Source organism: Diadema antillarum, unplaced genomic scaffold (genome assembly GCF_040938485.1).
Source record: "Diadema antillarum isolate AM-2024a unplaced genomic scaffold, OU_Dant_1.0 scf00000053, whole genome shotgun sequence".
NCBI classification, from domain to species: domain Eukaryota; kingdom Metazoa; phylum Echinodermata; class Echinoidea; order Diadematoida; family Diadematidae; genus Diadema; species Diadema antillarum.
The window spans coordinates 2,004,635-2,143,447 of record NW_027270942.1 but is presented as its reverse complement, the minus strand read 5'-3'; the positions used below and the strand labels follow the sequence as shown (position 1 = coordinate 2,143,447).

Sequence of the window (138,813 nt, the reverse complement as noted above, 5' to 3'; positions counted from 1 at the left end):
TTCCTTCCTATGACGAGCTATCCAGTTTCGCACGATTTTCACCACATCGACCAGGCCTGTCATTATTAACTTTCTCTAGCTCTGTCCAACATATTCTCTCATGACTAAGGCCCAACATACAACATTCACACGCACACGCTCGTAGCTCCGCACGCATGCACACGTACAATGTACACTACTACACGCACGCACATGCTCCCATTATTGGATGACAAAGACTCAACTTGAAATGCGCAGATCTGCGCATGCCTGTCGAAATAGCAATGCAAGCAGGAGCGCGGAAAGGCGGACGTTTTTGAGTCCCACCTGTAAAAATAATATCATAGGCTCAGAGGAGGACCCTTAGGTTTAGTGACTGTGACCCAGGTGAGTGTTCGACTTCTGTTTGACATTAAAGGCACAAGCCCTCCTTGCCAGGACCTTTCCCAGATTTTCATCGATTCTTTCTGGAGTTGGTGTTTGGCAAAGTAGAAAACAGGCTCGAAGAGAATGAGAATGAAAAGTCTGTGCTAATTAAAGCTACCATACTCTGCCGCTGGAAAGCCTCTCGTGTCACGCGTTTCGTGTAGATGCTGACCCATTCACAACAGCGCCCCGGTGGATTTATTTATTTAAAAAAAGACTTCGGGAATTTCATAACCTCCTTCGGAAAGACTTTAGCAGTGGATCCAATAGCATAATGGTCTGATTCAAGCATGGTTTACTTAATAAGCGCATTACAAAATTCACGTATGCAGGTACAGGATCGAACTTGGGATCGAGAAGGTCTTTATAGTACGATTAGACTGGTAGGATTAAGACTTACGGTGGGGAAGCTACGCGATTCAGGCGGTACAGTAATAGGCATAATGGTGAGTGGGATAACAATGATTAACATATTCATTATGCGGAGCAAATATGGAATTCCATTTTGTCTGACGTTGGATCCTACGATATTACCAGGATCTATATCCTCACTTCTTCGGGCTCTAATCGCCATACCTGTTGAACAGAGGACGAAATGTTGTTCGTCACATGTTACTAGTATACTAAATCTCATTCTCTGTGAACTGATGAAACTCGCGTCACGTTCTACTGATACTGTTATCGTGCAAGTGATATTCATCCATATTATTGTTCCACTGAACAATTATTATTTCCCTTTTCTTCAAATTGGTTTGATTGATATACTCAGTCATACTTACTTCGAAGTAATAACGCCAGATGGAGGGTTTTCCACCTCCCTCGATGTGGTTATAGGTCATTGTTCTTCGGAACTTGGCGTTGCATGATTGCATTCCGGGAATAATTGGCACAATTACTACGAACACTGTTGTCGTTCTCATCAGAAATTCAATGATAAATCAAAATCAATCCCTATTAAACGATGATCATCGACAGGGACAATATTCATGGTAGTATAGGCTACACTGTTATCATTTCCGTTATCCTGATTATCACAATATGAAGATATACTAGGTACTTCGTTTGTAAAAGAAAAGTAAGAAGTCCATTCCTCCCCCCCCCCCCCCCCCCCCACCGTATTTGGCCCTATGTTATGATATCATCTGAGGAGTCTCCATCCACCAGTCGAACACATTAACCCGCCTTTAATTCTCCCAAAACACTCTTGGCAGACGACAAGAAGTCGGTTATGGGCCCTGGAAAGTCGCTATTTTTAAGGTCAATGTCGCGATGACCTTTGACCCGTAGCGACGAGGGTGGTAGGCTAAACGGGGACTCGGGGATAACCTTCGGGGGGTTCACTCCCTACCACTTCTCGACGTACAGGGAATACCGTAATGAGTAAATCATGTGTAAATATTCACGCAATTTTCATATTTGGTGCTCCGGCGTTGACAGTGGACATGATGATGGCGCGAGGGGATGGGAAAGAATGGGAGAGAGAGAGAGAGAGAAGGAGTAAGAGAGAAAAGGAGTAAGAAAGAGAGAGAGGGAGAGGCAAGGAAAAAAAGATAGGGAGGGAGAGAGAAAAACGGGGTCTCCGGTACCGTTTAACCCTACAAGCACCACCTCTTTCGTTTATCTGTCATGTGCAACTTTTCTGGCAACGGGTGATGCGCGAAGTTTCAATTTGGCTGATGACAGAGAAAGATGGTGATGAAAGAAATGGTGTCCCTTTTTTGTCCCTCAAACCTCTCATTTTTATACCTTCAAATGCCTCAGGCTAACACAGATGATATTGCTATGATAATTATAATGAATGATTCTACAAGCCCCGTAACTGTTCTTTTATATGAGTGTATTGTCGCAGTTCATCAAAAACAGTGATTGAGATGAGTACGACTGCAACGTTACGCTTCCGGTAAGAATCCAGTGAACAAAAAACAAACTCTGATTTTATCAATAGTCGTATCGCTATATAGACAGAATGATATTGGTTATCTGATCGATATGTGTGTGTGTTTGTGTGTTGTGTGCGTGTGTGTGTTTGTATGTATGTGTTTGTCTGCCTATCTGATTGTTTATTCTCATTCGTGAAGAAAATTGCAACCTTGTTTTTGTTGTTCGAAGGTCTAGCGCATTATCATGAGGACATTGCGTTTTAATGATGTCTTCGTTGCTACGTCATTTACTTGACATGCCAGGGTTCATAACAGAACGCTTTATAACTATTGAGATAATCCCCGAACATAAACAAAATCGAGTTGAGTTACCTCGTTATGATACATGATTGGTCTTTTATGAACACAGCCTGTTGGTGATACCCATTATTGATTTTGGGCATTGATTGGGCATTCAAAGGCAATATGTAGATTAGAAATAAACAAAACAAACAAACAAACAAACAAGGCAATATGCCACATAATAACCAAAGCATTATGCAAATTAGAGCCTTTGAAATTCGATCACAAGATACATTATAGTTTATACATCTATATCACAATTCGATATTTGAGCAAATATGATAATTCTTATATCCCAGCAATATCCACTGAGCCTGCAGTTTTCTCAGCTAAAATAAATAAATGAATAAATAAATAAATAAACAAATAATTAAGTAGACAAATAAATAGATAAATAAATACATAAATAAGAAAGATACCTGCGTCTCCATCAGACTAATAAGGAGTCCCGTCATTTTTCATAAGGAAAACGTGTTTCGTGCTCCTACCAGGTTCTTTAATGGAGGATTATATTCTACACGTATAAGTCAATGGAACAAAACTCTTTAAGATGCCTTCTCAGTGGTCGGAAGTTGGTTCCTTCTCAAAGGGTTAGCCGGCTTGAATGGAGGTTCACGTGTATCAGGGGACCTGTCAGTGTGGTTATATGATCATTACTTTTATTTCTTTTTTTTGGGGGGGGGGAAGGGTCGACATGAGATGCACTGTGGTTTGATCTTCGGCACTTTTCTTCTGTCAATCCACTAAGCGTTTTTGCAAGATTGCATTCATCGGCAATCTCCGGTAAATTGGTAAGCTGAGAAAACTGTAGAGTTACTTGATATGGCCGGGATATAAGAATTATCATATCTGCTTTAAAAAAAATGAAGTGAATTTGCGAGGAGTCTTCTCCGCTTTGATTCGTGATAGACCACCGAAAAAAAAGAACCACTCAAATGTCAGTATGATTGGCTTTTTTTTTTTTTTTTTTTACCGACATCAGTGAGTAATCAACATGACAAAGAAAGAGTACAGGCTTTGTTTTATTGTTTGTTTTTTTCTGCTATGAATAGTCTTATGTGCATCCTTGCCACTCATGGAATTATCTACGATGCATTTCATAGCAGGACAGGAGGTTTTCCTATACACAATGCGTTTTCCTCAGAAACTTGTATAAAATGAGGAGTCAGTATCGTCCTAAGCTAACATCAAGTACGTGGTAGGCCTATTCAGAGTGGGTGTGTGTGGATATGGGCGCGTTTCATCAATTATTCAACAATTAATACATTCATCCATACATTATGTAGGACAAGTTTTTTGTGTTGAGTTACACTGAATTATTTCGTGCATTTTTACAAAGTGATACAACCTAGAGGAGGAGATTGGACAAGATTGACCGCATACGCAACACTATACTGTCACAATAATAATGCCAACATCACCAATGAGCTTTTAGGAGAAAACGACAAGATCTATCTATATTCCATGAGTGATGGGTGCCATGTGTGCGAGCTCTCGAAACTTCTCACCACGTCGGTTATTAATGCGTACTCGAATTAGCATACATGTTGGTATATGCATATTCATAACTGGTCAATTGCATTATTTCAGTGCCTGCGGGAAGCTATATGGGTAATATTATATATGCAACTCTGCTATAGGAGAAGAGATGGAATAATTGTTTTGGTTGAGATGGGAATTCAGTTTTTAACTTTTTTTGCGAGATAATTAGAAACCATTTACATGAAGTATTAAAGAGCACACAATCAAAAAAAGAGGTCCGAATAGAAGGTGGGTCCCATCTTTTATTAGAACCATTTTGTTTTACTTTGGTTTGTTTGTTGTTGTTTTTTTTTGGTTGAAATTTCAGCCATTTCAAAACTTAGAATTATATGGTTTTTAACATTTCATGTATCATGGTTTCTAATTATCTCGCACAAAAGTTTACACCTGAATTCCCATCTCAACCAAAACTGTTCCATCCTTTTACGACGTTGTCTTTGTTTTTGGAAGTGTTGAGGTCCTCATAAATACTGAAGAAAAGTATAACGTACCCATCTATCAACCCTGGAAATTTCGCCCCTGACAGTCAAAATATTGTTGAGGAAAACAACAACAACAACAACAACAACATATTTCATCTACTCATTTTCATTTATTTATCTATTGATATAATTTTCTCCCTTTTTTGTGAACGAAAATAAGATCAGTATTGTAGCACGACACGAGTTAATATACGCATTCAAAGATCACTCCAACAAAGTCAAGGCCGGACCGTATTTTGAAGGGAGTATGTTCGCCTGAGTCGGCAGATCTAACGGATGACCTCATATGTTGTATCACTTTGATAATATTCTCTGTGTGTTGAAGTCGTTAGCGATACGATCTCTCCCATCTTGAAGGAACATGTGGCTGCTATGAAGTGGGACAAGCAGAACGGGAAGGCGCCAAAATCTTATCTTCATGTCCATTCTCCAGGGACGGACAAGTGTGTGCGCGCGTGTGTGTGTGTGTGTGTGTGTGTGTGTGTGTGTGCGTGCGCAAGCGCGTGTGTGTATTGGTGTGTGATGATGTGTATGTCTGTGATATCTGTTAATGTATGAAATATAGGATGCAGCAGAGGGGGGGGGGGGAGGACGCTATGGATGTTGAGAATGGCGGTGATCGCCCATTCATGACACCCGGAGCTCGCGGACTTCGACCCTCATCAGAAGCGACAGATCTTGGGCACGAATACCACACACCCATGCCTCATTTTTCTCGACTTGGGTTGAAAGAAACACAACCCGGTCACATGATGTAATAACGGTTTCAGTCAACGCAGGATCATTCACCGTTCAATATCTGGGCCAAATAACTCAGCTCAGCCCTATGTAATAGTCTGTGTTACATTCTTGCGACAACAACGCGCGGCTGTCTATTATTATATCGCACTTTTAGCTTTAAAAATATTGTTAAAATCAAACGGAAATTAATCGTAACGGGTTTGACAGCTCGAAGAGGAACCTCCACCTTGGGTTAAAAGTGAAACAAGACCATTACTGAATGTTCGAGATTAACGTTAACAAAAAACATCTTAAAGTAGAACAGCGATATCTTTCACAACTAATTATCAGATCACAGAAGGCAGAAATTACTATTTCCTTGCAATGAGTTCCATTTTTTATTCTATCCATTTCATTGTATCTACTGTACTTCAAGCATTTTCAGAATAACGTTGTCATAATTTGGAATGATCTTTGAAAGTAAAACTAATGTGATAAATAAGACAAATTATGTAGTAATTAAACATAGTTTGATTTGAATTGGATATTATGAAAAGATGGAAAAAAAAACTTCATCGGACATAGGTTTCGAAAGTTATCCAAACAGTTGTTTTTTGTGTGTTGTTTTTTTTAGCGCGGAATGCATGCAAATTACCGGAAAAGGCTGTTCGTTACATGATATCATAGGTTTGGTAGATGGATTTAGCAAGTGCAATCTCTTTCCTCTAAGGCAAAGTTCCCACTTAGCCGAGTTGGAGTCTCGAGTTGTGCCGAGCTGCGCGAGCTTCAACTCGCGGGAACTCCCTTGAACTCGCGTGAAATTTGTCAATTTTAATGAGCTGCGCATGAGTGATCTACGAGGCAACATCGAGTTCACTAAGATAGCTGTACGAGTGATCCAAGCGTGATACGAGTCATACCGATCTCGGTGTGAGTTGTGATGACCTGTGTACGACTTAAACCGAGCTTTCATCGAGTTATAACGAGCTTGTTACGAGCCCGTTACGAGCCCGTTATGAGTTCACGCAATCCCTACTGTTCGGTTTGGCCTCCAGTGGGGCCTTTCCTCCCATTTTCTTCTATTGGGACATGGGGCTGTTTCATAAAACTTGTCATCATTGACAAGTTGTCATAGATGTGACAAGCTACTGAAATCCTTGCAGCTGATTGGCTGAGAGCAAATTTGTCATAGAAATGTGGCAGTTGTCACTGATGACAGGTTTTATGAAACGGGCCCCTGGACCCCATTTCATAAAAAAGTTTATACGATAGTAAGTCTTGCTGGAATGACAATCGTCATGGACACGAGAGGAATCCAGTTTCCTGATTGGCTGTTGCCATTCCAGCAAGAGTTGCCATATCCTAACATCTTCTACTCTCTAAAACTGATCGAGTGAAAATATTCACTCTTGAAGGAGTGAATACAAAAAAGAGTGAATTTAGAGTGAAATTGGAGTGAATTTTGAGTGAAAATATTCATTTTCACTCGTTTTGGAGTGACCTCAGGGATCACTCGAAGTGATTTTGGAGTGATCCCTGAGGTCACTCTATGAAAATGAACATTTTCACTCAAAATTCACTCCAATTTCACTCTAAATTTACTCTTTTTTGTATTCACTCCTCGAGAGTGAATATTTTCACTCGTTTTTTTTTAATTTTTTTTTAAATTTTTATAGAGAGTATGAAATGGGGCTCTAGTCCTTTGGGTCTAATTGTTCAGAGGCTTGGTCTTTTGACTGCCTCTGTAGCTCATCACGGATGATCTCTTCTGTTTCTACTGTCTCTTCCTGCTTTATACCTCTTCTTCTACCATTGCTTGATTGATCTCCGTTTCCTTCTCCGGTTTTTTCTTGGATTTCTTGAGTCGAGGCATGTTTTCATGTCTTAATTTTTACGTAGTTCTAGAAATGTAATGGCAATGGCCTATTTGTACACGTGCACGTGCGTGTAGGGTTGAATGAATGTCTCTTGTCATGAAAACGCTGGGAAAATGTGAATAATTCCATGTTAATGGATCAGTGCAATGTACTCTCAATAAGCTAATACAATACTCGTTGTAAGTCGCTGAGCTAGATCTAAACTCGCGCTTATAGCTCGAGGGCAACACCTTACTCCCCCTTCCACATACTGGTAGTAGGGTCGTAGTGCTCGTATCGCACTCTTCAAAACTCGAGCAGAACTCGCGTATATACCTGAAGGTGGCGAGTTACGAAGAGTTCATCGCGAGCTTCGTCCCAGTATTGAGAGTTTGTTACGAGTAGTACGAGTATATTACGAGTTTAAAAGAGTTCAGCACGAGTTACTTCGAGTTAGGGAAAATTTTGAACATGTTCAAAAATTTTTGAACCACTCGCGAGTTCACGGGGAGTTGTGCAGATTCACTGCGAGTTACGCGAGTTGTCGCGAGTCATCCCGAGTTACATGAAGAGCTTTACGCGAGTTATCGCGAGTGCCCCTGTGAGGCAACTCGCCACAACTCGCCAAAGCTCGGCACTGTAAAGCAGGGTTCCCACTTAGCCGAGTTACAGTGCCGAGCTTTGGCGAGTTGTGGCGAGTTGCCTCAAAGGGGCACTTGCGATAAAAATTAAGACAAAAACATGCCTCTGCTCAAGAAATCCAAGAAAGAACCGGAGAAGGAAACGGAGATCAATCAAGCAGTGGTAGAAGAAGAGGTAGAAGAGCAGAAAGAGACAGTAGAAATAGAAGAAATCATCCGTGATGAGCTACAGAGGCAGTCAGAAGACCAAGCCTCTGAACAATTAGACCCAACGGACCAGAGCCTCATGAGATGTTAGGATATAGCAACTTTTGCTGGAATGGCAACTTCCAATAACAACAGCCAATCAGGAAACTGGTTTCTTCTCGTTTCCTTGACGATTGTCATTTCAGCAAGACTTACTATCGTATAAACTTATAAGGTCCCAATAGAAGAGAATGGGAGTAAAGACCCCACTGGAGGCCAAACCGAACAGTAGGGATTGCGTGAACTCATAACGGGCTCGTAACGGGCTCATAACAAGCTCGTTATAACTCGATGAAAGCTCGGTTTAAGTCGTACACAGGTCATCACAACTCACATCGAGATCGGTATGACTCGTATCACCCTCGGATCACTCGTACAGCTATCGTAGTGAACTCGATGTTGCCTCGTAGATCACTCATGCGCAGGTCATTAAAATTGACAAATTTCACGCGAGTTCAAGCGAGTTCTCGCGAGTTCAAGCTTGCGCAGCTCGGCACAACTCGAGACTCCAACTCGGCAAACTGGGAACCTTGCTTTAAAGTTATTGTGTCTAGGTACACCTAGTAACAAGACGACAATGATTTGACGCGAAGAATGCACCTTATTCTTAGTTAATTCATGTCAGAATTGAAATGTTAAAAAAAGTTTTATTCTGTCCTGTTTGTAACATCTTAGTAATGCCAATATCAATATCGTGCGAAAGTCCTCTGAACGGGTGACAAGTTTGACGCAGAATAAAGCGGCCGCAAGGTGGCTATATAAATATACAGATGAGCATGGCGCCGCGCGCTGGTAGTGGAGTGCGACACTTGTACTATGTGACCTCGCATCACAAAACCAACAAAAAGTCGCCAGACACCAAGATTTTTAGTTAAGAGCAGATTCTGAAAGAGCAGACTAAAAGCTTTAAAATGATGTACAACTCAATTCAATGGACTCTCCTAACCTAGCTTGCTTCTGACCTATCCAAATGTTGGAAAGAAAGCACGCAAACATTGCGCATTACTTTGTGTTGGTTTTGTGATGCATAATCACCTATATAATATGGCTATTTTCTTTTGAAGATCTCGCACTGAATACTTTGTTTGTTGAGAGGGGTCCATAAAAATACAGACCTCCTATGTAGTAATCACTTACTATTGACATTCCAATATTCGAACGAGCTGGTTCCTGCTATATGCACCAGGCAGGTGGGTAAAGATTCAAAAATTTGAGTGGCATGATAAGTAACAACTGCGAAACAGAAAATTATGCACGATATTTATGGATGATCTACAAGGACAAAAGTGGCCCAAATCCTGGAAAAATATTAAGAAGGCAGATATATATATATAAGCATGTCGTGCTTTATGTCAGTTGAACGTGTCTTTCCCTCTCTCTCTCTTTCTCTCTCTTTCTTGTAGTTTTGTAACTTTTTTGGCACTCTCAGTAAGTTCTCATGACTGAAATTATTTTTACAGACAACAGATGCTTGAAAGATGTTGTTACCTGACCCTTCTACATTGCAGAAACATAATATTCTTTTTCTTCTTCTTTTTTCAAGCTAAATAGTAACTCTGTCACTCGGAATGTATAGACTCTCCTTAAGATCAAAGTTCCTTGTTAAACACCACACTCAAATTATGTGTCAGCAGTCATAATAATCCTCTCCGTCTCCCTCCATTTGTCATAGATAAAAAAATCCCTATTTTTTTTTTTTAAATTCTATTTTTTATTTTTAAGGCGCGGTGAGACTGGCAATTAAAGAACGAAAGTTTGATATCGAGAAGACTTCGTGATCTTAAACATGTTAAAACTTCTCGATTTTTTGCTTGTCTGACCACGCTCTATGATATTTTGCCAAATCTTTTCTTGTCACTGTTTAAACATCCCCTGCCATCATCTCACAGGTTCAATCATTCAGAACAAAGCCTAACATACTTTCCGAAAAAAAATGTAACTTTGCATACATTTACTATACTTTACTGCAAGATTAGAGTTGGTAACGACAAACCAAACAATTCTATCCCTTGACTAAAAAATATATAAAAAAAAACACTGACAAAAATGAAAGCCAGAAACATCGAGCTCAGTGTCCTCACATTCTCACGTCGCACCCGAGGTGACGAATATGACTCCACACCTTGACGCGCGTGATTAAGAAATTGTTGCTGATCATTGTTTTCTTTACGTTGCGATTCAACCGTCGTTTCCAGGCAGGCTCGAAGATTGCGGGTAAACATTTGGCGGCAATTGCTCGACACAACTTTTTTTTTAACTTTCCCCCTGCTAGCGATCATGAGATCCGTACTCAAAGTAGTGATGCATAACTTCCGCCCTGTCACTTTATCAAAGTTTACCGAGAAGCTCGCGATGCAACTGACTAGGCAAAAGTGCACCAGAAGTGCAGCAGTGCAGCAGAGAATGTTTAAAGTGGCACTTGCTTCTCGCTTTTTGTTCTCTCTTTTTGCTCTGCTCTCCCAAAAATTTTAATTGCTATTCTCAATTTCAGGGGAAGAGATGACTTTATTTGTAGCTTTGACTCACAATTGATAATTGTTCCGTTATCTGCCATGATTGCAAGATGTATCTTCTGCGCATTATCACTTTATTTTCACTGTACAAGAAAGACATGTTTATCATCTGCTACAAACTCGCAAGCAACTTAAAAAAAAGCTTTATAAGATTAAGAATCTAAACATTTTCTAATCGCTCGATGTGTGCTATGAAGCTTGCTGATCCTTATATCTAATTCATGCAATTCAATTGATATTGTGTTCATATTTCAAAAGAAAATAACCGCCCAAAATAAACGAATATGATTACTGGAATATATATACATGTATTTGTAAATACGATGATTTGAATACCGTAATAAGCATTTGTAAATGCGATGGTCTGAATACTATAATATATGCATTTGCCAATGAAATTAGGTGATAGTTCACAATTATTGCTTGCATGCATAACATGCCAACAATAGAAATCGCTATTCTGTTTTCTGGTTTGCTCTGAAGATTAATGAGTTTCTGTCATTTGTGCGAATGTCACGGGAGACCTTCAAGCTTACCTTGAATCCATATTTGATGAGGATTTTAACCTCATTTCTGCCTTTCAACCTGTTTGTAGCCCTTGGTAAAATGTTCCATGTAAATTAGAAATCATTCTATTCCATCTTGGTACGTCTTTATTGTCAATCGGCAACCGCCTCCTTATTGACAATTCTTATTCCCGTTCGGAAAGTCATGTCCGTAATGCAATCTGGAAGTTTTTTAACTAAACTTAGTAAGAGTAAATAAGTGCGCCATCAATTGAAAACAGCGATGAACGAACATAAACTTACAAACGAAAACGGAGAGCAATATCAAAATGTAAACGTTTAGGTATGTAGAAGACAAGTTTTCAATTTACTGATAAAACATTCGTGTCACACGTGTGAATTTCCTTAGTGATACTTGCGACCCGGGCACATATCCGACATAATTATTATAGCAAAATGACCTACAAAACGTTACAACAACGGATGCAAAATGAATGGTATTGCCGTACGTTTTTGAACTTATTCTTTATGAGAAGGGGGGGGGGGGGGGAACGATTTTCATTTTCGTTTCCCAATGTCGATAATTATCAGAAAGTTAAAAAACTTTTCTTCTCAACAAACAGTTGACAAAAATGAAACCAGTATACGTGTGCTTGTCCGGAGATAGCCTAAAATGGGATGATATAAAATTGTGGCGTGAATAAGTCTTTTTCCATAGAGCCAGGAGCACTGAATTGATCGCGTTCCTAGCTGTACAGCCCCATCATGAGTAATGTACTGATCAAGCCCTTTTTGTGTGAAATTCAAGGACAATCGAGAGAGCAACAAGCGCCGTTATTTTTAGTATCGATCAAGATCCATCCGATGACCTTCCTATCCCTCCCCACCCCTCCCCCACATCCCAGCCAGCAGTCACGGATATTAACAAATTTATCAGTACCAAAGAGAGGGCACTGAGGTTGAGGTTGTCTAGTAATGTTTTATCTATTTGCATTGATTGATAGACATTGATTACATTGATTTACAATTTGATCATTAATCAATTAATTGATTTATCATTTCATTAGTCAATTTATTTATTCGCTTAAGAGTTAGGCAATCTGTTCATTCACTTTGATCTATTCATCTATTCATTGGGCATTCACCTTAAAAAAAAATCAGCCCATTGTCTTCATTATTCCGCACGGTAGATCCCATGTACCAGCTTACATAATGTCATCTTAGGTGGATTTTCCAAAAATCGTAGGTAAGGTTAAACGCGAGCATTGGATTCGATTCTTACATGCGCGCCCAACCCATGGTAAAGTGTTGTCAAGCACTTATCAAATTTCGCAATGTGCGGAGCGGAGTTTTGGGTCCGTGGTAGTGATTTCGATGATCGAACACACGATTCCTTTAAGGTGGAAAAGGGTGGTGTGCATCGTTAGCAGTGACTCAAAAACGTTAATGCAGGTTGCGGAAGAATATATAACCGCAGCGAAGCTGCTGGAATCCATCTTTACATTGGGGTAAAAAGAGCTGGAAAGAATAACAACATGGCAGAGAAAGAAAATGCTACAACTTTGAGCAACGCTGGGCAGGTTTCTTGACCTTTGCCAAGTAAGGATGACTCAAATGTGCCTCGTTTCACATGTCATTACTGTTTCTGTTTTTAAACGTGTTGCGTCAAACTTCACATGCTCTCCGACTCTTCCAGTTTCTTTTTTTCCCCCTCACCTTCATCTCGCTCTTCTTCTTTTTTTTTTTCTCCACTGTTGCGTGTCAATGACACGGAAGGGACGCAAGGAGGTAAGGGATTAGGGGCGGGCACGTCACTGGAACAGGTGCCGCGTCTGTGCAGTCAGCTATCAGTTCGACTTGATGCCCTGGGCCGGGCTCTTTTGTCGCATTGATTAAGTCTATGATGCCTAACAACTTGCGGAGCGACATCTTTCGGGACAAGCGGGAACAACTGACGGCCCTCGCTTGACACGTCAGTTTATCAGTCAGTCAAGGGGAGGGTCAACCGTGGGCATCCCATGCAGCGCCGCGCAATGCGTCAAGTAAGAGCTTGATTCGATGTGATTTCGGAGGCGGGGTGGAGAGCGCAAAAGACACACGTATGGCTTTGCTGGTAAAACCTCTCGAAAAAGACGACCCTTTACGGCAAAACGCCTTTATTGATTGAGACAGATTGACCCTTCTTTCGGAGAAACGGCCTCCTACTCACTTTTGGAGTGGGATAGCGCTCTTTTTGTCATTCCAGGCTCGTCAGTTTGAAGGGCTGTGTAAGAAACGAGAGGTGATGATAGCAGTGACGTAGTTATTATAACTTAAACAAAAATCGTGTTTTAAAACATCACATGTTTATTTGTGCACACTCATGCTTTGTTTGGTTGGCTTTGAACATGAGATCGACTATCAAATTACCATGATGCAATTTGCCATTGCGCGGTTTGTTAAATTCCGTTCAAACAGCAATCATTATTGATACAGGCCTATGGCCGCTATAGACAGGTTCAAGTCTACCGCGGGAGATAGTTGACCGGTATACAGAGGATCTTTACAGATGAATTTTAGTGGCTACGCATGGCAGGTGGCCGCTACAGACATGTGCCCACTAAGACAGGTTTGACAGTATTTATGTCTCGCTGACGTCGCATTCTCTTGCATGGTGGAACTAACGAGATTGTTGTAACATATTATTAGAGTTTCTTTGTTTTCGTCTTCTCAAGACTTTCATTCAACTGCAAAACGATACGATTTCGATCGGCTAACCAATGCTCACCCTCAACTGCAATCACAGTTGAACTTGAGGAAATAGAGACGTCTTCGAATCCTTTGAATTGGTCGAGTGATATTGTAAACATTACGAAACAAGAACTCCAATCAATATCAATGTCTCTGTTTCATTATTAGTCACCAGTAATGACTGACGTAAATGGTTAAACGAATATTTCTGGCAATATCCCGAGAACACAAGAAAAAAAAAACAAACCCAAATGAATAAACATGAAAATCCATTCGGACCCTAGGCGGTAATATCTCCCATCGAAATTTTTTTTTTTCTAAAATTTAAAATTGTTTTCTCTCTAGATGTTTCTGAACAAGATTTGCTGTACAACTTTAGATACTGTTGATGGCACAAAGTTAAACGTGTAGGTTCCATGACATTTGATCCTGCGACAATTGCTCCCATGAAATATCTGCACTATAAGGCCAACATAGTGTATTCTATACCCACAAATATAACCCAAACCCTAATCGTCATCCTCATATCAAACTAAACCTAAAACCCTATCACAACCCTAAACTTAACCATAATTCCGTGGAGAAAACAGTCGCAGGAGCAAATGTCATGTCACCAACCATGTAACACCTCAAAGCACTTGGTATCAATAAAGGACAACATTTGAGGAAATACTAGCAAACAGATGAAAAGTTTTAGAATAAGGGTCGTTCAATCTGGTCAGTCAGAGGGAAGATCCACAGGTTTCCATGATAGAATATGACCTCATGATATCAAGTCGGATGTGGGATTGCAGCTGACTTCTAAGAACTTTGTCTGACTTGCCATATATTTGGCTTATCGTGAAATCACGTGTGAAGCAATGATAAGTCAATCCGCTGGACTCGGAAACCATTGTTGGCTGCAATGACTCTCGGGGAAGGAAACTGGTGAAGTGATGCAAGCTGACGTAGGTAATGTATTGATGACGTCACTCTCTTGATCGGTCAGTAGATGGCATACAACATGCAATGTTAATATCTTCCGAAGACAGCTAAAGCATTTTACAGAAACGATTGAAAACGATTGAAAAGTAAGAAAGTCTAAATCAGGTTGGCAACATACAGGGCAATGAAAAGGACTAAGGAAACACTCCTACATATTATATTTATATAACCTCATAGTCGGCTTGATTTCATTTGACATTGTATGATTACTTTAAACTACAATGCCATCCCATATTTAAGTTAAATTGAATGTGAAGACCAAAATGCAAACATGCACAAGTTTCCGAAAGTTCCATCACAAAATGGAAAAAGGGAGATATAAAACTCTAGATTTGTACGTGTTTATCACGGAAGACATTTGAAGATAACGTTGGCTGCAAACGGCATATAGTATATAGAAATCATAATCGTGAGATAATGATGTCATTGCAACACTCTGCCATAGGTTTGTTGCCCAAAGAATGAACGATAACTTTAATAGTATAGCTATAATCCGTTTCTCTCAAATGTCAGCGGTGCAAGGTTATTACAAGATGATAATGATTTGAGGCAAATGAAAAAAAAATCACAAATACAAATATATCTGTATTTTATGAAATATAAAAAAACGGCACACACTCGTAGTGATACTTGTATATGCTCACTGGAAACTTCTGAAGTGATGACTTTATTATATTACCTTATTTCCATAATCTATCGGACCCGACAATGCATAACATTATACTATCTTGTAAAAGCTTGTAAAAATTTAAAATTAAAGTTCAATTTTTCTTTGTTATGTTTGATTTGACGAACTTCTAAATCGTTTCCGTTTATTCTTCTCTCTAATCATTTCAGCCAGCGTCTGTTAACACTTTCTAGACCTCAACAAAAATCCCTGCAAGGGTACCCATATGATTTCTAATCAAAATTCACCTCTCCCTTTCGGTAATCCATACAACGAAGATAGCGGGCATAATGTTGCATAAATCCAGGTAGTTCCAGTATAGGCCATCATTCATTAATCTTCTTTTTCCCGCCATCTGTCAGCTCACTGTTGATTAACTTCCGGTACGCCCCGCGCCTATACATGAAAATATGAATAGCCCTAAAAAATTGCTAAATCATATTTCCAAGAGCGTATCAATCATCGTCGTAACGCGCACTGACCAGCGGCGACAGATAGGCCACGTGTTCATTACGTAACAATGCCCCTCACTGTCCTTGTTTACACCTCGGTGACGCCCGTAAAATAATCGAATTACATTAATTGATGTGGACAACATGGATGGCGAGTACATTGAGCGGAAAGGGGCTGCACGAGATGATCTCTTTGATACGCGCCAGGGCTGACCGTGCAAGGTGGGCCAGTGTCACCTCCACAATTGGCGCAAACCCATGCAGAAACCACATGAGTACCCCGTAGGTGAAAATGCAGCGAAGAAGCCGTTCGCTAGAACTTTGTTGAATGCTATAGTCGCTGAATGAATTGAATGGTAGCAACTATGTAAATAAAGAAAATGATTTTTCTCTTTAAAATGTTGCATACAGGGATAACTTGCCCGTCTTTCTTTTTGTTATTTTGAGGGTTGTAGCTTTGAACACGTTAGTGTGGAAAAGTGGCTGGTGTCCTTTAATGTTCGTGCGTGCGCGTGCATGCGCTGGAAGTCCGTACTGAGCACATCAATCTGGCAATGACAGGGTCCACGTCATGGGCAAACCGTTCGTTAACCTAACATTTTTGCGTTTTTATTATTCAAGGAAACTGTTAGATTTTCTGTGCTCTGTATGCGCATAGTCATGAGACAGAAGGGCGGGGATGGTTCAATTAAAAGAGAGAATTCATTATTTCAATTATATTGTACAATGTTGTATAATCTATACCAAACCGTCGACCAATTTTATTCAAATCAACATGACAGTTGTAGTCGAGACTCGTAAATGACTTATTTTCAGCAGAATGATAGTGCTTTATTCTCCGCGCCCATAAAGACATTGTTGTTTCCTGCCGCGATATAACTTATAATAAGGAGTTCGTGTAAAGACCGCAGAGTCCGCCTCCGCGTCTCCAGATGTCCGACCGGTAGAAGGTACCCCCGATCGCCGCGGGTAGCTGCCCTCCGACTCACCGCTAGAGCCACTTGGACTTCTAAAAATGACTGCAACTGGGTAAATATAGTTCTTAATGAGCTCTGAGGGGCATGGTATTGTTACAACAGTTTGACATGAAACACCGTGCGACACTGACCATACATAGCAAAATGCATCATGAGTGAACACAAATCAGAGTGTTGCTATTGTATCTTTCTTACTTTATGGCCGCGTCGCCAGTTCAAATCCAGTTTCCCGTTTGGGTCAAATTAGAATGTGACAAATCGCTGTGATATGCCTGCTATTTGCTTGAGTTTTTTTTTTTCCTGGAATGAGGGTGGTAGATGTATACGTCATGTTGATTATACTAGTAACACTTATAGTTTACTACACATTTTAAGAAAAAGTTGAAAAGCAAAACAAATAGGGCACCAACTGCGTGAGCGGTGTATAGATGATTATGATACAGTCGGTTGTCAAAGACTGTAATAACTAAAGTTTTGTCGCAATGTGCGACATTGAAAGAGACTCGATTCTTAAAAGACAGATTTCGACAAAAGAACTCCTCTCTGCGCAGTGCTTCTGTTAATTGATAAACTTGAGATGTTTATGTTGCTTGCACTGCACTTTTCTTTCTGTATGTCCAAGAGGAAATTTAAACCTGTCTCCTTTGATTTCAAAAACCTCATGTATACGCAATGGCTTTGAGCTGGAAGAATTTTACTATCTTGTCGTATACTTGCCTTTATTAACCTTAAAATCGTTCTGCCCTAAAATATGCGTTATTCTGTTTAAAACTGATTTTCAGCGTGTTAGTGCTACCAGAAATAGATTTCATCATTAGTCTGTAAGTTTATATTATATTTAAAAAAACGCGATTAAAGATTCTGATTTTTGTTTGGTTATCATTAATAAGATTATGATTATCATGCTTATGAAGATGGAAATGAGGATGATGCTTATCATTGAAATATGTGGTATCGTAAAAAGAAAAAACAATAAAGAGGCACATTGCCTCATTTACATGATAGCTAAGATACGTTCTTTAACGTTATTATGGTTAAGGGGATTCATGAAATTTTCTTTCATGTTTATTTTTGTTTTAAGGTTACGATTCAGCCTGTGCGTAAGACTGCAGATTGTTGTTGTTTTTTCTTCCTTCAAGGCTTTATTTCGCATTTGGGTTCCAACTGCATTATCTTCATACAGACACATCCATGACTAGCTCGGCAGGACATAGCGGAAATGATTCAGTCGAACTTGCTTTACTTTCTTTGCAGTTCACTCGACCTTTCGAAGCCACCATAGATCTCACCACCAGTCAGAACGCGCATGTTCGCGGAGAAAAATTTAAAGGGAACTCAAACCCTAAGAGCAATGTGGATTGAGTGAAAGCAGTAACATTAGTAGAACACATCAGTGAAAGTTTGAGGAAAATCGGGCAATCGATGCAAAAGTTATGAATTTTTAAAGTTTTGGTGTTGGAACTGCTGGGTTAGGAGACTATTAGTAGTAGAGGTTATGACGTATGAGTGGACTACAACATAAAGAAAATATTAAGGGAATTCAATAAAAATTCATTTTTCATGAAAATTACACATTCCATCAACTTGATACCAACATATGTTACGGGTAGCAATTATTCCCCCTGCTTTCTGAGAGCGGTTAGTTAAGTACTCTTTCATTTTGCTAGAAAAGTGATTTTTTTTGTAGAATTCCTTTTATATTTTCTTTATATTGTAGTCCACTCATACGTCATAACCTCTATAGTAGTCTCCTCATCCAGCGGTTCCAACACCAAAACTTTAAAAATTCATAACTTTTGCATCGATTGTCCGATTTTCCTCAAACTTTCACTGATGTGTTCTACTAATGTTAATGCTTTTATTCAATCCACATTGCTCTCTGGGTTTATGTTCCCTTTAATGAGAAAGCATAGTACCACCTTTCTGGCTAAACTCATCGCGCATTGCTTTTGAGCGGGATTCCGCGGTTCTAATCATGACCAGGACTCCGTGCACCATTGACGAATCTGCTGTTAAAAAGTGCAATGACACTTGCCATAGATTGGAAATGATGCAGAATCTTGGAGATACGTTAAAGAGCTCACAGAGTTACGTTTACGAAACTTCATTAGAGGCATGGTTATCTGACTCCTATATATATTTTCCATGGTTCATTCTCCTAATTCTTGCGCACCTAACTCATTGAATGTATTATATCTCTGTTTGTCCTCTATATCTGTGTATGCAGGGATCGTGTAATTAATATATCCACCGATCGGCACTGAAATTGATGACACTGTGCGATAAGTGCCAAAATTAAACAGCCTGTACATCAGATCCCAGGAATGAGGGCCAATATCATGACTTATGGCCCGGTCAGTGATAGCAATTATATTGCTTCATTGTTCCACGTGATGAAACTAGTAATTTACATTTCCTGTCGAGTCTAACTTGTCAAAAAAAAAAACCAAAAAGCAAACAAACAAACAAACGAACAAACGTTCAGTTCCTATTCTCATCTTTTGTATATATCCCGTATTTTTTTTTTCTTGGGATCATATTTACGCCTCTGATGTTATGATTCTCGGCTACTTTATATTCTTCATTAGTAACAACAATCAGGGCTATATATCTTAAGTTGTTGATTGGACTGTATTTATTATCATTACTGCATTTACGAACTCAGGTCCGATCTTACTCGCAGGATTTATCTTAGAGTAGGTGAGTTACAATAACAATAACAAAATGGCTAATATCTGCATCGTGGTATCAAACATCTATCTTTTCGTATCATGTTTGACGTGCTCCTCTTCTCTCCTTCTGCATCTGTCGGCATAAAACATCAAAATCAATGACCGAGGCCTTATTTTATGTCATTGAATCATTATCCAGCGATCAATGTGTCACCGAAGCATGTGGTTGAGAATTTTGGACCGTGACCAAAGGCGCGAAATAGGACAGACAACTTGTGCAGACGACCTTGGCATCATCCACAGCACGGAGGGATAAATTTTAATACTCACAATGTATCGAGTAAGTTCTATAAACAGGTATGATATCTGCAAAATACCGACGAATGTTGTGGTTGGGCGTGATCTCTGCAGTGTTTGCATAGATTGGTAAATACTGAGGTGTGGATGCGTGAGAGCTGGTCTTTACCAATTGAGCGTCCTCTGGTTTCCACATAAAGATTAATTTTTCTAGCATAATAAAGGAACACTTGGCTTACCTCCTTCGAAGCCAAGGGGAGTAATTTTACCGTCAAGATAATGTCAGTAACAAGTGGAGGAAATGCGAGCTTTTCACTAAACCTGAAATTATGTAGAATTCTCTTTATACTTCTTTAAATCGTTGCCCTATACTGTGACATAACAAAATATTGTAGTCTGGATACCTATCCAGTGATGGCGGTAGCCCTACCGAAACATTAAGAATTCTTACCTTTTGGTCGGATTGTCCGATAATTTCCCTCAAACTTCACTGATGTACTCTACTGATATTTCTGCATTCACTAAATTCACACAGATTGTAATTTCCTCACTGTAAAAATACGTAATTTCTTCGCTGTCATAGCATGGCCGAATGAAATTCAACAATAATTTCATTTTAACTTCCAGTGTGTTTTGACACTTCTTTTTTTAATCCTTCCAGCTGTGACGGAATGTACTGAGGATATTGATCTATATCGGAATAGGATAGATCATGAAGCGTTCATTTCACCAATGCGATGAAAATAGAAATATAAATAAAAGCAAACGACATACACAAACACATAATGATACATACACGCACACACGTACACGAACCGCACTCGTTTTAGGTTGGCCGTTCATATTGCAGATAAAACACTTAACTAATCAAATATCAGCCATATTGTGGACTCACTCTAGAATTTTTGCGAAAAGAAACGTTTTAATAAGGATGTAAGACAAGTAATCAGATAAAGGCTCACTTTTATTTACCTTATTGTCCATTAATTTTACAATGCTTATCGTCGTTATCATCATTAGCAATATCATCTTATGTTATCAAAAACACAATTTCATGTAGGATTTCTTTAACAATGGTATGTTGGATTCACTTGATTCTTTAACCACCATGCAGTTATGTATCGACAGAGTCAAACACAGAAAGGAATTTTAGCACCGGTTACAGTTTGATGCAAAAAGAATTGCAGAACCAAAACTGACGATATTTTCTCCCCCATCTTTGAAACTTAAAACTGGTCCCTCATGGACCGTTATCCTAAGCGTGGATGATTACTCTTTTACAGTCATATCCAAGCGAGGAGAACTAAAAAGTTACTCGTCCCTCGTTTTCTGACAATCAGTGCGGGGATTTAGACAAGTGCAACCCAGAGTTCACGGGTACTTAAATGGGCTGTCAACACCCTTTCGTCCAACTCTACCCACGATTATCCAATCGACCCTAACACGGCTTTGTTTCGCCAATATTGCTTCAATATGTTGACTCTGTGGTCTCTCTTTTCTTGGGGAGATCAAAGGAAGAAGAAAAACCGGACGGATGTGAGAGAAGGGAGTTGTATCAACCTCAGACATCGTACTTTCGACAACTCTTTGTTAGAACAAAAAGAGAAAGTATTCTATTTATTTGTTTGTTTATTTATTTTATTTATCAGTTGGAAGGATAAAGCCCTGGGATACTGGCTGAAGTTTTCCGAGAATTCTTGTAGTTTATAGAATAATGGAAACCATGAAGATGGTGATGATGACACACAAGAAGTAGGTCTCTAAATGTGTCTCGATCACATAAAAGTTACCATCTTTTCCTTCTTTAATTTTTAAGTTGACCTTCGTGATAAGGTTTGCGGCTTCGACAGTTGAAATAAAAAGATGCCAGTGATAAGCAGAGTAGAGCTCAAAATCAAAATCTGAATTTCGTGATCATGGTTAATGTATCGAGGTTGCAGAGATGCTGCGTAATCATCGACCTTTCCCTAAGTTCTCTTTTTCCATTAGAAAACCTATGTGTAAGGTTTGTCTTATTTTTTTACTACTACTATGCATGATACTACTACTACTACTACTACTACTACTACTACTACTACTACTATTACTACTACTACTACTACTACTACTACCACATACTGCTACTACTACTACTACTACTATTACTACTACTACTACTACTACTACTACTACCACATACTGCTACTACTACTACTATGACTTCTTCTTTTTCTTCTTTGTAAGTATGACGTACCTTCTACGCAGCGTCTTTTTTTTTTGGGGGGGGGGGGGGAGTGGGGGTAGAATTCACATTCATGGGCTGCAAGGTGTTGGCGGGACTGTTGCTAAAAATGTTACACATCACATTTTTTTTTTGGGGGGGGGGGCGGTTTGGAAAAAGAATCAAGTTACCTTGATGAGGACCATACTGCACATGCTGAAACGCGATTTGAGATAAGTAATAATCATTTATACTTTTCTCTCTCGATCTTGTGATATAAAAAAGTGAAAACGCTTTTCAAGACTTATTTCACGCATCACGCTGTCTATCTATCTATCTATCTGTATATCTATCTATCTATCTATCTATCTATCTATCTATCTATCTATCTATCTGTATATCTATCTATCTATCTATCTATCTATCTATCTATCTATCTATAACTATATGTTTCTTCTTTTCAAGTATCTATCTATCTGCTTATTCAGTTTATCTATCTATCTATCTATCTGTTCTAGCTCTATCTCTTTATCTCTATCAATATATCTGTTTCTGTTTTAATGCCGCCGGCAGCGCTGGATAAAAGACTACAACAGTTTGAAATGTCATATTAGGACAACGATATAGAGAAAATACAAAGAAAATTCCAGAAAAGCTCACTTTTGACAAAAATTACACATTTCTTTTACTTGTTACTGAGATAATGTTATGGGTAATATTATCATTCATCCTTTCTCTGAAAGAGATAAGTCAAGTAGAGCTCTTTCATCAAAGGAAAATGAAAATACAATGAAGTTTCTTTACATTTTCTTAATGTCATTGCCCTACTCTGACATCAAGAATTGTTGTAGCGTCTTCCTCATTTAATACCCAGAGGATGACGGCACATTCATTTGGCAAATCGCTTAAAAACTCATAACATTTGGACGAACTTTTCTCAAACTTCACTGATGTGCAGTTCAAATTATTTTCGCATTCACTGAATCCACAATTATATTTGGGGGTAAATTCCCCTTTAAATGGAAAACCATTTTTTTTTTCATCCTCACCGCCTTTCTCATCTCCTCCCACTCTTTTTTATCTTCCTTTACGTCAGATGACTCTTCTGAACTCCCTTTTACTCCCACCATTCTCTGGAGGAAGGAAGGAAGAGACGCTTTCGGAAAGGAGCGGAGGGGTCAAATCCGCGACAAAGCCGCTGACGACATTTCCATCACGCCGGGTTCCTACGCCGAGATTACGCCGAGAGAGCCCGCCGCCGGACGACAAAGCGAGGGGGTGATTTTAATGTAGAGCACGTGAGACCGGATTTAGTTCGGGGATCTTGTCGCAGTTCGGCGCAAGGGGTTTGGAATTCATATCGAGAGTTTTATCCTCCCTGCATTCAAGTTAGGGTGATAGACAGGACGCCGCGCTCAACTCGACACCTGAAAGAGAGATGTCTTGACTAAACTGTGACTTTAGGCTATGATGACAGGTGAAAGACGGGAGAAAAAGTGCAGATGAGCGGTCGGTCTCTGTGCATCGTCTGCTCAATGCCCTTCACTGTATATTGGAATCCCGCGCCGAGAGCCAAGTAGAAAGTATGTTAACCTTTCGCGAGCTACATATTGTATACATGACGAAACAAGTTCATCACCGAATAGGTCCATCGGGCTTTTATTCATTTTCAGTTTCTTGTATCGTCATATGATTATAAGCGTCAGGATGAAAATATCCGATTCCTGCTCTCACAGAAGGTTCAGTAATCATTTAAATCCCTTGCCATGTTAACTAAAATAATAATTTTTCATCGCATAGCGTTTCATGTCGCCTGTCCGTAAATATTTGAAAAGCTAAGCCAGTGTATCATTACAACAGGTCCAAATTTCTGATTGCGAACTACCAACGATTCGGTTTCACATTTAAATTTAGATCACAAATGTTCCGTTAGAGCCCTTGTTGTTGCTGCTAACAGCAATGGTGGCAACTAGATAAAACACAACCGTGAATAATGGCCACCTGACGATAGTCGTTTCTATGACATCTATACTCATGTCGACATTTAAATTTCCATGGTTACTAGAGATGATGTAACATGAGTCTTTCTTTCTTCTTTTGGTTCTGTCGCTGAATAAGGCCAAGCAAAACAAAAGAAGAAAAGAATAAGGAAATGGACAATGAATACACCGTTCTACTTTCGCAAGAGGAAACAAGTGATAAACTTGTCGTTTTCTTCTCAACGAGAACAAAAAGTATAACATGTATCTGTCATGTCTGTCACTGACAAAACGGCAATGTTATACGACGTCATCACATTGGATGAGTGTCCATGCGCTGAACGTGACAGCCAAGTCAAGTCACATCTAAATACATCGATAGCTCAGGATGTGATCGATTCGTCACGTGGTTTCCTTGCTATAAAGTAGGTCAGTACTATAGTCGATGATGACATGTAAAGACCGCTGCTGTGCTACTCATTCTCTTGATTTCACTCTCCCATTTCAAATGCAACGGCTCATCGCGGCACTCTGGACACTTGTTTTTCTTGTAACATTCGAGATTAATACACCGCAGTTAAGGAATAGTGATACAGTGATGTCGTTTAATTGATGAAAACTGGTTTTGAAATGGCTGAGATATCCAAAACAACGAAATCCTGATATACGGTGGGACCCGCCTATTATTAGGATCGCTTTGGTTTACTTTATTTTTGGATATCTCAACCATTTCAAAACCGATTTTCGTCTCAAATAAACTTTGAATTCCTCTTAGGATGGTATGCTCTTACACATTCCATAAAGCTGTTTCCAAGTAGGCCTATCTCACAAAAAGCTGAATACTCACCTCAACCGATACTATACTATTCCTTTAAAAACAACAATAACAAAATAATAATAATAATAATAATAATAATAATAATAATAATAATAATAATAATAATAATAATAATAATAATAATAATGATAATAATAATAATAATAACAACAAAACAAAAAAACTCCCCAAATTTCCTGCAGCATAATACTATTTTCACCACTCCACACAAGCACGTTCGGCGATGGTGCGTGCTACTATAACTGCTCCCATCACAAGAGTCGAGTTGGCTTGGTCATGTGTAGGTGTGTGGGTGTTTATTTCTATTTGCAGGAGGCTTGGGGATGATAAGTACGTGTAAGTCTTCATGGAACACAACATGTGGTCTGTAGTGAAGTGTTTGCAAGAATTTAAGTCACCGCCAAGCTCTGACAAAATGCCAATAATGCTCGTTTACCCTTTGTTTGATATTCTACATTTGTTTCACAACAACAACAACAACAACAACAAAGAATGCGCCTTCCAAATTCATCGCACTTTTACACTAAGGACTGAGTCAGAGGTTCCTAAAACCCTCTGACCATACACTGTAAGACAGCAAAAACTAGCATATCTTTAGTTAAATCAATTTTACAACAATGTACCAAAATCTGGAGTTCGCTATTTGAATCTTTTTATCTGAATTGCAAATTCTAAGAATGTTTTTCAATGGGAAATTTTTTGTTTCTGTGGCTATAAAGGGTGATTTGAAATTATTAGAATACTAATTTCCACACTCTTGACTGCATCTATACACAAACCAACCTTCTCAAGGCTTTTACATCTTGTGGCCACTTTTTTATCACTCTTTACTGAGAAGAAATCTTATCCTAAATTTCTGGCAAATTGTGAACATTTCAAAGCTTACAACTAAAATTTTTTTTTATCAGTATTCGGCGTCCTCATCAATAGGTTTAAAGTCGGGTCGCATTCATTGGCTCTTTACCGAAATGTGCTAAAACGTTCTTTTCTTCCTCTTCTTCTGTTATTCCTCCTCCTCCTCTCGCTCCTCCTCCTCCTCCTCCTCCCCTCCTCCCCCTCCTCCCCTCCTCCTCCTCCTCCCCCTCCTCCTCCCCCTCCTCCTCCCTCCTCCTCCCTCCTCCTCCTCCTCCTCCTCCAGCTGCTGCTCCACCTGCTCCTTCTCCTTCTTTTTTCTCCTCCTCCTTGTTTAAAAGAGGAAATCCACCCTAAAATAGATAAACTTCAAAAGAAAGAGAAAATTATTCCCTACAGGAGGATACACAATGACAAAAATCGGATAAGAAATAAGGAAGATACCATATTTTGAAATTTCAATTTTTTTTCGGAAAACATTTCTTGACCACTCCTTATGAATATCAAAATGATGTCATGCTCTCGCAATTTTTCATGTAGGTTATATCAAATTAGGAAAAATTATTAATTTTAGCTAAGACAAGTAAAAGCATGTTCCTATCATACCAATATATACCAGAGTTGTCATTTGTTCTTTTTATTTTGGGTGGTTTTAAGTCAAATTTTATACTCATACGGCTGAAATGTGAGAATTTTGTCATTTCCGTACATACGAAATGAATAAGAAATTGTGAGAGCATGTCATCGTCAACTGCTGATTTGAATATTCATAAGTACTGGTCAAGAAATGTTTTTCGAAAAAAGAAATGAAATTTCAAAATGTCATATCTTCCTTATTTCTTATCCGATTTTTGTCATTTTTGTATTGTTCTGTAGGGAATATTAATCTCTTTCTTTTGAAATCAATTCATTTTTGAAACAACAATGCTTTAAGGCAAATTTTCTTTAGGAAATATTTTTTTTTTTGCTTTTGCCCAGATTTTCACCGATCTGCTGAAACGTTTCTTCTTTTTTATAGATAACTATATATGATTCTCCTCCTTCCTTCCTTTAAGACAACATAATACGTTCAGGTGCGTTTTCTTTAAAGTTTAGCAGCATCACCAATGATCACCCCTCGTTCCGACGATCGAGTCAGGCAAGGACCAGTCAATCCGCTGTCACCTCTCCCATGGGCTCATCTTCTCGCCCACCAGCTCCACTGTCTTGCACAGTGCCGACTGCCGACATGCCGGGAGCATTAAAATGGGATCGCAATAAGCTAGAACAGTCGCCATGTCATGTGCAGAAGAAAAGTGCAGGAGAACACAGTGTGCATGAAGCTGAATGAAATATTATACGTAAGGAAATGAATAAACCAAACAATCTAAAACAAGCACACAAAAGAACGAAACAGTGATAACAAAAACATACAAACATAAACAAGACAAGACAATATTGTGAGAGCATTGAACATTTTTGATCTGTTGCATTGAATTTCTTCTGCTACGCTATTTCTCTTCTTTTTTTTTTTCCGATCTGAAATCCTTTGTTTTAAAGTTGCCGATTTGTCCACGTCTTCAAATTATGGAAAGCGATATCTTCACTTTTATTGTTATTTTTGTTCGATATTTTTTATAGTTTCGCTACGATGCCGGATGTACACTTCATTATTTCTGTATTGTGTCCTATACCTTTTTACTATTTTTTTTTGATAATATAGTTTGTATACCTTGTATTCTTTATTTGTTATTTTGATTGGTAGGCAGGTCAATGAGAAAGGTTTTATGCGATGATGTCACCATCTCAAGTAATGTGCATACAAATAATATGTTAGTTGCAGCCATTATTGCTGCTAAAGTGTGGAACTTTATAATCTCATTTTATAGCGTATAGAAAAATATTGCAATTGTTGTTTGATTTTATTCTATTCTTAAAGTCAGCTTGTTAATAGAGTGGAATTGCAAGTTGATTAAAAACCTTCGTTTTACTTGATATTGAAACCAGTGCTTTCATTGTTCCCATCCCTTTCTGTTGTACGTTTGGACAATAGCATTCGTTTGCCAGCCATTGTAGGGCATCATTAGCATTCCATTGTCAACCCTCAGGATGTGATTTCACTTTCCCTTTTCTGCCCTTTTATGCCCTCCATGTTTACACACCGTGTTTTATCTTTGCATGCTCTAATAATGGCTGAGTAAGAACGAGTCTATCTGCGCCGTCTGTTTCTATGGCAACGTTAACCATCTACCCACGATCTACCTTCCTGCTTGAACGTGAACATTTTTTTTTTCCTGCCCACAACGTAACAGAGAGCGCTGGATGTTCTAAATGGGCTACGTGAAATATTGGAGGGAAGATTGGATACCAAGTCCTTGCCCACCTGGTAAACGTTTCCGAGAATGTCTGGTTGCCTTCATCACCATCCCTGACGTGTCGCAGACGACACGGTGATTGTCATTCCGATCCCCCTCCCTCTGCTCAGTCACACATCATACCTTCAAGTTTTGAAATTGATGACTAACTTTGCAGGGAAGAGGGTGGGGGATGAGGCTAAGGAGGAGGAGGAGGAGGTGGAGGAGGACGAGTGGGGAAAAGGTGATGGATTAGCTCCGTGATTGCTGGATTGCCAGTCGACGTGATAATTGGAATGAAAGAGTGTCAGCGGGGGGAAGCGACGTGATGTCAATGGCTTGACCATGAGGAAAAAAAAAAAAAACAAGGGCTAGATTGCCCTCAGATTCACGCGAGCTGGATAGATGGATGCCTAACGACAAAGCGTCTTTATCGGTCATTCACACTCATTAGGAGATGTCGGAGCGCAGTTGCCAAGGAGGGCGCCCTTTACTCTACCACATCACGCCTTGTGCATCATCTTGTTCCGAAGTCCCGTATATGTAATGTATATTAATTTCATATCAATTATATCGCTTAATTGTACGTATATCGAGATCACCGGGCATATATTTTGCATTATTTGCATTTGAATAGATATTTAGAGTCACAGAACAAACCATTTGATGACATATCTTGCTTCAGTGAAGGATTAGCACTTTGGACTGATCTTTTTTATGTATGCCTATTATTGTTAACGGAGAGCTAATCTTTAGTTATCGTAGCATTAAAAGAAATTGGGAATAGAGGGAAGTAGAAAATTGAAACCCTACTTCAAGAAATGATTGATGGGTTGATTGATTAGATAATTAATGAGTTGATTGATTGAATGAATGAATAATTGGGTTTCGCTTCCAATCTGTCATTTTGATTATATTGCGAAAATGAAAGAAATAATTTAAAAAAAAATCGCACTGATATGTCACTTTTTAATCTGAAAGCACTGTCTTGATAGTTTGGAATGTTTAGCATCTTTTTTTTTTACGAAAATGGCGGGGTTAAAAATGTTAAAACAGAGACAAACATTAATAACAGAGAAAACATGGGAAAATAGAAGGAGAAGAGGTAAGAGGATAACAACAGAGGAAAGCAAAGAATAGGAGAAACAAGTCATTTGTGAAATCTGCCACATTTGTAAGCATAAGCATTTTGGGTATGCGTACAAGTGTCAAAATCATTTGCACACGTCTATTCTTGTAAAGAGTGAGTAGGATCCTGCTTAAAAGTGCAGCCTGTAATAATACTTGCAGCCATTTTATTCTTATGAATTCTATACATACGGTCTTCAATTTAATCATTATTTATTATTTTCATTAACAGTTCTATGATTATGACTATATCCGAATGAATTTTCATTCATATTCCATTTTCCTTTCTTGCGAAGTATATCATTAAAAGTGTGAAACATTACAAACTTTTTAAGTAGGGAATTTTTTTTTTTAGAAAACAAATGTACAGCACACAATGCTAATTACTTTTAGATTGTAGAAAACAAAACAACGACAAAACAGAACAAAAGAGAAAGTCATTCTAGATTGCAGATTCTGTCAAATTATATAGGGCTTACACAAGAATGCTACTATGGGAAAGAGACAATTCGAATGATTCGGAATGAAAAGTGTCAAGGTCAAAGTTCAACTAATTTTCAACCGGAAGTAACAGAACGTGAGAAGAGGATTTTTATAGTGATCTTGAGTTTTGTTTCTTGAAGTCATCCTAATTCTAGTTGGTGAGCCCTTTCTGTCTCACCATATCCCTATCCTCCAGCCACCCGACACCGAATCGCCCGTCTCTGAGAGAGAAGGCCCTGTCTACACGTCTCATTCTCACATCATCAAAAATTGTTTTCCTGGTGTCTTTTTGTTTTGCTTTTCAACCCCACTTTAAAACTTTAGAGTAGCAAAAAGTCGCATCGTTTTAGTCAAAATAAGTGTTTTGGGGAGAATGAGCAGCAATAATTCTGTCATTCGTTTCAATTTCGTTCCGGTTTTTTTTTTTTTTTTTTTAATGATATGCAATGTGAACTATATGCGAGAGGGGAACGACGCTTGCGGAAATATTGGATGAGGATGTAATGTGTCGTGCTCGACCTGCTTTCCGAGTTCGCTGAATGTTACACGGCATGTCGACAGCCACAAAAGAGATTTTATGCATCCATCAATGGGCAGGAAGCTCCATTTAAAAAAAAAGAGAAGGAAACATTAGCATCTACCTGATCGAGGTGTTAGTCATCAAATCATTTTCCTATATCAGTCGATTGAAACATTGTTGGCACTAAGTAGTGTAAGACGTGGCACGATAAATACGAGTAATTTGAAAGAAAATGGTTTATTCTTTCTGTAAGATATTGCTATTCATCTTCTCCATTTTAATATGAGATTGTAATAGCTGGGAATTCGTTAAGAAAGACCCATTGCATGCGTTTTAAGAGTTCAGACAGGTAAACAGGACCCTTGTTTTGTTTGAAAAGAACAATCACATCATTACAGAAAGTAAAATATACCCTTCTTTTATTTTGTTTGTCTTTGAAACAAAACGAACGTTTCATCGGATTTTTTTTCTTCTTTCGTTTTATGTAATATTCAATGAGGAAAAAACAACAACTAAAAAACAGTGGGCGTGGCTTGGGTTAGGTTCCAAAGATGTATTTATGGGATTCATGATTTATCGAGGAACAAGGATAAAATCTGAGTGGGCGTATGTAGTTACCGTTCGATGTCAGCCACATGTCTGATTGCTTTTTCTTTCTTTCTTTCTATCTCTCTTTCTGGTAATAACCCAAGATTTATATCTAGCGCAGATATCAGGAATATCAAATAGAGGTATGGTTGGTGTGGGATGGCGATATGAGCTTGAGCTATTGGAGAATAAGCAGAGGAAACGCATTCTTTACCAAAACTAAAGACTGCTGTTGACAAGGCAGCTTAGATCAACACAGTCTGTTAAAAGAGTGTTTATGGACGCTAACATGCGTTAACATGCAATTGTCTCTATTCAGCAGCAACACCATGGGAAACTAGAGACGCAATCTATGTTTACAGCATCATTGAGGCTTCATTTGAAGAGTTGAAAACTAGAAATCTAGGGTTAAACTGCAAAACGAAAAAAAAAAAATCAACTCCTGTGGGGAAAAGGGGGAAAGGACAGACTCTTTTCAACGTTCATCTCTTCTAAATTTGCTGCCATTAATGAAACTTTGACTTTGCCGAGGATATTACCGCGACTTGAGGTGCGGATTTGTCTGGGTAATACACCGATGATCGCTGGTGATCACCCGTCCAAACCGCGATCTCTCCGCTCAGCTCCCCCGAGCTCACGGCGAGCGAGCGAGGTGCTGACATACCCGCTGCGTGAGCTCAGCTGCAAACCATTGAGCACACAAGCTGTTATACCGCCCCCTTGGGACGAGATAACGGAAAGGGAGGCCCCCGTAATGAATCGAGAGGAGAAGGAGAGAGTGGCTTCAAAGACGTGATGAGTGAGAGAGGTTGAATAAGGTGGTGACACATGACCCCGTGACCCCTGGGTCAGGGTTGATGGGGAAATCAGGGACTTGATGGGGTGAATTGATGAATGTATTCGGGGCCGCTAAGCGACGGGGAGACTTTTGCTCGGCAGTGTGGATGTGACATTTGGGGGTTAGGTCGTAATTGCGGGAACGGAGGGGAGGAGGTTGACGATTTCCACGAGCCAGAACGAGCAAGTCGCAAAACAGAAATTGAAACTGCCAAGCCCTCTTTGGTCTCTTCCTCCTCCGAATGAAGACGAGGTGGGAAGAAGCTTCACTCCGACCGGACATACGGGTCACCGAGAGAGGAAAAAGAGGAAAAAGAGTCGACAGTCTGAAGCTATCGCATTCGATGATTCGGAGATGGAGTAGGCGCGGAAGGAAACGAAAAAGACAGCATGAAAAGTGTATGGGGATGGAGGAATGGGGGGGGGGGGGACTCTCTCCCACCCTTTCTTCCGCCTCCAGGTAATATGTCGTTGGTATCTAGCCTTTAGATAGTAAACACGGCTAGAGGCTAGGATAGATAACAGCGGTGTAGAAAGGGTTTCTCTCGTTGAAGCGTGGTTCCTATTAAGATATACCAAGTCGGGCAACAGTTATTCCATAATCATTATACTCCGTTGGACAACTTAAAGTTACCGGCAATTTCTTTAAGTGAGGAAATACAAAAGTGGCAATTTTCTGTTCAGTCATTACTTTATTACTTTATACCGGGAAGACAATTAAGGGACGAGATGGAATAGTAACCCTTTATATAACTCAGAAGATCGTTTTAAGAATACCATCACGTTTGTATTCGTAAGTAATGTATTTCAAGCTATCATTGGTAGTTGTAAAAGAGCCACACAGTATCTTACTTGACAATGATTCGGCATCAGGGATACATTCACATGCTAAATAGTAGAAGAAAGAGAGGATACAACAAGGGAGGTGCAGGGGATTACTGGTCTTCCGCTTTCTCTTGGCAGATCGCCAGCAATGGCGTAAGAAGGATGAACTTTGCGTATTATCGGAAAACAAAGACAACTCATAGCTAAAGACGAAATTCTCCTTCCTTCGACTTAACCCTTGACCGGAGTGGGAGAGCGAGAAAGAGGTTAAAAGATGGAGAAAGAGATCCAAGAAAGAATGGAGCATTGGGGGGGGGGGGGGGGACTTATTGGGTGGATGGAAGAGGAAGCTGTAAAAGTACGATAATGTTTCTCCCACTTGACGGCTTTCTCCGGTCCCTTGATAAAAGATATCTGTCGTCGGCAGCGTTCGGCTGGCAATTAGGTTAATTAGGTGATCCGAGTATCCTCTCGGATCACCTTCTGTATCTGTGCGGATTCTTTCTTCTTCTTCTTCTTCTTCTTCTTCTTCTTCTTCTTCTTCTTCTTCTTCTTTCTTTCTTTCTTTATTTCTCCCAAAAAATTGTGCAGAGGTTAGCTCAGAAAGTGCTATGCCTATCAAGTTCAAACTTATACCATGTATGTATCGTGTCCCAAAGACGACAGATCTTGTTTTGTGTTGTTTTCTGATCTAACCTAACCTCGCGATCTGTACACCTTTTGTATCACAATGTAAGGAAGAAGAAGAAGAAGAAGAAGAAGAAGAAGAAGAAGAAGAAGAAGAAGAAGAAGAAGAAGAAGAAGAAGAAGAAGAAGAAGATGATGATGATGAAGAAGAAGAAGAAGAAGAAATAGAGTAATCAACTCAAAGTACAAATATTAAATTCGCACTCTGGCTCATCACAGACGGGAGTGGTTTAATTCCATGCACCTACAACTGACAATACCAGTGACATCCGTAAATGGTTTCTAAAAAAATGAAATCATACTGAAAAGTTTGCTTTGCTCGGGTTTTTATTTTTAGTTTCCTTAATCGGATCCTTAGAGTGTGGGTTTTAACGTTATTACACCTGGAATCCACAATCATTTTCCCAGTCGAAAATGGCAAAATGACCTTAAAGAACGGATCAAACTATAGTTCCTCATCCCCACGGTGTTAGCCATTTTACCACTCGCATCACATCGTTTATTCAACGTGCTACTGTCATGGCTGTGTATGTTTGTTGAGTCATGAGTGCTGAGCAAAACATTATCTACAAGGCATAGACAAGGTCATGGAACGGTAGTTATTACCTTTTTCGATAAATCATGCATACATACGTAGTTCTACTATTGTTTTATGTTAGCTCATGGTTTGTTTACTTCAGTTTTTGTGGATATTCTGTGGAAAAAAAAATCTGGAAAAGATTTCACATGCTTGTCATCACTTTGACCTTGATCGAATCTCAGGTCACCTCCGAAGGTCACCACGTGACCTCCGGTAACGCCGACTGAACCAAGCAACCCGATTGATCCTCGCTGAGTGACAACGTTGTCAATTTGCTACGTGGTCAAGGGGGTCGAAATTAATTTTCCGAGCTGATTGCGGACACGTGGCATAATGTAGTGGTGCCGCTTGCCTATGGTTTGACGGATGATGTCCGTGAGTGGGATCGTCACGCTGTTTTCGAGAGCCTCAGAATAGATGGATGGGCAAACAATGTAAAGATGATGGCCTGCTCACTTGAAAGAACCTCAGTGTGAACGCGTCGATCTCGGCACGGAATATTGGTAGGCTGGATGGGCGGTAAAATGATGAGCGTGGAGATCTGGTTGCTGATGGTCTTGGAAAGTTGATGGGCATGGAAAGTTGATAAATGAAGGAAGGTGATGGACGTATACTGGATAGTAGGATTAAACCATTTGTAGGCCTATGTATTGAAACGAAATGGATTGATCACACTTAGTAGTCCATTTTGTCGTCATAATCAATTACTACAACTGAAAGAAATGCGTCCGAAAGGGCTAAATCGGGTATAGGCCATTGTGTTAAGAGTAGAAGGCCATACATTACATCTGATACAGCAAAAGTAAACTTGAACTTTCGCCCAATATTTCATTCTGTTTCTAGAATAATGGATGCTTATAATCAGTTTACGTAACATCGACTTGAGTATGTCTTTACTCTTTAAGCTTCCTAGTCCTAACGAGGTTTTTTTTTTTTACATTTTCATATCCGAAAGAATGTGAGTTTTATACATGAAAATTTGTGATGCTTCGAATGGGTACCACTTGACATTCATTTATTTCGCTCATTTCACCTTTGCAAAAGGCTAATTTCACCTTGGCGTTGGTGAAATAAAGCTGCACTTGGACGAATAATGCATTTGTCATGAATACAATCTAGTAGTAGGCTTGTAATTCATTAAAGATCATATATTACTACACATTTATGATTAGTCATATATCCACTTGTTTGTTTAAACGCAAGTATGTATATGCCGCTGTCGTTATTTTGAAGTTATTCAACCTGGAATTGCAGTGCCCAGAAAATTGAATTTTCATCAGATTTTTTGCACACGATCGACGGACAATAATTGTGAGGTGATAACATCAACTCAACTCATTTGCATATTCATAACAACTGCGCGAGAACTGTCTGAAAAATTAGCGAAACTTCACAGTTTCATAACTTCCTTAAGTTTTATTCGATTTTGAACAAATTGTCACTGTTGTGCTTATAAAATCCATTCTTCTTCTTCAGGTTAATTTTGTATCTGGTCCGAAATTGCCCTTTATAAGAGCAAACAACTCATGAACCCGGTTCCCTTGGCTAGCCATTATGCGTCGGGATTATAACGACTTTTTTTAAAGAAAAAAAAAATCATGTTAACTCTAAAATGCGATGCAATGCCCGTTTCAAACGGATTTACATGCGATCGCAGTCAACATTGATCCACAGAACAAGACAACGCGTAATCAAATCTTTCAGCTTGTAATGAAGAGAATGAACGTTCCAATGTTTACCACAAATTTTACTATCAGAATAGTTACCTTTCCTTAAAAAACAAACAAACAAACACACACACGAAAACTTACAATACAGTGGACACCCGTTATACCGAATTCCTCGGGACCGGTAGTTTTCTTTCTTAATACAGTGTACAGTGTATATCGAAATTTCGTTAAAACCGAACAAGTAAACAATAAGAAATATAGCGCGGATATTGTTGCGGCCTGAATTTATACTTCGTTGTAACCGGAATTTCGTTATAACGGTGTTCGTTATAACGGAGGTGCACTGTACCAAACTCAAATACTAAGTAATTATATAGTGTTTGGTTTTGTTGTACAGGCCAAATGTGCATTTAGGTGTGTAATCGCGACATCTCATTCAAGTTTCTCGGGAGTGTGAACGCTTCACAGTTTAGTCTGTAATAGGGATGTGAGGAAGGGGGGGGGGGGGGGGATGGTGAGGGAACGAATAAAATTGTAGTCCCTGCGGCGTAGAGATGGTGAACACATTACACATTTAAACGTACGTAAATAACTAAAGCGTAAAGTCACAATACATGAACCTTTGAGTTTATTCATGCTCATAAACGTCCACCTTTGCGTCGACATTTATTGACAAATGAGGTAACCTGACCAAGTGCCTTTATAAACAAAACTGGCTGTAAGTAGTGGTAGTAAAACACGCCAATTGGTTCTCGTAACCGGCGCAACAAGCACATCTGACGGACAGTACAGCAGTGTCAACCATTGAAAGCGCATATTATGCACAATGCAACCATTACCGCAGACAAGACTGCAAGACTCGTCGCCGGGAATGCGCGCGCGCTCCAATACATTGGCGACGTGCGTAAATCACTGCGTTATGAATGGGACGACAGGAGTGGGAATTCGTTGGCGCAAGTCTCCGGCCCAAGATTTACCTCCCTCCCCCTCTACTAGCTCTCCGTCTTCTATTCTGAGGAGACATTTCAGAGACGGTGACTTTTATCGCTCCATCGAGGAGGACTCGCTTGTCATCGGGGAAAGAAACATGATATTTTAACCTCTACAGCACAGTCATATTTATGAGAGCCTCCGCTGGATCAAGACAATTTTCTTCTTCTTTTTTTTTTAATATTTGGATTGCCCCCGCCCTCTTTTGATAGGAAACAAACTCAAAAGAAATACGAAATGCTTGGGAAACCCGTCTTTTCGTTTCTTCAGTAGTCGGAGGTGTACGTGCTATAGCAACCGGGTTTCCATGAGGCACCAAGCAAAAAATGTGCTTCTTTAACTTTTGTCTCGGTATTCTGATATCATTGACATTACTGAAGTACGTGTTTGCGCGTGACTACGCAATTATCATGCAGTTATTTTTAGGAATGCTTTGCATGTAACACATATTTAGATAACTAAATATACACGTGATCCTACACCACAAAACCACCATTTCCTTTCATATTGGGCTACTCCACATCTCTCTTTTGAGCCACCAAAATATCAAAGATTTTAGTGGCCTGAATTACGTATGTGTCAGTAAAATATTATAGCATAGTAAAATGGACATCTATGAGCACCAACTTGGCCCTCTATGCTCAGAAAAAATAAAATTCAACAGAAACTTCCTTGCTAAATTGTCAGCATTCTTGTAAAGGCCTACATATTGTGTATGTTTTTTACACTGACTTTTGCTATGTCAAACTATCATGCACACAGGACAAGTAAAATGACAATGAGAACCTTAATGACAATATCAAGAAATGATTTGACAATGATAACATTGACAGAAAGATATTATTCAGAGGGGTGAAGGTTCAGTTGTGAGTTTCTTCACCGTCTCCCTCTACAAATTAAATTTGTTAAGATCGCAACTGCTGATCTGTAAATTAACAAACATGTCGGAAAAAAGGAACCAGTGGGACTCGAACCTGTCATCTAATGCTTTCCGGGCAGCGACACTACCACCAGGCTGTCCCTGGTTGCCGGCAGTGACACGATGAACATGGAACATGGAACAAATACCCACGCTCCGAAGCGTCAGAGCTTGGGTATTTGTTCCATGTTCATCGTGGCAATGATCTTGGACAGAATGTGTTCGTAAAACATGCTCAATTTCACCTTTATCTGATAATATCTTCATTGTTGTTACTCCGCTGGTTTACACCCTGTTTTTTGTCCCATTCATCCCACAGCTAGCACGGTTTGGTGAAGAAGCGCTTGAATAAACCCTACTTCAGAGCCTCTTTTCTTGGGTCACACTTTTCCAGAATGTGTGCTTTCTTTCCAATATTTCAATAGGTTTCAATAGGAGAGTCCATTTCAGTTGAGCTTTACATCATTTTAAAGCTTCGAGTGTGTTTTTTCAGTAAAAATCCTTGTCTGGCAACTTTTTGTTGGTTTTGTGATGCAGGGTCACATACGCACTTGGGGTCAACTTGACTGATCTTGTTTTTGCTTGTTTGTTTGCTTGTCTGTTTGCTTGTTGTTGTTGTTGTTGTTGCTGTTTTTAGGGGGGTTGTCACGGAGCTCTCAATCTTCCTATTTTTGTCACTTATAATGGAGGGTGAATCAGTGGGCTTTCACTTAACCATTGAGGATGAGCTGATTTTGCTATAGCACACAATTCCCACAGACAACTGCACGAGTATACTCAGGAATAGTCTTCAACAGGTTAAGAAAACCTTCAAAGCTTCTTTATTTTTTGTCAAAAGTAGTAAGTACTCTCACATGCTTGAATTTCCAGTATTCATTTCGATAAGTGGGGTGAGAATTGAACATATTGAGGAGTTGACCATCTAATAGTCGAGAATCTTCTTTTTCTCTCCGAATCTGAGCTTAAGGAAAGGGACAGGCACTGATAATTCAAAATCGGGGTGTTGTATCTGGTCACGTCAAGGGTGAATATAACATCAGAGTTCTAATAAAGTCTTGACTTCAGGTGCTTAAGTCCCCAGTTATAGACATGCTTCCATGTGGAACACATAATGTTGGTTTAATCATTTAGAACGTACATTCCTCAAAAGGTGAGAGGCAACACTGAATGAGTATGGCATCGACGCATAATACATTTGTCTACGCTGAAGTACATTGGGATTCCCACATTTTGTACATCACTCCAGGACAAAATCCTCTGCAACAAGTGAGAATCTACTGGAAGCGCGGCACATGCAATATTACAATAGCGCACAGGGTTACGACTGCTTTGTAATAAACGGCAGTAAACAATTTCCTGCAACACTGGTCCAGCGAGGTGGGTGGAGCCGAGGGAAGCCGAGCCTACTCTCCAACTTCCTGCGGACCATAGGTTGCTACACTGTACCATCAGTGCGACAGGTGTGCCATTATTATCTCAATGGCAATTCCAAGCACATATCTAAGAATATGCGTGCGCACACAACCCTCGCGAGAAGTCCTCTGTACACATCCATGTCTCCACTGAGTCTCTTGCTTGGATGCTGCATGGTGTCCATTCTATTCACGCCAGTCTTTGCTAATGGTCTTTGCTAGCTGGAGTAAGCAATGTACTGAGGCTGCACTTTGGCAACTTTTCGTGGCTGCTTGTCGTGAGTCTTTGGACAGATCATTTCACACCAGCTGATTGGAATCATTGGAACACCTTGGTACAGGGGGAAATGCAATAAAAAAGACACAACCAATCATTTCATTATCTAACTGGACAAATGCTGTAGTTCTCTTTTGAAATAAATCATTCAGAATATAAATAGGGTGTTCAAGGTTGCTAGGTTGGTACTCCAAAGTCACCAATACAAAGTCATCAACTTGTGCACTGCATGCATTGAGACACAATGCCAGAAATTTTGGACCATTATTACATTGTGGTGTAGAAGATACATGTACCAGTGATCATATTATATTCCACGCCTTGCCTCACAAAGTTCAAGCTTGATTGTGTGCAAAACATCCAACCAGACAAGCAGCTATCCCATGATTGCACACGGTACACATAGCAGGACATGGACACTACTACATTCATGGCAGGCTGGCATTACTGTGACATGATTTCCAATTGCAGCAATTGTGAAACACACTCTGCATAGCAACAACTAAGGTACCCTACTCACCAGCTTCACTTTTGGCCAAGACAACACCCAGCTCATTCTCTGCCGTAGTCAGGAGGTACGACTGTGCATCCCCAAGAGACAGCTGAGGCCACTTGTTAAGGTGACAAAAGGTCATTGAGGACAAAGTGTAACCAAAGCAGTTCACTCCCTTCCCCTCTTCTATTCCCCTTCCTTTGTGTTTGTGTATTTTGGTGGGAGAGCTATTTTAAAAGTTTATCTCACCCTGAGTGTACTTGTATGTCATGTTTAAAATTCATCTTGTCAAAATATGAGAAGCCCTCATACATCAACACCAATTAGTCCAGATAGACAATTCAGCAATTTTAATTTCAAGGCTGATGTTGTGATTTAAATTTGTAAAACTGTAACTCATAACTCACTAAAGACTTCAAACATCTTCTTGAAGTTTGCACTGAACTTGTGAGGAACCACCTTCTAATGAAATATACACAAGCTTCGTATGGATTCCCTGTATGTTACAATAGGATTATCAAATTTTTTGAAATTGCAATAGAAAACTTTCTGGCCAATAAGTTGTAAGTGTGAAACCATCTCTCCAAACTTCCACTTCACCTTCAAAGAGGGCTCAATTGCAAATCACAGTTGTTAGGTACACATGAACCTCCAATATGAGGATTCCATTTTTCAATTTTTTTTTTTTTTGTTTACGTTTGTTCGTCTGTTTGGCAATAACAATGATGATACACAAAATATTCAGCAGATCCATGAGGTATTTACTTCCCCAAATATTGCACAGAAAATATCTTCGATACAATAGAAAGTGCGATAAAAGTTTTTGAACATGGAATTCCCAATTCAGGCATTTCAAATTGTTCCACTTTCATAAAACACAAATAACAACACAAGCAGTAAGAAAGTAAGTTGTAATATCAAACATACTAAAAAAAAAATAATTTCAAAGTGAGATGCAGTCATGAGTGCATGAGATTAGGCATTTAAACATTATAGATTAATTCAAAATACTACAGGTATATCAACATTCTTCATAATATGAGTACAATTTTTTTTTTTTTTTGAAAAGGGGCCGGAGCTTGCGATCCTTGCAGAATCTTCATCAGAGGCAAGATTCTCCTAGGACTGAAAGCTCACACCCCTTTTGACTTCACTTTACACTCCATTGGTTTACCACTATTGGATAAGCAGTTTTCAACAACTTTTTCTGCAACAAATTTTTAATTTCATAACATTCTTTTGTTTTGGTATTCCACAACTATTAGTTTTTTGGTCAATTTACCTATTTTCCAGCCTATCTTAATCTATTCTTTTTTATTTCATTTCTGTGGCTTCTGTAACTCTATCAGGGTAATGTGATTACTTGTGACACATCAAATAAAAAACAAGAGACCCAATGGGTCTAGCACTCACCTGAGTATTATTGCAAGTTCATTTTCCATGCATTCTTGCAGACAATGAAACATATTCTGTATGCATCTCGTAATTTTCAAAAGTTGAATTGAACCTTGGGGATAATGGTTAATTCTTCCTCAAATTATTCCCCCTCAATAATATTTCCTAATTATTTCAAATGGCAAAGGATACAACTCGGGCTAAAATGATGTCTCCCGGTCTGAACGACTTGTGGACTTCCACTTTGTCCTTCTCCGTGGCCCGGATGTCCTCTTTGCGAATCATTCCCCGAAAAGTGGATGTTAGCTGGACGCCTTCCACGCTAAGGATGTCACAGCGGCAAAACTTGGATGTGATATTCACAGCCTGTGGTTGATGGATGCAAAATAGGTGTAGAAGCATTGGTCTAAAAAGTCAAGATTGACTGAGAATTCCAATTATGGTTGAATTTTCTCAACAAATGTTATGATATGATGGTCCTGGGTCAAAGATCACTAATATGTTAATTGCACCATAACTATAAAACAATTTATGATTAAAAAGACAAAAGAAAAAAAACTGCACCATAAAAAAAAAAAGATTTTACACACATCCAAGAATTATCATCCACTTTCAAATCAAATGCCTTGATTCATAACAACTTGATTTGAAAATGCTCAAAAATTTCATGGGGGGGGGGGGAACAGTACTCTTCAATACTGTGTACTTCTGCTTTTTCCTTTCTCACTACTTTTTTAATGCAATTTTCAAATGTTTTGACCAATGTTTTTCAAAGAGAAGGACAAACAAACATTATGAATAGATCAGTACATGAATAGAGAGATAAATAGATAAATTGCGAGAGAGAGAGAGAGAGAGAGAGAGATAAAGAGAAAGAAAGAGAAAGATGATGTACATACCTTACATGTTACTAAAGAATTCTGCTGTGGAACTGTTGTCTGTACTTCTTCTCGCAGAACAGTTAACTCTGGAAGCTAGAAAAGCAAACTCGGGTAAGGGATTTTTCTAAAACTCTCAAAAATAACAAAAGATTTACAGGAGACAAAGCAGAAAGCATTGATACAACAAGCACTGTTAGTATGCTCCTCAATCATATCTACTTGTATTAGCTGTTCTAGTGTACCTCAAGCATTATGAAGGCAATTTATTTGATATTTTGAGTGTAGGGTATTATGCATTTCCATCTTTATTACATTTATATATCAGTCAACTTCTGTGCTGATTTATTTCTTTATCAATTCTAACTAAATGTCTTCTTTTCATATAATTTCTTTCTTTTCTGAGAGAGTACTGATCTCCACTGAACTACAATGTAATTTAAATGCTGAATTTTTTGGATAAAGTATTCTTGTATAAAAGATACTTGTATTGCCGACTAAAAAACAAAACAAAACAAAACAAAACAAAACTGTGTTATTAATGTTGTGATAGTTCATATGAGTGCTAAATTATGAAATATTTCATGTTTGTTGCTGGCAGTTACAGTGAAAGCATTCTGGATTACAGAATGACTGTTCTAACCCCCCCCCCCCCCCCCCAAAAAAAAAAAAAACAAAAAAACAAAAAAAAAAAAAACAAAAAAACCCAACAAAAACAAAAACAAAACAAAACAACAAAACAAAGCAAAACAAAACAAAACAAAACAAAGCAAAACAAAACAAAACAAAACAAAATAAAAACAGAAATGCCCAAGACGTGTGGAATGAACAACAAATACTGTACTGTACAACAAAACCCCAAACATTCAAATATTCTTGTACTCTAAATTGAATCGTACATGCCGTTTTTAGAAATCAAATAAGTAATATGACACTGCATGAACTACAAAATGGGAAGAGTAGGGTAGGATATGCATTTCAGATTGTAGCTGGCATATAGATGTCTAAACTGCACAAAATGCAGACCAATGATATTTACTTGCGGGGGGGGGGGGGGGGGTGTGCTTTGAACACGCACGATACTTAAGACTATTATCATCAATTTATCTTAAAATTATAGCCTTCAATATTTTTTTTTCATATCATTTCATTATCTGATGCCACTCAAGAGAATTACGGTTGATTAAATCATACTTCTCACCTCCTGTTCAGTGTTGTGTCTCGTACACACATGTCCTGCCAGACTAGAGTAGATGAGCCCATGCTTGATGTATGTGCCTGGACCTGAGTGATATTCACTCTCACCTGCAAGCCGCTCTCCTACAATTTCGTAAAATGCATTGAGAGCACAGTGATATTGACTGTAATAACCTTCCATAAATACATATTGTAATATAAAAAGAGCAATTCTGCGAGGGGGAACAGTGGGAACAGTGATATTGACTGCAATAAACTTCCATAATCCCTTAAAAAAGAAAAGAGTGCCACGTAATTCTGCAAGGGGGAACAAAGACATACAATGTTTGTAACGGTACATACCTAATGCACTAAAATGCAAAGCGATACTACAGATAGTGGTAATGAATGCAAACTGCTCAGAATTGACATTGGGATTGAGTGAGGACGTGCATGGCAAACACACACGTTTTAATAGCCCGACCAGACGGCGTGCTCCGGCATCTCGCATCGGCGACTGGGCTGTGTATAGTTAACATATGATGTGATGCACTTTGTGGTCATTTTATAAATTATAGAAGAGGGGGGTTCCAGCTAGATTAACCATCATTTTGTTAAAAAAATGTTATCCAGAGTGGTCCAGCTATTAAAGCCAACCTCCCTCTTTGAGTCTTGCTTGGTTCTCACAAGTCTTGATCTTACTGATCATTTTAAAGTCAGTGTGAATTGCATCCTACAAACTAATAGCCATTAATCATGAGAGCAAGCGAATTCTAATTCATAAATATTCTCAGTAGATCTAGATCTACACAGTGCTACTAGTTAGGGTTATTAAATGAAGATGAACGCAATTGCATACACAATATCCAGTATGTCGGACTACACAAGAGCATGGCTTGGCTACACTGCTGCAACATGGAGGCGTTAAAAGACATGGCTTGACTTAAATACATCTACAATATTGTTCAAAAAAATTAATCTAGGTCTCACTTCAACTCTGCGTTAAGAATGAGTATTTTCTATCACTTACCAGGAATGCACAGTTGACCAAGTTTTGTTACGTTGGTGTCTTCCATGGGCGCTGCCATTGTTAATGCATGGCTAGTCTGTATTTCAGACCGCGCGTGCTTTCATGCAGAGCGCAATCTGGTCATCCGCCAGGTTAACCGCTGACGATGACGTAGATGATAAAGATTACAATTGTATTAAATGAGGACTCCTTTTGCATAGGGCTCGTTCATGACTGATTACACCAAGGAGGCAGCTCGCGTAGTACCTCCTTGATTACACTGGGAGATGAAGAAATACTGTATCGGAGCTGCCATGAACTGATGACACAAATAATCTAATTTAATTTAATTTAATTCTGACAGTAGATGTTGTCTATCTACATGTATGTGTCTAGTAGTATTGTTCATGTATTTATAACTATTCTATTTTTTTATTACTATAATTTCTATGTATTATTATTATCATTATTTTATTTTGACATCTGATGATGACACCCATGGCTCACACACAATCTTCTTTCATAGTAGGCTTATACTTTTCATTCCAAGCCCCTACACTCTGCCCTCTTTTCCTCTCTTTTTCTCCTTCCATTCCTTTCCTTTTCCCCCTTTTCTTTGAGATGATCTCAATGCAGCCCTGAGACTTCAAATTCCACTACCAAATCAGTAGCTCTACATACAAGACACAAGATTTCTGACGCTTTACGATGACATACTTGGGGTTCAACCATATGCGTCAAGTCTCACACCTCAGGCGTGAGACTCAAGTCTCAGGGGTTGGTCTCTCTTTTAATAGTCTCACACGCCTGTCATGCTTTTTCTTGTGCCTCACAAAGATATAATAGTATGCCCAAAACATACACCATGTGTATTGTGTACATGTACACACATGCACACACACCCAAAATCCAGAAAATGGATTTCCCACCATCTTGACATCTCTGGGTTCAGCAACAAGTATAACCCTGAGCAGCTGCACTAAGATTAAAATACATGTATATCACTCTCCATCTTAATGTATTATCATGATTGCCAACATCATCATCATCATCATCATCATCACCATCACCACCATTATCACTATTACTGTATTATTGTTTTCAATTAGAAATGGTTTGGAATCTGGATTAACCCTATGGGCTATTTGAGACCAAGTTTTTTACTAAGGGGGGTCAATTTGACCCCCCCTTCAGATCTCGGCCGCTGATGGCGCGATTGCCGCAAAATTTTGCCTGAACATAATAGAGCCGGATGTCGACTACAAGATTACACGGTCATACAATACACAAAATATTGATTTTCTACTTTGAGTAAATTAATTATGCAAATTTATGCATGAAATCATATTTTCACCTGCAAGTCCACTAAAAAGACTGAAGGATTGCTAAATTTTTTGTGTCAGAATTCCTCAAGACACATTTAACAATTTTCTTGTAAAAGAATAGCACAATCAAATTCAATTTCTTTTGTGTTTTATTGTTTTGTTAATTTCTTATATATTTTATTGTTTTTTCGTCCTTTTGTTTTCTATTTTTTTCCAAAATTTGTTGCAGGCACTCTTTCAAGCTTATCTACATTAGAATTAATTAATTTCAATGATTTAAAGTTGATATAATCTAATTTATGTCAAATCAACAACAACAACAAAAAAACAATTTGCCTTGGATTTGCACACGATATCATGAATTTGAGCCGTTTTTGGGTTGACATGCACATGCAAAATATTACGTAACTTCAGAACAGTGTGCCCGGTCGTCGCAAATTTGGTCTCAAAATATGCGGGAGACTTCAATGAAAAAAGTTATGAAACGACGCAGCAAAATCTTTGCGCATTACAGAATCGTGGCGCAAAATGTCGAGGGGGGTCAATTTGAACCACCGGTTAGAATAGGGTTAACAACTTCCACAAGATCATCAATCATTCATGACGAAATTCTTGTAACCATAATCCTTGAGAAGAGCTTTAGTTGTGAATGACAACAGAACTGGAAAAACAAAAATAGTATATCACTCGTGTTCTAGTGATAGTCAAAACAACTTCAATTGTTCATTTCTGAGTGAGATCATTATACATTTTAACCCGTTGAGGACGAGTCTTGAGTATACTCGGGCAGGTGTCTATGGGAAATGCGTGTTGTGTAGCAAAATCAGTCCTTCCTCCACGGGTTAGTAGACTCATGCTTTACTGAGCTCCTTGCTATGCACTTAATTTCAAATGTCAACCTGCAAATATAAGTTACATGAAAAATCCACACCCGAGTCAGACGGATTTCACAGAGGCAGAAACTCTGCAATTGATCCATTCCAGAGGAGCACCCTCCTTTCTTTGATACACAAAACTCTCCTCACCAATGGAATTATGACACAAAAACAGAACACAGGTTGGGTAAATATACATGGTATGTCTCATTTATTGCAGTACTGACATTTAACATCCATTTTTTTTTTTAATAGAAGTAATATGAGCTAGTATATTCTCTTTTTTTTACCCTCACAACAGGAGAACATTATACATCTTACTGTGGTTAATAAAACATTATCTATGAAGCTAAATATTCTTTGCATCCACTGATTAACAATATAATACAACCCATCACTTTCCATCCCCCATCTAGACAACACATAGCACAAAAATATGCATGCACATTTTTCTCTCCAAAAGTTTCGTTTAACATGCTTGTCTTTTTTGACAACCGTAATCATTTCCTACCTACACAGGGCCACTAAAATACCATACTCCGAATCACATCCCCCCAGAGAGAAGAATAATTCTAAAATCTGGCTCACGCTGGAATGTCTAATCGCACATTTCTCCCACACAAATCAAGATTCTGCTGGTGAACAGGACATTGCTCCATGGACTCTAAAATATAGGTTACCAGATCAAAATCTGCACACATTTTGGGCTAAAACATCTTCATGGCTTCACTACTGTGCATGTGATGATAAATAAAAAGGGAATACCACAAGCAAGTCACCAACGTTATTATTCTCATCTGGATTTGCTGACGATTGTCAACTTTGCATCGCTGTAATAATTTGGCATGGTTGTATTCATATACAGTTGTATTAGCTATTGTAGCATTTGGTTTGAAGCATTAACACTGAGAAAAATGAATAGACAAACAGTTGACTTGCGCTGCTAAAACAAAAGTTCTTGAAACTAAAATGCTGTTGCGCAATTTTTCTTCAATCAAGCTTCCTGCTTGAGAGGATGGAGTCAAACAGGTCCCGAATGGGCCGGCAGAGCACAGCTTCTTCAGTCACAACTGGGGGCAAACCAATACAAAGCATACTGGACTCCACTGTAGCATCCAAACTATAAGGATTCTACAGCTCAGACATGTAAGTTTGTCAATACTAACCAACACTATAATATCTATGGCATCTCTTGGCACAAATTGGAAAAGCATTTACATAAACATTCCACATGAACTAGAGGATATTAGACAAAGGAGCAGAAATGCACAAAACCAAGCTTCTATTTGCAACTATGATGTACAATGTAGCTAAAGACATTGCTAACATATTTATTTTTCGCATTTGGTAATTATCCTTCTTTGTTTGTTTGTTCATTTGTTTTGTATCAGCTATCAGCGCAAGACCCTTTACAGACCCACCAAGACGAGTAGGAGACAATAGAAAACACATCTGCAGCACAAATTTCAGAGCAGAAAAAAAAAAAAAGAACTGGTCTGGACAGGCTTGGAATCCATCCATTTGTCCTTGGACAGGCAAGTTCTTTGAATGCAGAGGTCAACATGCATAGCTTACATACTGTGGACGTATAATTATGTACTTCATACATACTGGGACGGCTAGCACATCCATGTAAACACAAAAAAATCAAATAATATACAACCCTGGGAGCAGCAAACATGAACATGCCGACCATGTGCGATTGAGAAGCTGTAATCTACAAAGAGCTATACCAAACATTGAAATATTTTGCTTCTGCGCTCCTTGTTTCACCTACTTCGGCTACTCCAAAGATGCCTTGCCGTCTCTGCTAGCCGAAACGCAATGCACAAGAATTTTTATCACTATTACTCACAATTTGTGAAGGTAGTGTTCTAATTGTCAATGAGAAAGGCATCTTACTTGACATCCAAAGTTCACATTAACTTCTTGTTGCTGAAGTAATGACAGAATGTACATGCATATCCAGTGAGTTCTTCCTAATTCCTTTGGCCTCACAATACAGACCATTACAAATATGATATCAAGTGGGCTCTTTCATTGTTTGCTACATGTATACAGTGTTCTTGTGTTTGGTTCTTTAAAGTGCCAATACTTGTGTATATCAAATGTGTCCCCTTCAACTTTCGAGGTGTACATGCATTAAAAATGACCAATTGAAACTGAAGAAGAAGTTTCTTCATGGAAGCAAGCCAGGGTTAATATTTTCACCAAGTCAAATGCTCACAAAATGCACAGATTATTCACTGATTCACTTGAGCAGATTAAAAAAAGTAAGAAATGAAAACAAAACATTTAATTGTCCAATATGCGTGCAGTAGAGTGATTGTCCTACATGTCTCACATCTCTACCTGACCTACACTATCTCAACAAAAAAAATGAACATAACAAATATCTATAACTGATCACATGACTATGTGAACAACCAATATCAACTTTCCCTTAAACTCACATGGTAATACATGTACGTACTGACCCACTTGCGTGCCAAGCACCATTCATTGATATGCTACCTCTTGCAACCAATATATTTTTCATGAGTTGACAGCCAAATACCCAAAGTCTGCAGTTGCAAATATCAAATAAGTCACCATTTTCTGCTCCTTCACGAACCATTCCACGGCCAGCTGTGTCAAACAAACATACTGTGTACAGATGCCGGAGAGATAAGATTCTTCTTTCTTGCTGGATCCAACCCTAAATGCCTTGCCCTTCCTATCAAATGGATAAACCTAACACACCTTGGTTGGAGGAGACATACAGTTCACTTTTACAAGCCTCCTAAATAGCCATCCTGGCAAGCTGCCATGTGCAGTGACAAGTTCTCATTAAACTGACAAAAAGATAGATGAAATTTCACCCAGCTGTATCTATTTTCAAGTCCAGACGGATGAAATTCCAATCTCTGCAATTACACATCCATTTGCAAGTGTCCTTTACTAAAAACCTAACATGTGTAAGTTCTGACTCACATAGTTTGCATACCTTGGTGTGATGTAGAATAACAATCAATGATGACTGTTGTCCTAGCTTCTCAATGTATTGTCCTTTTGACAGAAAAAGGCTGTCTCAGGAGATGGATACCACAGCAATTAAGTAGCAGGGAACACATTTCCAGTACAACTCAAGGTATGACGCATACAACAGATACCAGCAAAACCGTTTCATCCACATACATTACTGCCCCAAAGGAAAGAAAAAAATAGAACAAGAAAAGGTTAATGCTCATTAAGCACAAGACAAATGCCCACTAGACGGGTATGAAGAAAGAGCGGGATCTTGACATAGTAAGCGAACACGGATAGAGGTCTTTTAGCGTCTCGAGTCACGGGGGTAGTATTCTGCCAGCATGTTCTGGGGGATTCTTTTCAGCATCTCCTTGGGGAAGATTCGCAGCAGCTGCCAGCCAATGTCCAGCGACTCAAAGACGGTGCGGTTCTCGTAGTTACCTGTATATTTACACAATAAACGAAGCACAAGTGATGTCACCTTTTATAATCCATGATGCGTTACAGCATGCCAGGGTAACAAGGTTCTTGAAAGAAGACTACATCAGCATGTATGCTTGTCTATTTGTCTGCACTCATTTCACATATGGCCACTACAGCATACAGCATACTCGTGAATTCCACAGAAGGTCTAATCATTAATGAAACCAAACGTGCAGGAATATAAAAAGTCCACACACAAACAATGTCGGACGTAGTCAATAAGTTTGTTATTAAAGATTTGACACGTTTAACACTCTACTGTCAGAAATACAGAACTCAAGGCACTGTGTCTGAATCATTTCCTCCTAAGAAAACCACATGTCACACTAAAAATCAAGTGGCAGTTTTTTAATGTACCATAATTCTGTTATACCTAAACAGTTCAATCTATGAAATCATATGCCAGTGCAAGTTTGGTATCCCTTGTACATGTGAGGAAGGGGGGGGGGGGGGGGGGGAGGTGGCGGTCCCTTTCCTATCTTTGCAGAGGCTTTGCCAAAAGCCAAAAAATAAGTGTGATTAGTTATCGTATTAGAATCTGATAAAATTGTGTCAACATCACAGTCACTGGAAACGATTAAAGGTGATGTTATCAAGAAAAAGTTATAAAGAGAGTTGATGTTTGCGCAGAACTCAGTGGCTTGATACATTTGCTACCTATAGTCTGAATTTCAGAATCTTAGAAAGTTCTGAAATTCCAAACTTTTCAGGGTTTATAGTATTACAAATTTATGGTGTTTTGAAATCACCCACACAGTGAATGCTTAACACCACATTTCTTGCTAGCTTGATCATGTTAATCTTTAAGGACAATTTTCCGAAAACTTGTGTGTGTGACAGCCGACTTTTTCACCGTTTTGGGGGTGGGTTGAAACAAACAAAGTGGGACAAATTTGATATCACTGCAGCGGGGGAATCAACAAATCGAAAAAGCAGACAATTTTTTGTTCAACGATTATTATCACCCTTCTGTAGCAACCCTCACATACATGATTTAGCATTTCAGAAGTGTCTAAGTGATGACAAATGGGCTCTTGAAAGGGATCTTCAAGTTTCCCCTCATGGACATCCCCTCTCCTCCCACTACTATCTTCCATACATAAAAACAATGACAAAGCTCACCCTGAGTGATGAAGTTCTTCTCAAATTTGCCCAGGAACTCGAGGTAGAGCAAGTCATCCGGGGTCAGGGCCTCCTCTCCCACCACTGCCTTCATGGCCTGCACGTCTTTGCCAATGGCGTAGTTGGCGTACTGCAAGGTGGCAAAGCAACGGACACACAAGACAATTATAGTACGTGTATGTGCAAGGTTTTACCGGTCTCAGGAGCTGTGCAGCATGACTATGGACATGCTGCAAGGAAGGGGGCGGGGGAGGCAGGTGAAGAGCTGCAGAGAAGGGCGCGGGGGAAGTGGGTGAAGAGCTGCAAGGAAGGGGGCGGGTTAACAAATGTGGGGGTGTTTTGTACAGGATTTCACTGTAGGATTACAGGTGAATTGTGAGTGGAGTAGGGAAAAGGGAATGAGTAGCTTGCATACTTTTGGAATACAGCAATCAGAGCTGTATGTGTGGAAAGTTCTACAGGTCAGCAGTTGTAGACTAGGAGGTAAAAATTGTTCCAGCGCACAGGAAATGACAAGAAATGTGAAAGGGGCATGGGGAGTGGGGCTGTAGTGACTGGGGTTGTGGATTGATGTGGTACTAAAGTGGTAAAGTGGAATATGGGGGAATTCATTGGACATACAGTGGGAGGTGTACAGAATGGATGGGGGTGATGTAAGAAAAAGAGTGCTTTTACATGCTACATGCGAGACAGAAAGCTTCGGATAAATGAGCAAAGTTGAAGAGGCCAGCAGTTGTATGAGTACGAGGCAGCCTTGTTCCAGTGAGGAGGGAATGATGAGAAATGTCGAAGGGGTGCAAATGTATGGCGAAGGTCTGTGGGGAAAGGGTTGGGGTGGTTAAAAGTTGTGGATTGATTGGACGTAAGGTGGGGGGTAAATTATCAGGGATATAGCGGTGATGTGGGGAGGGTGATGGGGGGGGGGGGGGGGGGGTGCCAAGGGCACAAATCCATAGCAGTCTATATAAAATTGGGATAGCAGCAAAATGTAAGATTAATGCATCTGTATGAACACTGAAAGACAGTAGCAACAAGTAGAACTTATAATTACCAGCTGGTTGGACACATCCGAGTGGTCTTTCCTCGTCATGCCTTCACCGATGGCAGACTTCATGAGACGGGACAGCGAGGGCAGCACATTGATGGGAGGGTAGATCTGTCAATTCAACACAAAATAATGCGAATAAATTAAAATCTCACGTGCCGACAGAGTGAAGAGTTATTATTTAATCATGTATTTGACAAGTCTCCTGCTTGGCACATCCTCTGTGTTAACTACTTTTTACATGCTGGTAAAAGTTTTATTGCCACATCGACCTCCAAATACTTACCTTGTGGGTGGGTTGAAAATGATTTGATCAAACTCATTACTTATGATAATAATTCATTGCTAACATGAAAAAGACGAAAATACTTGGGACATTTATTCATTTTTTTTTTTACCATAGAGAGCATATCACTCCACACAAAAATAAAATTGCTGTGATGATAGGGAATATCCTACCTGCAATATGCATGTGTCATTCACGTAAATTTGGAGTAAATCCTACTCTAACGAGCACATACATGCAGCAAGCAAATTTCCTGCATGCAAATATTAGCAGACACACTTTTAGGGAGCAACCTTTGGATGCTAGTTTAGATTGCTTGCTTGCTGGCTGCCAGAAAATATACACCAGAAACAGCCCGATAATGATGTACCGCACCTGTCTGTTGTGAAGCTGTCTGTCGACGTAGATCTGTCCCTCAGTGATGTACCCGGTCAGATCAGGGATTGGATGGGTGATGTCTAAAAGGGGGGGGGGGGGAAGGAAACAAAACAAAACAAACATCATAACATGGCCATCTCACATTAGGATGTTGTGGTCAAGTGGTAAAAACATTAGTTGACTCCAAGATCATAAGGTTGTGGTGTGGGTTTAAAGCCAAGATGACACGGTATTGATATTTCATTTTTAATATTTGTAAAGTTCCTCTTGCGGCCGCTATTTATAAACTCCTGTTTTAGGGTCCTGCAACCAACTAATCTAAGAATAATGGCAATGCAGATGTTGGCTAAAACTAGGATATACTTTACCAGATTCACTCAGTGTACGATTTTAACCTGAAAGTAACATCAGGAAACAATGTGCTTCTTGGGGAGCAAAGAAGGAAAGACAGGTATCTGTTTATTATATTTCTGAAGGTATTAGCTGCTCATATGTTTTCACAAAGGGGATGCTATATTGGGTTTTACACCTTAAATACAAGAGTTCAGGTTGCAAGTTGAGCCCTGATAAAACCTGTTTTGTTGCAATGACATAAAAGGGAGCCATAGAGAGTGGCTAGAAAAAGAACTGATACTTTCATTATTTTCATTCTCTGAAGAAGGATTGAGTGCTTACGCAAAGTACATTGCAGCTGGGCAATGAAGAGCCCAAAGAAAACTCAATGTAATATCTCTATAATGACTTGTTCTCCTTTGTAAAATTGCTCTGCTTTTTCCACAAGTCAACACCCTCCTTTGCCCGAGACTGAGATCCTACACCATTGATGTTGACGTCCCAAGCAGTTTTTAGCTGAGAGTAACCTCAAGAAGCAAGTCTCATGTACAAGCTACTCGTTACCTAGGAGAAAATGGCATTTGGGCAGGGTATCTCATATCGTTTACGTGGTCAGATATACTGATTCATGAACATCGCAAGCATGGAGACCTCCACTCACCGTCGTTCGGCATAGTTAGGATGGGGATCTGGGTGATGGACCCGTTGCGCCCTTCCACACGCCCCGCCCGCTCATAGATGGTGGCCAAATCGGTGTACATGTATCCAGGGAAACCGCGACGACCCGGAACCTCCTCACGGGCAGCCGAGACCTGGGCAATTCGATTGCGAATGTTGAAAACTTCAGTTGAATGAATCTCTGCCATAATTGTAAGCACCCCATGTGTTTAAAAGAATATATGCTATCAAGAATAAACTCTATCACAATGTTAAATACCTTCTGTTTCGATTTTGTTGTTATTATTGCATCTTGCCACTCCTAATTTCATCCCTATCAGGCTAAAGACCACAAACATGACAATTGTCATGCCCCTGACTCACTACTCCCTGTGAAGTTAAGGTTGGTATGACGCACTTGTTCTTCTAATCCACAAACTTACAAGCAAATCTTACAGGGGTTAAGAAATGTTTCCTGTGTCTGTATGCATGTCTGTCTGTGTCTGTCTGTCTGTCTGTCTATCTGTACATTTAGCACAGCCTACCTCTCTCAAGGCTTCAGCGTAGGAGCTCATGTCGGTCAAGATGACCAGGACGTGCTTCTCGCACTGGTAGGCCAGGAATTCGGCTGTGGTCAGGGCCAAACGGGGAGTGATGATACGCTCGATCCTGAAACAAAATACAGCATGAAGGAGCAGAGAATTAGCAGATAATTATGGATATTTCTGTCCACAAACCTTCAACATGAAGGGACTGATTCGGCAGTGATTTAATGTCTCGGACAACACATGTAGTTGTCTGATGGAAAAACCCGTAACATTCCTAGTCATATAAACCTGGGCCCTGTTGCAAGAAAGTTGCAATCAATTGCAAATAATTGCTAATTTTGAAACAACCATTCTGATTGGCTCAGGGTCTGCCCTATTAAGACATGCATGCTGGCCAGTGACAATCAGTTGCAAGTTGCGTTTGAATGCAAAGTTTCTAGCAACGGGGCCCTGGTCAGGTTTAAAGACAACACTTATTACGAGAAGCTTAAGTACTTCCCAGTAGCTCATGGCAACGTAACATACCATGGTATTTTTGTGCCCACCAAAATATACACACCGCAATGCTAATATGCCAACCAATACTTGAATTCATATTGATGGATATCTTTCATCTGAGGAACTGGAAACAAGCAATTTCAGCCATCTCTTTATAGTCAATGTATTGTCATACTTGTCATCAAGTTCACATGCATATTAGTTGCTGTTTTGTCTGATGCAGGACGGTGGGGCAAGGGGCAAGCTTTCTGCTTCTGATGCACACCTTCTGTTTAATACAAAAGGCATGCATGGAATTTGAATGCTATTTACTGATCTATTCCTTCTGCCATGTTAAAAAGTCTGCGCTTATGCGCTCCCCACCCCCCCCCCCCCCAAAAAAAAGAGAAAATTCGAAAAAATGCATCAACTTTCATTAAGATGTGTTTCACGGAGGTGGGAGCATTTGATTTTCTTACGTTGGATCATTGGCCAAGTTGAGGAAGAGACAAACATTGTCCATTGAACCATTCTCCTCAAAATCTTGCTTGAAGAATCTAGCCGCCTCCATGTTCACCTGTTGGGGAAGGTCAATGAGTAGGAAGAGAGAGATGCATATTAACCCATTGAGGATGGACTGATTTTGCTGCAACATGCATTTCCCATAGACACTTGCCCGAGTATACTCGGGACTCATCCTCATCGGGTTAATGACAGACAAAGGAATGGAAAGATGAAGATTGAGAGCACACGAGAAAAATCATGATGACACATTATCATATTGTCAGCACTCGCATCACTCATTTCAGGGATTCATATGATTTTACAGGGTGGTGAGGTGGCTCCTGATCAGTCAGTTGCCTGTCTTCCCAGCAGTCAAATGGCTCTGGTTGAAGTCCAGCTGCACAGTGTTTTGTGTTCTCATCTTGTGCATTCCAGAAATAGGCAGAAACCCTATCTGTCCCTCGGATAGGATATTAACCCTTTCAGTGCCAGAGACTTTTGACAGTGTGTACAACGCTATGGGGTTTTCTGAGCCAATCAGTAAGCAAAGCACACAAAGGGTTAACTGGTGGTCTGTGTGTGAGAGAGACACAGCTCCTGCATATGTGACCCTGCACCTCAAAACAAACAAAAAGTCGCCAGACATGATTTTTTAGTTAAGACCATATTCTGAAAGAGCAGACTTTAAGCTTTAAAATGATGTATAACTCAAATCAAATGGACTCTCCTAACATATCTAAATATTGGAAAGAAAGCACAAACTCAGGAAAAAGTCGAACTGAGAAGAGAGGCATCTGAAGTACAGTGTCTATTCAAGCGCTTAATCTTTACCAAACCGTGCTGGCTGTGTGATGAATGGGACAAAAAACAGGAAGTAAACCATTAGAGTAACAGCAATGAAGAGATTATTAGATTAAACTGAAATTAAGCATGCCTCATTAACACATTCTGTCCATAATCAATGCCAATTTTCAAATCAGTACCCCTATCCTTTCAAAAGTTATTTGAGTTGAAAGTGAAGAGTGTGGACAAGGTTTTTCAGAAATGAAAAAGGGATTCTAAAGACACACCTAATCGCACTATTCTACCAAAAATGTTCGAGATAAAATGCTTAAAAAACACACTTTCCTGCCCGTTTTATGATACCAAATTTTAGCATAATGTAAAAGAAGACCCGCTCTTTCAGAAAATATGAAAAAGTCAAGTTCGGCTAGATTGACTCATTTCACTTATTTTCAGTCCTCACGCAAAATCAGTGTGTGCGACTTTATGTTCGTTTTGATGTGCACGGTCACATATGGTATCTTGAACATTTTGTAAATCACTGCTCCCAAAGGTATTACAGGACCTTTAAGATGTACAGCTGTACATTGCATACCCTGTACATCCTGATAATGAATGTATTGTACATGTGTATATTCGATGTTGAGTGGAGTTTGCAGTTTGTAGTACCCGTACAAAGTTAGTTTGATGCAAGTCCTCTACATTATGCTAAAATTTGGTATCATAAAACGGGCAGGAAAGTGTGTTTTTTTAGCAGTTTATCTCGAACATTTTTCGTAGAATTGTGTGATTAGGTGTGTCTTTAGAATCCCTTTTTCATTTCTGAAAAACCTTTTCCACACTCTTCACTTTCAACTCTAATAAATTTTGAAAGGATAGTGCTACTACTTTGAAAGTTGGCATTAATTATGGACAGAATGTGTTAATGAGGCATGCTTAATTTCAATTTAATCTGATAATCCCTTCATTGTTGTTACTCTGGTGGCTTACTTCCTGTTCTTTGTCCCATTCACCCCACAGCCAGCATGGTTTGGTAAAGATTAAGCTCTTGAATAGACACTGTACTTCAGAGCCTCTTTTCTCAGTTCACACTTTTCCTGAGTTTGTGCTTTCTTTCCAATATTTAGATAGGTTAGGAGAGTCCATTTGATTTGAGTTATACATCATTTTAAAGCTTAAAGTCTGCTCTTTCAGAATATGGTCTTAATTAAAAATTCATGTCTGGCGACTTTTTGTTTGTTTTGAGGTGCAGGGTCACATATGGATGTGAAAGATCCCTCTTTCCTTTCTCACACAGAGCAAGAGGGGTCATCCAGGCAGTGTAGGCTACCCTCCCCCCCCCCCCCATACCAACACCCACACCATATACACGTTCAATAACACAGGTGAACAATACTGACCCCTCTCATAGTTCGCCCGAGGCAAAGAGCAAGAGCCAGCTAATGGTATCGACCACGCACATATTGCCTTTTAATAGAGAAGTATGAAGGTTACGGTTTATCCACTCCCATGCATGCACAAGTATCCCTATGAAAGCCTCGCCTTCACGCTACACATGCTTGAAAGAATGTGCAAAGCCAGTCTCTGCTCATTGAGATGATATGTGTGGAGAAAATGCACAAAAGAGCATGCCTTGCAGCTGGGAAGTACACTGACTGTGGATCTTTGATCTCATTTGTCCTTACTCTTCTTCCAGTAACCTTGACTACTGAAACCTATACATGGCACTTACACCCATGGCAGCGAAAATGATGGCAAAGTTGTCCTCGTGTCCATCCAGTACGTCCTTGTCTGGGAGCTTGACCAGGCCGGCTTGACGGCAGATTTGGGCCGCAATCTGTGCGAGGCAAGTCAAACACAATAACATACAATCATTATTATTACAGTGACAGAGCACAAGCTACACATGTACATACATATTACAAATGATGGGAGAATATAATCATGAACTACAAACAAATCAATCCTTCACCTCATCAAGTTCATGATTATTGCAGAAATGTTTGTGATGTTGTTTGCAATGGTATCGCACAATAAAACATTTTTTTTTTTTTTGTTGCAGTACTACCTACTACTTTTCTGTAATAATTAGTATAACTAGAGTGAAGTACTGAGATATAATGTATGATGTACTGACTTCATTGTGAGGTAGACCAGCGGCGGAGAAAATAGGTATCTTCTGGCCTCTGGCGATACTATTCATCACGTCGATGGCTGAGATACCCGTCTGGATCATCTCCTCGGGGTAGATACGGGACTGTGGGTTGATGGGTTGCCCTGGAAACGGGAAAAGGTGCAGCATGGGAGATGATGATGTTGATGGAGAGACAGGCACTTGAGCATCCAACAAAAATCTCATATCCTAAAATGTTCACACACCCAGTAAAGTCTGTGTGTTCAGGTCAGTTATGATACAGAGTCTACATATTATATTTGTCAGAAGTAAAATTTTGCAAATTTGAAAATTTAAGAAAACAGAACAGGAACTAAAAGAATCAGTTATGAATTCAGCAACCTGAAGGCTTTTGGTCATTCTGCAACCTACAATGTATGTAAGCCATTGGCCAATTGTTCTTGAAACTTACCTTGAATATCCAAGAAGTCTTCAGCTAAGACTGGTGGTCCTTTGTCGATGGCTTTGCCAGACCCATTGAATACCCTACCTGTTGTGGGAGAGTGACAATTAGTCCATTGAACAGAGACAAACCATTTTTTAAAAAATCCATATATATGATTATATGTACAGGCAAACGTGGGGAATTCACGGAATTTTCAAACACAACTGCATGACACAGAGTAAGCACAACGGTTGAATCAAGTGAAAACTTTCACTCATCTCACACTACAAATATGAACAAAATAAGACTAAGGGGAAACTACGTAGAACAAAATAAATCAACAGAGATAGTGACAGACACACTAAATCAAAACTTTTGAATGCACTTTTTTTTTTCTTCACAGTACACTCGTACATCACACTTTTACAAACAAGACTAGATACAGTATTTTGGCAATGTAACAAACTCCGATCACAAAGGGAGCACCTGTGGAAGTTGATATCAAGGTGATTGTTGATGCAATGAGCCATAGATACACATGATGTTAATGTACATGTAATACCTATCAATTTATCAAAAGATGCTCAGCACACGCATGTACAACTTGTACAGAACCTTGGTTGAGTATAGTGTGCATGATACAATATGTATGATTATCTTGAACAAGTGTGACATTATCATTCTCTCCTAAATTGTATTTTGCCTTTCACAGAAGTTCATTTCACACACACATGGAAGATTATGATGTTAGCAATGTCCCTTTTATATACATGTATGTACTTTCTTTTTTACCCACCTAACATGTCTTCTGATACAGGAATCCGGAGAATATCGCCTGTGAATTCACATGTTGTGTTCTTTGCGTCAATTCCTGATGTACCTTCAAAGACCTAGGGAAGAACAAACAGAGATATCATTTTTGATGAGTGAGCAAATAAAAGCCTCCAGTGTCTCAATGTTTGGAAACTCTCATTGTCACATTGGTAGGTACAGTGTGACTGTTCTGTTTTCTTTGCTTTATATTTTTATTTGGTTCAAAGCAACCTTTCTTACCCCGTTGAAGACTAGTCCTGTGTATACTCGGACAAAAGGTGTCTATGGAAAGTGTGTGTTACAGCCAAATCAGGTTAAGCTAAGGTCACAAACCCTTCCTGAAGTGTTCCCGCAGCTGGTATGGAGCTCTAAATCCTCGCAGTATCATTTGCCTTTTTTCCAAAGTAGTGCATGCTTATTTTGATGTAAAACTCGTATGAAGATGTACAAATAACAATTACGACTGAGGTCAGTGGAAATTTGCTTTTGCTGACCCCATTCAGGTGCCTACTTTGTGTAGAACAAACAATTTTTTGAGCCCATCAGCGCACATTCTATTCATACGTTGCAACAGATTGATATTTTCATTGCTCGATGGCACATACATGTATGGTTGTCCGTGCAAAGGGGAAACACGTACTGCTTGACTGCTTTCGCACAGGTGGATTACCAACCTGTCCATTCTCTGTCGACCTGCAAAAAGAATCTTGTTTAGGGGCATTGAAGGCTTGCAGAGAGTTGCGGGAGGAATGGGTTAAAGCACAGGACTAGCCTTAACATGGTCGAGGAAAGTCCATTCTACGCTAATCCCCTTTTAAAATGGTTGTCCTGTATTACATTACTGTATACGCTGTTATTTTTGCGTACAGATATTTTCGCGAATAACGAGGTCATAGACATTTTTGCGAGATGTTGTTTTCATGGATCAACGCCGATGCTTACATTAATGCTCTATTAACACAGCGAATGGAGTTATTTTCGTGTGTTGTTAAATTCGCGATCCAACTTTGATTCGCGAAATTCACATTATTCGCATTGTATTATCTCCACTTGCATAACCACAAAGTTACATGCATTGCAAAAAAGAAAAGACTAGGAATGTCGCTATGGCGACTGGTATGCCTCTGCCATAATGTATGATTCTCCTATAGGTCTATAGTACGTCTTGACAATGTGTGATGACAGTTTCATCTAATAGGCAAAATATTAACATGACATGTTATAATGTGTTGAGTGTTCACTTTCCTTGAACTAGGTTTAATCAGATGAATGACTATATTTTCTAAGAGAGCATGTGTTTGGGGATTTGAGGACTTTTACTTAGCTTTTGACCTTTCTTTGATTCTAAGCATTTAGTGATTTTCACGGTATAGAGAAAAAGTGGAATTTCTGTATTAAATATTACACTGTTAGCATTTTGACTTGGCCTTTGACCCTTGTCCTTCGACCCTACATGTATGACCTTAAAATTCCCAAGAGAATCACTGTCGAGCAGAACATTAGTTTCATGATGATTTTTTTTCCCAAACATTTCACGATTATGCCTAGAGCCACTTCCGAGATATGAAGGAAGAAGTGAAATTTAGCACTTTTTAATTGACCTTTGACCTTTGATCTTTTTGGCTAGAAACTTCCTGGAGAATCTCTATTGGGTACGGTAATACATGTACAAGGGTATACACTAAGTTTCCAGAAAAAAATCCTGCAGGCATTGCATAAATATAATGGAGAAAGTAAAATTTAATGAGTTGACCTTGACCTTTGACCCCCTGATCTTTGACCTCATGACTCCCAAATTCCCTACATAATCACTGCCAGTCAGTACATGCAAATATACTATGTTCCATGAAGATAGTACCTTGAACCATATCTGAGATATGGAGAAAAAAAGTGAAATTTTAACATTTTCACTTGACCGTTGACCTTTGAACTTTGACCTCATGACCCAAAACTCTAACTCGAGAATCTTTATTGGGCAATACATGTATACACTAAGTTTCAAGAAAATACCTTCAGGCATTGCATACATGTAGATGCGGGGGAAATAGTGAAATTTTGAGCATTTGACCTTGACCTTTGACCTTGAGCATCTGCACCCAAAAGTTGATAGGTACAACTTCACCCCCTCATACATATACCTGCCAAGTTTCATTAGGATACCTCAAGCTGTTTTTTAGTTATGCTGTCCAAAATTGATTACCAACGGACGGACGAACGGAAGGACGGAAGGACTGACAACCCGAAAACATAATGCCTCCGGCGACACTTCGGAGGCATTAAAACAAGAAGAAAAACAGAAAGAGAGAATAACCAACAATGCTCACCTGTACAACGGCCTTTGACCCGCTGACCTCCAGGACTGATCCGCTCCTCTTGGTGCCATCATTCAGGGTCAGGGAGACGATTTCTGCATACTTTGGAAACTAGGGAGGCAAGGCACAGGACATGTTCACACTTACACTGTACACGTATGTGTCTCACACTTAAAAGCTTGCTTTCCCTATGATGAGAACTGAGGTTCTGTATGCAGTGATTTTGATCTTCTGGGAGGTCAAGGATGAGATTCAGTTACATATCGACCAACTCTAGACCAAACTCTGCCATGAGCTGTCACCATAATACAAGATAAAATTTGCATACTTACATTAGTTTGGTGTGTGTGTGTTTTTTTTTTTTATACAGCACAATTGGGCCAGTTGGGTACAAAATAAGGACATTTTTGATGTGGTCAAGAATGTAAAATTGTGGTAAGTTAACTACCTCTTACCTGAATTCTACAGTAAAAGAATGTTTAGAAGTGTAATGCTTCTAAGGTTTTCAAGAAGCATACTGGGGTGTTTAAATCAACCCATTGTGTCTGTATGCTCAATTTCCTACAAGCTCAATTGCACTATAACCTTCAAAACAGATCTACTAGAAAAAAATGTGCCAAATATCTGGTGGGTGGCCTTCTAACCATTTCCAAGGTATAAAGTGGAACAAATTATAAAACATTGTCAAGTCTCTCACTCCCAGCATTATTTTCTTCCTGAACTAGATATCAACCAATTTTAGAATATCAAGTTTAACTTTGATTTACACTTCTTCATCAGTACATTTGTGTACATTTCAGAAAAAGAAATGAAACTGCTCCAAGAAGTGTCGAGGTTCTTTCTTTCCCAACCCTCTTGACCAATGATGACACTGTATCAAAGTAGTCTGAACTGGATGGAAGCAATTAATTCTCAGTCAAACACAAATGTTAGGGCAACTTAAAAATGATGTCCAAGTTGATAGATAGCCTGTTATCAAGAGAATCAAATTTCCAGAGTACACTCTTAGATATGATGGAGGATATTGCAACAAAACCTGCCTCCCTGATGAAGCTATTAATTTGTATCAACTGAAAACTTGCACAAGAATGACATGTGCAGGGTACACACAAGTACAAAGCTCTCATTTCTACGGGACTTTTCATGCTGTGACTATTTTTACAATCATATGTTATAAACAAGTATGCCTTTATGAGAAAAAAGCATTGACTGCTGTACCTTTACATTGTCCAAGATGACCAGCGGACCATTCACACCACACACAGTCTTGTATGCTGTTAGATTGAGAGAGAAGAAAACACACAAATTTGCTTAAACTGTATGCTATGAAAAATAAAGTGAGGAAATATATGGTTCTAAAGTGAAGTTAACTCATCTTGCTGTTCTCTATAAAAATCTATTTCACATGTAGACTGCTTCTGGTGAATTTTCAATGGAGTACTACAGTTGTTGCCCATTTTGGTGAAAAATGTAAACTACAAATGTAATCACATGACGTGTATTTAAGTTAAAACTAGGAACTACATCAAGTACATGATGTATGAGCTTTACGTATGTATGTGCCCAGGCATTTTATAAAGTGTATATATGGTAGCTTTATTTGCCAACCTTTTTCATCAGCAGTCAGTAATCCTTCCAAACATGACCTAGAAGTGGAATAGCAAGCCCACTCAGGTGTAGCAACTGTTTGCATTTTATAGTCCAACAGGAAGGCGAAGTTACACAATAGAAATCTTAGGGGATTACAGTGTATAACCTATTCATTATTAAACAATCAGTAGTTCAATTGAACAATTAATTTGATATACTGAATATGTGGTAAAACCTTTTGATTTGTGTAAACAGCGATGGGAGAGAGAGAGAGAGAGAGAGAGAGAGAGAGAGAGAGAGAAAGCAAGAGGTACCTGTACATTGTACATGTACAGTATACTCTAGTGTACTGTACGTATCTATAGACTGCAGGAAAAGTACATTTTGCAGCATGTGACATCCTGGATACTGTGGACAGAATTCATCTCTAGAGTTGAGACAGGAAGTGGAGGATGTTACTCCATGCTCCTGATTTGACTGTACTACAGTTGTATACTGTCCTCATTTCCTCTACTGGTGGCAGAAATTGCTCACAAACCACACCACGACACCTGCTTCTTCTACCCAGGCAAGTTTTATGGAAACATACACTGCATCGTACAAAAACTGCCAAAATAAGATCAGACACATGAATTTGGGCTGCTGACTTGTACAGGTATACATATAACACACTTATGCTTAAATATGAAAAAAAAAACCCCACCAAACAAACACGAAGGAAATAAAAAAAATGCTGAAGGCAAATACAAGTATTATACTTGTACTTTGATTTTATTTTTTTGTTGTAAAGATAAGTCGCTCATTGAGCATGCTAATCAACTTTCAGAAGAAAACAACAACTTACCCAGTTACGTACATGTGTGTTCATTGCTAAAAAGCCTATCTTCTCAAGTTCTCATTTCTGATTCAGAAAAATCACAACATATTACACCAATTAGCAGCTCTGATGCATGCAGCTCACATGGAGGATGAACTTACTACATGTATCACAATTATACACTACATGCTGCATGTACAGCTCATAAGGTCAGCTACATGTATACATACTGTATTTAGAATCCTCTATGACTTTCAAATGTACAATACACTGTCCATAACATACACTTTGTACAGATAATACTGTGAATGCAACATGAATTTGAGAATAGACCTAAACTGGACGAATAAAGTCAAACTCAAGGTATTAGAGGACTTGCATCAAACTAACTTTGTACAGGTACTACAAACTGCAAACTCCACTCAACATCATAATACACTATATACACATGTACAATACATTCATTATCAGGATGTACAGGGTATGCAATGTACAGCTGTACATCTTAAAGGTCCTGTAATACCTTTGGGAGCAGTGATTTACAAAATGTTCAAGATACCATATTTGATGCACTACGTACTCTGTAGGTCTGTTGTACCACAAAACATCCTACCATACTGTATAACATTTTTGCAATAAAGCCTAAAATATAAGGAGATATCAATATTTTTCTCAATAAACCGTAACTGTAGACGGTTTATAGTCTGGAAGCATTTTTATTACTGAGTTGTACAACTACTGTTCACATTTTGTATTATATTCAACAATACTTAACATTGATTTATCTGATTCAAATTTCTACAGTGGTTGTTTCTATTCCTAACTCATATTTTAGAACTATTTTAAAGCACTAATGCTGGGTTTTTGTTTCATAGATCTGCAAATGGTAAATTATGCCTTTAAGTGTGTTAACGTACATTGTAGTGCATACACATATCCAGTGGTCAGTGGACAGTCTGAAAGCATCTGTATGCCCTCTGTCACTGATTATTGGAACATTCTTGTTGAAATAGCAACTACTGTGCTTACATTTTGAAGATGTCTATAGTATTCGCTAGTAAATGATGCAATCTTTGGCATGCTATCATAATTTCCATCTCTAAAAACTTTGAGACAATTTTTAACAAAATCTCCCAGCCTCCCCCTTAAGTTTGAATTTTCCCCCTTGCTGTCAGACTCCTGCTTCAAAAGTATTTTTTTCCTGCTTAAAATCAAAGTTTCTCCAACCAAACTCTAGTTTTGTTAAAACGTATGTATTATTAGCGCATGTGTTACAATTGTATACACACACATGTAGGATGCATTGTGCATCATCGCGTTTGAAAAACTGTGTTAATCTGCCACCTGAAATCCATTCGAAATCAAAAACATTCTCGCATTAAAACTGGTTTTGTCACCTGTTAGACATATTTATTATGGTAAAATACATTTGGATTACAAAAATTATTTGTGTTTTTAGGGAGGAAAAAGGTGAATTAGGAATATAATGTCTTTTGAGAATGATGAAAATCCATTGCCCCAGCTGATCTCCGATCGCGGTGCACGTTTAACATGCGATGTGAATGTCTGGCGACTTTACGTAGTGGCGACTTGATGGTAATCGACGTTAGTTGTATATAGAACTAGTTTAGAATGATCATGAATGAATTCCAGACATCTCACACAATGAAAATTAAAATGGAATACCAGAATCACTCTTCTCTCCTGCCTGTTGCTGAATATAGTGAATTTATGCATCTGGATGGTGCATACATGTTGATCACGTGACGTAGATGCCAGATGGTCTACACTGTGCATAGATAATTGAAGTGCATGGCATGTCATGTTGCTGTAATCAATGTGAAAATCTCTGCAACGGCAAAGTTTTTCACTGCCAGCAGCAACTAACACTAAGCAACCTGTTTATCATTTACAACTTTAAAGAAAAGTCATGACTCATCTCTCCCTCTCTCTCTCCCTTTCTCTTTCTCAGACAGAGTTTTATTCAAAATATTCTAGAGTAGAAAAGAACAACCAGCCGGAGTAACCATGCTTAATTAAAAAGGAAAAATGAAAGGAAAACAAATGCCTGGCTGGGGTTTAGGGATCATGCGACCTCCCTGTATAATACCCCTGTTAACGCGTTTCGTAAGAGTGTAGACTAGTACATAGTAGGCCGACATAGATTGGTCACCAATGGTCACAAGACACAAAACTCGCTTGTTCAATAATTATGATAATGCAAGGCCAATTAAATATTGCAATGCCAATGGGCATGATGAGTGTGGTCCTTTGCGGACCCTAACCCATATCAAAATTCGTTTTGTACACGACCATGCACTGCTACAGTACCATCGTTGACTACAATTTTCTATGTAATTTTACGGATTAATTTCTACTCACTTAGCCTCGGTTGAGAAATGTAATTTCTCGTCACTGCTAAAGTGTGTTCTTTAGCAGCTTCGAGCCTGGTTCTCGCCTGCTCGTACGACATTGTTGGCGGATGGATTACACAGTTTTAGAGACCGGGGTAGAACTGATCAAAGTGTCACTGTTAGAGAATTATAGTTTCACTGGCATTAGCTAGCTGGCTGGGTGTGATATTTTCTCCCTCTTGATCTCGATCAAAGTACCTCTGTCGAGCTGCGAGCGATCCGAGCTAGGACTCGAGTATCGAGCAACTTATCGTGGGCCACCTAGCTGTAATGGTGGTGTACTGTGCTGGAAAATATCGTCTCGTACATACAGCGTGTACAAGTATGAGTGATCCGTGAGCTGATGGTCGATCATGTGACGGACTCCCGACTAGCTGCTGAGCATAATATTTTTCTGAATGCGTGCTGTGTAACTTCATTCAGTCGTTAGTGCATAGTATCTGGAGCATATCGCACAGGCAAAGTGAACTGAACATAGACACTATACAAAGCAGCCAACGTATGGTATCCGTAACAAGCAAGCACTTTATGGCCTTTTATGCCTCGTACAATACTGTAATATTTGTACTATGAACATGCCGTCATAAAATGTCACACATCATGATGTGATAATAATTGTAAATTAAAAGAAAATGGTTTCAGGCTCTTCTAAGATGCGTTCTTTTGCACATGTAATATTTCTGTACAAGTCCCGATTGAGAGCGTACATACAAAGACAAACGATTCTAGTGTGCAGTAAAGAATACTGTCAGTAATCGATGTAAAACGCCCTCTCACGTTTGCAGCAGCTTAACCGGCTCTGTTGTTTACACGTACCACTGGCAAGGAATGCAAACTACGTTTTTGCCCTTTCTTACTTTCTTTGCCGGGAAAATGAGTTGATAATAGTTATCCCTTTATATATTTGTCTCACCTTGCTTCCTTTCATTTTCCTTGTCTATTCACATTCCTTGTTTTTCTGTGTATGTGTCTATCATAAGATAATCATAATGGTTTATATATAGGTCTACGTATATTATACTCTCATTTCGTTTTACTTTACATTTTTCCCTGGTCGTCCAAGAATACTAATCTTTTACAACCTTGCTTGTGCATTTGTCTTCTTTTTTTAAGCTGGGAAACATTTAGCCAGTTTGGATTTTTGCAAATCTTTGGTTGTTCTCTCCTGGGCAGAATGCGAAGCCTGAACTTGAACACTAAAGCGGAGACGGTGATCGGTCAAGCAGTTGGCACCACCAGGTCATGATGGGACTTGAGGTCCATACGACAGTGCCTTTAGCGTGGGCGCGACCGTAACGTCTTCTTATGAGAGGGTAGACAGAACCCGGGGTGATATGGTATGTCTTCAGAAGGTATACGTTATTTTGAAACACGCAAATTCCCTATATCTATAAACATACTGAATTCCCTTATTCCGGAAATGAAGTAAATTTTGTTATTCCGACAATGCCGAAGATTCGTTCATCGGCAACAGTGATCGGAAATGAAATGAATGGTCGTTATTCTGAAGGTTCGTTAATCCGAAAATGAAATAACGTTCCTTATTCTGAAAAACTGAATGATCTGTGGTGAAGAGGAGGAAGGATGGTTTTGTTGAAACTTACGTGATTCAAAGTTCCTTTAAATATCATGTACTCATGTTAGGCGTTATGTATACTTTGTATTACCTTATAATTATGGAAATGAAATCATTTTGAATTGAAAATTGAATGGCATACGGAGGAGAAGAAGAAAATACAGTGTATTACTTTTGTTTTCATCAATATTGTGTAACATAATGATTACACGTAAGATTGTATTCTACTTTGCCAATAAGTATGCATATTGCCTGTGTTTACTTTATGTGTATTTACATACATGGCTCTGTATATGTGGTGTTTTCATTAAATTTCATTCCTTAATATTCTACCATTTTGTTCTTTAGCTGCAACATCGTATCTTGTAACTGAATAAAGTTTTTTTTTTCGGAATTGCGAGCTTCATTTCTGTTTTCCGATTAACAAACCTCTGATTTTCATTTTCGGATGAACGAACCTTCGGACCAACAAACATTTTTTTTTTCGTTTTCGGATTAAGGAACCTTATCGCACTTTCAGATCAAATAACTTTTTAGAATAACGAACCTTATTTCATTTTTTGGATTAATGAAACGTCAGAATTATGAAGCTTATTTCATTTTAAGAATTACGAACATTCGGCATAGGGAACCTTCGGAATAACGAACTGTAACCGACGAAACACTTGCAGAGCGTTGGTCTTGAACGCAGACGGGATAGACACATCACAGATCAATGGGGCTACATACAGAAGGGCTTCAGAGACGTTGTCTATTATACTCCTATTTAACATGTCTCCTCTATTAACCAGTAGAACGCTATGACTGGTTTGATGTGAATGATTATGCTATAATACAAAATAATACTGACAGTGAAACATCCGCTCTTAATGAGCGCATCAGCACGATCCCTTATGTCACAAGCCAAGAAAAATGCTCTTGCCTGTGCAAGTATAACGCTGCAAAAGGAGTTTCAGAACATCTGGGGGCGTTTCATCAACGAGTTCGTCGGAGGTTTTCACCGACAAATTTGCTATCAGCCAATCAGACGCAAGGATTTCAGTAGCTTTTAACAGTTGTCAGTGTAAATCACTGACAAAAAGTTTCATGAAACGGTCCCCTGGTCTTGCAAAGAGGCAGATGAAAATTAATTTAGACAAATATGTGCCAACAGTTACGATAGGAGGCTGTATACGGACCCCAGTCCTCCGCCTCCACCTCTCCTGAACCCAGCAAGAGATTACCTTAAAGTTCATGGGGAGCATCGACATCATGCTCGGGACCGTCCGGAGTTGTGCTGCAAGATCACCATGTATAAGGGCACGGTGAGATGAAAACAGGCACATCACCTCGTCGAAACAAAAGTGCGCTGTGCGCGAGGTTCGAGCTGCATCCTCTGCCACCGACAGCACTCTCCAACTTGTGTCAAATACGAGGGGGGGGGGGGAATCTTGGGGTCACAAGTAATCCCATAACCACCAATCATCGACCATATATTTGAAACTAGTGTCCGAACATACAACAACATACATTTTGTATCTACAAGTACTTTGTATCTGGTCTTCTTTTCTTTTCTTTTTTTTCTTCTTTTTTTTTTTTGCCTTCTTTGTGACCTGTAGTACTTCGCCCCTCCCCATCAGGAGGGCGCACAAGGAATTTCGTGACGAAACTGGAAACAAAAGTTTGCTTTTATCATCATCGGCAAAATAAATCTTGTAAAATGTCACTATTAGGAAGCCCTGACGTGCACTGAGTGAAAAATCTTGTTACATTCCGATACAACTATTTCATAGTTTACTAGATAGGAAGCCAGTATATGAGAGGAGTGAGTAAGGTTGGTTTGAATGAATGATAAGAAAACATGAAAGAAGGAGACAATGGAGACAGAAATAAAAGAGGTGAACGAGGAGAGAAAAAGGTAAACACAAGGGAGGATGTGGAGATAGTAGAAAGAAGGACCTGAAATCTAGAGAGAGTTGGAGAAAGGGGAAGGAAAGAGAAATGTGTGATAAGGTTGATAAGGTTTAAGAAGTTTAACTGGATACCAAAGCATCAATGTTTGGGGAATATTACTTACATTTTTTAAAGCGTTTATTCAGGTAAATTTGAATTGTTAAGTTTTTGTAGATTTTTTTTTCTTGTAATGGTTCATAAACAACTAATATGTTCAATAAGCAACGCAGATGAAAACATCGCATGTTGTATGTGCCTTGTATCTCCTACACTCTTGATATTATGAAGAAATTTTTAATGTATAAATATATATGATAATATGAATCATAACATATGTATATATATAATATATCTATATATCTATATATATATAACATATTATGTATATATATGTATATATACATACATATATATATATATATATATATATATATATATATATATATATATATAAATGAATAACAGCAAATAATAGTTTCTGCTCGGAGTCATAAGAAAGTATAGATTCACAACAGTAGGTCAATATAAACTCCGTTGAAGACGTAAATTTGACGAATTTTCGCCCATAGGGCTTTGTCAAGTCAATACATTTGACACTTTATTTTGAAGCAGATCAAAATAAAAGATGCGTCGTCACTGTGATGGACGCGCTACCATCACAGTGACGACGCATCTTTTATTTTGATCTGCTTCAAAATAAAGTGTCAAATGTATTGACTTGACAAAGCCCTATGGGCGAAAATTCGTCAAATTTACGTCTTCAACGGAGTTTATATTGACCTACTGTTGTGAATATATATATATATATATATATATATATATATATATATATATATATAATTATACATAATTATGATCGCTGGTAAAATTTCAGGAAGTCAGATTTATCGAGCCTCATGGTCAGGATTGAGGAATTTGCATTCATAAAGGGATACATCCAGCATTAACATTGTTCTTTTATCATTTATCTCCTCACGCTACTCCCTCAACCCCCTCAAATAAGAACAACCTCCATTTGAATGTTTCCATGGTTGCTCTGTAACAGTTGTACTAAAAAAGAAGAATGAAAAAGCCTAATCGGTTGGTATGTCAACAAATGTACATTCCATTTACTCATGTATTTGTACATGATATTATTGATTATGACTGATTACCATTGATTCAGTGATATTCAAAATGTTGATTGTTATTCATCCGCGTTCAGATTTTAAATCTATTGACCTTAGTGTTGTGTTGTGTTGCTAGCACTTGAAGATCTTTGCGAGAGGGGCAACTATGGGTGGATGTAATATACTTGTTTTCCCCGTCATTGTATTCTCTTTGAACGAATACTATTTTCTACATTGTTGCATAATGTCCATCTTTGAATAATGTTCAACGTTTTCGGAGCTCGAATAGTGATCCGTTATGCAACAGCCATTAGAGTGCATACATACCTTATTCCATTATTTATTGTAATGTAGTAACACGTAGGCTTACAAGCACATCCACACTCTTTCAATTCACATCAATCACACACTCCTTTCCTAATAGCTTTTATTTTATGTAACGTTGTATTTCTTTTCAGGATCGTCAGCGCTGAGTAGTTATTTCTAATTAAGGATATCTCTGAATACACAAGAAGAAAATACAGGCAAGTATGATATTTGGGGATCATATTTCTGACACTTTATTGACGACATCAAGTCAGTGGAGGATTTCAGTGATTTCTGTTTCCCCTTTTTCCAAGGGGTCAAATTGAAAACGATTGATTAGGCAGACGTAAAATCTTGCAGCAGTTTTCTCTTTTTTCATATTTCTGTTTGGTTTGATTCTTGTAGAACCACCTATTCGGTGTAGAGCATGAGGTTGGGTGAGAGGAATCCCCTGCCGGTAACCAGACCCCTGGTGGCGCTGTTGAGGATCGCAGAGTAGACGGAAGAGGGCGACATATTTGGAGAAGATGCGAGGGTCAGAGCAGCAACACCTGTTTTAAGACAAGAGGGTGAAGTTATTAATGTCGACTGGTGATGGGGGAGAAACACTGCAAATCATTAGGACGCTTAGCCAGCCCAGGACGAGAATGCATGATATATTTTCTAAATTAACTGAACATTTCAATCCTGAATCGTTAGCCTCCCCTCCACATTTCGTTTCATTTCATTTCATTTATTATTAAAGTTTCCACACAAATCAGAGTGTGTTGTGTTTACAACATTAAAAATTAAGTATCAAACGCCTAACATTTTCAATTTGGACAATGTTTCATGTTCAATAAATACCAACGATCACAAATCTTGATTTGTATATTAATGCCACCCAAAGCTGATAGACAACACGTAATGGTCAATCAGTTGAACAACAGCAGCAACAACAAAATAATACAGAACAAAAAAAAAATGAGACAGCCCAAAAGATAAAAGTAGGTAAAGAGGATTGGAAACAAATGGGGTCTATGTCATACCGGAGACATGGGGGCAGGCCATGGAGGTACCGCTGATGGTGCTGGTGGCACTGTCGGATCCCTTCCAGGCGGAGGTGATGTCAACACCAGGAGCGAAGATGTTCAGGCAGGATCCGTAGTTGGAGAAGTAGGCACGGGCGTCGGTGTTGTCGGTGGCTCCAACGGTCAGGGCCTGTTCACACACAAGCAAGCAAGTACATTAATACTCATCTTCAAACGCACAAATTAATTATAGTAACATAATCACACACACACACACACACACACACACACACACACACACATGAATAAGCGGAAACAATTATTTGTCAACGACAATTTTCTGGTGCCTACGTCATTCGTCTAGTACTACAAGAATTCAATATACATTTAGTGTTATGCCACATTCAAGATTTGAGGTCAATAGCTATCAGTGATTTAAGCTGCAGGGGTGCATGAACATAAATTTAAATTTAACATTCTGCCCACTGCATGATTTACACCATACCTGAATCAAATGCATGAATGTACATGTACTTACTGTTCAGAGCAACACATGCTTTATGATCAAAACATACATCATAGACTTCCTCGTAACATCGATTTAAAGAGTTTAATCGGAAGAACGATTAAGCTTTATTTTCACACATTTTAAAGTAAGTCCATCATCAGATAGATCAAAATAAAACCGCTTCAGTGTTCCGTCACTTCTTGCATAACAAGGAATATTAAGGAAGTAATGCTTAAAATATCCAATATTATCTTATTGTTTTGTTCTTTTTTTACCAGGTTTATAGTTGCAAATAATCTCAAATTGAAAAGAATGGAGTAAGATGGTTTTGCGATCAAAATTTTCATTGCATCCTATTAAACAGTGCAAAGTATTTCAAAAAGGAATTAAGAATATAAGGCAGCGACAGTGAATGAGATGGAGCAAGAATCAATACTCACGTATCCGGACCTGGCGGGGGAGGTACCACAGGCATCCTCGTCGCTGTTGCCAGCGGCAACCGAGACGGTGAATCCGGCGTCGTACATGCGCTTGACGGCAGCGTCGGTGGTAGAGGAGGCTCCTCCGCCAAGAGACATGGACACAACTCCGGGCTTCTGGCCGTTGGACACAACCCAGTCCATACCTTTCATTGAAGCAAGGAATACAATTCTAGCCTAATTATTGTCACCTGTCATAATCAAACCTAAATGAAATCTAAGTTAGTTAAGACTAATCTATGTAATCACAAAATTTATGATTATATATAGTATATACATATAGTATATATATATATATATATATATATATATATATTATATATTAATTTATGATTATATATAGTAAATGTAGTTTATTGCTACAATTGTATAATTTGTCAAAATTTGTGACAACCTCTGTAACAGCAAGGGAAAAATCCAACCTTCTGATAAAGTCATTTTTGAAGTTTAAATGCATCTCAAGTAGTTAAGAAACTTGACACTAAAGCGCATTAAATACAAGATCTAAGAAAAAACACACACCATGATAATATAAATTTACGGAATGTATGGTGAAATTCACTGAGATGGAGCTTATTGTGAACATTCCTTTGAATTCATCAAAATTACATCTTGTTTGCAATACTAGTAACTGTAATACACTTTTAACCGAGACGAGACAGGGTCAATGTCATCACAGTGCATTAGACATGTTGGTAAGCAGCACTGCTGCTGGATGTTGGTAAACTCACCGTCAACGATTCCAGAAGTAGAGCCAGAGCCAAGACAGCCGAGAACGCGAATGCCGTAGATGTTGGCGTATTTAGCGACACCATAGTTGGTTCCGGCGACGGTTCCAGCGCAGTGGGTACCGTGTCCGTTGCAATCGATTCCCTGTATGGGAGGCACGAGAGAACAAATTGATTGATTGATTGATTGATTGATTGATTGATTGATTGATTGATTGATTGATTGATTGATTGATTGAATGATTGATCGATCGATTTTATTGTTCAATCTGTAACACAAAGTCTAGTGAACAAAGTGATTGAGTAGAATATAACAAGTGTAACAGGCAAGTGATTTTAAAAAGTACGACATTTTCCATGATAATACAAGATGGAGACGAGCAGGTGTTATTTCATGCTATGCAAACTTAAGAATCGCATGAACCTGCCGTTCAAAGGATAAACAACTCAAAATACAATGTCAGAATATACCATCATCATAATCCGATTCAAACTCTAGACGAGGATCAAAGTGGCCTAAGAATTAGTTTTCTACAACAAATAATGAGATACTCTACAGTCACCACTCACAGAATGGAGAAAGAAAATGAAGAAAAAAGGCACAGCGGTGCATTGTGAAAAAAAAAATGTGAAAACTTCGTGTGAAGATGAGCTGTGTGTAAGTGATACATGTATTGAATGTGTCTTTTATGTTCATGTTTGTTGTGTAGGTAAATTAATTGTACATTATGGAAAGAGCGAATACATATCCGATAAATTAAAAACTAATTTGAATATAACTTTGCTCTGCCTGCAGTTGACGTAATTACAAAGTGATACTCACGTTGTTGTTACCAACAGCGTCGTAGGCGGCGACAGCACGCCCGCCGAAGTCGTTATGGGTGGGCCAGACACCGGTGTCGATCACGTACACGTTGACGCCACGACCATTGTCTGAAAAAAAAAATGTTAGAAACTTATTAAAACGTAAACTTAAACATAAGCGTTTTGCTGATTAGGACTGCTTTCATAAGGTCAATCATGCTGGACGGAAAGCATTTTACGACATATATATCTATGCAAACAAATACGTTTAAAAGGTGCACTTGTTGATTAGCCGGACAGCAAGAATAATTCATTCATATTTGTCATATAAGCTATATGAAATTGCGATGATAGAATCAGATCAAGATACTTCTGTCTGAATTCTTCAAATTTTCACTACTTCATTCGTAGGATTGTCAAAACGTTAATAAAGCACATTACATTAGATTGCTATCAGTTATTTGATCACGATCACAATGGGAGCACCATAACGGGTGCAACTTTGCACCTTTCAGACCAGAAAGGTGCATTTACACCCATCAAGTGCTCCCATCATGACACTGCTCTGAAAGGTGCAAAGTTGCATCCGTAAAGGTGCTCCCAGGGGGACATTGTTAAAGGTGCAAAGTAGACCCTATTTTTCTTAGGGTGTAGGCCTATACGGAATTCAGCTAGAACGGGAATCAGAGAGAGGAGGATTCTTACTGGATGGGGAGTAGGTGTTGTCGAGGGGAAGGTACCTCTGGTCGATACGGTCAAGGCCCCACGAGGCAACAGCCTGGGTGCGGACCACACTGTCTTCTTCCACGTGGACGACGCCCTCAAAGCGACGCAGCTAATGAAATCATGATAATGAAACACGTCTGTATTCTATATTGATAAATATGTCATTTTCATTGTATTAATCATCTTGTCTTGCCATTTTTCTTCTCTCGCAACTAACCTTACATGAGAAAATGTGTTCATATTGTAATCATTATTTTTGTCCTACTCAGTGAATACACGGGTGGCAAATATTTCACCAGAAATAATTAACCGTATTCCTTTCACGCTATCTTTGTTCTTTATCGAGTTATTTCTCATACTTTACTTTTCGAAGAGACAGCTATGACATTTTTATTTCTTAAAATATCCTTGTATTCCTAACATGCCTAAATTGTAAAGTCACGTGAATGGATCACGGTGTTTTCTAAAGGGAAAGAAAAGATTGATAATCAAAATCGTGGTGGATTTTACTATTACTGCCTGATTACTATTATTCTTATTGCTTCACAAAATATCATGAGAGACTTACGAACTCGACGGCGTCATCACTGAGCTCGACTGAGAGGGTCTTCATGTTCTTGAAAGACTTGAGGATCTTGGCGAGCTTGAAGCGGCGGCTGGCGAAGGCGGCGGACAGACGACCACCGAAGTCACCGACGTCGAGACTCTCCTAAAATCAAATGATTTTTGTTGTTGTTGATAGAGATCAAGCCTTGCAAGTGTCGAATGGCAGTGAACGAGGGTCATTATTTTTCATAATCAAAAGTGGCCGTTGTCTTAAACTGACCAGTGGACTTGTTCACTGTCAAGCACACTTCCCTTTTTTCTTATGGTTTGAAAGCTCAATCAAAATTTCGAACCCCAATTAATACCATGTCGGAAGTACACGAAATCGAAAAAAGCGCACTATTTCGTGTTTGCTTCACACGGCATCCTTAGTGAAATCAAAGAATACACAGACAACATTAAGCTACAAACCATGAGAAATAAATACCCCCCCCCCCCTTAAAAAAAGTAGACCATAATGCTCTGACGAGTCCAAGTCGATGTTAAATGTGATAAAAAGCAAATCATTGTGCATTGTAATTATTACTGAACCTATATATCTCAAGATCAACAATTAAATATAACTTTGCATGCAGGCACATCATTTGTACACTCTTCCTAAACAACCGAAGGTGAGACATTTAACAAGAGTTCCAGAAAAATACTTATTTCTGTTATTCTTTAAAGTTATTTCGAATGAGGTTTCGAACGGGAATAGGCGGGGCGTTCTCACATCGATGACGACGAGGTACTTGTTTTGGATCTTCTCCGCGACGCGTTGGAGAGGAGCGATGCCGTAGGCGGCGGCCACGAGGGCGGCGAAGAGGCAGAGAGTAAGACCACGCATTTTCTGGATTTAAGAGTTGAGACAAAGATTTTTCTCAATCAATATAAAAAAAGAAGATATTCCACTGATATATCAGTTTAGATAAATTTGTAAATCTCAAAAACTCACCTGAGCAAAATTAATTGGAAGAGGTCAGTCATGAATGTAATAAAACATAATGTTGCACATTAATGATAATTATTGAACGAGCCTGTATGACGTCTACTCGGTTATGGAATTTTGACTACGATCTGCACTGGTAATGTTGGGTGAATTTATTTTCTACTATACTAAATACACCCATATACCTCACACGATCCATTGTCGAAGAAGTGTCATTGGATGTTCCAAAGATCCAAAAACATATTGGGATAAGTTTGAAACAACTGGTCGGAAATTCCGATTCTTAAGGCCATGAAGGCGGATCGCTGTATCCCATCTGACACAAAGGTGTCGATCCATTAAACTGGTATACTGAAATCAATACAGAGTACTGAAATTCTAGTGATCACTTACCAGTGTCTTCTTGATGATGGCTTGGAACCAGTAACAGAATCGTCTCCTCTTCCAGCTTTTATAGAGGATGAAAAGTCCGTCACCTGGTGGCTTCACATGTTTCTATAAGAGGATTAGTGATAAATGACGATCCATCGTTCCGGTTACGTCACTTTGATATTCTGACACGTACTCGCATATACCGCACTGACGTCAAAGACTATCATCACGTGTCTTTTTGAAAAAGAAAATTGGCCTAAAACAAAGACGTTCCTGCACGAGCCTGGATTTGTTTCAATGGAATGTATCGAAAGCCCTGAATGTAGTAACTTAACTTTTGTCAAAAATGATTGTAACCACTAATGTATTTACTTTAATCATGGGCATTACAAAATCATGGATATTAAACAAAACCTAAAATTATGTACGAGTGTTTCTTCAAACAGGTTGTTGCTGTTGTTATTCAGTTGTTATTCAGTGTCATTCAGTTTTGAATATCTAATAATAATCTAATACATACTAACAATTCATATACTGGTATCTTGTTTCATTTAAAGAAAACGAAATCAAATTAATAAGGGAGGGGAAAAAACTACGCTGCATTATTGCCGCCATTTTGGAGATTCTGGACAGACTGTCATCACCCGTCATGGACCGTTTTTTACGTATTGGTCATGCGGTCACACGAATGGATCATGTGGTAGTTTAAGGCGTCTTTTTTATTTTATCTCTTTATCTATTTTAATAATGTAACTTATCTATACCTTTGCCAAACCAAACAAAGTGCAAAGGGGTGGATGGAAATCATTGTGATTGGTGGGTAGGTTAGGTCTGATGTGAAACTAGACTGCTTCCGTGGTGTGAAAGCGTTTAAGCGTTTAAAGTGATATCTCATACATAGGTTGGCTTTCATGTGCAGCTTTTTAAGATGCATTTTTTCGAGGGCTGTCAAAACTTGCTTTGTCATGATAATTACACGTTTGTTTATAGGTAAACGTATCAAGATAAGACAACAAAAACGTTTTTAGTTTTGTAGAGTAAATTTGCACAGACATTGGTTTTGCGGTATTGATGTTGAAGACTTAATTTCGAAAGTAGTAGCAAAACGTGTGAACAGCAAGAGAAAACACAGCAAAAAAAAAAAGAAATACTGCAATATTAGATAATACAATAAGGTGCTAAAACGAAATCCACATACTGTTCTTGAGGTGCTGATGATGCTGATGAGCAAGATCAAGCAGAAATGTCAGGGCTCTAATAGGGTAAAGACATTTACCCTATTAGCTTTGGTGAAGAAATTTATATTGTGTAAGGTAAAAACAGAAGTCGGAAAAAGAACTCTTTCCTGTAGAGGAGTCCAGTGTTGGAATTGGTTAACTTATGATTTGAAATGTAAGCTCTCTGTCGAGTTTCAAACGAGCTCTTGATGTATATCTGCTGTAGCCTAAGCAACTGCCCAGGATTTTTTTTTTCTGTCTCTCCTTCTTTCTCCCTGTCTCTACTTGATATTGTTGAAATAACATGTTCCTCTATAGGGTATTTGCTCCGGTTTCCTTTTTTTTTTGCTGTACCTTTTTAATGTTTCGTTGTTTTTGTCGCTACCTGACACTTGTTCATTATTATTGTATATGCACTTTGTATGTAGTTCTGCTATTTTTATATTGTTCACGGATTTATAGAAGAACAGCTTTGCTGAAGCAAATTGCCGTGATTAAATAAGATAAACTGAAACTGAAACTGAAACATCATTATTAAAAAATGAAATGAGGAAATTAATAATAGACTAGTACGTTATTAAAATTCACTTTTGGCGGATATGTTGGCCCTGAGATGGTGATGTATGAGACCAGTTTTTGAAGAGTAGTGGAAGTGTATAGCCAAAGTAATGGCATATGATAATGCTAAAAATCAGAAGAAAAAAATATGCATGTATACCGTGTCAAGAGATGTAGATTTAGCAAATAGATGTTGACTTGACTTATAGTATATGGTAATTCATGGCACAAAAACGTACCACGACAATGATCTTAGTTATGAGTGTTATGATTATCATCTCACCTTAAAAAAAAAACTGTTCGTTTAGAACTTATGTTGGTTGACAAGATGGACAAAATTATCTTTCCCTCCAATTATCCTCTCAGAGCAATATTGTTGGGCAGGGATATAAAGTACCTCAATGGTTTTTCTAGCTATCGTTGATGGATTAAAAAATGTATATATGTCAGAGGAGGTCTGAAACAATTATTTGCTCCAGTCACTATTTGCCAGTAGACTCGTTATTGTGTACTGTATTATGCCTTACATGGGAGTCAGTTTATATAAGGCAACGTAAAGTGGTTAACGTTGCCCCGTACGTCGACAACCCGACTTATAATTTCTTATTCAACGTATTCACTCGTATTCAGCTTTTTAATTAATATTCTATGATCGTCCGAGAGCAACATGAATTCAGCAGTCATTGAATAATCAATTCATCTCGGCACATCTCATATCATTCTAAGTATGGCTGGCGTGACACACACACACACACACACACACACACACAAACAAACAAACAGACACACACACACAAACACACACACACATTTTCAATCATTTTGTGGTCCTCTCTCAAGTGGGCCCTTTAAATATATGAATGGTGTTGTTGGGAGATTTTTATTCATCTTTCTTAATTGATTAATTCTTGCGGCATTTTTTTTTTACTGCAACTGATTTACAAATTGCCCTTCATCGACGTAGATAATTATCAATAATTCAGTGTTTCAGAGGTAGCCGGGACAACAACAACAAAAAAAAAAGTCCTCATGGCTACATTTAAAAGACTGAAAAATCGGTGCAAATATTTCAATTTAACATTAACAATTAACAATCCTGAACTATTCATCATTCTGCCGTACGGAGAGCAAAGGTTATCAGAAATAGAGTAGTGCATAATTCACTACAGTGTGATACTTTTATTTTTTATAGGTTTTTTTTTTTTTTTTAATTCAGTTCGTCTGTCATATATACAGGGCTCCACAATAGCGGTAGCCCGATGACCTGGGTCTACTAGAAATTCAAGATTCAAGATGGATTGTTACTTTTGCTTTTATTTCGGGCCACTACATATCTTTCTCGGACCATAAAAATTTCAGATTTAAAGATTTTTATTGGCCCGATAATATATTGTGGAACTCTTTTCATTCCAAATAGCTTTACTTACCTTAATTTCTGTTATCACAGAAAGTGATGTCTAAATGTTTTCGTCGGAAACAAAATTAATAATTGAAATTGAAATTGAAACATATTTATACCGACAGAAGAGAGATACGCTTTGAGCAGACCCAGTGAGAGGATATTCAGATCGGTTTATTATCAATCCTCGAAAAGACCTAAAAACAAAGCAAAACAATACAATTCAAGTTAGAGTTTAAAGTTAATATACTTGAAATTTCATTGACGATTAATACTAAAATGAGAAAGGACTACTTTGTACTTCATACTCCGTAGTCTTAAAAATTAGACAGATGATTAATTGTTAGTCGGATTTAGTTTGCGAAATAAGCGCATAACCGTTTCACGAGCACTGTAATCCGTTTTATTTAACCGTCTGTTATCTCTGTAATGATGTGGTGGTGACGTTAGAGTTTAAGTATATGGTGCTCTTTGAAGGAACAGAAACACCTGGTGTCGGACGCGTGTCTTTGATTTTTTTCTTTGTTTTTCTTTTTGTTTAAGCAACTGACATTTTCTTTCATTTTTAAAAAGGATTTTGGTCTTGGATGTTGCCAAAGGCAATGCAAGACGAGATTTTACTACTGTGACATTCAAATTCTGAACCTTTTTGTTCTTTATGACTAGATCTTTAACATAAATGAATCGGACCTAGTTTAGGAAGTAAGGTGCATGTTCATGTACCTGATTGGCAGGCTAATGACTTGGGACTCTTCAAGACCACTTCAAAGACGTGAGAGCAATATTCTCTTATAATTATGTATTCCCCTCCTTCTCTTCACCTTACAATGTTAATGACAAAAGTAACTTCATCATTATTTGTACAACATTTTGGAGTTTTGCCGATTGATACCAGTACAAAGTAAGGTAGTGTATAGGTCTTTGGAGATTGAGAAATATTTTTAGTTGTAGGTATCAATTTATAATGTTTAAGTAGATATTACTCGTACTTATTTCAGTGGGTATGATGGAAATGCTTTGCAATGCAAATGAAAAGCCATAGTCACACGGCTATCAGATAATCATTTGCGGATTTCACCTCTTTATACTGACCTGGATAAAATTTATCCCCTTACACTCTAAAAAGTTTTCACCTTTTGTCACACTGGGAGCACAGTTACCAGTGTCGCACTGTGACCACATTTCCGGGTGCAACTTTGCACCTTTGAGACAAGGAAGGTGCAAAGTTGCACCTTTTAAAGGTCCCAACTGGTCTGAAAGGTGTTACACAAAGTAACAAAGTTACATCCGTAAAGGTGCTCCCAGTGTGACACAGGTGAAGGTGCAAAGTAGAACCTATTTCAGAGTTTATTGTGATGTGCAAAGCATAGTTGTTCAGTAGGCCCTATTAATTTTGTGGTCTGTACTTAATTGATCAAGTTCATCGCATTTGGTTACGTGTTTTGTTTTTATGTAGCAGTTTATTTGATTTCTGTTCCTAATTCTAAGCAGGGCAGGTTTTCATTATTATAAGCAACTAAAATACCGAGTGCCATTGTTCAAATGAGAATGTGTGAATCACAGTAGTACTGCAAATTAGTTACGCTATCAAGTACTTTTTGTACACTATTGAATATAAGAGTAATCCCCTCCTTGAATACCACCAAGCAAATGGAACGACGGAGGTTTCTTTGATAATATCAAAACTTTTCCACATGTTTTTGCAGGGATGCCAGCTGGCTATCTCAGTCTCACAAACTATTTAAGGTCATGATGCCATTCCCTCACATACTCCAGCAAGACAAATAAACGGTAGAGTAAGAGTAAGTAGAGTCTTAATGTTACATGTTACATGCGTTATGGTTCCCAGTCCATTATTTACACCTTCCCCATCCATTGTCGCAAAGCAGACGTGCTTTTGTACATCCAGTCCCCGAAATTATTTCCTCCCTCCCCTCCCCCGCCAATCGGTGAATACGTTAAACGACAGGTCCACCTTCATATGTGGATTGATTGAATGCAACAATATTATTAGAACACATCAGTGAAAGTATGGGGAAACTGATCAGACAATCCGTTCAAAAGTTATGATTTTTAAAGTATCTGCACAGTCACTGCTGGATGAGAAGACTACTACAGTGTATGATGTCGTGTGCGTGCGACGACATAAAGAAAATTAAAAGAAAATTTCACAAAACATCAATTTTTGAATAAAGTACGCATTTCTTCAACTTGTTACTGACATAATATGTTAAGGGTAATATTATTCCCCTGCCTTCTGAAAGAGAGAAGTTAAGTGTTCTTTTGTTATGCTAGAAAAGTGAAAATATGTTGAATTTTCTTTATTCTTTCTTTATATCGTTGTACGCATTGTGACATCACAAGCTATAGTAGACTTCTCATCCAGCCTTGAGTGAGCAGAAACTTCAAAAATGCATAACATTTGAACAGATTGTCCGATTTTCCTCAAACTCTCACTGATGTGTTCTACTAATATTGCTGCATTCATTCAGCCCACATGTTTATGAAGGTGAACTTGTCCTTTAAGCTTTGCAACCATGATTTATCATATCGCTTTATATCCGCGAAACCACAGAAAAGGTACGAAGAATGGTAAACAGATTGCTTTTGTGGTTTAGATGCGGTCAACGCCAAAAGCGTTAAAACGTCCAATTAACATGCTTCGGTAAAACTCAAAACCTTTGAATTTCTAAAATTCTTGAACGTTCACCGGTTGCTAAGATCTCAAACTTTTTTTGTTAGATTCTTAAATTTTAACCAAATCAAATCCCTACTTTTGAAATCTGTGATGCACGTGGTTACATGGAGACGAGCTATTTTTTTAAAGGTTTTTGTAATGAACTCAAAGTATGTACCTTTCATTGTTTCTATTTCTCTACAAAACATTTATTTAAAAAAAATAATAACTGAAGTATTTTTTCTCATTGCCATTGTAAAGAGTATTCACGAAAAATTGTTTTTTGTGAGTGATAAAGTGAGTTTGATAGTGTGATTGTTCGTTTGCTTATTTATTTATTTATTTATTTATTCATTCATTTATTCATTTAATCTATCTATTTATTTAATCATTTGCTTGTTTGATTGTTTGTTTTTGTTTTGTCAACATGACATGGCATGTATGAGAATGGTGGAATGCAATGTTGTGCATCAGCATCTCTGCTATGGATCTTGGATAATGTAGACGTCTGTATTGATCTTCGAGTTCAGGATTAAAGATGACTTATACATTGTTACTATGTATATTTCTTATATTTTTCTCTCTCTTTCTACTCCCCTCTTTCCTTCATTCTTTCTCTCTTTCTCCCTATTTCTCTCTCTTTATAATTACACCACATACATGTACATGCATACGTGTAAATACACACACACACACACATGTATATATATATATATATATATATATATATATATATATATATAATATATATATATAATGTGAGAGATAGTTCCCTGGGTCCCGAACGTACGCGGTGCCGCATTGTTGGTTGCATATAATTGAAAGAAATTGGACTGAGGCGGGACGTTGCTCTCGATCTCAGTCTCCCTTTTATTTGTCAAGCTTTCGGCCCGTCATTGGGCCTTCGTCAGGACCTACCAACAGAACGATTATTATATGAATAACCTGATGTGTCATATAATATATAATGCAATTTCACATATTACCAATCTTCTAAATCATTTCCTTGTACGATATTTGTATTGAATTGAATGATTGATTTGTGTATATAAAGGAAATGATTTAGAAGATTGGTAATATGTGAAATTGCATTATATATTATATGACACATCAGGTTATTCATATAATAATCGTTCTGTTGGTAGGTCCTGACGAAGGCCCAATGACGGGCCGAAAGCTTGACAAATAAAAGGGAGACTAAGATCGAGAGCAACGTCCCGCCTCAGTCCAATTTCTTTCAATTATATATATATATATATATATATATATATATATATATATATATATATATATATCTCAAGTGTAAAAACAGTCGTATAAACACCGCAGGAGCCAAAAAATTGGACTGACGTTTCGGTCAAAGACCTTTATCAAAGTGACTTTGATAAAGGTCTTTGACCGAAACGTCAGTCCAATTTTTGGCTCCTGCGGTGTTTATACGACTGTTTTTACACTTGATATCTACTTACTACACACCGACGCAGAACTTTCATATTTTGATATATATATATATATATATATATATATATATATATATGTATATATAGCGGTATGATGCTGATACTTTTTTTTTACCAAACGCTTTTGTCACCTTGGGTAGGGTGACAATAATTATGTACATATGTAATTATTATAAATGTCATTCTTCCATTCGCTCAAATCTCATCCATTTACTCTTTCATGAATACTATAAGTGGGCATACACACAAATGAATGTAAGTCATACACGCATGAGTACCAACAAAGAGTGAGGGCATCTCTTTCTGTATCGCTTGCGTCACTCTCTTCAATCTACAATACAATCGTATAAAGACTCAAGACGAATTGCTTTCCACTTCATTTTTCTTCTGTTTATTGGGACATCATCTGTCATCATTGATTCATCTTCTCAAGTCACAAGGGCATAATTTGAGTAATGATTATCATAAATTCGTTTAAATTTGATAGCATGGCAGTCCAAAGGCTGAATCCACGTTTGTTTGTTTTTTTCCTCCGCTTTAGTTGGTGTAAAGCATGAGGTTGGGTGAGAGGAATCCCCTGCCGGTAACCAGGCCACTGGTGGCGCTGTTCAAGATGGATGAGTAGACGGAAGAGGGCGAAGAGCTCGGGCTGGCGGCGAGGACAAGGGCAGCGACACCTATGTATATTTTTTTAAAGTAAAATGAAAGCGAACAGAGACATTGGTCACTGCATTCCTTACAATCAACATTGTTAACATTGTTCTTGTTATTCTGTAAAAGTTACTATTCTTACCGTGCTTTGAATACGCAGCTAAGACTTGGGAGGGTCAAATACGGACCTATACAATCTACGATCTTTGCAAGAGACCAGAACGGTTGAATGTGAATTCTTTCGCAGTAGTAGAGGCAGTTAATTACAAGCTACATTTGAGAGTAGTGTAGCACTTCATAGAGCCCACAATAATTTGTGATCGCAGGTTGTAACATGAACGGACAAATCTTTCAACAATCTCACAAACCCGCTGAGTATTCGTATCGGGAGACGAAAGAAAACGTAGGAGAAATTGCACAACGTGATAAGGAGGACGAAGAGAGGAGCTGGTATGTGTCTTACCGGAGACATGGGGGCAGGCCATGGAGGTACCGCTGATGGTGCTGGTGGCACTGTCGGATCCCTTCCAGGCGGAGGTGATGTCGACACCAGGAGCGAAGATGTTCAGGCAGGATCCGTAGTTGGAGAAGTAGGCGCGGGCATCGGTGTTATCGGTGGCTCCAACGGTCAGGGCCTGTTCACATGAGAAAGGGGAGGGTGTATGACTCTGAGGAATTTGCTACGCGATCAACAAAGATTCTTTTATGTAACTATTTATTTGACAAAAAGTCTTCCACGAAAAAAACGCACACACACATTATATACAATTTTCGAATCAGTAAAGGCAACATTAGTTTTTGGTGATGATTACATGCAGTCATCTTGCCACATTGAGAATCATCTGACCTTCTTGTGTTCTTACAGCATTGGGAAGTAGTGGGTAAAAGGTCCCACAAGTACGGCCAAGGCGGACAATACATTAAGGAAGACAATATCATGTAGCGTATTTACAGTTTAAGATGTAAATGAATTGAAGTATTAATAGCACTTACGTATCCGGACCTGGCGGGCGAGGTACCACAGGCATCCTCGTCGCTGTTGCCAGCGGCAACCGAGACGGTGAATCCGGCGTCGTACATGCGCTTGACGGCAGCGTCGGTGGTAGAGGAAGCTCCTCCGCCGAGAGACATGGACACAACTCCGGGCTTCTGGCCGTTGGACACAACCCAGTCCATACCTGGAAGATTTAAGATTTGGGGAAAGCTTGATGTGGCTTGAAAACATGCAAATATGACCATAGCACATCCCAAGAAGAAAACTGATATTTGTACCATCGATGCTGTGTCAATTTATAAATCAAACCTTTGAGGTAAGAGAGAAATCGATACGTTTTGAAAATTCGACTGCCAGCTACATTACTTTTATTTCATGTTCATGTGAGGCTACTGGTACACAGCACCGTCTATTCGTAATAGATTATAGATTATGTGTATCACGAATTCCACATCCAGTCTATTGGATCTATCAGAATCTATCGGAATGCTTTTCCAATGTAGCTTTTATCAAATCTTTGTTGTAAAGTATAATTAACTAGTAGACGAATCAAATGTAACATCAATAATATTATTATGTATCCCTAAAATTAACACTTTCCATTCGTGGTTCGGGTTTGCGTTGTGTGAAATATTCGTGTTATTGTCATATCTCGGGGCAAGGGGTTTATACATGTACATCGAGATAATTATAGAACTACGAGATGATTGTACCGTCGATGATTCCAGAGTTGCTGCCGGATCCGAGGCAACCAAGAACGCGGATACCGTAAATGTTTGCGCTCTTAGCGACACCATAGTTGGTTCCAGCGACAGTTCCGGCGCAGTGGGTTCCGTGTCCGTTGCAGTCGATTCCCTGAAGGCGAAAAAAAAAAGGACAAAAACATATAGGGTGAGCATACAGGCAGAATGACGTTATTGGAAGCACTGACGTTCGACGATAGGTTTGCTATCATAAGATGATTCGCCATATCTATCTCTTCTGTTTACATCCCACCTTCGCACGCCGTCCTCAGGAAGAAATTCATATTGCTGTTGTAACTGGATTGAGCGGAATTACCTGTCAACAATTTTATTTCTACTCATTTTTAAGTGTTACAACGAGCAACCATTAGCAGATGAAATCTACAAACGCGTCCAATCAATAAATAAAGTAGTCTCAATTTCATTTTTTTTTTTCTTGATTTGGCTCTTATCAATCCATGGAAGCCTAACCAATAAGCGAGATCTGTAACGGAACATGCACGCGCAGAATTTAAACTGTAAAGAGAAGTGTGAAAAGACGCTCACGTTGTTGTTGCCGACGGCGTCGTAGGCGGCAACGGCGCGGTTGCCGAAGTCGTCGTGGGTGGGCCAGACACCGGTGTCGATCACGTACACGTTGACGCCACGTCCGTTGTCTGACAGGGGAAAAAAAAGATAGTGAATGAAAGAAATGTGAATAATAGCAACAACAACAACAACAACAACAATAAAACAAAATTCCACCGAGTCAGCTACATTAGTGAGGGAGGAAAGATTCCGTGTGCACGATAAATCTTGCAATGTAAGGCGTGTAGGCTGTCATCGTTGTCGCTTGTCAAGCAAAGGTCATCTCCCTTTCTGCTCGTTTGTTCGGAATGGCATGAGATTTAAAATCTCACTGAAATTTCAGTGAAATAAAATGTCTTTATTTAAACTATAATGACATTTGTTTTATTTTTTCAACATGTTCAATGTTCTTACTTGAAGGGGAGTAGCTGTTGTCGAGGGGAAGGTACCTCTGGTCGATACGGTCAAGACCCCATGAGGCAACAGCCTGGGTGCGTACCACACCGTCTTCTTCCACGTGGACGACGCCCTCGAAGCGACGCAGCTAATGAAATCAAGATAATGAAATATTGTTCATATTATTGAAAATGTATTCTTCACAACCACCACCAACACACATGCCACAATAACAAAACAAAACAAAACAAAACAAGGGGGATTGGGAAGAATCGAAGCACACGGGCATTGTTATTTTTTCCTTTAGTTACCGTTCACTGTTTAGCAATTCGCCATAAACGCAGTTTGATTCTTATTAGATTATTTGTGGTGACTATTAAAAAAGAAATCTAAGAAAAAGTCAGAATGGTAGGACCCTAATTGTGGGATCCATAGATAAATGCAGGATATGAATGAGAAAGTATGTCACTTTCCTTCAGTCAGTTGATTGACATGGTGCATATATCTTTGTAGACGATACAAGGCAAACATTCTTTTACTCTTTTCTCATTTTTCAAAAAAAAAAAACACCACACCAAACAATGTTGGATACCATATAGATACTGGTAGTAATAACTACCGCTTTTCTAGCCACTGAGAACGTGTTGCACATATTATTTTTGTTTGTTCTTTTATACTATATATGATTCGTCACTTTCGAACATCTATGAGTATTCCAATGCATATCAATGATACGATGTATGATCATATTTCACGGCACTTTCCAGGAGCAGATCCAGGAATTCTGTAAAGGGGGGGGGGGGGGGGGGGGCGTAACTAATATTTCTGGTGCCGCTTCCGGGTTTCATTTCATTTTTTTCTTTTTATTTCTTTGGTTTTAACGAAAAATAGACGGGAGGCGTGCGCCGGTTGCGCCCCCTCTGGATCCGCAACTGCTTTCTTGGAGCACTGCCATTTACTCAGATACACAATTTCCAGTATGAACAACTTTTGATTGCCATTGAAGTTCTCGACGTGAACTTACGAACTCGACGGCGTCATCGCTGAGCTCGACTGAGAGGGTCTTCATGTTCTTGAAAGACTTGAGGATCTTGGCGAGCTTGAAGCGACGGCTGGCGAAGGCGGCGGTCAGACGATCACCAAACTCACTGACGTCGAGACTCTCCTGGTGTGCAATCAACCAAACAAAATATTCTTTGATGAACGAGTAACTACAGTCACCACAGTCACTGCAGATGAATTACCCATTTAACGATGCAAGACGATCTTAGACAATTAGCGACAGGGAAACTCGAAAAGAAAAAAACATACTAAATAATTTTCCTTATACAAACAAACAAACGAACAAACCTTTAAGACAACTTGCATGGCCATTCTCTATTATGGGTGATTGTTGCCCTTTTACAGAACATCATGCCTAATCGTATGCCGGAATGAAATGCTTCTTCTCCCCTTTATTTGATCATATTCTTCAGTTGATTAGATCAAACGTCGGGGATAGGAATTTGAATACTACAATGTCTAAGTCTTACAATCGCTTGAGCATGAGCGACTGACTGACTCGTCTGTATGATAATGTAAAAAACTATTCAAGGAATGAGGTTCATTTCAAATAATGAGACATTATGTTCATAACCTGCTGTATCCAAGAAATGTATAGAATTTAATTTTTTATGAATTTGATCATGAGCGATTTATATTCGTGAATCTTGGTGCAAAAGGATAAGACGATTTTTTTCGCTTTATAAAAAAAGTGTGGAATCTTACATCGATGACGACGAGGTACTTGTTTTGGATCTTCTCCGCGACGCGCTGGAGAGGAGCGATGCCGTAGGCGGCGGCCACGAGGGCGGCGAAGAGGCAGAGAGTAAGACCACGCATGGTCTAAGACGGAGTAGGGAGAATAAGCATGAACAATGTACAAAAAAAAAGAAACGAACTTAAGTTCTTAAATATATATTTTGTCTGCTTCTATCACTTATATCTTGATTCAATATCGCAATAATCATAATGTAAATGATGGCACATGTCTCACTACGTCATATTCAGAGTTATCCAGCCCCACTGTGTACCGAAGAGGTACGAGAATCGGAAATGTTGAACCAATCACGTACTCCTACAGTTGGTATCCAGCCTCTATACCTGTCACCCAATCAGCTATCAGTAACGATACTTGGAATTTGTCCTTAACAGGAGCCCTTTCATACACCCATGCTGTAATTGATTTCTCCACCGAATCATCATCATGATCATTAATGTTGACTTTGTCTACTTTTTCTTCTTCGTCTGCATTTTTTTTTAAGTTGCTCCCGATAATTCACCGTCTTGGTCTTTGAAGCAAAGCATGCCGTGAAGTTTCGAAGTCATTATGTGTTGAGTGCACGAAGCGTAATATGCGGTGGAAAACATTGGGGGAAAAAGCAGAGTCCCCCAAAACAACCCAACTGCTACAACGAACTAGATAATATCCATATCCTACTTTACTGTCACACTCCCTCTATCTGTCTATGTAACACGACGCTTTGACATGGACATAGTCCAATACTTTTGAGGGCAACGTAAATTTTTGTTGGAATAATTATAATGGTAGGGAATCTCAGAATCAAGTAAAATGGGAACCTTTATCAAACGAATGGGATGATGACGTTCATTTTAATTAAACCATGGCTTATTGTCAACTTATTTTTCTTAAAATATTCCAAGAGAAGAAAACAGCACTAATGTTAAGAGTTTGTATAAAAAAAAATGAAGCAATAATGCGAAAGCAATCGAAGACTGGACACTCACTGCTGTTGTTCTGTTGCTTGCTGGGTTGAGAGTCGAAGCTGGAACCGATGAGGAAAGTCCTCCAAGACTCCTCCTTTTATAGCCCATCCTCACCTAGACCATCCATACATACCTCGCCCACTGTTTGCAGAAAATGTCGTCATAATCCGCTTTGATTGATAAGTACTGACCTTCCAGTAATCATATCGGTAGACTATGGGGATTATGACAATCAGAATGTGTCTTTCATGATTCAAGTTACTGTATTCTATGCAGATGAAAAGCGAGGTAATCAAAGGGACCTCGGTGTATCTTTGTCTTTTTAGTTTAACCATATCTTTGATATACGTGAGAAGAAAACAGTTAATGAGCCTTTAATATTTTGGATTTTTAATGTCATATGACAAGTATTGTGCACCTTCATCATGTTATGGAAAACCATGTGAAGTATGAGGCAACATCCGGCATTATCTAATCTTTGTGTGTACTTTGTGACGGCATAATACCGTTTTGTAATACAAACAAAAACGATGACATAAATAACATTAGCCAGGTGCAATCCTAATTATTGGTAGGTGTCTGCGTGGCGATATAGGAAAGGACTTAACCAGGGCTAAGGATACTTAAAGGCATGAACCTCTTTGAAACAGGTTGTTGCTGCTGTTATTCAATTGTTATTCAGTGTCATTCAGTTTTGAATATCTAATAATAATCTAATACATACTAAAAAATTATATACTGGTATCTTGTTTTCATTTAAAGAAAACGAAATCAAATCAATAATGGAGGGGAAAAAAATACGCTGCATTATTGCCGCCATTTTGGAGATTCTGGACAGACTGTCATCACCCGTCATGGACCGTTTTTTTTTTTTACGTATTGGTCATGCGGTCACACGAATGGATCATGCGGTAGTTTAAGCCGTCTTTTTTATTTCATCTCTTTATCTATTTTAATAATGTAACTTATTTATACCTTCGCCAAACCAAACAAAGTGCAAAGGGATGGATGGAAATCATTGTGATTGGTGGGTAGGTTAGTAGGTCTGATGTGAAGCTAGACTGCTTCCGTGGTGTGTAAGCGTTTGAGCGTTTAAAGTGATATCTCGTATATAGTTTGGCTTTCATGTGCAGTTTTTTAAGATGCATTTTTCGAGGGCTGTAAAAACTTGCTTTGTCTTGATAATTACACGTTTGTTTAGGTAAACGAATCAAGATAAGACAACAAAAACGTTCTAGTTTTGTAGAGTAAATTTGCACAGACGTTGGTTTTGCGGTATTGATGTGGAAGACTTAATTTCGAAAATAGTAGCAAAACGTGTGAACAGCATTAGAATAAGAGAAAACACAGCAAAACAAAATACTGCAATATTAGATAATACAACAACAAAATATCTTAATAGTGATTAAGGAGCTAAAAAGAAATCCACATACTGTTATTTAGGTGCTGATGTGCAAGATCAAGCAAAAATGTCAGTGCTCTAATAGGGTAAAGACATCATTATTAAAGAATAAAATGAGGTAATTAATAACAGACTTGTAGTTATCAAAATTTACTTTTGGCGGATATGTTGGCCCTGAGATGGAGATGTATGAGACCAGTTTTTGAAGAGTAGTGGAAGTGTATAGCCAAAGTAATGGCATATGATAATGCTAAAAATCAGAAAAATGCGTGTTTACTGTGTCAAGACAGTAGATTTAGCAAATAGATGTTGATATGAGTTACGTACAGTATAAATTATGGTAATTCATGGCACAAAAACGTACCACGACAATGATCTTAGCTATGAGTGTTATGATTATCATCTCACCTAAAAAAAAACTGTTCGTTTAGAACTTATGTTGGTTGACAAGGTGGACAAAATGGTCTTCCACCCCCCCCCCCCCCTAATTATCCTCCTAGAGCAATATTGTTGGGCAAGGATATAAAGTCTCAATGATTTTTCTAGCTACCGTTGATGGATTTAAAAAAATATATATATGTCAGAGGAGTTCTGAAACAATTATTTGCTCCAGTAGACTCGTTATTGTGTACTGTATTATGCCGTACATGAGAGTCAATTTATATAAGGCAACGCAAAGTGGTTAACGTTGCCTCGTACGTCGACAACCCGACTTATGATTTCTTATTCAACGTATTCACTCGTATTCAGCTTTTTAATCAATATTCTACGATCGTCCGAGAGCAACATGGATTCAGCAGTCATTGAATAACCAATTCATCTCGGCACATCTCATATCATTCTAAGTATGGCTGTCGTGACACGCACGCACACACACACACACACACACACACAAACACACAAACAGACACACACACACACTCAAACACACACACACTTTCAATCATTTTGTGGTCCTCTCTTAATCGGGCCCTTTAAATGAATAAATGGTGTTGTTGGGAGATTTTTATTTATCTTTCTTAATTGATTAATTCTTGCGGCATTTTTTTTTTTTACTGCAACTGATTTACAAATTGCCCTTCATCGACGTAGATAATTATCAATAATTCAATGTTTCAGAGGTAGCCGGGACAAAATAATATAAAACATAGAAAAAATCTTCATGGCTACATTTAAAAGACTAAAAATCGGTGCTAATATTTCAACTTAGCATTAACAATTAACAATCCTGAACTATTCATCATTCCGCTTTACGGAGTGCAAACGTTATCAGAATTAGAGTAGTGCATAATTCACTACAATGTGATACTTTCATTTTTTTATAGATTTTTTTTTTAAAATTCAGTTCATCTATCATATATACAGGGCTCCACAATAGCGGTAGCCCGATGGCCCGGGTCTACTAAAAATTGGGGCCGGGCCACCAAAAATTCAAATGGATTGTTACTTTTGCTTTTACTAGTATGTCGGGCCACTACATATCTTTCTCAGGCCATCAAAATTTCAGACTTAAAGATTTTTATTGGCCCGATAATATATTGTGGAACTCTTTTCATTCCACATAGCTTTACTTACCTTAATTTCTGTTATCAAAGAAAGTGATGTCTAAATGTTTCCGTCAGAAATGAAATGAAAATTGAAATTGAAATTGAAATATATCTATACCGACAGAAGAGAGGTACGCTTTCAGCAGACGCAGTTAGATGATATTCAAATCGGTTTACTATCAATCCTCGAAAAGATCTAAAAACAAAGCAAAACAATACAATAAAAGCTAGAGTTTAAAGTTAATATACTTGACATTTCATTGACGATTAATACTGAAATGAGAAAGGACACTTTGTACTTCATACTCCGTAGTCTTAAATTAGACAGATGACTGTTAGTCGGATTTTAGTTAGCGAAATAAGCACACAACCGTTTCACGAGCACTATAATCCGTTCTATTTAATCGTCTGTTATCTCTGTAATGATGTGGTGGTGACGTTAGAGTTTAAGTATGGTGCTCTTTGAAGGAACAGAAACACCTGGTGTAGGACGCGTGTCTTTGATTTTTATGTTTTTGTGTTTGTTTGAGTAACTGACATTTTCTTTCATTCTTAAAAAGGGTTTTGGTCTTGGATGTTGCCAAAGGCAATGCAAGACGATATTTTACTACTATGACATTCAAATTCTGAATCTTTTTGTTCTTTATGACTAGATCTTTAACATAAATGAATCGGACCTAGTTTAGGAAGTAAGGTGCATGTCCATGTACCTGATTGGCAGGCTAATGACTTGGGACTCTTCAAGACCACTTCAAAGACGTGAGAGCAATATTCTCTTATAATTATGTATTCCCCTCCTTCTCTTCACCTTACAATATTTATGACAAAAGTAACTTCAACATATTTGTACATTTCGGAGTTTTGCCGATTGATACCAGTACAAAGTGAGGTAGTGTATAGGTCTTCGGAGATTGAGAAATATTTTAAGTTGTAGGTATCAATTTATAATGTTTAAGTAGATATAACTCGTACTTATTTCAGTGGGCATGGCGGAAATGCTTTAAAATGCAAATGAAGAGCCATGTAGTCACACGGCTGTCAGATAATCATTTGCGGATTTCACCTCTTTATACTGACCTGGATGAAATTTATCCCTCTACACTCTAAGAAGTTTTCACCTTTTGTCACACTGGGAGCACAGTTATCAGTGTCGCACTGTAAGCACATTTCCAAAGGTGCAACTTTGCACCTTTCAGACCAGAAAAGTGCAAAGTTGCACCTTTAAAGGTACTAACTGGTATGAAAGGTGCAAAGTTTAACCCGTAAAGGCGCTTCCAGTGTGGCACTTGTAAAGGTGCAAAGTTGAACCTATTTTTCTTAGAGTGTATTGTGATGTGCGAAGCATAGTTGTTGAGTATCAATTTTCTGGTCTATACTAAATTGATCAAGTTCATATAATTGCGTGTTTTGTTCTGCTTTGTTTTGTCTTTATATATAGCAGTTTATTTGATTTCTATTCCTAATTCTAAGCAGGAAAGGTTATTACTATTGAAAACAGCTAGAATACCGAGTACCGTTGAACAATTAATGAGAATGTGTGAACCATAGGCTACGTGCTACAGATTAATTACACTGCCTAACAGTACTTTTTGTGCACTGTTGAATATAAAAGTAAACCCTCCATGTCCACGTTCATTTCCATACATAGAATACAATCAAACAAATGGAACGACTGAGGTTTCTTTTGTAAAAACGGTCCCACATTTTCATGTAGGGTTGTTTTCTACATTGTAGTCCCACAACGTATAAAAGGTCAAGATGCCATTTCCTCACATACTGCAACAACGCAAGTAAACAGTAGAGTAAATAGAGTCTTATGGTTTCCTGTCCATTATTTACACCTTCCCAATCCATTGTCGCAAAAAAGACGTGCTTTTGTGCTCATAAGATTGTGTGCTGAGTAACCACGTAAACCAGGTACGTACCGTCGCCGAAATTATTTCCTCCCTCTCCTACCCCCGCCAATCGGTGAATACGTTAAGCTTTGCAACCATGATTTATCATATCGCTTTATATCCGCAAAACCACAGAAAAGGTACGAAGAATGGTACACAGATTGCTTTTGTGGTTTAGATGTGGTCAACGCCGAAAGCGTTAGAACGTCCAAATAATATAATTTATGCTTCGGTAAAACCGAAAACCTTCGAATGTCTAAAATGTAACATTATTTGAGGTTAACCGGTTGCTAAGATAACAGACTTTTTTTTGTTAGTTTCTTAACTCTTAATCAAATCAAATCCCTACTTTTAAAATCGATGATGCACGTGGTTTCTCTAATTAACTCAAGTATGTACCTTTTATTGTTTCTATTTCTCTACAAAACATTTATTTAAAAAATAATAACTCAAGTATTCTTTCTATTACCATTGTAAGGAGTATTCATGAAAAATTATGTTTTGTGTGAGTGATACAGTGAGTTTGATATTGTGATTGTTCGTTAGCTTATTTATTTATTTGTTTATTTATTTATTTATTCATTCATTTGCTGGTTTGATTTTTTATTTTTGTTTTGTTAAATTTGACATGGCATGTATGAGAATGGTGGAATGCAATGTTGTGCATCAGCATCTCTGCTATAGATCTTGGATAATGTAGACGTCTGCATTGATTTTCGAGTTCAGAATTCAAGATGACTTATACATTGTTACTATGTATATTTCTTCTATTTTTCTCTCTCTTTCTACTCCCCTCTTTCCTTTCTCCCTATTTCTATCTCTCTTTACAATTACACCACATACATGTACATACATACGTGTAAATACATACACACACACGCACACACACACACACACACATATATATATATATATATATATATATATATATATATGTATATTTATATTTATATGTATATGTATATATATATATATATATATACATATATATATATGTATATATACATATATATATCTATATATATACATATATATATATATATATATAGAGAGAGAGAGAGAGAGAGAGAGAGAGAGAGAGAGAGTCGTATAAACACCGCAGGAGCCAAAAAATTGGACTGACGTTTCGGTCAAAGACCTTTATCAAAGTCACTTTGATAAAGGTCTTTGACCGAAACGTCAGTCCAATTTTTTGGCTCCTGCGGTGTTTATACGACTATTTTTACACTTGATATCTAATTACTACACACCGACGCAAAACTTTCATATTTCATATCTCATCCATTTACTCCTTCATGAATACTATAAGTGGGCATACACACAAATGAATGTAAGTCATGCACGCATGAATACCAACAAAGAGTAAGGACATCTCTTTCTGTATCGCTTGCGTCACTCTCTTCAATCTACAACACAATCGTATAAAGTCTCAAGACGAATTGCTTTCCACTTCATTTTTCTTCAGTTTATTGGGACATCATCTGTCATCATCAATTCATCTTCTCAAGTCACATGGGCATAATTTAAGTAATGATTGTCATAAATTCATTTAAATTTGATAGCATGGCAGTCCAAAGGCTGAATCCATGTTTGTTTGGGTTTTTTCCCCGATTTAGTTGGTGTAAAGCATGAGGTTGGGTGAGAGGAATCCCCTGCCGGTAACCAGGCCACTGGTGGCGCTGTTCAGGATGGATGAGTAGACGGAAGAGGGCGAAGAGCTCGGGCTGGCGGCGAGGACAAGGGCAGCGACACCTATGTATATTTTTTGAAGTAAAATGAAAGCGAACAGAGACATTGGTCACTGCATTCCTTACAATCAACATTGTTAACATTGTTCTTGTTATTCTGTAAAAGTTACTATTCTTACCTTGCTTTGAATACGCAGCTAAGACTTGGGAGGGTCAAATACGGACCTATACAATCTACTCTCTTTGCAAAAGACCAGAACGGCTGAATGTGAATTCTTTCGCAGTAGTAAAGGCAGTTAATCACAAGCTACATTTGAGAGAGCAGTGTAGCACTTCATAGAGCCCACAATAATTTGTGATCGCAGGTTGAAACTTGAACGGAGAAATCTTTCAACAATCTCTACAAACCCGCTGAGTATTCGTATCGGGAGACGAAAGAAAACGTAAGAGAAATTGCACAACGTGATAAGAAGGACGAAGAGAGGAGCTGGTGTGTGTCTTACCGGAGACATGGGGGCAGGCCATGGAGGTACCGCTGATGGTGCTGGTGGCACTGTCGGATCCCTTCCAGGCGGAGGTGATGTCGACACCAGGAGCGAAGATGTTAAGGCAGGATCCGTAGTTGGAGAAGTAGGCGCGGGCATCGGTGTTATCGGTGGCTCCAACGGTCAGGGCCTGTTCACATGAGAAAGGGGAGGGTGTGAGGAATTTGCTACGCGATCAACAAAGATTCTTTTATGTAACTATTTATTTGACAAAAAGTCTCCCACAAAAAAAAAACCCACACACACACACATTATATTATACAATTTTCGAATCTGTAAAGGCAACAATAGTTTTTGGTGATGATTACATGCAGTCATCTTGCCACATTGAGAATCATCTGACCTTCTTGTGTTCTTACAGCATTGGGAAGTAGTGGGTAAAAGGTCCCTGAAGTACGGCCAAGGCGGATAATACATTAAGGAAGACAATATCATGTAGCGTATTTACAGTTTAAGATGTAAATGAATTGAAGTATTAATGGCACTTACGTATCCGGACCTGGCGGGCGAGGTACCACAGGCATCCTCGTCGCTGTTGCCAGCGGCAACCGAGACGGTGAATCCGGCGTCGTACATGCGCTTGACGGCAGCGTCGGTGGTAGAGGAAGCTCCTCCGCCGAGAGACATGGACACAACTCCGGGCTTCTGGCCGTTGGACACAACCCAGTCCATACCTGAAATATTTAACATTGGGGAAAGCTTGATGTGGCTTGAAACATGCAAATATGACCGTAGCACATCCCAGAAAGAAAACTTATATTTGTACCATCGATGCTGTATCAATTTATAAATCAAACCTTTGAGGTAAGAGAGAAATCGATACGTTTTGCAGATTCGACTGCCAGCTGCATTACTTTTATTTCATGTTCATGTGAGGCCACTGGTAGACAGTACCATCTATTGGTAATAGATTATAGATTATGTGTATCATGAATTCCACATCCAGTCTATTGGATCTATCAGAATCTATCGGAATGCTTTTCCAATGTAGCTCTTATCAAATATTTGTTGTAAAGTATGAACTAACCAGTAAATAAATCAAATGTAACATCAATATTGTTATTATGTATCCCTAAAATTAACACTTTCCATACGTGGTTCGGGTTTGCATTGTGTGAAATATCCGTGTTATTGTCATATCTCGGGGCAAGGGGTTTATACATGTACATCGAGATAATTATAGAACTACGAGATGATTGTACCGTCGATGATTCCAGAGTTGCTGCCGGATCCGAGGCAACCAAGAACGCGGATGCCGTAGATGTTTGCGCTCTTAGCGACACCATAGTTGGTTCCAGCGACAGTTCCGGCGCAGTGGGTTCCGTGTCCGTTGCAGTCGATTCCCTGAAGGCGAAAAAAAAGGACAAAAACATATAGGGTGAGCATACAGGCAGAATGACGTTATTGGAAGCACTGACGTTCGACGATAGGTTTGCTATCATAAGATGATTCGCCATATCTATCTCTTCTGTTTACATCCCACCTTCGCACGCCGTCCTCAGGAAGAAATTCATATTGCTGTTGTAACTGGATTGAGCGGAATTACCTGTCAACAATTTTATTTCTACTCATTTTTAAGTGTTACAACGAGCAACCATTAGCAGATGAAATCTACAAACGCGTCCAATCAATAAATAAAGTAGTCTCAATTTCATTTTTTTTTTCTTGATTTGGCTCTTATCAATCCATGGAAGCCTAACCAATAAGCGAGATCTGTAACGGAACATGCACGCGCAGAATTTAAACTGTAAAGAGAAGTGTGAAAAGACGCTCACGTTGTTGTTGCCGACGGCGTCGTAGGCGGCAACGGCGCGGTTGCCGAAGTCGTCGTGGGTGGGCCAGACACCGGTGTCGATCACGTACACGTTGACGCCACGTCCGTTGTCTGACAGGGGGAAAAAAAGATAGTGAATGAAAGAAATGTGAATAATAGCAACAACAACAACAACAACAACAATAAAACAAAATTCCACCGAGTCAGCTACATTAGTGAGGGAGGAAAGATTCCGTGTGCACGATAAATCTTGCAATGTAAGGCGTGTAGGCTGTCATCGTTGTCGCTTGTCAAGCAAAGGTCATCTCCCTTTCTGCTCGTTTGTTCGGAATGGCATGAGATTTAAAATCTCAGTGAAATTTCAGTGAAATAAAATGTCTTTATTTAAAATATAATGACATTTGTTTTATTTTTTCAACATGTTCAATGTTCTTACTTGAAGGGGAGTAGCTGTTGTCGAGGGGAAGGTACCTCTGGTCGATACGGTCAAGACCCCATGAGGCAACAGCCTGGGTGCGGACCACACCGTCTTCTTCCACGTGGACGACGCCCTCGAAGCGACGCAGCTAATGAAATCAAGATAATGAAATATTGTTCATATTATTGAAAATGTATTCTTCACAACCACCACCAACACACATGCCACAATAACAAAACAAAACAAGGGGGATTGGGAAGAATCGAAGCACACGGTCATTGTTATTTTTTCCTTTAGTTACCGTTCACTGTTTAGCAATTCGCCATAAACGCAGTTTGATTCTTATTAGATTATTTGTGGTGACTATTAAAAAAAAATCTAAGAAAAAGTCAGAATGGTAGGACCCTAATTGTGGGATCCATAGATAAATGCAGGATATGAATGAGAAAGTATGTCACTTTCCTTCAGTCAGTTGATTGACATGGTACATATATCTTTCTAGACGATACAAGGCAAACATTCTTTTACTCTTTTCTCATTTTTCAAAAAAAAACAAAACACCACACCAAACAATGTTGGATACCATATAGATACTGGTAGTAATAACTACCGCTTTTCTAGCCACTGAGAACGTGTTGCACATATTATTTTTGTTTGTTCTTTTATACTATATATGATTCGTCACTTTCGAACATCTATGAGTATTCCAATGCATATCAATGATACGATGTATGATCATATTTCACGGCACTTTCCAGGAGCATATCCAGGAATTCTGTAAAGGGGGGGGGGGCGTAACTAATACTTCTGGTGCCGCTTCCGGGTTTCATTTCATTTTTTTCTTTTTATTTCTTTGGTTTTAACGAAAAATAGACGGGAGGCGTGCGCCGGTTGCGCCCCCTCTGGATCCGCAACTGCTTTCTTGGAGCACTGCCATTTACTCAGATACACAATTTGCAGTATGAACAACTTTTGATTGCCATTGAAGTTCTCGAAGTGAACTTACGAACTCGACGGCGTCATCGCTGAGCTCGACTGAGAGGGTCTTCATGTTCTTGAAAGACTTGAGGATCTTGGCGAGCTTGAAGCGACGGCTGGCGAAGGCGGCGGTCAGACGATCACCAAACTCACTGACGTCGAGACTCTCCTGGTGTGCAATCAACCAAACAAAATATTCTTTGATGAACGAGTAACTACAGTCACCACAGTCACTGCAGATGAATTACCCATTTAACGATATAAGACGATCTTAGACGAGTAGCGACAGGGAAACTCGAAAAGAAAAAAACATACTAAATAATTTTCCTTATACAAACAAACAAACGAACAAACCTTTAAGACAACTTGCATGGCCATTCTCTATTATGGGTGATTGTTGCCCTTTTACAGAACATCATGCCTAATCGTATGCCAGAATGAAATGCTTCTTCTCCCCTTTATTTGATCATATTCCTCAGTTGATTAGATCAAACGTCGGGGATAGGGATTTGAATACTACAATGTCTAAGTCTTACAATCGCTTGAGCATGAGCGACTGACTGACTCGTCTGTATGATAATGTAAAAACTATTCAAGGAATGAGGTTCATTTCAAATAATGAGACATTATGTTCATAACCTGCTGTATCCAAGAAATGTATAGAATTTTATCTTTTTTTATGAATTTGATCATGAGCGATTTATATTCGTGAATCTTGGTGCAAAAGGAAAGGACGATTTTTTTGGCTTTATAAAAAAAGTGTGGAATCTTACATCGATGACGACGAGGTACTTGTTTTGGATCTTCTCCGCGACGCGCTGGAGAGGAGCGATGCCGTAGGCGGCGGCCACGAGGGCGGCGAAGAGGCAGAGAGTAAGACCACGCATGGTCTAAGACGGAGTAGGGAGAATAAGCATGAACAATGTACCACACACACAAAAAAGAAACGAACTTAAGTTCTTGAATATACATTTTGTCTGCTTCTATCACTTATATCTTGATTCAATATCGCAAGAATCATAATGTAAATGATGGCACATGTCTCACTACGTCATATTCAGAGTTATCCAGCCCCACTTTGTACCGAAGCGGTACGAGAATCGGAAATGTTGAACCAATCTCTCCTACAGTTGGTATCCAGCCTCTATACCTGTCACCCAATGAGCTATCAGTAACGATACTTTCCTGCCCTATATCTATTTGTCCTTAACAGGAGCCCTTTCATACACACATGCTGTAATTGATTTCTCAACCGAATCATCATCATGATCATTACTGTTGACTTTGTCTGCTTTTTCTTCTTCGTTGCATTTTTTAAGATGCTCCCAATTATTCACTGTCTTGGTCTTTGAAGCAAAGCATGCGTGTGACGTTTTGTGTCATTTTGTGTTGAGTGCACGAAACATGATATGCAATGGGAAACATTGGGGGAAAACAAGACTGAATCCCCCAAATGACCCAACCGCTACAACGAAGTAGATAGTAACCACTTCCCGCTCATAGTATATATTACTGTCACATTCCCTCTAACACGACGCTTTGACATGGACAAAGTCTATACTTTTGAAGGCAACGTAGATTTTTGTTTGAATAATTGTAATGGTAGGGAATCTCAGAGTCAAGTAAAATACGAACCCATATCAAATGGAAGGGATGACGGTGTTCATTTCTGTTAAACCAAGGCTTATTGTCAACTTCTTTCTCTTGAAAATATTCCAAGAGAAGAAAACAGCACTAATGTTAAGAGTTTGTATTTTAAAAAAATGAAAGAATAATGCGAAAACAATCGAAGACTGGACACTCACTGCTGTTGTTCTGTTGCTTGCTGGGTTGAGAGTCGAAGCTGGAACCGATGAGGAAAGTTCTCCAGGACTCCTCCTTTTATAGCCAATCCTCACCTAGACCATCCATACATACCTCGCCCACTGTTTGCAGAAAATGTCGTCATAATCCGCTTTGATTGATAAGTACTGACCTTCCAGTAATCATATCGGTAGACTATGGGGATTATGACAATCAAAATTTGTCTTTCGTGATTCAAGTTACTGTATTCTATGCACATGAAAAACGAGGTAATCAAAGGGACCTCGGTGTGTCTTTGTCTTTTTAGTTTAACCATATCTTTGATATACGTGAGAAGAAAACAGTTAATGAGCCTTTGTTATTTTGGATTTTTAGTGTCATATGACAAGTGATATGCACCTCCATCATGTTATGGAAAATCATGTGAAGTTTGAGGCAATATCCGGAATTGTCTAATCTTTGTGTGCACTTTGTGACGTCATGATACAGTTTTGTAATGCAAAAAAAAGGATGACATAATTAACATTAGCCAGGTGCAATCATAATTATTGGTAGGCGTCTGCGTGGCGATTTTGGCAAGGACTTGACCAGGGCTAAGGATACTTAAAGGCATGAACCTCCTTGAAACAAATTCAACGTAAGATATGATTTAGCCAATAAAACGATGTTACAACATAATCAATATTACAGCCGTTGAATATTTTCATTTTTGGATGAACCTCAGGTGAGTTGGAAATATGACTAATTCATTCTTACCGAATTATTTGTTTGTTTGTTTTTTGTCATATAATATCCATGCTTTGAAAAACAAGTGAAATAAAAGGTTGGAAACACAAAAACAGCGTTCACGAACCTTTTTCCTTCTTCTTCTACTTCTTTTTAATATGCTATCGGTCCAGAAAGAAAACGTCATGATAGTACCATAGCAAAGCGAGAGAGATCTGAAGGTGAATTATTCATTGATTTAATGATTTATGCTTTTTCTTGATCAGTACTACTGATCACCCATGTTTTGACCTCTTGAGACCAGCCTCTTGAATCTTCAAATGTATTGTTTGTTCCTTTCCATGTACATAAAGAGGAACAGACAAAATGAATAAGATACAATAGATTTTGCTAGTATGATTCAGGGGCGGATCCAGGAATTCTGTAAAGGGGGGGGGGGGGTGTGACTAATATTTCTGGTGCCACTTCCGGGTTTCATTTCATTGTTTTTCTTTTTATTTCTTTTGTTTTTTACGAAAAATAAAGGGGGGGGGGGCGTGCGCCGGTTGCGCCCCCCTCTGGATCCGCCACTGTGATTGGACAACGCTCAGGATTATGAAGGAAAATGATAATCATTCTCAGTTCCACTTCTGCCAGGGGCAAGTGTCTGTTGCCAATTAAAATGTCCTCTTCCAAAAAAAAAAAAATAGTATTTGAGGTATGTGAAGCTTTTTCACATCCAGACAATGCTGTGTATCGTAATTCATTATCAATCTGTTTTTTTATATATACTGTATACAAAAGCACTTGAGTTGGAGTCATCAGTAAGTAGTGGATGTACGGTGGTAGCGAACAAATAAGTGGCATAATACCTTTAAAATAGCTTCACGTGCGGCGACACGATTAGATGGTATTATCTCTGATGTAGTGTTTGATAAGACGCTCAGTTTTCGTCATGAGTATTAGCTTTATCCCAAACATAGTGTGAGAAGTCGACAACTGGCTATCTGTTCGTATAAAGAATTCACAGTACTCTACAAGGACTTTTAGGGACCCATTGTCTATGAGACTGAAATGACAGCCAGTTATATTATTCAAATTTTCACAAAATTCTGCACGCTTTCTACTTGAAAAAAAAAGAAGACAGAATAGCGTTTCGTTTCGTTTCGTTGTGGATGTATAGGTAGCCAATCGGTGTATTTGAGCTGGTCTTGAAATGTTTTCAGTTGATTGACAGCGATCTTTTTTTTTTGTATTGCTTTTTGTGTAGTTACATATTCATTTTTTTATACTGATTATGTATTCGTTGCTTATTTGAAGTATTTATTTATTTGTTTACTCATTTTTTGTTGGGATGTCACCGTGGGATAGAAGCTAGTAAACTGGTTGTCTGCATGATGGCTATGTGCAATTCTATTTTCAGCAAGTTTTAAGTTGAAACGACACTCTGTTGTTTATCGCGCACCACTGAAGATGTTAATAGCTGGTGTTCAATCGAATCGTTATTGGCAAAGATACACTGCTATACAAAATATCATGACAACTCATGGTCCAGAGGTGGCTAATGTATTCTTTTCCAAATTAATTATCTTTTTTTTTTCAGCTCATTCTGATAGTTCAAATGATGAATGCAACCATTAGCCTTCAATCATTAAATTTTATTGCATTGACTTTGTAACAGAATAATTAAAATGATTGTGAGAACCTTGAAATGTAATGGCCTTTATATTGTATCCACAATAAATGATAATTAGAAGTATACTTTCTTAGAATTCTTTCTGCGGTTTGGTACATTAATAAATTTTATTTTCACTTGTTGCTGTGCGTGAGGGGACGAGCCTTTCCGCGGTCCGTATAGCCACAGTCCGTAGCCCGTACACGTTGCTTTAAAGGGTAAATGGAGTTTGCGTTTAATATCCGTTTAACAGTTTGTGTGTTGAGGAAAGGAATGTGATGAAAAATATCGGTTTGCTTCAACTTTGACTCATTTTAAAGTTATTAATCTCTTTAGTTCACCGCCACTTGTCCATATTATACATATACATATCACCGTATGGCGTCAGAAAATAACATCGATCAGCAATTGATGGTATCGATGATATTTTTACACCGTATTTGACTCTGTTTGCATTAATGGGCTAGAAAAAAATGCCGTTTTTGAGTACTGAAACGAATGCATACGGCTCATTTTTTTTTCGTTTATTCATTTTGTGAATACACATGTGTTATTATACATTTTTTTTTTTAGATTGCCTTTCAACCATGACATGAGATATCACCAGTACGATCGGCACTTTAATCATCACTAAGAATTATGAAGTGCACTGGAGGGCCTTAAATCTCTGTTCTCATGTCATTATGAATTTAAATGTAAATGAACGAGCACATTTCAGTAAATGGTTCCCGAGAGTCAATAATGTTGCGGCATTTTTATTTGAACAGAGCCCTCACCGACGAAGGGCGTATCACACCACCGTCCACGAGTATCTGTGGCGTGCATCGTGGCAAGCTTGACGCATTGCGGTGGAAGGAAGCTGTCTTTGCAACCTTCAAAATGCTCGAATTGATGTCCGCTTAGTGAAGTGATGCGATAAATTGTCACAGAGAAGCCAAGTCCAAAATAGCTACAAGACCATCATTAACTATTTCGGAGCCGCCAACAATATCCTCCTTCTCCTCCTCCTCCTCCTCCTCCTCCTCCTCCTCCTCCTCCTCATCATCATCATCATCATCATCATCATCATCATCATCATCATTATAAATACCATCATCATCATCATCATCATCTACCATCAGTAAGAACATATATACAAAACGAAAGAACAAAAACATTTCTCGCGCTCAATCTTTTTTTGATAACCACATTTGATACAATCATTGAAAACAGAGATGGTAGCGTGAGAAATTCACCTGCCATTACGCAATTTTAATCATCAATCATAGGTGTTGCAGTTAGAAATGATGATTGAAGGAGGAAACGAAGGAAAATAAAGGAGAGAGAAGAGTGTGAAAAGAAGAGGTGTTATTTCCATCTAAGACATAGAAGAACGTGTCTCCTAACCTGATTGCAACCGGCTACCGCGATATTCCTTTTCTTCTTGAGAGGTATATAAAGTGAAAGAAAAACATACTTGCACTAGGAAATCTTTCTGTAAGATGTTTCTCCTTCTTCAACTTACTCTCAACGTCTTCTTCTGCTGACTATGAAATGCAAAAGATGGATAATGTCCCAGAAATAGGAAGTAGAAGGTTATCCTCACTGCTATAAGGACACATGCGAGAAAGGTTATTTACTTCTTAATGTAAGGCTATCAAGGCCACTGTGAACACAGATCGAGAGAGTTATGAAAATTCTCGTGTCCTACTTCGCGTGTGAAGGCTCTTATGATAAAACCTGGTATGGTTATTTCAACAATGTCTTCTTCTTAGCTTGTGGTTATGTGACTTCAGGTGACTCTGTTGATCCGTACCCCAGATGTTGAGAATAATAATCATCTTCTCCTCCTCATCTCTCCCCATCTCCATCCTCTCTACTTGTATCGAGTGGAATGCCCCCGGCTGGAGTACACCATCTGCGCTCAGACATCCGTTCAGAAAAGCAATCATCTGCAAGGTTGATCAGCCATAGGTGTGAAACTAGATCGGACTGAACGTTACATACCAAAAAAAGCCTAAATCATGGAAATGTTTCCGGCCGCATATATACTAATGTCATGGCCTCGTGGCATAAACTCATAACCGCTTGCCAATCGCGAAAGAGAGCGAGAGAACGAACGGATGTTGGCAGTACTTCAGGTGGCAGGACTTAACAAAATAAAGAAGTAGAGCCCATCTTAAAACGAGGTCATTCATTGCCTACTTGTATGTCTTATTCTTGTCCATTCATATTTCCTATAAATCAGGTAATGATTGTCAAGTTTCCTTATAAAACACAACGTGATCGTTTATACGGTCTTTGTTACGAACTTCACAAACACACTTGTTTGTTCATGTGGGTGTGCGTGTGCGTGTGCGTGTGTGTGTGTGTGTGTGTGCCTGTGTCTGTGTCATGAAGGGTGGTGTAACTTTGATCATGCAAGTAATCAATTTAGCCAATAAACACTACACACGCGCACACACACACGCTACATTCATACGCAAATGAACTATTACACAACGACAAACAAAATAGTGGAGCTTCATTCATCATAGCTGGAATGGGCTCATTGATTTTAACATGTGATGCACGTGTAGACGTATTGTAGTTATAGTCGTAATTCTAGTGATGTATCATACTAGGAGAGGCACTTCCGCAGCACATAGTGCATTCTGGGATCTTTGCAGGTTTCCCGGCCACTGGACTTTGCCGCCATCTTGCCTGATTGCGAATTTTTAACGAGCAGCCTTGTCATGGGCTTTTCTCGCCCTAGAGAATAAAGCGCCAGCGACAGGTGACAATTTGAGACTTTCTCGCTAATTCATCTAATGCACTTTGCTCCCCATTGGCCATCATGTGCAGATGGTCCTACTTCCCAAGTTATTTCGGACGCTGCGCGTGCATACCGCAGCTCTCACCTCACTTGTTTTCGTCTGCTATGTTATTGGCGCTGCACATGTGCAGTGAACCCATTGGCCATTCGGTCGTGTTTTACAGAATAAAAAATTTATTGTTCAGTTGTTTTTTTTTTTTATTGAAACATCAATTATCATTTGTATGTATTACATTATAATATATTAGATTATATATTAGACAGTTTTGTATCAGAAACTCTCAGAATTACACAATCTCAGAGATGTCAATCATTGACGTTAAGGAAATCTGACATAAAAGATACCAAAGGGAAAAGCACATGAAGAACAAGTTATCAAATGAATTTATTCAATAATCAGATGAGCTGACAATATCCACATAATGCACACACTTTTGCTCAGTCTTGCTATTAGAATGACAAATACACCCAAGATAATATTTTCACGCTGTGTGATGACAGCCTAAATCACATGGCATAAAATCCGGTTGAGATTCGCTGCTCTCCCTTTCTTTGGTTCCGCTTTCGTCGGCAGACTGACACACGTGCAGATCAATTTTGTGGGGAGATGCGAATGGAATGCAGCAAGCATTTCCGCTATGGCAACTGGGACGCGGAAGGAATCAAAACAGCAATCTAATAATTCATTCGTCAAATATTTTAACCTAAATTTATTATGAAGCGAATGATGCTACACAGTAGGAATATTATATGAATGAGAGCTGGGGGAGAGTTTGCTCACTATAAACTAGAAGTGATGACGTCTCTCCATGTCTAACAGATTGAATCCCAGAAACCAGATTTCTGTGTTGTGATGCATACTGCATCTCTTTTAAAATCATAATGATACATTCATTCATCTTTATGAGGCATTCATTCGCGCCAACATAAATGAATACATGGATGAATGAATGAATGAATGAATGAATGAATGAATGAATGAATGCATAAATCGATAAATAAACAAGCAAATAAATAAATAAATAAATAAATAAATGAATACAAAAAGGTATAAAAACCTACATCAAGGGCAAAAGGAGAGCAACTCAATAACATGCCAAAAGGTATGTAACTGTACCCGATATAGGATGCCGTGAAGGAATCAAAATAATTCATGCTACCTGCTGTGACCGACTCTGATAATGCACACACTGTCCAGGGCTGAGAGACCTGGGTCCCGTTTCATAAAACTTGTTATCAGTGACAACTGCCATATTTCTGTGACAAATTTGCTCTTAGCCAATCAGATGCAAGGATTTCAGTAGCTTATAACAACTATGACAGCTTGTCACTGATATAAAGTTTTATGAGACGGGGCCCAGTGACCCTTGTCGTGTGTTCCAATCCTACCGGTACCTATCAACAGATGACGTCACAGATGACGTCCTTAAACCCACTGGGTGGCAGGCGAGACGTGTACCTCCTTGCTTAACCAAGATTATACCCCTTGCATCTCTGGGATTGGATCCCCTTGCCAAGAGGTGCAGCAATCTCTGCCATTGTCTTCCCAGAAGAAAGTATGAAGAGGTACGCTGATGATGATGACAGTCTGTTTTATACGGGCACCAAGTAACCACCTGTGCGCTTGTCATCGTGAAACAACTTCTCAAAGACCGTGCTCCATCTCATTAAACCTCTCCATAAACCCGAGCAACCTCCAAAGCAACAGACCCACCAGTTGATCTCTACACAGATCAGCGCGCGAGACCAACCTGAAGACACCCCTGGTGACTGCGGTAATCACGGAAAGTTGATCAGATCCTGGAATGTAGTATAACGCCTTCGCAGCTTCTAGAAGGGTCTGCCTCTGATCACCGAGAGAAGATCTTACCATGGATCTGAGACTCTGTGATCTAGAAGTGGAACATTCTATAAAGTGACACCTTAAACACCGAGAGCTCTGGCTTTGTCATTCACCAGCTTGCGTGCCACACCAAATCGATGGTTGAATGCAAATCTTCAAGAACTCAATTTTTCAAAGTTTTCAAACAGAAATTAGAAAAAAAAGAGGACCAAAGAATAAAATAACCATGTAGTATAGCGATAGCTGTTCCGAAACTGTAAAAAAAAAATCGTAGCTTTTCAAGGTTCATTGTGGGGGTTAGGACTGTCCAATTTTCCTCACTTCACTTCAACTTCACTGATGTGTTCTACTGATACTTCTGAATTCACGTGATCCACATTTTGGGATTCTTTCGCCTTGAATGTTTAACTCCCTCCGTATCAGCCTCTGGAGGAAAAGAGTGTCGTGTCTACTGCATTGTTTAGAGAGGGAAGTACTCTGTTCCCAGGAGCGGATCCAGGAATTCTGTAAAGGGGGGCGTGACTAATATTTCTGGTGCCACTTCCGGGTTTCATTTCATTTTTTTATTTCTTTTGTTTTTAACGAAAAAAAAGGGGGGCGTGCGCCGGTTGCGCCCCCCTCTGGATCCGCCACTGGTTCCGGCAGTTAGAGTCCCTTCTTTAGGACTCTACCGGTAGTAAGGGGTTAATTGGACATGGATACAATATGAAGTTAAAGACGAGGGGGGGGGGGGAAGAGGGGAGGTCATTCTTGTCATCATCAGCAAGGCCATTGTCACACAAAATATGGTATAACTAATTGAGTGGTTCATGGGCTACAATACAATGACAAATTATATCTCTGAAAATGGAAATTACCGGTTCGTTCATGACCCAAGTGAAACTAGGATGTTTTCTATCTTGAAAATAGTGCAGACACATCAGTTGATGTCTGCGATAATGACAATGGGCTGTCATCATTTGCATCTGAGTATATAAGAGGGGTATAACGCGGTCATTTATCTTGTCGGGGCAATGATGGTAATGGACAAATGGACATAAAAATGATTACCTCATGGTGAATTAGTGTGAGCTCACCGTCAGTTGCACATGCGATATACTCGCAATTTCTTTGCAGTGCAATGTAATATTTACCACCATACTTTTGTATATATATTTTTTCCTCGATGAAAAAATTAGGCACCAGACACGTGAAACACATGATTCATGGAAAAATGTTAGATCTTCAAGACAGTATCGCTGCGCACATTGATATGGTTTTATTCTTGTGTTTTGTTTTGTGTTGTTTTTTTTTTCAATGTAGATTGTTAAACATGTTTTCATTTCTTTAGTAGTTCGGACACGCAAGAAGGAGTGTGCTATGATACAGAAATATGTATCGATTTTTCTTATTCTAATGTTTCCAATTATATGCATTTTGCAATACGGAGTAAACGCCACACATTCGTTCATTCATTTTTTCCATCTCCAACAAAACTTGTAAATTTTTTTTTTTTACAAAAGATATAAGTACATACATATGTCAATGTTACAAAATATGATAAATGAAATTTATGGATAAACCATTGATAAGGTAAAAAAGAAAAAACACAAAAGGCATTCAGATACATGTTTCTTCATCTATCATTGTAAACACAATGTCCTCTTTATTACGTAACCAAGTGGTCACTGAATTCACAGTCTTTAATGTAATATCATGCATCTTCCCCTCCCCTCAACCCCTAGAAAAAATAAAGGGGGAATAATTTTTTATCACCAAAGTATGATTACAATCATCACGTGGTTATCCATTAGAATTGATATATCTCTTTTAATAGTTTAAGGTAGGGTCTATGAAACTCACCAAACATTTGCATTTGGAGCTTCGGAACGCATACATGACCCCCTTTATACTTATCATTGACAAATGACGAATTTGCTTTTCTCAATATTCTAATGCACTTTTATGATTCAGATACTTGGATAGACATTGGATGCCAAAAATAAGCGGATTATAGATATATGCACTTATCAACGAGAAGACCCTCCCCAAAAACAAAACAAAGCTAAGCAAAACCCAAACCGACCACAGCAACAACAAAACAAAACTATAAAGATAATTCAATTTTTTTCATGATTAATTCAACCTATTGTCAAACTCATTTCATAAAGCATGCAAAACTCTACCATAATTTTGTGAGCGCACCAATCGTGAATTAACATTTCCTATTCCATCTAACATGTCTAACATCGTTATCATCTACGAATACTAGGCCTACAATGGAATCATATGAAAACAAGATAATTAACGTAGAAAGGTACATCGGATAAGAACACTTTTAACAATCGTTAACGTCAGCGTTTCCGTACAAGAATATGGAGTCACCTGTTTAAAATTGAATCTGGAAGAGGATTTCCGTTTTGAGTGAACACGCTACTTAAAATGTTTATAAGATATGTATGTACGTATAGTTTGTACATACGCGTATGTACTTCTACAGACGAACACATGACTTGGCCTCGAATGTTTGAAGACTTCCTAGAGACACAATTAACTTTGATGATGTCGATTGTTGGTAATAATTAGTGAATTTGAACAATCTACCTACAAAGTAAATAAATTGTCACTTGAAATAACTGTCACGCAGCACTGCGAGTTTGTGTGACATCGCAAGAAACCGTCGCAATTTCCTTTTGGACTTATCAAGAAATAAGACGACATTGATAAACAAATTATGAAACAATGCATGACGTGTCATCCCCATGGAAATGTTGGGACTATTTCCGTTTTCATGGCACCAAACAAGTCAGTCCTATATTTAGAGACATGAAAACGACGCAAATACACCGGAGACTTCATCATACATTACTGAGACGTTTTCAATTAAACGATGGTTAGGGAATTCAATATTGAAGTTGCAGCAACAATCTGCGTGTTACGTAATACCGGTCACATTATCAGGCGCCTTCATTTTTTTTTTGAACGAAGTCCGTGTAAAACCTTCGGTCTACCATATGAGTCCCACAGTATATCAATGCCAAGGCTGTCTCACTCTCTCGCTTGCTAAATATTGAAATTTCATACTCACTTATTTTAATTTTATACTCAAGTTGATGCATTTAAAATCCACAAAAACAGCGGATTTGGTTGACGATCCTAACATGATAATGGTGACATGATCATAGTAACGTGATAATGGTTCTTGCTCTACGGCAGTCTATTAAATGACCTACTGACCGTCATGTAGGAAGACTCTAATTAACATCTTCAATCGACTTGGGCAAGACATTACATTGGTGGGTCGGTCTCACCTGCTTGCGAATTGTTCTTTGGTTCTACATCCTGCGCCTATACCTGCCAACGGAAGACAGAATATAGATTGGAGAAAAATTGGAGAGATGGATAAACAGATACATGAAGGGGGAGAGACATGGATAGGGAGAGAGAGATGGGGGGGGGGGTCATGAGATGGCCCTTCATGGGACAAATAAACACCTGGTGGCAGGACTGTTTCTTTTCCTTCCTTTCCTTTTTTTTTTCTTCAAAACAGTCTAATACATTTCTTCTTTTTCTGACGGTAAAGAATCAAATGGATAGACCCTCACAATCTTCAAGATACAGAATGGATGTGATGCCGAAGCAAGCGGGGTAAATAGATCAATCGGATGCGAGGGAATTGAATAACCAAGAGCACACAGTGATACGCGTAATGTAAAGCAAACCGCGAACGAGGTAAGACTCATGTGAAGGAGGAAAACGTATATAAAAAACTACAATGTGCTTTAAACTGCTAGGAAACGTCTTCGCTGAACAATGTTGACAAACGGAAATAAAATCCATCTGCCCTCAATTTGCGAGGGATGAGCTAACTGATGGCAAGGAATAGGTGTTACTGGGCGAAAGAGGTTTACACTTTGCGTCTTCCTCTCTGAAGGTGAACGTATGGAAACATAGCACATACATGTATACACGATGTACCCAATTCACATACGAGTCAGCACGCTTACATGATCCATAGCACCATGAAATAGTTTTAAAATCTAATATTTACACAGTGCGTTTATGGAGATGACGTCATACAAGAAACCAAATCATATACAGTATTCACGGTGGAAAGTTGTATCTTCAGAACTGTCCTGCAGGAATTAACGGATTATAGTTTTATGACGGACACGGGAAGATTACGTCATTCATTGGAGGTTCAATCACTTCCTCATTAGGCGTTTTGACATCAGCCCGATGAAAATCCAAGCTCGAGATATTTTCCTATTTCCCAAGTCAGAAAATAGCGCGCTATTTCGAACATCGGGCTGATGTGAAAACGCCTAATTTCACTTTCAGACAATATTGAATCGCAGGTCAATTGGGGAGGATCTAAGATTTGTTGTTGTTTAAGATCTGTCGGGCTTGTTTGGTCTGTTGTGTACAGTTAAACATTCAGATAACTAGCATGCGCGTACACATGAATACTCATTTTCCCTATGAAAATAGGGATTGATACATCTTACTTTTTTGTACTTTTTTATTTCCTAGCAATGAAATAATACCAGGTAAGACTGATAATCTGTAGCGAGACAATATTATAGGAAGGATGTCTATACAACGATTGACACTTTGTTTGTTGAATCTCATGACGATACTTGTATTTGAATTTCAACTTTGGCGGCCATCTTAAACATCTAAAAACCGTCAAGGATGCAAAAGTTGTCTCATCTAGATTTCAGATTCAGATTCAGATTCAGCACCCCCGAAATAGTTTAAAGGGATGGTATAGTATTGGTGGAGATGAGGATTTGGCTTTTAACTTTTTGCGAGATACCAAGAAACCACTATTGAAATTGTACCGAGCATACCATTCTAGAAGGAATTCTATGTTCATTTGATGAAAATCGGATTTGGAATGCCTGACACATCCAAAAACAAAATAAAACAAAGCGATCATGATAAAAGGTGGGTCCACTCCTTTTATTAGGATCGCCTTGTTTTGGATATCTCAGCCATCTCAAAACCAATTTTCATAAAATAAACGTTGAATTCCTCTTGGAATTACATATTGTTTCATATTTCATAGGAGGTTTCTCAATCTCACTAGAAAATGTTAGAAACCTGAAGTTAGGTCTCACCCAAAACTATACGATCCCTTTAAAACCACCAAAAAACGCAATGAGTGAATGGTGAAACAAGGCTCAGCCACTGGTACCCAGGCTACCATATCGTGTGTGCACGTTCACAACTGAATGTTGCGCGGGGGGGGGGGGGGGGGGGGGGACAATGGAAGAATACAAACTTTATGGCGCCAAAGAGGAAAGGGATGATTAATGTATGAGGGGGAAACGCAATTTGGATAATTTTTATTGCCTGAAATGACGTGACTGGCATCTAAATGACCACACATCCAAACTCGTTGAACTCGGCTCAGAAAAATTACATTGTATTGGCGCAAAATGTTGAAGATAGGAAGTCGTTGCCACTGTACATAGTAAGGATATATCTACGGAATCTTCCAATGATAAGTATCATAAATGATTGCAATCAGACTAATCCATTATGAATTGAAATTTGAATTTGTATCAGAAGAGCTTTTCCCTGAATCGTTAGAAAATTGAGCTTGAAATAGATGTCTAAAATTATTATTCTTATACTGCCAAGTATGGAAGTTTGAGGCTTTGCACAAAATAATTATGTTTCGAGGTGAGTTTTAAGGACTTCATTGTTGGATAAAGTGTAGATAATGACTAAACTAATGCACGATCGAGGCATCCTGACTATAGGTTTTGTTATAAATTAGTTTTACTCACAAACACAAACTAACAAAAACGAACAATAGTCTGGTTTCATGGTTGACGCTAGTTCTAATCTTGACCTCTAAATCAGATATCCCTGGTGTAATGACCTTTTCCCCATCATTTCCATCCCAGTACTTTTCATGAATAAGATTTCCCTTTGCCGTTGCGCAGCTTTAACGCGTGCCTTTCTCAGGGTATGCATTATACTTCTTTTGCAACTTGCTCACAGCTCCTGTTCAAATAACGAAATTTTCATGGAAAAAACAAACTAGAGTTTCAATGCACTTTGGCAAACTGACAAAACGTCATCAATCAATTCATTTCAGTGGGAATATAAGACACATGAAAATTACTTGTGTTGCTTTTTTTCAATTGGTATGTGAATTTTGCTGATCGCCAGATGCCATTAATATATTCACAGCAAATCAATGGAAAGGTTTGTGTCGCTCGATGGCCCCATACGAGATGCATCACCCATCAGGTCGTATATACGTACAGGTGTTTATAAGTGATGAGGGCTTGGTCCCTTGATTGACTCCTCACAGCATGGGCAGTGGTATCCAACCCTGAATTTCATTAGCTGATTATTGTACTGGGGGCGTGTTGCTGGGATGGCGTCAGCTAAAACGGTATAAGATTTAAAGTGTGGCGTCAGGACAGACGACAAGTCGTGGAGCCACGTGATGTTCGTTATTCTGAAGGTTCGTTAGTCTAAAAATGAAATAAGGTTCGTTATTTTCAAAGTTTGTGAGTCCGAAAAAATACTAGTCAAGGTTCGTTAATCCGACAATGAAAAAAAAAAAAAAAGGTGCGAATAACGAACCTTATTATTTTCATTTTTCAGAATTCCGAACCTTTGGAGTAACGAACCTTATTTCATTTACGTTTTAAGGAATCTTCGGAATAACGAACTGTAAACCTATCACAAGCTCTCAACGTCAATTGCACACCATGTCCTGATTGACTTTAAATTGAGTAAAAAAAGTGTGTAAAATTTGAATAGCAGAATATTAAGGCATTCCTAGGGCATTCCTAGATCAGACGCTGATGAAATTTCGAAGTTCAAAATGTTGTTCCCGAATATCGATCAGTCGATATTGCCCTATGAAGCAAACATTTAAACGAGGAAAAGCGATAATGTCATCAATCACAATTCTCATATCGGTTTTTGCGTACAAATTTGATAATGATAGCTGTTTTTCGCTCAATAGCCAAACATGATAGTAAATAGGACAGCCGATTCTTTTCTTTTTTCTTCTAAATTTGATATTCTAAAACAGTGGCAGCTTTCATTGTGCTTTACAGTTGGAATGATGAAATGGATATGATAATCTTTAAATGGACAGTTTTGCCCGGTTGAGAATGGAGAAATGATTGTCGTTATGTTATTCTTGTCTAGGCTTGGACCGCACCTTTACAGATGTTAACGTCTGAGGTGTTGTATAAAACAAATGATGAATGGTCTCTATTCGTGTTGTGGAATAGGACTTTGTGTTCCACGAAAGATGACGCGCTTTTTCAACCAGGCTTCGCCTCATTGAAAAGAGCATGTCATCTTTCACCGCGTGCGAAATCTTGCACCATTGCACTCGTGACCATCCATCTTGTCTGTTAAATCTCCTTGGTATTTTACACGCAATAAAAAATTAAACAATGACTTTCAATGAACTCTTACCTTACAAAGTCTTTTTCTTACAGAGTAACGTTCTTTCATTTTCTATCACACAATAATTTAAAAGGTACGGGACATCGAACCTTGATCAGTAATCCATCATTTCCAAAGCTGTGACTCTCTACTTTGTCTAAGTTTGCTATGAGTTTGCTAAGGCATCTTTTGCTGAATAAGTGCTCCAAGGTTACATTTACACCTTCACAAGCAATGTTCAGCACAATGCACATATGAACATCGCAAATATGAAGTGACTTTCCTATATGTAACTTTTCTACCTAATCTTCAAGAATGGATCGGTCATCCACCTCATACAATTATAATCACAGATTCATACAACAATACGCAGTTTTGATCAGCAGATTAATATCGTCTCTTTAAAGAATTAATTGACATAGTGGAATCTATGTCAGATTATCAAATTATACTTTTCTACTAGTACTGTAACTGCTGTCCTCTAGATGGAATTCCACGTATGTTCTATGATTCATATAACTCATGATTATTCTCTCTTGTAATCAGCAGTTGGAATTATATAGGCAACGATGATCAAAATGTGACCGTGCATCACAAAAAGAACGAAAAGTCGCACACACTGATTTTGCATGAGGACTGAAAATAAGTGAAATGGGTCAACCTAACCGATCTTGACTTTTTTTAGATGGTTTAGATGGCTATAGATCAGATCTTGATTAGATATCCAAGGTTGTTCTAGACCTAAATTAGGAATTTTAACGACTAAACTGAGCCAACTAACACAAGGGTACAAATTGTCACGTAAAATATTATGACGCGTGTTGCTATGACGCCATTTGACAGCTGCATGCGAGATATGGTAGGAATAGAAATGTAGGAATATGCGAATCTTCTGCGGTGTGGTACAACCGGGATCCTCTGTGCATTCTATCAGCACGTGTGTGTGCGTGTGTGCGTGTGTGTGTGTGTGCACGCGTGTGTGTATGTGTGTGTGTGTGCGTGTGTGTGTGTGTGCATGTGTGTGCGCGCGCGCGCGCGTGTGTGTGTGTGTGTGTGTGTGTGTGTATACGGTATGTATGTATGTATCATTAAAAAAAAAAAAAAAAGATGTGTGAGTGCTTGTATACTTGTGTATGCATGCAGGTGTACGTGCCCAGGTACTAAAACATTTCACACAGCATAATTCATCATTGAAATGCAACGTTCCCCGTCGCATACGTCATAACATAGGTCTCTTGGAATACAAACGATTAACAAGCTAACTTTCTTTCAAACCTAGTTTCTCTAAACACAAGGATACATGTTGGAATTTCCTCGCTTTTTCACAGGAGAAAAAAAAATAAGCGACCATTGACAAAATAAATTGAAATACTTTGAGTCACATCATGTGCTGCTATCTCCATCCGCCCCTCCTCCCCCCCCCCCCCCCCCCCCCCTCCTCCCCGCAATCTTACCAAGCATTATAAGAAGAATGCCGGCCGCCAAAGGTCAGATTTCAGGCAGCAAACGATTTCGGCGCCAATATTTTCCTTTTTTTCTATGCACTATACACTCGGACTAAACGAAATTTATCCCTACGCACAGTTTTCGTTAAGTCTTTCTGCCTCTGTAACGCTCTTCTTTGGCCGTGTGTTTGTTTGTACTGATGACAACTTCGACAGATATTTCAATTTCAAATTCAATTCAATTTGATGTCCATTTTTCAGCGGAGCATGCAGAAGGCAAAACTACAACGTATCATTATCTACAACACGATGTAAGGCATGTTAATTAATTTTAGGACGATTCTTCATTTCATTCTGAGAAAACTACTACTATGTTCAAAATAAAAATGCCAGATTCAAAAGGTACATCTTTTTAGAACCTCAAGTGTCAAAAGAACGTTCTATGAAATTGATTGAACTAAAATTTTCAACCATGCAATGCTGTATCTTTTGTATTACCCATTACTCCGTAGTCATAAATATGTGTTTCTTTCAATTTTGTTATTCTTAAGCAAAAGAACCGTTGCCAGGCACCGAGTTCGTGTAAGAGCTATAAAGGCACCTCATGATAGTTATTCAATAAACACCAAAATTGTTCAACCCTTTCACTGCCAATGAGTCAACTGTGCACAAATTTTGCACACAAACCTATGGACACGTAATTAATATGGCATGCAGAGAGTTAAAGAATAAGAACAGAGGCACAAACAATATCACTTTATAATTAAAGCGACAAAGAAATAGAGAGTTGGGAAGTGATAAATAAAAATATAAATATATGCACATACATTGGACAATTTATAATGCACGGCATACGAAGGAACATTCGCAGAGAATATAATACATACACGTTCCACTTAGTAAGAATGCAGCCCTGGATAGAAATACGAGTATGTTGCAATTGCTGCCACGTAAGGAAATACGTCTCTGACGCACAAAGTATGATACCCTTTAATGGTAAGGAGCCATAAACGGGGATGCCGAACGCATCCAGCCAATTGCCTTTTCGGCAGACGACATGTGCCCGCTATGAACAGCAAGAGCAGGTTGTGTGCGCGCCATGCTGCTGTTGAAAACGTGTTCCGGGAGAAAAATATGGAGTTACGACACCACATGGACGAGAGCTCCTGGACTGCGTTAGTGAGGGGGAGAGAGAGATAGATAGAGGGGGAAATATATACACAGCGAGAGAGAAGAAGAGAAAAGTGTATGTCCGAGGACGCCTAGTTTAGGGGATCGCGCTCTTGTCTACACATGCGCTTTCACATCTGCGGCGATGTGTGCAGAATGTTAAGCTACGAAGTAAGTAGCCTACATGCGTGGACATCACTATAATTTTACCGTTATTGTTGTTGTTGCTGTTTTAACATTTCCTCTCCTTCCTTTGTAGAAGGAGTGAAATGAACGTATTAACGTGTCAAACTTTTGCGGAAGTAAATGCCTTCTCCTAGCGTGGAAAGTACTGGACGATAGGACTTTCGCGCTCCACTGATTTTTGAAAAGAACAGTGTAGAAAAAAATATGGTGACGTCATTTCAAAAAGGTAAACAGTAGACATCTTTTGATAAAGGGCTGTCAGACAATGGCAAAACTTTAGCACCTGTACAATGGAGCAGCGCGGCATTCATGTTGATCTTTCTCATACCAAATGGTCACGGTGATTCTGTAACGGACAGGAGGCCCGTAAGTCTAAACGTGGTATTGGCGACCCAACTTACTCCTCGCTGGAGAGGACTAAACGCTGATCGAGTCCTCGCAAAAACACACGAGAGTAAAGAGGGTTAGCTACAGAAGAGATGTCGGAGTATGGATTGCAATGTAAAGTTGCGCTGAATTTGAAAACAAGGAAGGTAGAGTAGCTGTTGTACTGGTGTTACTGACTGCCTTAAAGCATAATTATGTAACATTCAAAGATCAACATAGGACTATACTTCTTGCTCCTGCTACTCTTGATACTACTTCATACAGTATTTGTATTTTGATTCTCATGTCACGTGACGGAGAAGCTAAATGAAACTCTGTGAATGATACTCGTTGAATGAAAGGATTCACGCTGATTTATGGATCCCTGGCACTCCCTGATGGTATCTGGAGTGCGATATTGATGACATCATCATCACCATCATCATCATCAACATCATCAGGAGGAATGCAGACTTCACTGGCATGGGCCAGTTTGCAAGCCGCCATTCGCCGGGCGAAGTCTCACACCAGCTTTCATGCCATCTCGGATATACTGGAATTCGATTTCCCCGCCATTTTCTGATACTCCTCTGAGTCTATTCTACTCAAACATCTTCTTCTTTTTTTCCCCCTGGCGCTTTCACACTTCCCTGTTTCCACCCCCTATTCTTCCATAAGAGTGTAGCGCAAGGATTCTATACATTTTGGATTATACGGACGTTCCCATCTTGATGGTGCAGGAGAGCAGTTATTTGGCGTTGTGTGAGGTGATGAGGAGAAAGGGAAAGATGCTGGGGGTCACAATACTCAAGTCGGCCGTCCTGCTACAGGTGCTTATCGTTCTCATCCATAGCTCTGGTAAGTCCCAAATATATGACTTTTTTTTTACTTCTCATGTCCACAGCTCAGAAGTATACGTCTGCGAGAGAAAAAAAAATGGCCGTGTATTGAGAATTGATCCATTAACAGCTAAAAGCTGAAGCTTTTGAAACATATCCTCGTCTTGATGTATGAAGAGCGATATTTTTTGAGTTTTGGGAGTCGAATTAACGTACACTCGATTAGACTTGTGTGAATACACTCACATCTTCATAGACATATAATTTACACTGATATGTTGATACATTATGCTTATGCATGCAGACTTAAGTATCCTTACATACCCACTAAAATGATCATCGATACTTACAATAAAATGTTCGTACATGCATGATATGCTTATACACCTACGTTCATAAAGTCGTACGTTCATAAAGTATACATCAGTCAGAATGATACCTTAGTGTCCCTAATCGGCAACATGTACACATAACTGCAATGTATTGATGCAAATGCTATAACTGGTCCCTTGAACCATTTTGGCAATTATTAGTATCATGCTTGCCTCGCTGTGTTTGTAAACCGAGGGACTGGCATGATATGAATGGGTTTGGCAATGCACGTGCATGTCAACCCGTAATTCAACTGTGGTCGAAATCATCATTTGAACTGCAGGGCATCTAACTATGCATATACTATGGAATCCCTCTGCATGGAATCGATCGCGTGTTGCTGAGGTGGAAAAAGTTGACACTTATTACTGACACTGTATTGTTGTAGGCAGCGTCGCGCACGCATTGTTTTGCTTATGTCTTGGTACTTTTTTTGTTATAACTGTGTGCGGAGTATATGTAACAATAAGTACGTGCCAGCTGATGGTCACTCAGTGAGTCACTTGGAAGGCACAATCAATGCCATCTTGCAACATTTGTTTCATTATGTACAGGAAGGTAGACCAGTATCAATCTCCTCTGCAAATCTTGCTCAGGAGCTACGCGACATACATGGAATTATGATTTTTATCTGCTCTCGTATTGTTTGTAACTTTCATCTGAAAACATAAAGTGACACGATCATCTGATCAGTTATGATGACGGCGATCTTTTACGATCAAACCTCATCAACATTTACGTCCTTTTTACAAGCGTATTCACCTGTGATTATAGTAGTGAATTATTACCGGTACAAAATCAAACAGGATATACTTTAAAGCAAAACACAATTTTGTCATGCTTACATTTGCAGTTCTTGAAGTACGAGAATTGATTTGACTTTAACCTGAAGTCCAAGGGAGATATTCCTTCTAAGATCATCTGTTATCATGATCGAATTAGTTGCTCTAAATTTCTAGATATTTTACAGTGGAAACAGATTAGAGCAGGATCCGGGCGGGGGGGGGGGGGGGGTTGGACGAGAATTGGCCTTAGGCAAAAGGTAAAGGGTTAATGTGCAAGTTACAATGTACCCCAATGTCTATATGAAAAATTAACACTTCCGTGATTTGTTATTTGGCATAGTTAAAGGTAGAGAGGTAAGTCAAGTGCTCTTTCATATTGCCAGAAAAAGGAAAATAAGAAACCTCAAGTGGCATTCTTGTGTTACATTAAACTTGCAAACAATATGCTTTCCGTCATATCGTTTTACTCGAATTCCTTTTTTATTGAACAGCTGCTGTTCATATTTTTTGTGGGGGGAAATGAAAATAAATAAGCATACTTCGACCCACGAGGAGAAAAAAACGATAATGGTAATAAAGCGTGGATACAGTAAGCCTTTTCGTGGTTGCCAGATGTCTCTGGCAACCGCAGACGACTGCTATTCAATCATGGATGAACGAATCTTATTGAGCTGCAATGACGATGCTTTAGGGAAAGGGTTTCTTTGTTGTTATTTTTTGTTTTTGGTAATACTTACCCAAATCGGAAATAGAAGAGGGTTCTTGGTCATGCCATAGATACTCAACTAAACGTAAAAGCTAACGACAACAAACAAAATAACCAAGAAACACAAAAACGACAAACATGCAGACACAAACATAAACATGCACACACTCACACGCAAATATAAAATCCATGAATGTGGGCGATGCCGCTGATTGCTGATCTGTTTGTCTGATTGTTTTGCACCAGTTACGATCTCTCCCTCCACCGTCCTCGCCTTTTCTTCCCCTTCTTATTCTATAAAATTACTTAACATTATTATGCACAATGTCAGTCTAACAATTCAAGGATGTGGAGACTTTCTCTGTATTTTTTCGGTTATCTATTAGTGACATTTTACACATTACAGAATACATTGTAATCAGAGTGCAACATTGGCTATTCGGTGGTTCTGCCTAAAGATCCTGCTATGAGTTTTCAACCTGTTCATGGAATATACTCTCTACTCGCTATGGTTAAATTCCTCTCTATTCTAAAGTTGAGTGTGATTATACAATAAGCAGAAGAACCTGAGGAAGAAAGTTTTATGCAAATCGGACACGGAATTTAAAAAAAGTTACGGTCTTAAACATTAGAAACAATGATATAGATCACAACAAAAGTGTGTAATTTTTTTTTTTTTTTTTTTTACAGATGAATATTTTCACCTGGAAAAAATGTTATGACTTGACTAAAAGTTCTTGACATAAGCACATCTCAAACAGAAAATTGTGTTCACACAGCATCCTTACACGCATTAGGCAAAGCAAGTCATTATTACATGCTTTGAAGCAATAGTCATGTAACTGTATACGTCAATCTTCGATAGTCTTGCTTGAATTGTTACTTAAATATTGGGTATCTATAGTTACGAAAAAACCGTTTTGATGTACATATCATTTAAGGATGACACTTCGAAATGAGGCGATTATACGTAACATAGCCACATACGTATGATGGTACAACGTGTTGCAGTTATTATCAGCGTGTATGCGATTTCTTTCTTTTTTTTTTCTCTCAATAAACACATGAAGGAACATTTAGCAAATCTCCTCTCAAATCAAGGTGTTAGCTTTGTCTATTCGTTCCCTTTGTCGTTGTGATTCATTTTTCTTCTCTCTGGCATTCTCATTTCTCTGTTTCTTTCGTCATCCGGTTAATTATTTCGTTCATATAGTCCACAGCGCGAGAAACTGAGAATCTGACTCTTTCCTGAATTGAGGTGGGAAGGGCGAGGGGGGGGGGGAGCGAACTTGCACCCTTTGTCTCATGACGTCTGTACTTTGAAATTCCACAAAGAGAGAAAGAAATTGCGTTTACTTTAAAATTACCAAATACATCATCAACAACTACCCAGAATATGTTATAACACATCATTCTTCTTTCCCAAAGTATCAGATTAACAAAACTGTCTGATGGATGGATGGATTGCATTACGCAAGATCAATGTCATATGCAATCCTCCGAGGAACTTACATCTTGCATATAACAGCTTTATGTAAGATGTTGAGGGACGAATCCGTAACATAGATTTGATTGACCCGTAAGTTTCAAATTCTTGCATAACTGTAAAACAACCAAGTTGTGCAAAGCTTTACCACACATCTATTTTTTCTCTATGCCAAGTTTACCAGCATTATTGTCGTTGTCGACGCTTTTTTTTTATCCTTTGCTTGCCGGCCATTGTAAAAATAGATGACGTATGAGGCATGGAAAGCTACAGCGCATTGGACTTCGTTGTTATTGAAAAGGATTGCGAGTGTGTGCATGATTGATCAACGCCGATGGAAGACCTTCCTGAGTTATTGATTTTAATCACCATGAATCTAACTCGGGAGAAAATTCCTCATGCCATGATTTCACAGTCCCCTGATAGCCAGGCTCATCTATAAACCTTCGAATGTATAGTGGGCGGAGCAAGTATAATAGAAGGAGATGGGTTTAAAGGTCAACCGGAAGTTTGGGTGGAGTCACTTTGACTCTTTACAGCCAAAAAGTGGTTTTCGTATCCCCCTTTCCCTGTGTATTGTTTTTAATGTTCGTCCACGTACTGGCAATCGTGTCAAGACATTGATTGCACAATGTCAGAATGCCACGTGGTGGATATTAGCCCCATTTCTTGTTTTCGCAGCAATGAAATTCGGTTGTTTTACAACAAGCATTATGATGAAGTTGCCTTGCTACTTGTAACTTTCATTCAGAAAAGAAAAGAAAAAAAGGTGGTTAGTGTATCGGAGCCGTGACGAGCAAAAATTTGAAATAGGGGAAAAAGTACACACAAAAATCAGCAACTAAAGTTAGCTGTATGTTGGCGTACTCTGTAATATACTTATTGAATACCATAATTTTATGTTCGCAAGATATAGGTTGATCCCCTAAAATTTTGACGTTGAATTGCCAAATTCACCGTGCGTTGTAATACATATAACTCTAAAAATTACTCGTATACGTAATGACACAGGCTTGCATTAATCGCTAATGTGTACAACTGTAAGAACTTACACAACAGATTGTGCGTGTTTCTCTGAAATGATGGTCATTTGGCAAGGATGATATACATGATACATATTTTGTTTTTTATCGAACGCAAATTTTCCGAGGCTCTTACCACATTACCGCAAGCATAGACCCTACATTGTCTGACGCGGAAAGTTGTTAGCCGGCAAATTTCGGTTGTTTTCAGAAGCTAGTTGAAGCAAGCATACTACAGGCAGAACCACTTAATGTTGTAGGTGTGTCTTTATTTCGCTTTATACTGTTCCCCCCCCCCCCACCACCACCACCACAACCACCACCAACGGAAGCAGTAGACCGTACTTTTTCTTTCCTTCGTCGTAACCTCCTATCGAAAAACTCGACAAAATGTATGTATGATTACTGTGCCGCTAGCCCTCTATGATATAGTTCCTTATCTACTTTTACGAAGGCCTGCAAGAACATGAAGGCATGCCGAATGTGGTAGGCGTCTTGTATAGCTTACGTCTGTCGCAAAAGTTCTCATTTGTGCCACACTTTTTTTCGTATGCAAACGAATTGTTTGGCTTGCCAGGACTTGTACTAACACTTGCACTTGGCAAGACAAGACAATTGTACATTGATTAATATAAACGTAATTCAGCTCTAATTATATCAAACATTCCCATGTCTTCTGTTATTTGTTAAAGATTAGAGACGCTTTGCAGACGCCCTCTCTTCTCTGTCAAATACTTCTTTGTTAACAGCCACATTCGGATACGATAGGAAATGTCAAAAGGCAAAGTTGACGATCCCTTGTAAGCAGTAAACATAATGAATCGGAGTCAGCTGCGCTCCTAAGAGCTAGGTTTGGGCTCATTCCTCATGGATCGAAATGGAATGACAAGAATTTCAAGATTTCTTTCCATCTAATAACTGACGCACTTCCGAAACAGCTCATACATCAATCATGCTTCATGCACACACGAACCATTTGTTGTAAATTAATAAATGTATGATCACGTGATATATAACATGTGACCCTACATCACAGAACCAACAGAAACGCCAGATATGAATTTTTAGTAAAGAGCAGATTCTGAGACAGCAGTCTTTCAGCTTTAAAATGATGTATAACTCAATTCAAATGGACTGTCCTAACCTATACTTATATTGGAAAGAAAGTACACACTCCGGAAAAGTGTGAACTGAGAAAAGAGGCTCTGAAGTACAGGGTCTATTCAGGATATAAACCGCCGGAGCAACAACAACGAAGGGATTATCAGATTAAACTGAAATTGAGCATGCTTTATTAACACTTTCTGCCTATGATTACTGCCAATCTTCAAAGCAGTAACATCATCCTTTCTAAAGTTATTAGAGTTGAGAGTGAAGAGTATGTACAGGGTTTTTAAGAAATGAAAAGGGACTCCATAACACACACCTAATCACGCTATTCTCCAAAAAAAAAAAAAAAAAGCGTTCGAGAAAAACGGCTAAAACACAATTTCCTGTCTGTTTTATGATCCCAAACTTTAGCATAAGGTAGAAGAAGACTTGCTCTTTCAGAAAATATGAAAAACTCCAGATTGGCTAGGTTGACCCATTTCACCTATTCTCAGTCCTCACACAAAATCAGTGCGTGCAACTTTTTGTTGGTTTTGTGGTGCATGGTCACATAATGCAAAATATGTTAAAACAATAATTATCTCTCTTGTGACCTCATGGTGAAGAAGGCTGTTTTCTAATTCTCCCATGGCAAAATGTGATATATTGATTTGTTCATGTGTGTTTTTACTTTTACTTTTCGGATCACATTATTACTGGGAATGTGTAAGTATTTCATACACAGAAGGTTCTGCGTTCAATTATGGAGCAACCGTTCTAGATGCGCACGCCTTTTAAGATTCAGGTGTAAAATGGGTGCCTCACTATACTGGGGTATGAATAGGGATGAGAAGCCCCCTGAGAAAAAAAAGAGCTGTGCAAATACTGAAGTGGCTTCCCTGAGTTTATGATATACATAAACATATATATCTATATCTATATATATATATATATATATATATATATATATACAATATAGATGCCATTTTTCTACTTTTGTTTGCTGGTAAACTATCATGACCTGGTAAAATGTGTGAACGATAGATAGTTGGGATGGCGATTAGGAATTGTGATAGATTGTTGGTGATGTTAAAGCTTAATAGAATTGCGATGGGACTATACGACGTACCCGACACTTTGCCATTTCACCACCAACACCTGACTGAGGCCAGGGGGAAAAAATGAAAGAGTAACATACATCACCGTGATCCACCAGCGGGTTATTGATTCCCGATCAGGTCACATTCCCCGGTCCCGCCTTTTCTTTTCCATTCTCGGGTTGCCTCCGCGAATTTTCTATGCCCCTGTCCCGCTTTCTATAATAAACCAGTGCTGACGTATATGTGGAGTCTATAAACGCCTGCATGAATGTGCCCGTGTGTATGTTTGTGTGTGCACTCCTCTCTTCATTTTCTATTGAATATTGGATGAAAGTAAATGAGACCATAACTTCCATAAGATTAGAATGGATTGCATTGACATCAGGTTTCAAACGAGGATAAATATCAACCGTGGACGTCCTCGACTGCTTTTGATATTGTTACGCGTTAGCAGAAACATGTAGGTTACGGAGGTCCGCGCTGTAATGTATAATATGCCAATGCTCGAGAAGGGTATGGTTATACATTCATCATGTTAGGGTAACACATCATGCTAAGTATTTGACGAATACACATACACCTATATACAGCGATGGAAAATCCTTTAAATTATGATTTCGTAAAGAAATATAGAAGTACGCACGCCGTGATGTGTACATGCGTGTTTGTGTGTGCCCGTGTGTTTGTGGTTGTTTGATTACGCATATGAGTGTGAGTGTGTGCTACACAGTGTTTGCAAAGTGAAAATGTTAATGATCTTCCTTATTCCTATAGTTATCTACATTTCCCAGCACATCATCATTTCTTTGACACCTTTCCTACAACGTTCTTTTTCTCTTTATATCATATAAATGAAGAGAAAATAATGGCAGGAAGGCAATAGATGGGATTTCCTTCTCTGAGGTACAATGGAAGGGGAATGGAAAGAGAATAAAAGAAGTGACAAAAACATTCATCGAGGCAAAGATATCTGCTAAAAGGCGAAGGGATAATTTCTAAATCCTGCGGGGGAGCAGAAAAGTCCTGCAGAGCTCCCATTCAATAGGATGTTATATGTACCCCCAGGATAACCCTGAAAGAACAGAATGGAGTTTTTGCGCCGCGGCAGCGGCAGACGTTAATATTCTGTGAAATGGGAAGCCACTCAAGCAAAATTTTAGATAACATCCCTTCTAGAGTTGGCAATATTCGCAGAGACAACTCAAATTTAAGCCTGCCTGGGTTCTGTGGCAATTTGATGACATATTTGTTTGTCTTTTCTTATCTGCTGCGTGAAGTGGCATAAATGCCAATGATCTTTAGGATAAACCTATTTTTTCTCTCTCTTTTTGCCTTTAAAAATGTAGTTGCTTGTGTTCACGCTTTGCGGGTTTAGAAAAACAATATACGAACATGTTACTTCTCCTACTTCACTCTTGCTAATATCAATGAACGATGATTTGCAAATATGTTTTTTCTTCAACCGAACAGATGTGAATATGAGTAAAGGGACTTTAATGGGAAATAGAGAGAAAGATTCGACTACTTCCATCTTTATAGAATTAATAACAATACGAATAGTCGTCTATTTTCAAGTTACCAGCGAACAAAATGTGGCACGATGATTATGGGTACTGATGAGTTGGATAACGCGGTAGGGAAAGCAGATCTTAAGTTCTTTTGCTCGTCAGCTGTTTGCCAGCGGTAGTAGTCGATAAAGAGGGATATATTCTCTAGATCTTAAAGGAACTCTAATGAACATGCATATTAACTTTTGTTGATTCATGACACCCTCAACATCACTTATTTTGCCAAATGAATATCTTCCAGGTACGGGCCATATATCTCATGACAATTTTTCGACTATTTTTTTTTTATTTTTTAGATTACTTGGATACACACACGCACACACACACACACACACACACACACACACAGATATCTAAACTGGTACGAATCTGCCAGTGATATCATTTGTAAATAATTATTGCTAAAATACAAATATGATTAATAAGGATTTATCAAATTGAACACGAGACATTAGAATTCACCTTCTCACTACCTTTTTTTAAGGCACTGAGCATAACTTGCAGGTTTCCACGTTACAATCCATGTACTATCAATACAATGCTGTATTTTTTTCCTTTTTCCTTTTTTCTTTCTTTTTTCCCCTTCCCAATTATTTTGATTTCATGTCAGTTGACATTGGTTCGTTTTATTTTGTTTTATATTGCTGTCTTGTGTGTTTTTTTTTTTGATGGTCCCATATCGTACAAGCTTTGCTTCTTAGTGGGACACTCCATTTCCATCCCCATCCTCAGTTAACTTGTATTATATGCTTTATGTATATATATATATATATATATATATATATATATATATATGCATATATATATATAATATAAGATATAATTATTAATTATAAATATATATAAGATATAATTGTGGTTTTTTTTCATCTATTACTCATTTTCATATGTACTTTGTTAAGTCACATTCTGCAATTATTACAAATATCCTGTGCGTATACATTGTATATAATTTCTTTGTTTCTTTGATGGAAGTGAAAATGAATTTGAATCTTGAATCTTGAATATGATTAGCAAAGGCACTGCAGGGAAACGTGCAAGTTCTGCTTGATCTATAGAGGAAGGTACATTCATTACATTGGTGCTCTAGCCATTATCGGCAGATAATGCCACTGGCAGTACTTGGTTTGGAATTTGTTATGGGCGTATCCAAGTAATCATGAATAGTAGAAATGATTATTACTATACAATATCATGGCACATATTTAGATACTTTTTGGCCACATAAACGATGATTAGGGTTCTATGAATCAATGCAAGTCAACATGCATTTACATTGTATATTTCTTTTAACTCACTGAGCTTTGAGACTTTAATACGCGAAAAACAAGAAAACATAATTTCATACATTCCTTAAGGAAATACCTAAAGTACACACACACACAAAACACACACACACACACACACACACACACACACACACACACACACACACACACACATACGATTTTCCTCCTATAAGAACCACACTTTGATTACATGACATCAACATTTTCCTTTCGTATGGTCGAAAACTTATTACATTCCAAAGACTTTATACTGTTAAACGCACACTGTTCGACAGCTGATGAAGCCTGAAGGAGAGCATATTGATAGGTCTACAGTGTCGAAAAATGCCGCCCTAACTACCTAATGGACGCTATAGTGCCCTTAAGAGCGAGGGGTGATCTCGTTGCACATTCTGTTGATTGTCCTGCCGGCTATCGATGGGGCCCCATTTCAGTTAGTCGGGATTGTGTTATTGGATGGTTCTTTACAGATTGAGATCGTATTTTTATGTTGATACAGGACAACAACAAAAAAGAGAAAAGAAATAAAAAAACAACACCCACGAAACAAAAACCCATGCAGACTAAAGTAATAAGAATAATCTATGTTAGCTTCCATGTTATGATTATCAATTTTTATCATGTAAACGTGCATGTATTACAATTTAATCATCACCATGATCAATGATGATCACATCAAATTGTTACCCAATTCTGTTGTTACTTTGTATTAATCAATGGATGATCGGGTTTATAAAAGAAATTGAAGTGAATTGAAATTGAATGGAATTGATATGTAACAGATGTATAGAGGATAATTATGATATACTGCTGCAGAAGACTACGCATTGTGCTTGTGATAAATAAGTTTTCATTAAAAACGTTTTTCCATTATCTCAGACGACATCTCACTCTGCCTTTAGCCTCGAGTATTTACCGCAAATTACTGCCTTTGCAGTTGTCATGGCAACAGCTGGCATACCCTGGAAGCCGATTGACTGCCCCTGCATAATATACTTGATGTTGTTCAATTCATCATTGTTGTCTTTTTATGATGGATCTTGATCAAAAAGTAAGATAAAAACATCTCTTTTGTTTCTTGTTTGCAGCATTGGAAGGATAATTACTTAAACCCTACGGAAGAGTCATTTCTGTTAAGCGTAGTGGCTTTATTAGTTTATAGGGGAGGCAGTCATAGCATGAAAATGAGGATAATGGAGTGTTTCTCTTACATTTTACTCCGAGCGATTGCGATTTATTTTTTGCTTCCCTATATGATGCGAAATTACATCTACATGACATTTACAGCGTAATTTCAATGCACAATCAATAATAGATTGGAATAAAAACTGAAAATACGAACTTGCGAGGACCGTTGATAATGACTATGACTGTATTTCTGACAAAATTCATCATTGCATCTTATACAAAGCAATAATTGTTACAATAATTCCCTGGAGAACATTTATATGTTTTTGATGAATTGAATACACCTTCATGACAGTCACCTTAAGAGCTGTTATCTTTGAGACCTGATGAAGTATAAGTTTTAGTAATGGCTAAGTTGAGAAAGCTTCTGCTAGAACAATTTCGTTTGTCACGAACGGTAGGCTAATTCCATTTAAACACGAACGTCTTTATTATCCAGGATCCGGGAAATGATTTCTCTATAATAGGCGAACCTAATCGATACACCATCACTTCTCATACAGTTCGCCCACGTTAATCTTGATCTAATGTGTCTCAATGTCTCGCGTAGGCAATCAAAATTATCTTAATTCATTTCCGATCGACTACATTAAGCCTCGTTACAACACATCACCTCGGGAATAGAGTGTCTCCATGTGCAGTTGGGTGAAATATCCCGAAGAAAATTAATGTCAGTGCCTTCGCCTTACGAAGAGCTGATGTTTTGCTGGTGTTTTATTTTTAGTATTGCTAGACTATGAAGCTACTGTGGTGAAAAAATACGCTGACAACTTCTCAAAATCTACTTGTGAAGTCAGGTACACATTTAGTAAAGATTTCTGTCTACGTCGTAACTGTATTATGCTTGTAGCTACTACGTTACTATGTTTTCCGGCACTATAATTCATGTGCTTTTCATGCCAATTAACAGGATTGCTTCATCGACATTGAGTGTCAATTTGAGCGTCTGTGTAAAGTTGTGCTGATTGTTGATGACGCAACTCCATTAGTCAGGTGTTCATCTTGACACGTTTGACATTATTTTAGGGCCCTTTGCGACCCTGTGATGCCAGACAGGACACTATATCAATGGATTTTGCAGAAAGGTCCCATAATGCACTCGGATTTTAATACCATTTCTACAACATTACTATCGTTGCCAGCACGTCGCTTTCCTTGCTAGCTTATCTAAAGCAGGTGCAATAAGTTTTCCTTTTATTTCTTGTCTTTCCCATGATCTTGAATAAAAGAAAAAAAAAGTCCTTCAGTTGATTTTTACCCGCATGTATGATGATATTTATATTTCACTCATGTTCACTTTTTTTTTTTTGTTTACAGTAACACATCTTTAACGAAGCTTCTGGAATCTGCATCTTGCAAGCAATTCTTTTATCTATAGATTCCTTTTGACTTCAAACATATTCATTTTCTTATTTGTTGCAATTCGACAATTTCACACATGCGCTTTCTTAATATGTTTATTCTTTACTTGTAAAATATGGAATAATATAAACAAACAAACAAAAACAAACATATCTGACTACGTTGCTCTGATAAAGTCGCACACACTTTTGCCTAGAAAACTCTTCAGCATAAAGTGACTTGGGTGAAAATTTACATGAGCCCAAAATCTGAAATTGGTCCAGCAATGAAAGACTGTCAGAATTTCAAAGTCTAGCAAATGTCTGGTGTCGTGTTTGAAATTCGAATTTTTCATCATGTTTTCAAGGTCTTGTGAGAGCCCATATTGTCTTTAATAATGCCTAATCTTCTATCCGTTTATCTGTATTATAAACCTCCATGCCAATTCTTTATTTTCAAATATTTGTATTTGTATTGTTGCCGCCGTTTTTCTCCTGACTGCGGTATGGTTTTGGCAAAAAAAAAGGGGGGGGAGGGGGAAAATATATCTTTTGTGGTGACGTTTGCCTAATATTCTCAATTTTATCATTTGACGTTCATGTTGCTGCACTTTACGGGCATAAATGTGGGTTTGTTGTATAAAATCGCTAGACAAAATGACTGCAGTTTCATGTTGCCCAGATTCGATTTTGTCAGATGAAGGAGACCCCGTATAGCTAATGTGTTCTAAGTGAAAAACGGGGAATCGGGGCGTTGCTGTTTAACGCATCTCATTTCTAATCCTCGTGCTCCCGCTGTGAAGATCCGGTAGAACTAGCGCTTCACGTTTTCCCACAGCCCACCACCCCCCCCCCCCCCCCCTTGCCCTCTCCTCCCATCCACCAATAAACGGCAAGGAAGATTTGTGTCTTGAATTAGGATGAGGGCGTAGAGTTGTTTTTACAGAAATATCTTTTTTTTTCTTTTTTAATGTATACGCCCCTACGCCCTACTTGCAATGAAATTAAGTCCTAAAATCATTAGCGGTCTTCTGAAATATACATTAGAAATTCAAACCCTCTCAAAATCTTGCACCCAGCGAGTTGGAATTGGGTTAGCAGTGTGGTTGTTGTCAACACCAAACGGGAACATGCATGGAAAAACGGTTATTGAACGAAAAGTCTTGACCTGTTAGGGGTCATGTAAAAGTACTCAGCACTGAGAGACGTGCGTCGGATGGTGTGATTCTAACTCAATTTACTGTAATCCTAAACTTGAAAAAAAAAACAAGCATAACCTGTTATGGTCTTTAATGTTTCAACAGTTATTCTTTAAAGTTTCTTACTTGCCATGAACATAAAATACAAATATTTCTACCTTCCTCCGAGAACATTTCTCTAATATTTTCATATTCATAAGACAAAAACTTTGATTTCAATACCACTATACTTTTGTTTGTTTCATATTAGTTCTTGTATAGTAACCGCTGTAATGCAAAAAAAAAGTCCACTAGAAAACGTGGGCAGTCTCTTTTATTTTTTTTTTATTGGATGATGGGAAGTTTAAGATCATAATCAAATGATAAGTTCGAGAAATGAAATTAATGGTTCATTGGCAACACGTACACGTGCAATCGTTTCATTTGGAGTTTGGCTTACGGAGTTGGGTTCATTACTGTAGAGTCAACTCCTTCTGATAAGAATATGCCTATATACATACACACCTATGCAATACACTTTATGTATGATAACAAATGACGTAGTTTGTTTCTTTACAGTTCACCAAATTGATTATTTTGCTTATCAGAATGTTCAAATACATGAAAAAATCAGAATTTTATCTGTTGATAAAGGATTGGTGTTCTGTCAGTTTATGTTTCCGACCGTCGTTACATCTGGGGTAGATATTAAAGTATTGATTTTCACTGCCTGGTAGAAGATGAATGTGAAGGGAAATTGAACGCAACCGAATCGTGTATTTTGTTTTTCAAAGTGTTTAAAAGTTTTTCGTTTGATAGGCTTGTTTTGTGGTCAATCGAATATATGTATATGTAATTTAAATACATGAATACATGAATATAAGCGTATATGTACATGCATGTGTGTGTGTGTGTGTGTGTGTGTGTGTGCGTAGGAAGTTGTAACCAACGTTGAGAAAAAAACATTAAGTGTACTGAATATGATAAGCACTAACAACAATATCAATGATTAAGGGGAAAAATTCATGGTATAACAACCGCTCCTGCTGATGTTTCAACATGAGAATAGCTGCCGCCACAAGCTAGTGCTGAGTGATACCATTGCAGCTTTCGAACGGACGCCCATCAAGGGAAGTAAGAAAACATCCGTTTTTCTTTGTTATTACTTGTTTCTTTCTATGAACTGATTTAGCTACAACAATATTGTGGAGTCTTTAAAACGAAAAGAAAGATATAACGAGTGTATGTGTTCGCTGTCATCGAAGCCCACGCTTACGTAACACCGGGGCAGCATCACCTGACGTGTCGAGAGAAGGACCGCCCTGAACTCGGTATGGGTGGTGGTGATGATGGCTTTGTTTAGGGGGGCTATGTTTGGTGGCGAGTTTTGGTAGAGAGGTGCGGAGGATCAAGGATAATTTAGAAAAATCTGCGTAGGTGGTTTTGCTAGCATATACAACACATAAGGCATAGGATTTTTTTTCTTTGTATGACTTAGTATACGGGCTGCAAGCCAATTTTGTACGTCCTTCTCTATTTATTATTGTACCGTGTATACACTTTTGTTATACAACATAAAAAAAAATTGTATGTCTATGTATACTATCAACAATGTGTACATGTACAATGATAATGCGGAAACCAATTAATCAAATCAAATCAAATCATATCATACATAGTATTACCGATGTGTTGGCTCAGTGAGTAGAGCGGCTGCCCTCACAATCGGGAGGTCGTGGGTTCAAACCCCGGCCGCGTCATACCAAAAGACGTTAAAAGATGGGAGTTGCTGCTACCTTGTTTGCCGTTCAACAGTTGAAAAGGTTAGAGCAACGTCGATCTGGCGCTGCTCAGTGGCTGCCGGGCCCACGATCAATTGGGCAAAAAGAATTTCTATTCTCGGACAATAAAATTTGGAGTTTATATCCAAAACAATTATTATTATTATTATATATCAAATTCGAAGTGGGCAAATTATGGCATTAACAATACGTTGTACGTTGAATAGTGCATATCATGAAATCTCTACAAAATCAATTATTCATCTTGCGACATCTTATACAATGAAACAGGATTATAAGCACACAAGACTTATCTGCTTGCAATGAATAGGTTGCATGGAAGCGAGATATTGAATACGTTCACATAAATCATCGCCTATCACTCAAACGATTGCCCTTTGCGTTTTCAAACGTAAAGCAAGCAGAGGAAGAGTGATATTGAAGAATGGATTGTTTGGGGATGTTGGAGGAGCGCCTATAGAGATGAATCTTGGACCAGGGTAAGATGGCTATCTACAGGTCAGGGTATAGCTGATAGAGACGCAGATTTCTCGGTCATAACAGGATTAGGTTTTTTCTTATTACAGTGGAAGTAGCGAGCAACCAAACGATATGACGAGACGGCGTAAAATCGGCTTTTCTGGACGCGTGCAGACAGATTGGATCTCTTTGTTGACATTAATGGGTGAATCTTCAACCTGCTCTCACTTACGGCCAGATGTCAGAGTTCTAACTGTTTAATCTCTATCATCTTAACTCGTGTCTCGGTAAGAGGATTACAGACACGAGAGATGCTAAAATCCGACTGCTTTTTCTTTGTTGTGTCCGTTTTTCAGGAGGAAAGTAGCATGATGAACGACGAATTGGACTTTTTTTAATATTCAAAGAGACAACATTACGAATCGTTTTCTCAGAGGGTTGTCATTGCCACTAAAATGGAACAATGGGGAGGAAGAATAGGGAGGGAGAGAGAGATGGTGGGGATGAGAGAGAATTAACAAAATAAGCACGAAGAAAGATATTAAAATATCGGTTTTGTATTCCGAACGATTAGGTAGATCGCTGTGAGATTTTGGATAAATAGGATATTGATCAAAAAGCAATATGCTCGCATAAGACGAGCGCCTTTACCAGTAATCTGAATGCGGTGCATGCGTGTAAGATCGTTACTTCACATGAGTAACACGCTTCGCATTAAATGCTAATCTGTGTTTTTTAATACTTGTGTATACTTTGCCGCGTCATGCTTTCGTCTCTACACACGCCTGATGCATTTGGTATTATATTGCTCTCTCTGTCACATCCACACACACGCGCACACACACACACACACACACACACACACGCACGCACACGCACACACACACACTGTCTTCTGTTTGTTCTTTTCTTCATCTGTCAATTTCTTCTATTCTAGAGGTCTACAATTGCAATTACTGCAAAGTCAATAGTTTTTACCGCAGTTAAAACTAGGTGTCTCCCTCTAAATTCTGCTTTACGGTTCTTCACTCTGTCACGTGTATACTCGATTTTTCGGCTACTTGGTCTGAGATTCTCTTCAAATACCCCCTTCCCCTCCCATCCCCGTTCATCCTCGATGCAGTATTCCCGTCATCTTGATGATGTCTTAACCATGTACAGCTAGTGAAGATGTCAACCCGGCCCAGAGTCCTGGGGCTGCATGGGTGCGATTTTTCTGCCCCCTCCTTTGCTCCTCTGAAGACGACAAAACGTGTGGAAGAGATCAGCCAAAGATGTAGATACTGCCACGTCGATCGGAGAACATCAGAGTTGTGTTCAATCAATCTCATCTTGCGGTTGTTTTTTTTTTCTCTCCCTCCGATATCCGAAGAGCTGTCATCCCTTCGTCTGACGCAAGGCGTTAGAGGAGGGTAATCATAATTCCATCCCGGGCAAAACTCAGCCCCTCATCATGTGGTGATCTCTATGTCACTTCTCGTCTTTGGCTGATGGTAGAAGTAAATGGAGCTGACCGTCCCAGTGACTGTTCAAGAACGATTTGCAATCATCCTCTCGAAGACCAACCAAAAAGAAGATGAAGATACAAACGATGACGAACTGGATGATTCAGCTTGATTTGATGTCTTTTAAATGTGTCATTGATACTTTACTATGAAAGATTGACAGATAAAGTTATATGAATAATTTGAAAGGAAAATTATTTTAAAAAAAAATAGTGATAAGATCATAACATGTTAACAATGATCTTCTTATTCAATTTAACTATCTTTTTTTTCTGACTTAAGAAGGCAGATAATTTTCCTGCCTTTGCGTGGCAACACACTTTGGAAATTCACTGCGGAGGAACACTTACGAAAATAAATGTTTGAGAGTGGGTTTCTTCAGACTCATATATTTGTTCCTGGCTTACTCTTGACACCATTAGAATGATGGCAACTTTAGAAGAGAAAAGTATCGAAATATGTCACTGCTGAAATCAGTTTTGTGATGAATTGCCCACTAACATTGTTTTTGTAGTGATATATGTAATCTTAGAAAAAAAATAGACATATTTCTGTAAGAGTTTTTAGTTTATTTGTTTTTATGGGGAGATGTTGAAGTGATATGTCATTTCCTGGCAAC

At 38.7% G+C, this 138,813-nt stretch overlaps 5 protein-coding genes across 5 annotated transcripts; all 5 read right to left on the bottom strand.

Moving 5' to 3' along the window:
- Positions 1–38,763: 38,763 nt before the first annotated feature.
- LOC139715685 (exosome complex component CSL4-like) lies at positions 38,764–44,060 on the bottom strand. The gene is made up of 6 exons (XM_071627234.1): positions 44,003–44,060; positions 42,998–43,116; positions 41,818–41,892; positions 41,111–41,284; positions 39,551–39,632; positions 38,764–39,084 (listed from the first exon to the last, which is right to left on the bottom strand). Exons 1-6 carry the CDS (start codon positions 44,058–44,060, stop codon positions 38,972–38,974), a joined length of 621 nt encoding a protein of 206 aa, XP_071483335.1. The 3' UTR covers positions 38,764–38,971.
- A 5,095-nt stretch (positions 44,061–49,155) lies between these two features.
- LOC139715708 (V-type proton ATPase subunit B) lies at positions 49,156–66,534 on the bottom strand. Its single transcript, XM_071627260.1, has 14 exons — positions 66,279–66,534; positions 62,708–62,763; positions 61,502–61,600; positions 59,161–59,254; positions 58,392–58,469; positions 57,944–58,083; positions 57,539–57,643; positions 54,999–55,096; positions 54,040–54,163; positions 53,499–53,649; positions 52,502–52,584; positions 51,847–51,951; positions 50,796–50,925; positions 49,156–49,631 (listed from the first exon to the last, which is right to left on the bottom strand). The coding sequence occupies exons 1-14, from the start codon at positions 66,367–66,369 to the stop codon at positions 49,495–49,497; spliced, it is 1,491 nt and encodes a 496-aa protein (XP_071483361.1). The 5' UTR covers positions 66,370–66,534; the 3' UTR covers positions 49,156–49,494.
- Positions 66,535–71,644: 5,110 nt separating this feature from the next.
- On the bottom strand, positions 71,645–76,920 carry LOC139715684 (aqualysin-1-like). The gene is made up of 8 exons (XM_071627232.1): positions 76,807–76,920; positions 76,057–76,197; positions 75,468–75,597; positions 74,782–74,891; positions 73,962–74,103; positions 73,192–73,376; positions 72,262–72,433; positions 71,645–71,784 (listed from the first exon to the last, which is right to left on the bottom strand). Exons 1-8 carry the CDS (start codon positions 76,918–76,920, stop codon positions 71,645–71,647), a joined length of 1,134 nt encoding a protein of 377 aa, XP_071483333.1.
- Positions 76,921–85,242: 8,322 nt separating this feature from the next.
- LOC139715650 (aqualysin-1-like) lies at positions 85,243–89,937 on the bottom strand. The gene is made up of 8 exons (XM_071627207.1): positions 89,824–89,937; positions 89,081–89,221; positions 88,075–88,204; positions 87,640–87,749; positions 87,064–87,205; positions 86,350–86,534; positions 85,820–85,991; positions 85,243–85,382 (listed from the first exon to the last, which is right to left on the bottom strand). Exons 1-8 carry the CDS (start codon positions 89,935–89,937, stop codon positions 85,243–85,245), a joined length of 1,134 nt encoding a protein of 377 aa, XP_071483308.1.
- Positions 89,938–97,278: 7,341 nt separating this feature from the next.
- Positions 97,279–101,956, bottom strand: LOC139715648 (aqualysin-1-like). Its single transcript, XM_071627206.1, has 8 exons — positions 101,843–101,956; positions 101,098–101,238; positions 100,110–100,239; positions 99,675–99,784; positions 99,102–99,243; positions 98,389–98,573; positions 97,858–98,029; positions 97,279–97,418 (listed from the first exon to the last, which is right to left on the bottom strand). Exons 1-8 carry the CDS (start codon positions 101,954–101,956, stop codon positions 97,279–97,281), a joined length of 1,134 nt encoding a protein of 377 aa, XP_071483307.1.
- Between the last annotated feature and the right edge of the window lie 36,857 nt (positions 101,957–138,813).

Excerpts from the sequence above, each read along its gene's own strand:
- LOC139715685 (XM_071627234.1), bottom strand. The coding sequence starts at position 44,060 with ATGGCAGCGCCCATGGAAGACACCAACGTAACAAAACTTGGTCAACTG. Across the intron at positions 41,285-41,817 it reads ATTCTTTAGTAACATGTAAG|GCTGTGAATATCACATCCAA; the intron begins GTATGTACATCA and ends CATCAACCACAG. Across the intron at positions 39,085-39,550 it reads CTTGGCCAAAAGTGAAGCTG|GTGTTCCAATGATTCCAATC; the intron begins GTGAGTAGGGTA and ends CCCTGTACCAAG.
- LOC139715708 (XM_071627260.1), bottom strand. The coding sequence starts at position 66,369 with ATGTCGTACGAGCAGGCGAGAACCAGGCTCGAAGCTGCTAAAGAACAC. Across the intron at positions 61,601-62,707 it reads TCATCTTGGACAATGTAAAG|TTTCCAAAGTATGCAGAAAT; the intron begins GTACAGCAGTCA and ends TTGCCTCCCTAG. Across the intron at positions 50,926-51,846 it reads CGGATGTGTCCAACCAGCTG|TACGCCAACTACGCCATTGG; the intron begins GTAATTATAAGT and ends GCCACCTTGCAG.
- LOC139715684 (XM_071627232.1), bottom strand. The coding sequence starts at position 76,920 with ATGCGTGGTCTTACTCTCTGCCTCTTCGCCGCCCTCGTGGCCGCCGCC. Across the intron at positions 74,892-75,467 it reads CAACACCTACTCCCCATCCA|ACAATGGTCGTGGCGTCAAC; the intron begins GTAAGAATCCTC and ends TTTTTTTTTCAG. Across the intron at positions 73,377-73,961 it reads TACTTCTGGAATCGTTGACG|GTATGGACTGGGTTGTGTCC; the intron begins GTGAGTTTACCA and ends CTTCAATGAAAG.
- LOC139715650 (XM_071627207.1), bottom strand. The coding sequence starts at position 89,937 with ATGCGTGGTCTTACTCTCTGCCTCTTCGCCGCCCTCGTGGCCGCCGCC. Across the intron at positions 89,222-89,823 it reads AGTACCTCGTCGTCATCGAT|GAGAGTCTCGACGTCAGTGA; the intron begins GTAAGATTCCAC and ends ATTGCACACCAG. Across the intron at positions 86,535-87,063 it reads CAACTCTGGAATCATCGACG|GTATGGACTGGGTTGTGTCC; the intron begins GTACAATCATCT and ends TAAATCTTCCAG.
- LOC139715648 (XM_071627206.1), bottom strand. The coding sequence starts at position 101,956 with ATGCGTGGTCTTACTCTCTGCCTCTTCGCCGCCCTCGTGGCCGCCGCC. Across the intron at positions 98,574-99,101 it reads CAACTCTGGAATCATCGACG|GTATGGACTGGGTTGTGTCC; the intron begins GTACAATCATCT and ends TAAATATTTCAG. Across the intron at positions 98,030-98,388 it reads CGCCCGCCAGGTCCGGATAC|GCCCTGACCGTTGGAGCCAC; the intron begins GTAAGTGCCATT and ends TCATGTGAACAG.